This window comes from Peromyscus maniculatus, chromosome 11 (assembly GCF_049852395.1).
Source record: "Peromyscus maniculatus bairdii isolate BWxNUB_F1_BW_parent chromosome 11, HU_Pman_BW_mat_3.1, whole genome shotgun sequence".
In the NCBI taxonomy this organism is placed as follows: Eukaryota; Metazoa; Chordata; class Mammalia; order Rodentia; family Cricetidae; genus Peromyscus; species Peromyscus maniculatus.
In genome coordinates this window covers 82,314,480-82,441,226 of record NC_134862.1, presented here as the reverse complement: position 1 = coordinate 82,441,226, position 126,747 = coordinate 82,314,480, and the positions used below count along the sequence as shown (strand labels likewise).

Here is a 126,747-nt window from a genome sequence, read left to right as displayed (position 1 = left end):
AATCAATTAAAAATAAATAAAACAAAAGATATTTTTGAAACAAAAAATATATGATACTTTACTTTTATTAACTACACAATGACTACCACATACTTTAATTTATGTATTATCTACAGCTATTTTTGGGTTACCTTTGCAAAATTTAGTGCAACAGATATTATCGTCCAAAACCTTAAATTATTTATCATTTGGCCCTTATCAGGAAAAAAATTTGACTTCTGATAGAGTGTTCAGAATGCAATAGAACTGTACAGATGGATCAGCAGAAAGAAACAAAGAGCTAAAAGTCAAGTGGAAGGGAAAGCATACAGTAGGGGCAGACCAATAAAAATTACTCTGTGGACTCAATAAGATTCAACTTTAGGATGACTCCATTTGTTGCAAATCTTCCCAAAGATTATGCACAATGAGTCTGATCTGTGTATAAAGCCCTTCCTTATACTGTGGACAGACTAAACTTGCCAATTCCTAATGTAATATAGCAAAGATGATAAGATGTCACTCCCATGCTAGATTGCACTACATAGAGACCTGTCTCATACACTGTATACAATGGTATGTGTAGTTAAAGCCACAATTTTTTTTTTTGGAGAAAGACATATTTCTTTCATACTTCAGTGGATTTGCAGTAGTAAGTTGCTGTGTTTTAAGAGTACCAGTGAGAGGACTATGTGCAAAACACCTGAGTAATTTTTATAAACATAACATTCACAATTGGCAACCAGAAAGAAAAGCAACTTCAGTCCTCTAATCAGAAGGAACTAAATTATCTCAACAGAGTTTGGAAGTGCATACCACTCTGCAGCAATGGGCATACCCCTGTAAATACTCTGCAGGTTTATTAGACCTTGAGCAGAAGACCCAAAAAGACGGTTCCCAGATACATGAGTAAGGATACTGGTCAAAACTGTACGTTGTTTTAAGGTATTGAGTTTGCTATGCAGCAATAAAACCCACTATAGTAAGTATTGGATATATATATATATATTGCTCATGTCTTGAATGTTTTAAACTGTGGGTGGGAAATACAAATGTGTAGAAGGACATCTTCAAAGTGATGAAAGAAAACAGCTGGCTGAATGAGTTCTAAACTCAGGGAAATACCCATTAAAAAGGAACTAAAATTTAGTTATTGAATTTGTAATCATGTCTCTCTATACAACTTGAAAAAGTTCAGCAAATCATATTAATGAGAACTCTCATATCTGGAAATAGACAGTTTAGAATAATTTTCCAACTAACATTATTTAATGACAATGACAGATCTTTATCACTAAGTGAATGGAATTAAACTTCTGCCTTTTGATCAACCATCATTTAGAAAGAGTAACCCACACAGGAGGAGACATGGATGATGCAATTCAGATCCACTTTCTAGGTTTGCCTTCCTGGAGTACTACAGATCTCAGGATTTCATTTCTAAAAGGAGTGACAATTGTAATCCCATCCTGCTTTTAGGCTCGTCTCAAAATTAATAAAGAGGCTGTATCTATAATTGCCTTTTGCATTGCATATTTATAAATATTTCAGAACATCTGACACTGTGGAGATCTACAATCACCCTCCTCCTGCCCTTGTCCATAGAGATAGGTGACCTGATAGTACAAGGAAAGAGCTAAGAAAGAGAGGCATGAATAGGCAGTCAGTAAGGAGATGGTTTTTAAGATTATCAATACTCTAAAATGGCCAATGCCATGAGGAAGGATATTTGGAACAGGAACTTACTGATATTCATAAGACCTACAACTATATTTTCCCTAAGGAATGTTTTGGCTCCAAATACAGAGAAAGTCCTTGAGTATGTTTTCTTTTTGTCTCTTTCATTTTGTCTCTTGTTTTCTCCCTCCCTTCTTTTCTTTCCCTCATTCCATGCTTTATCACTCTTTAAGTTCAGCTTTATATAGGAGATTTATCCTTAATATCCTTCACTTTTTCTTTTTTCCCCCACAATTACATTTCAGAGACATAAGATACAGATCCTTTCCCCCTCACTTCTTTTAGTCCCTTCTTCCATCCTTTATCCCCCTTTAAATTCAGATTTACACAGGAGGTCCCTTATTAATATCCTTTTCTTTTTCTTTCTTTTTTTTTTGAGACATAAGACAAGCTCCTAAGGGAACAGCCTTCCACATGGGTTCACATAAAAATTATGTTGAGTGGCAAAGAGATTCTCAGGTAGTTCCCTATATTGTTGCAGGACATACTTCAAGACTCAGCTTTTAGACCACTTTCATTAAGGACATGTGCCTCCACAGTGTCCACTACAATGTATCTGTGTATCAATCACTGGGCTACAGCATAAGTTCTCAGACATGTGTCTGAGGCCAAATACTTCTCAATACAAACTCCAAGGTTCTTCCTGTGAGTAGAAACTTAAGACTTGATCATCTTGACACATACTTCCTGAGTTTGTAGAATATTGAGTATCACAATTCACATTTGCTTCATCTACATTCATGGACTCATCCATGTACAGAGCCTATGTATAGAAGAAGTTCAAGCTGATCTTATCTGTGGGGTTAGAACATGTGATTTACCAGTCTCTAATATTCTACATATTTCCGGATAAAAGAAACTAGGGCAAGATCATATCTAATGTCTCTTTCATCCCTAAATTTGTGTTGTTCATTATCTCATCACCATGCTCCATGTTGTTATTATCTGAGCACAGAGGCTCAGGAGGCATTCCCCATGCAGGGTCAGATGGGTTTCTTTTCATTCTATATCACTGGGCACTCAAGTTTCTTATGATCTCATTTGTGTATCTAAACTCCATGTTTGTTTCATACCTGTGTCCAATTTTTTATTTATGTTTTTTCCTTCATGGCCATACATTTCTATTCCAGAAAGAATATTGGAAATAGGGCTAGTACTTCAATATTTTGTGTTCCCTAAATTATACCGCTTATACTTATTGTTTTGATTTGATATTTCATGAAATATTTTTGTCTATTTATGTCAAAGAACAAGCACATTCTACAGACAAATAAAAATTAAACCCCATGAATTCTGCCCCTGGCAATACTTCCCCAAGCCCACGTGATCCCTGATAGTCACCAGCTCCGCAGCTGGGCTCTCCCACCAATCCCAGAAGACTTCCATTAAGCAGGACCAGGCCACACAAGCCAAAATGGGTGAGTGACCAGTCTGACTGTGGGGCTGTACCCACCCACCCAGAATTCTGTCACCATGACCCTTCTCTAGTTCAATGCCATCCCAGCTCATCCCTGGCCCTGCTGCTACTGCAACTCCCCTAATCCCAGTGTGCTTCTGCCACTGTGGGACAGAACACTAGCCAGAATGGGTGAGTGGCACACCTACCAGAGGAACTGCATACCCCTCTGGATTCTGCTCCTGGAAGACCTTCCCCAAGCCTCATAGCTGGACCTCTCCCCAACTCCAGAAAACAACTATTCTCACCAGTTGACAAGTAGCCCTTACCCAGAATTCCATCAGACTCCATAGGCCCAGACACAGTATGCATCAGTTGGAAGAACAGCTCCAGCAGCTCTGATCGAGGCCAAGCTGGCCCTAGGTACCCCAGAAGAAGACTCAGACTTTACTGGATGCCAGGCTGTATCTAGAGACCCAAGAAGACTTCAGCTTTACCAGAGGCCAGACCAGATCAAGGGACCCAAGGCCCCCAAAACTCCATTGGAAAACCCTACTGAATCTAAAGGTTCATCAGTCTCCAGAACTGTTGGCCATTTAGGCCAGAAGACCAGGGAGGAAACAGAAAACAAGAGACAAAACACCCATCCAACAAAGAAAAACACAGGAATCAACACCTAGACTTGTAAACACCCCAAATCCAGATGCCTAAATGCCAGTGTAAGAACATAATCAATAACAGAAAGGGCAATATGTCACCGCCGGAACCAGCTATGCTATGACATAAAAACAGACATATTGATCAATCTTAGACCCAGATATAAATCTACACACCTATGGACACTTGCTTTTTGACAAAAAACCAAAACAAAACAACCCCCCTCCCCCAAAAAAATCCCGAAACTATACAATGGAGAAAAGAAAGCGTCTTCAACAAATGGTTCTGGCATAACTGGATGACAGCACATAGAAGACTACAAATAGATTCGTATCTATCACCCTGCACAAAAGTCAAGTCCAAGTGGATCAAAGACATCAACATAAATCTAGTTATATTGAACCTAATAAAAGAGAAAGTGGAGAATAGCCTTGAATGCATTGGCACAGGAAACAACTTTCCGAATAAAACACCAGTAGCACAGATGTTATATTGTCAATTAATAAATGGGACCTCATGAAACTGAAAAGCTTCTATAAGGCAAAGGACACCACCAATAGGACAAAACAACAGCCTACAGAATGGGAAAAGATCTTCACTAATCCCACATCTAACAGAGGGCTGATCTTCAAAATATATAAAGAACTCAAGAAATCAGACATCCAAAGACTAAATAATTCAATTTAAAAATGGGATATAGATCTAAACAGAGAATTCTCAGCAGAAGAATCTCAAATGTCAGAGAAACACTTAGAGAAATGTTCATCATCCTTAGCCATTAGGGAAATGCAAATCAAAATGACTCTGAGATTCCATCTTACACCTGTCAGAATAGCTAAAATCAAAACCACAAATGACATCCTGGAGAGGATGTGGACAGGGGGAACATTCCTTCATTGCTGGTGGGAGTGCAAACTTGTATAGCCACTTTGGAAATCAATATGACACTTTCTCAGAAAATTGGGAATTGATATACCTCAAGACCCAGCATTACCACTCTTGGGCATGTATCCAAAGGATGATGTAGGTGGAAGTTCCTCTCCCACCTGCCTGTTCCCAAATAAATGACTTGGAGACTTAATATTACTTTTAAATGATTGGCCAGTAGCTTGGGCTTATTACTAACTACCTCTTACACTTAAATTAACCCATAATTCTTATCTATGTTTAGCCATGTGGCATTCTCATCTTGCTTCCTCTGAGTCTGGCTGGAGACTTCTGACTCTGCCCTTCCTCTTCCCAGAATTCCCCTAGTCTAGTTGCCCTGCTTATACTTCCTGCCTGACTATTGGCCAATCAGCATTTTATTAAACTAATTTGAGTGACAAAGCTTTACAGTGTAAAAGAGCATTATTCCACATCATGAAGGCTTATACTGGAGAAGATGTGGAGCAAAGGGAACACTCCTCCATTGTGGGTAGGAGTACAAAAGTGTACAGCCACTTTGGAAATCAACATGGCAGTTTCCCAGAAAATTGGGAATTGTTCTACCTCAAGACCTAGCTTTACCACTCTTGGGCATGGTCAAGGATGCTCAACCATACCACAAAGACATTTGCTCAACTATGATCATAGGAGCTTTATTTATAATAGACAGAACCTGGAAACAACCTAGATTGCTGTCAATGGAAGAATGGATAAAGAAATGTGCTACATTTACACAAGGGAGTATTACTCTGCTGTTAAAAACAATGACATCATGAAATTTGCAGGCAAATGGATGGAACTAGAAAAAAATCCTCCCTACTGAGGTAACTCAAACCCAGAAAAACAAACATGGTATGAACTTACTCATAATTGGATATTAGCTGTAAAGTAAAGGATAACCATTCTACAATCTATAGACTCAGAGTGCCTAGGTAACAAGGAGAGTCCAAAGGGATATATGAATCTTCCTGGGAAGGAAATTAAGAGAATCTTCTGGTTGGACTGGGGCCTAGTGGGCATGAGAACTTCAGGGATTGGGTTGAGGGGTGGTCATATTGGGTTGGGGGATGGGTGGGGGAGACAGTGTTGAGAGAGATGACTGGAAAGAAGGGCTTTCCAGGTTGGGTAGAAGCCTGATACAAGAGAAACTCCCGCAAGTTTCAAGGATGACTCCAGCTAAGACTCCTGGCAGCAGTGGATGCATAGCCTGAACTGTCCATCCCTTGTGATCAAATTGGTGACTACCCCAGTTGTCATCAGAGAGCCTTCATCCAGTGACTGATGGAGGTAGATTTAGAGACCTAAATCCAAAACATTGGGCTGAGCCTGGAGAGTCCTGATGAGGAGAATGATGAAGTATTGTAGGAGCTAGGTGGTCAGCGACATCACAGGAAAACCCACAGAAATGGTTAGCCTGGCTTATGGGAACTCAGAGTCCAAACCAACAACCAGGGAGCCTGCATGGGACCAACCTTGGCCCTTGGCATATATGTGACTATTGTGAAGATTGGTCTAGTTGTGGGACTCCTGCCAATGGGAGCAGGGCTGTCCCTGGTGGTTTGGCTGGCTCTTGGGAACATATTCCTCATACTGGATTGCCTTGTCCAGCTTGAATGCAGGAAGAGGTGCTTGGTCTTATGGCAGCTTGATATGCCATGCTTTAGGCCTACCCCTTTCTGAGCAGATATGGAGGAGGCATGGGTAGGAGGGAGAAAAGGAGAGGAGGTGGAGAGAAAGTGGGAGAAGAGGTGGGAGGGGAGGCTGTGGTCAGGATGTAAAATAAATTAATTAAATAACAATTACAACCTATTACACTTACATGTTTGTCCTCCTCTGCCACCTCTCATCTATATCAAATATGGCCAAGACCATAGAGCAACATTGGCTTTCCCCAAACAGACCATCACAAACAGTCATGAGATTCCAATAGCTAATCCAGAATTTTCTGTAAATCAGGTCATCAGTTCTCCCCTTATGGCCAATGGAAGAAAAAGTCCATAGTCAGCCTCCAGGATGGAGATAGAAAAATCATTCACCTGGTGAGCATGTTTGGAAAATGATCCCCGACTAGTTGTTATCAAGTGGGAAATGAAGAGAAGAGGAACACCTTTTTTGAACCCACAGGTGAAGCTTCCTGATGAGCCTAGGTCAATGGGTGACCAAGAGAGCTGAGCTGTCTTCCAGTCTTAGACTTGCACAGCTCTAGGCAGTTACTCACCAAGTCCATGTTTCCATCTGGTGCTTCATCAGCTGCCACAGCATTCCCGCTCTAAAGCTAGACTCTGTTGATTTATTCGTTGTCCATGGGAACTATATACGCCACTGTCTTCGTTAGAGTTTCTATTGCTGTGATGAAACACCATGACCAGAAGCAAGTTGGGAAGAAAAGGGTTTATTCAGCTTATGTTTCCATATCACATTTCATTCTCAAAGGAATTCAGGTCGGAAACTCAAGCAGGGCAGAATCCTAGAGTCAGGAACTGATGCAGAGGCCATGGAGGAGTGTTGCTTACTGGCTTGCTCCTCATGGATTTCTCAGTCTGCTTTCTTATAGAACTGAAGATCTTATGGAGGTATTTTCTTAACTGATGTTGCCTCCTCTCAGATGACTTTAACTTATGCCAAGTTGACATAAGACTGTCCAGCACAATTGACTCCTTGTTAACTTGATATACAAACACATCACTATTAAGCCATAACCTTTGCTTTTTTATTCATCCCAAAGATTTCACATTAAAATATGAGTAACATTAAAATTGCCACAGTCATTATAAATTCAAACACATTAAAAGTTGAATCTCTTTAAAATAGCCAATCTCTTTTAAAATCCAAAGTCTTTCAAAATTCAAAGTCTCTCAATTGTGGGCTCTTATAAAATCAAAAATAAATTACTTTATTACTTCAAGAGGGAAGAACCAGGGCACAGTAATGAACAATTAAAGCAAGACCAAACTCCAAAATTTTAAACAACTCAAAAACCAGTGTCTGGAGTTCACTCATGGTATCTTGGGCTCCTCCAAGGGGCTTGGGCCACTTTGCCATCTCTTCCCACTCCAACACACAGCTTACTTTCTAGGCTCCAGCTGGCTCCACTCCACTGCTACTGTGTCCTTGGTAGTCATCCATGGTACTAACCGGCATCTCCAAAATACTTGGGTCCTCTGCTGCAACTGGGTTGCACTTTACTAATAGCCTCTCTCCTGGGCTCCCCTCATGGAGACAAACCTCAACTTCTATGCATGACCACTTTAGTCCTGGGCCTTTAACTACCACTGAGGTTATACCTTCACCAATGACTTCTCCTCACCTCCCACAACAGTGCCAAGCCTCAGCTTCTCCCCATGACCCTTTCATGTCTTCAAAACCAGTAGCACTTGTATGTATCTTACACTACCAAGTTCAGCTGCCAGCCAAAGTTACAACCTTGGCCATCTCTGGAACACAGTTCCGTATGCTGACTCTCAGGAAACACTTTCCAGAAGATTTCACCTCAACGATGGGGGGTCTTTTCTTAATCACTGCTAATGTCTCGATTCTAGCAGACCAGCATCAAGTATCCCATCAAAGCAAAGGTTTCACTTTAGTAGTGCTGGTATCTTGTTAATCACAGCTGATTCTTCAGACCCAGCTAACCAGAACCACAGAATCTTAATTGAAAATAACAAATGCCTGCAAGAGAGTTTTTAAACTTCCCTCCTGAAACTTTATATGTCAGGCCTCCATCATCTGCACTGTCCTCAACATTCTTATCTTTCTAGCTCCTACAGAACATCTCACCAAGCATTGGTTTTTCTCACATAAAGTTCCAAAGTCCTCCCAAAATCTTCTTCCAAACAACATGGTCAGGTCTGTCACAGCCATACCATACTTCTGGATGAACTTGTCTTAGTTGATTATTAGAGTTATTAGTTGATATTAGAGTTTCTATTGCTGTGATGAACAGCATGACCTAAAGCAAGTCGGGAAAGAAAGTGTCAAGTTGACATAAAACTATTCAGCACACCACTCACATCATTTGCAGTTATGTGCTCTCTCTTTCTCAAACACTGGAAAGGCACAGGCATACTTTGAACACATTTTGTTATTGGTGACTTTCAGCACACCACTATGCTTGAAGCTGACTTACTGGAGGGTAGAGACATCAGACTGTAGTGGAAATAAATTGCTCATGAAGAATCGTTAGAAGACAAAAAAGGATTTCTTGATCCCAAAGGAAAAAAATCAGATTTTTTCTTTTAACCAGTTTTTTTTTCTAAGAAGATAATACTGTGTTGCTGACAACTAAATTGAGTCACAGTGAATTTAGCTCAATAAACATGATGGAATCATTTTTTTTAAACTTTTCACTACAATAGATCACAGCTAAAAATTTGAGCAATTGTCTTATGCCAGTCATTGTTCTGGAAATGGAATCCTAAAATGGTATAGTTTAGAGGTGCTGGCAATGGACTGAGCAATAGACTTAAATGCATCAAGTTCATTGTTGGGTGCTCCTGCTACTATACCTCTGTCAGAGAGAAGGAAGAAGGGGTGAGAAACAAAAGAAATTGAAATGGTAGACAGACACAGCAAAAAACCTCAGACTATCTCATATATAAGCATTCATGCTGGGACTAGGTTAGCTCTTCATATTCGTCAAAGAGGGGAAATACCTTGAAATAGAAATCCACTGGAGGCAACATGCACCCAAAGCAAAGTAGAAACTTAGAGGCTGGGGTTCCTTAGCAAGAATTATTCCTGAAGGGGATTCAGTGAGACCCTCAACCCAGTGTTCTCTCATCACTTGGAGAAATTCATATGTGAGCCTTGATTGGTACAAGCTGGGGATGTACATCAATATCCAACAGATGACTTCAGACTTACACTCACTATCAGACTTACACTCAACAGCCTTGAACTGAGTTCACCAGAACCGTGAAGCAAATATTTTGAATTGTTTTTTGACCAACATCACAGAAGTGAAACCAACACCAGTTCTACAAATCCAGACATAAAAGCAAAGTTATCTTCATTCCAGACCAAACTCCATGGGTCAATTTATTTTTTCAAAGTGACATATGTTTACTTGAATTTAAAGACTTGTTTATTTCCATAGACTTACTCAATCCCCAGCACCTCACAAGGGATGCATTATCTCTAGAGAATCATATCACAGGATCAGATGCATTCTGGATACCATACAAACTGTTTGAATTTCTGGGTATGTTTGTTCTCCAGTATAGATGACCAGTACGGAGTACAACAGTGGAAGAGGAGCTTCTTCCTCTAGTCAGAACATCCATTCTCACATTCCGTGATAAACAAAATAGACATTAAATGCTGTATTGAACTATGCTTTAAGTAGAAATCTTAAAATCTTCCAAATATTAACCAAGAAAAATGTTGGGGAACAACCTATACTTTTTAGTGTAGCCTTGGACTTCTGTTCATTAATAAATATTATCAAAGTTGTAGTGAAAGTGCGTGCATTTGTAACACCTATGTTTTTTCTAGAGTTGAGGCTCACCCTTAAAGAGAACTCTACTTTTTTCTGGGCTTCTTTTAACCTCTATCCCCCTTTACTCTTGTGTTGGAAGTAAGAGAAAAAATGTTAAACTTTTTTTAAATTATTATTTAATTCCATTATTTCTTTCTTTCCTTTCCTCTCTGGAAACCTTCCAATATTCTGCTCCATGTTCCCTTTCAAATTTGTGGCCTAGGTTTTTAGTTAACTGTTGTCACATGAGTGTGTGTGTGTGTGTGTGTGTGTGTGTGTGTGTGTTCCTTAATATAACCTGTTCAGTCTATATAATGTTACTTGTATAAATGTTTTTAGGGCTGAACATTTGGTATTGGATATCCAATTGATGTGCTCTTCCCTGAGTAAGACTATTTCTCCAGCTCTCAACATTCCTTAATTGTCTGTATTTCTTTGTGTAGAAGTGAGGTTTCGTGGGGTTCAACTTTGGAATGCCTATATTTGTTGTCTTTTTTCAGCTCATGTTTAGGTTCACTTTGGTGAGACTTTAGATGTGTCGCTTCTGATATTACTAGGAGACATAGTCTCACAGCCAACTCTCTGAATCTTTGGCCCTTACAATCTTTCTGTCCCCTCTCTTGCAATATTGCCTGAGCCTTAGGCGTGGAAGATGTTTTGTAAATATATCCCCTGGGATTGGGCTCCACATTGCTGTTATATTTACACTAGCTAGGACATGGAAACAACAAATATGCCCTTCAACTGATAAATGGACAGTGAAAGTATGGTGCATATTATGGAATACTATTCATATGCACAGAAAAATGAAACCATGAACTTTGCAGGTCAATGGATAGAACTAGAAAAGACCATATTCAGTGAGTTAACCTTGGTCTAGAAATACACAGGTTGTATGTTCTCTCTTATTGGAATCTCCTAGCTCCAAATCTTCATATACAAGTATAGACTTAACCACTCATCAAGGAAATAGTCCTTTGCAACACACAAAAAAACCTCTACATAAAACAACTGATCAAATCATGTTCAACTTTTGATGCGGCCTCCATTTCAGTCTGTGTTCTTGCATGCAGTCAGGTATGAATCTCAGGAATGTGGACAGCACACCTCTCATTGTACCTGAGACCTTTTTAAACTATGTGTACACTTGCGATTTCTAGGTCAACTGGAGCATTCCATGTTCTTAGAAGATGTGCCTCCAGAGTTTGGAAGTCACCCTGATTATAAAGCAGTACTAACAACCTGCAAAAGCAGAATGCAAAAGCATTTTTGACAGGAAGCTGTATATGTTCCTGTCTCCTCACTTATTTATGACAAAGGCTACAACCTGACTCCTTTAACTTCACCAAAGCAGTTTTGTCAAGATGTGTTCAAAATCATTTATTCATGTATTTTAGGACCCTGATAGACTTTGATTCTTCCTTCATTTGTGTAAATAACCAAAAAACATTGTTAAGATGTGTGCAATCACACACAAATGCATACAAAGGCACAGAGGAGTGAGTAGCACAGGTGAACAAATTTTTATACCACATACTTCCATGTATGTTTAGAGTAGGACCCAGATATGCATTACTACCTCAGAAGGAAGCTTCCGTTTTACCAGTCACTTAAAACTAATTTGCTTTTCTTGACCTTATATATAAAAACATTATTGAAACAACAGAAAAATAAATCCACACCTATATCATCAAAGAAAACGTCTTCAAAAGCTGTTCCATTAAGAGGAAAGAGGCCTAAGACCCATAGCCTTTCGCAGTGCCTCTTTGACCTCCTTATTTCTCAAACTGTACACCACTGGGTTGAGCAGAGGAGTGATGACAGTGTAGGTCACTGAGATGAGTCTGTCCTGTCCAAGGGAACTCTGGGACTTGGGTTTTAGGTAGATGATGGAGGCACAGCCATAGTGGATGATGACCACAGTGAGGTGGGAGGCACAGGTGGCAAAGGCCTTCTTCCGACCTTCAGCTGAGGCGATCTTAAGGATGGTGGAGATGATGACAACATAAGAGATGAAGACAAGGCCCATGGGTAAGACTAGGACACAGACACTGACAACGAAGTTGATGATCTCATTAATAGTGGTATCTGCGCAGGCCAGCTTCAGCAGGGGTCTCACATCACAGAAGAAGTGAGCAATAACAAAGCCATCACAGAAGGGCAGGCCAAACACTGATGTAACTTGGACAATAGCCATGCCTAGGCCAATTCCCAGTGACCCACATGCCAAGTGGATACAGACCTTCTTGCCCATGATGACTGAATACCTTAGAGGATTGCAGATAGCCACATAGCGGTCATAACCCATTGCTGTGAGAAGAAAACAGTTGTTGATGCCAAAAGTTAGATAAAAGAAGAGCTGGCCTGCACAGCCTTGGATGTCTATGGCCTGGTAAGGATAAAGGAGGCCAGAGAGCATTCGAGGAATGATAGCAAGAGTATAGAAAGTCTCAGAGATGGAGAGCATGCTCAGAAAAAAGTACATGGGTGTATGGAGATGACGGTCCAGGCGAATAATAGTCACAATGATCACATTGCCAGACAGAGTCAGAAGGTACAATGTCAGGAAAACAATAAAGAAGGCAACCCTGTGCTGCCAATCAAAGCTGGAGAAGCCTTCAAAGAGGAACTCAGTCACAAAGGTGGAATTCTTCTTTGACATTGAGGCAGGTGTAGGCTTCACAGAGCCAGGCAAAGGGAAGAAAGTTATGAGTCATCAAATACAAAATGGAACAGGTAAGACTAAGAACCTAGCAAGGAGCATGTCCTGCCCGGGCTGGGCTCTAGACACCAGTGTCATCAGGACTCAGCTATTGTTGCCTTGTTCAGACTTCCTCTGTGTCTACCCTCTTCTTTTGAACTGCAGAGCAGGTAGAGGGGGACCCTTGGATTCAGGGCAGAGATACAAATAATATGTAGAGTAAAATCTAGTTAAAGGAGACTTGTAGAGACAGTGACCTGATTTCAATTTTTGACCCTCTAGCCAGAAAATTGGATTGCTGAAGCATTTGATACTTCTGTCTTTAAGTTTTAAGTATCTAGTTTTCCATACTGACTTCACTATTTTCTATTCCCCCCAACAATATGCAAGATTTCCAGTTTTTTTCCCAACTCTGGCTATTATCTTTATGGTAGGTTTGTAATATATCACCTCACTGTTAGCAAGTATTTCCTTGTGCTGTGGATTTGCATTTCCCCCATGATTAGTGATAATGAGCAAGTTTCTGCACACCTGAATTGAAAACAAAACTTTTAAGCAGCTGACTCTTGTATATTTGTATTTACTGTGGCTCAATGCATAAACGACAACTTATGGGAACAATGTAGATGTCCCTAGACATAAGCTGGAGAAATGAAAGCCTGACATACACATAGAATAGAATGCTATCCAGCATTACAGGAACGAAATACTGCATTGGCAATATAATGGATAAATAAGTATCATCATTACATTGCAAGTTAAATGAGTAATGGATAAGTATATATTATCATTATATGGCAAATTAAATGGGTGACTCACAGAAGAACAAATACTGAGTGGTTTCATTTATATGAGGTTTTTAAAAGTGTCAAATGGTAAAAGCAAAGAATGGTATTTACCAGAGTATAAGACCAGGGAATTATGGAGTGGTAATTCAACCGCTATAACATTTCAGTTCTACAACATGAATTAGGTTTTCATATCATCCCTACAGAATAGTGTATATAGTTGGTAATATTTCATTGCCAACTTAAAAAATTGTTTTAAGGTTTTTATCTCATGTTAATTGTCTTACTATCAAAGTGGGGGGAAAGAACATCAAGGACACAAGGAAATCCTTGAAGGTGATGAATACGCCTTTACTTGGTGGTAGTGAAGTTTTCCTGAATGAATGCCTATGGTCAAACTTGTCACATGTATATACCAAATACACCTAGTTTAGTAGGTATTCATTATCTTTTGGTTAAACTGTTTTGTTTTTATTTGGTGGTAAAACTCTTTAAAGAAATCAAGACACAACTTGTTAATATTGACAGTAGATCTAGATCATGGGAAAGGTAATTGAAATATTAAATATGACCAGCATATTTAAATATTTCCCAACATAACTTGAATTATAACACCTTAGATCAAATGAACACTTACCTAGGGAAGGATAAAAATCATCAGAGATTAATTTTTTTTTTGTTTGTCTGCTTTTCGAGACAGGGTTTCTTTGTGTAGCTTTGCTCCTTTCCTGGAACTCACTCTGTAGCCCAGGCGGGCCTGGAACTCACAGAGATCCACCTGCTTCTGCCTCCTGAGAGCTGGGATTAAAGGTGTGTGCCACCACCGCCCGGCGAGATTAATATTTTTTTCAATCCTGTCAGTTGCATTCAATGTCAAGTTCCTTGTAAAGATCCTAGGATGAGTTCTCTACAGAATCCCATCCCAGTCTTCATTGTCTCAATAAGCCCAGCGTCTACCACCCATTGTCATCCTGAAAAATAGAAAAAGCTGCATGTCTACTCCCTGTCTTCTCAGAGATCCTGCCATAACTATCCTCTCCCACCACAATACATGGTTTCTATAAGGCAGTATAGGAACTCTTGAATTCTAGCCCCAAGAAGGAAAGAGCATAAATGAGCCTGGTGTTATACTTTCAAGGAGGAAATAAGCACACAGAAAGGGAAAATTCATTTAATCACAGAAAGAATCATTGTCTTATGCTCATTTCATTTCTTCATTTCATGATTTATTTGGTAGAGAAAGGAGCTAGCCCGTCTATACTTTCTGTCTTTTCACAATGCTCTCAGCCTGGGAGACTATTGGAGGAAATCCAAGTTTGTACCCTTGGCCAAGCTTAACAATTAACTTCATCTAGAAAGTCAAGAGTCCATTGAATTGTTTCTCTTCCACTTTTCATTCGCTCCAAGGCAATTCCTCCTGAAGATATCTTTCCTGTCTCTACCCTCTTCTTATTTCTACTTCCCACCCACGCTCAAACTCTGATGTCTGTTATCATTTCCTGTGTTGTTGCTGTTGTCTCTAAACCCATTTATCTCATTTGGTTGATCAAAGCTCATATCTTCTTCCTGAATGCTTCAATCATGTCCCCCCGCCTCCCGCCCCCTGCAAAAAGATCTGGTCATTAAATACTCCTGCATAAATCCCAAAATTGTTTTTTGAACCTTTAAGCATAATATTCAAATTCACTTGAAAATTGATTATAGTAATATAGCAGAGAGCTGCCATGGCCATTAACCAGGTTAATGTAGGTGAAGAATCTGGTCCAGTACTTTACACACAGGAAGCCCTTTAAAATGGGATTGTTATTAGTGGATATTCCTTTTGCAAAGGAACCAGAATACACTATGGTAGAGATGGAGGTAGGAAATTTAATTAAAAATTCAGGGATTTGTAAACAATCATTTGAATATCTTAAACTTGACATGAATTTTATCATTTCTCTCCTGTAAACACATAGAATTTTTTTCATAGTTAAAAAAATTAAACCTTAATGGGGCTAGGAGACAGCTCACTGATAAATGTACTAACCATGCCAGTGGGGCCATCTGCGTATGAGCTCTGCCCCCACATAATGGTAAAAGGAGAGAATCAACTCCACAAAAATATCATCTGACCTGAACATACATGCCATGGCACATGTACCTACACACACACACACACACACACACACACACACACACACACACACACACACACATCATGTATACACCAACACAAAACAGTGAATAAAATTTATTTACTATAATCTTCTCTGTACCCCCAGGCCTCAAGAGGGAGCTCATGTCTGATTGCATGAATGGACAGAAACCAGGGGCTGGAAATCCCAGAGACCCAGGGTAGAATCAAACACAACTAGGAAAAAAAATCAATGAAATGATTACTCATGATATTGCGCTGTGCTCATTTATCAGTGCCTAGCCCAATTGTCATCAGAGAAACATCATTCAGCAACTGATGGGAGTAGATGCAGAGAGCCACAGCCAAACACTAGGCAGAGTCAGGGAAACCCCACAGAAGAAGCGGGTTAGAGATTGTAGGAGCCAGAGGGATTGAGGACACCCTGAGAACACAGCCCACAGAATCAACTAAGCAGGGCTCATAAGGGATCACAGAGACTGAAGCAGCAATCACGGACCCCGTAGGGCTCTGAGCTAGGACCTCTGCATGTATGTTATCGTTGTATAGCTGGGTGTTTTTGTGGGACTCCTAACAGCAGGAGTGGGGGTGTCTCTGACTCTTCCCTGCTCTTAGGACCTTTATCCTCCTAATGGGCTGCCCCATTCAGCTTTGATATGAGGGTTTGTGCCTAGTTTTACTGTAACATTTTATTCCTTGTTGGGTTAATATCCCTGGGAGACCTGAAACAGAAACTGAGGAGGAGTGAATCTGGGGGAGAGAGAAAGTGGGGAGGAAGACTGGGAAGAGTGGAGGGAGGGCAAACTAAAATCAGAATGTAATATATCAGAGAAGAATAAAAGAAAAATAAACCCTCTCTGAAGGTTCAACAACTAGACGTATGCACATGTGCTATCCTTACTAAGGTATAGAGTAGATAAAAAAATTTTTAGCTTTGCTTTAATCCTTTCCATGCTGATGCCCTTCATTTTACTTCTCTCTTGGATCAGAATAGCCTATCTAATCAAAACACCTAGGAACATGTTTCAGTGACTCCCAGATCCCATGTTTGGTTAAGTGTGGAAACCATCAGCAATAAATCAGTCTCATTGTGTGTGTACACACTAAAATTACAATTAATCCCATTTTGTTTACTGGAAGATCTCATCCATGACCATGGCTTTGACTATCCCTGTTTCTATTTTCCACCATTCCATTAATCAGCTGTGAATTATTAACATCTTTAAAGATTCTATTCCAGGAAAAATAAATGGTAGATTCCAGGAGACGTAATCATCGGTAGGGAGCATAGAATGCTAGGACAAATATGTGATAGACTCCAGGAGACATAATAATCAGTAGGAAGCAGAGAATGGGGTGGTACATTAAAAAGCATTGGCAAGAGTAATATTATGTCATTAGTGTCTTGGACATTTAGATGAGAAGGGAAAGAAATGAGAAAAAACTGAAGTAATGTAAAGATAGAAAGAAACATCAAACTCAGAAAGTGTCTGTGACTCTGGATTTTGTGTTACCTTTCCTTTTTTTTTTCAAATAAACAACAAGGGTAAAGCAAGGCTTGTCCATGGTCCAATACTAGGTAAACAAAGTATCTCTAGATCTTCCTAAAGAAAAATCTTACCCTGTTGCTTCATGAACATTTTAATTTTTTGTGTATTTTTGAGGCTATAATTTAACTGTAATGTTTCTCCCTTCCCTTCCCTCCCTTCACACCCCCTCACATACCCCTCTTCACTCTACTTCAAATTCATGGCCTCTTTTTTTCACTACTGAAATTTTAATGTTTCCTATGCATTCTGGTTGCTATGTCCAAGACTTATTTTTATTTCATCCATCAAAATAATTTCTTCAGCAATTCACTATGTTCAACAGTCATAAATAAAAGACTGTATTAGTGGGAGGGAGAGAAAAATGACCATGGTGGTCTTCGTATGCTACGAGACTGCATTCTTGAAGAGTCTTTGGAATACGGACCCAATTAAAGGCCCTTGATGGGTTTTATTTCACTCCTCTCTGCATTATTTAGTGATTCATCTATATCCCCAGATTCACAGAAATCATATTCTCCCTTATAAACGACTGTGTTCCCCATCTTCTGTAGACTTCAGCTGTCTGTGTGGCAGCTGAACACAGGCTCCAGCGTTGTTCCCCACACTCAATACCAAAGAAAATCAGACTCACCAGGTATCTTCTTCCTTCCAACTTTTAGAGGCTCTGTTCATAGATGAGTTATATCCACCACCCTGAAAATGTAACCACCTGAAATAATAGGTTTCAGATTTTACTGAATTGTAAAATGATTCATAGGGTTTAGTCAATGCCTTTCATTTAAAATCCACCCATTCCTTGACTATAGGATACAGAATAGTCTATGAGTTTCCTTATAACAGAGTCACTAGTGTCTTACATGCAACTTATGGCTTAATCCTACTTCTTGTTTGCTAATAACTCTCTGGCCATCCCCAAGAATGTCATGCCTAAAAACAACCATGAAGCAAAGAAACACTGCTAGACTCAAGTCTTCCTGTGTCTGAGATCAAAATGAAGGCCGGCACGCTTTACAAGACATTCAGTTCAACCTAGCGGAGTAAATCATTAGTGGGTTAGTTAGAAGTAACTATGGCATCAGGTTCTCAACAAGGTATTAAACTGCTGTCCCAATTGCTAAGTATCTCTCTCCAAAATAGCAGTTTTTCTCCCTAGTGGGCAGTGACAGAAGTCAAAATACAAGCAACAAAGTACCTTGAGACCTTGTTACCGAGGCAGCTGATTATCTAAGCAGTAGGACACATGGGAAACCAGGTCTGACTGAGCTCTTAGGAATAATCTCTGGGGTGAAAAGGCTAATTTTCCTTCTGGAATAGGCCATGGTCCTTATTGGGGTCTATGCCATGGTTTCTGCCCAATTTTCCAGTAATAATAGAAGGGAGTATAAGGCCTTATAAGTTCTAAGAAGAATGTGAAAGCAGTTACTTAGCAGGGTTTGAGTAAGGATTCCTACTGCCAGGCACACACAGGGTGACCTCTGATGCTTGACACTTGAATCAAGTTTAAAAAAATCTCTGGGTGGACTCATCAATTCTGTCCCTGAATCAAACTTCTGTATTTTTAAACTGGTATTATTTACGTCTGCTCTGATTATCTCACAACCAACACTTATTCTGAAGCTTTCAGCTCAATTTGACCTTGGACCTCAGCCTAACCAGGTCATTCTTCATATGCTACTTTCAACTACATTCAACTTTCCATAGCCTAAATAAAATTCAGTATGTCATTAAGCCCTCAGAATTTGAAACAGTTTTCTTTTGCATATGTTTAACTCTTTACTCATTTCTTTGCAAGGATGTTATACTTCTAACTTAATTGTGATCACCCTTATATGGAAACTTTTCCACTCACTCACATTTTGTTATCTTATTGCACCTAGAACTAGCTATTTTAACAATCATTGCTAACACTTACCATACATTAGGCATAAAAATGTGGCTTTTTCTTTTCTTGATATACTTAGCGAGAAACTGTACATGTTGGAGCTACTCTGAATTTTGTTTTATATTTTAAATTTTCAGTGTTGTTTGCCTTGTTCTACCCTTTGGTCAATGGAGGGAAATTTCGGTATGTGAACGCTTAGGTCTTCTTAGTTGTTACCATCATCACCACTGTTTTTGATTGCCGTCATTGTTGCCCTTTTAAGCTTCCTTCACAAGACTTTCCCTGTGAACACTTACTTGAGTAGTGAGTTAATGGTTTGGGTAGATTGCACACCAACACCCAGAATCCCTCAGCAATCATCTTCTGCTGATCAACCTGTGCACAGATTATGACAACCGTGCAAATTTCTAACCCCTTCACAAGTTTCTACATTTTGGTTTTGAATTTTAAATATTTTTATATTTTGAAAGTTCCATACATTTATTTATACATGTATACTGAGCATATGGTTTCCCTTTGCTTTCACATTTACTCAGGTTTTTAAAAATTTATTTATTTAAATTTTTTTTTTCATTTTACCTAACAATCCCACTTTCTCCTCCCTCTCCTTCTCCCACCCCCTTACCTCCCCCAAGCCCACACCACATCTACTCCTCAGAGAGGGTAAGGCCTCCCTTCGGGAGTCAACAAAGTCTGGCATACTAAATTGAGGCCGGACCAAGCCCCTCCCCACTGTGTCAAGGCTGAGCAGAGTATCCCACCCTAGGGAATGTGTTCCAAAAAGCCATTTCATGTACTGGGACAAGTCCTGGTCCCACTGTCAGGGGCTCCCCCAGTAGATCTAGCCACAAAACTGTCACCCACATTCAGAGGGCCTAGTTCGGTCCCATGCATCATGTTCCCCAGCTGACAGGCCAGAGTCCACGGAGTCCATGAGCTGCGTTAGCTTGAGTCAGCCGTCTCTGTGATTTCCGGCTCCGCCCCCCCCCCCCCATCCCAACCTCCATTCCCACCTCCTCCAAGGCAAGGCCTCCCATGGGGAGTCAGTAGAGCCTGAAACATTCAGTTGAGGCAGGTCCAAGCCCCTCCCCCTGCACCAAGGCTGTGTAAGTTGTCCCACAATAAGCAGTGGGCTCCAAAAAACCTTTCACGTCCTAGGGATGGATCCTGCTCCCACTGCCAGGGTCCCCCAAGCAGATCAAGCTACCTAACTGTCTTGCCTATGCAGAGGGCCTAGTCCAGTCCCATGGAGGCTCCACAGCTATTGGTTCACAGTTCATGAGTTCCCTTTAGTTTGGTTTGGTTGTCTCTGTATGTTTCCCCATCATGATCTTGATGCCCCTTGATCATAGAATCCCTCTCCTCTCTCTTCAAGTGGACTCCTGGAGCTTGGCCTGGTGCTTGGCTGTGGATCTCTGCATCTGCTTCCATCATTTACTGGATGAAGGCTCTATGATGACAGTTAGGGTATTCACTAATCTGATTCACTTACCTGGGTAGGCTAGTTCATGCACCCTCTCTGCTATAGCTAGTAGTCTAAGCTGGGGTCATCCTTATGGATTTCTGCAAACCTCCCCAGGACCCAGCTTCTCCCTATCCCCATGGTGTCTCCCTCTATCATGTTATCTCTTTCATTGCTCTTCCATTCCATCCCTGTTCCAGCTCTTATACCTGTCATAATCGCTATGATCAGAAACACTGATAACAGCTTTTATTGGAGAGGATGTGGAGCAAGGGGAACACTCCTCCACTGTTGATGGGAGTGCAAACCTTTACAGACACTTTGGAAATCAGTATGGCATTTTTCAGAAAATTGAGAGTCAGTCTACCTCACAAGCCAGCCATACCACTCTTGGTCATATGCCCAAGGAATGCTCAATCATACCACAAGAACACACATTCAACTGTGTTCATAGCAGCATTGCTTGTAATAGCCAGAACCTGGAAACAACCTAGATGCCCTTCATCCAAAGAATGGATAAAGAAAATGTGACACATATACACAATGGAATACTACTCAGCAGTAAATAAGAATGACATTATGAAATTTGCAGGCAAATGGATAGAACTATAAAATATCATCCTGAATGAGGTAACCCAGATTCAGAAGGACAAATATGGTATGTAATCACTCATAAATGGATACTAGATGAAAAGCAAAGTATAATCAGAATACAACCCACAGTTCCAGAGAGGCTAGCTAAGAAGAAGAACCTCAAGGAGCACCTTGGGAAGGGGAAATGAATGAGATCCCTGTCATGATCTTGACCTCGCTTGCTCCTGTTTTTTGCAGCTTTACATTGTACATTTATTGTTTCTATACAGCTAGAGATGCATGCAGTACTCAACTGTCCCCATCTTATTTCAAGATCTCCCAGCTAAACTGATGGCTTATTAGCTGCTTTTTCAGAATAAAGATACACATCTGAATACTGACAGTTGTTTCCACTCACTCCCAAATGAGTTTACCACACTGAACCAGTATATCTGCAGCATTTAACTCAGCTTCCACTGCAAATAAAGACTGATTCCTCTGACACCAAGCCACTGTTTTGTAGAGAAAATTCTCAGTAACAAGAATAAAAGGTCCTAATCACTGAACTGTGGTAATAAAAAGATTTGTGGTTGACCATTTGGCTCAGGATAAGCAATTGGAGAGCTCTTCCCTGGAGAACACAATTTTCTGTCACCATAAGTATTCATTAGTTGTATATAATTTTTGCCTAGGATTGAGGGCCTCATGAGATTTACCCCTTCTGGATTAGCATGTCAATTGTTGTCATCCTTATCATGTCCTTTTTTAGGCACCCATATTGTTAAGAATTTTCAGGTGTAGCTTCCCTAACATTTCTAGAAGAAATAATTCCACGGCAAACTTCCTGTTACACTCTTTCCTCCCCCACTTCCATGATGTTCCCTGCTGTGGGATGGTCTGTATGTCAAATTGCTCTGATTGGTCAATAAATAAAACACTGATTGGCTAGTGGCCAGGCAGGAAGTAGGTGGGACAAGGAGAGAGGAGAATTCTGGGAAGCGGTAGGCTGAGGCAGAGAGACACTGCCAGCCACCACCATGACAAGCAGCATGGGAAGATGCCGGTAAGCCACCAGCCACGTGGCAAGGTATAGATTTATGGAAATGGATTAATTTAAGCTATAAGAACAGTTAGCAAGAAGCCTGCCACGGCCATACAGTTTGTATGCAATATAAGTCTCTGTGTTTACTTGGTTGGGTCTAAGCGGCTGTGGGACTGGCAGGTGACAAAGATTTGTCCTGACTGTGGGCAAGGCAGGAAAACTCTAGCTACAGTTCCCTGAGCCTTAGATGTCTTAGTTGTGTGGATCAGACGGAGTAGATTAAATGGATCATATAAAACTGGACACCCAATAATCCCTCGTTTTCTTCATTGGATCAGTTGTGCTTTTCTGTAATGGTCTCCACATGTTGCAAAGACAAGTTTCTTTGTTGAGGGATGAAAGATACACTTATCTGTGAGTATAAGAAAAAATATTCTGAAACCATATGCATATAAGTAACATATGTATTCATTAGATTGTATCTATATATTTAGGAATGTATGATACACACACATGTATATATGTATGTATAAAAAACAATTAAAATGTTAGAGGGCATTAGTTTGAGAAGCTGTAATGGGAGAAGGAAGGTAAAATTGGATTGGGGCACAATTGGATGGAGGAAAGTAAAAGAATTACATACTTATATTTTAATTTACAAAATTTTAAAAATGGATGGTAGAAACTCCCCCAGATAAAAATGTTTATAGACTCTTGATATTCCAACCTGAAACTCAAGATAATTTTGGTTATTTTCCTTTAGTCAATTTCCATTTCTTAAAATGGTTGTTTATTATAATGTAATTAAACTTTATACATTTATTTGTTCTCTCCTTGTTATCTTTAATAGAGGTTTTATCTGTTCTATCTTTTGTCACTGTCTAGTCCATAACTGGTTCTAAGCCATAGTATCATCAACATGGCAAATGTATGCAGAAACTGATTCTAAATTTGTGAGACAGAAATTAACATAATCCACATGTATTATGTGTACACTTAGATAGTGATTCTGAGCTCTATGTGGCTACTAAAGGAATAGCTATTGCAACTTTAGAGCTGGTTAACTGGAATATGGAATCACCTCTGGGAATCCTTGTAAAATTTTTTACCTGAAGACTATGGTTGAATATGTGTGAGTTAGCCATAACAAAACTGCCTGAACTCTATAGTTTGAATAAGACTTCAATGAGACAAGAGTGACATCATGCACCTAGAAGATGTATAGAGTATATGTAGTTAATGAAAATGATAGCAATAGTTATTAGAATTATTTGCTTGTAGAACCCTTTGATACTATATAATTGATCATGATGAGCTGAAAGCAAAAACAGAATGTAAAATGGATCTTTGCAATGATAATAATTTTTAACCTCTAGTATTGGTGAACTAAGTCCTGACTTGAATTACCATACTGGAGAAGCATGCCCTCTCACCTAAATCTTCTCCAAGAGTCAGTTCATATTCCCAAAACTCTGTGAATGGCCACATCCTCTTGAATATTTCTCTTGTGACATTAATGCAAACCTATGTTATAAATGATTCTGTAGCCTTACCTAAAGAGAACTATATCTATCCATTCATCAAAGTAGAAGATTGGAAGACACACTTAGTTCAGGATATGACTGATCAGTGTTTCTGAATTGACACTTATCCCTAGATAAAAGCAGAGTTATACCTGAAGGCTCTTGAGTTTCACATTAAGAAATGGGCAGTGGTAGCCCACACCCTTACCCAGCACTCAGGAGGCAGGGACAGGTGGATCTCTGAATTAAAGGCCAGCCTGGTCCATGGAGAGAATTCCAGGACAGCAAGGTCCACACAGAGAAACCCCATTTGAAAAAAAACAAAGAAAAAGAAGAAAAACATGGAAGCTTGTCATTAGTGTTTTTACAATACCACTAGACAGAGAGTTCAGTGATTCCCACCCATATTTTGGTTTATTTGTTAATATATCAAATGAGACAGATGTGTTGGCAAGGTATTGCATATCTACCACTTTAACCCATTTCCTGAGTAAGTCATGACACTATCAGTTATGTACAAGAGGAAGAACAAGAAAAGGATCTAAAATGAGTCCTGTATAAACAGCTCTACCAATAACATCACATAACCCAATAGGAGCATTGTATTCCATACTTACCAGTGTCTCATGTGTATATTCCAAGGAGAGAGAGAGAGAGAGAGAGAGAGAGAGAGAGAGAGAGAGAGAGAGAGACCCCTTTATTCAAGTTCCCTACTCTGAGAACTGAAAGAGACTATTATGATTCTCCACATGATGAATTAAACACTATTCTATCAAACTGCCACAAGAGGCTCACACTGCAACCCATTCAGATTTCTATGAAAAACCACACTTTCCGGAGATAATCACTTTCTCAGAATGGGCTCCTGAGTCAGGTGGGTAAAGGCAGGACTCTGGACCATGCATTAAGGTTCCTAGGATGGGCCGGGCGTTGGTGGTGCACGCCTTTAATCCCAGCACTCAGGAGGCAGAGGCAGGCAGATATCTGTAAGTTTAAGGCCAGCCTGGTCTACAAAGCAAGTTCCAGGAGCCCCCCCCTCCCCCCTAAAAAAAAGATTCCTAAGATGGGTTAGGTTTTGGGGTCTCAACAATCCAGTGCCATCACTTGGTCTTCCACGAGGGCTCTAGTTCCAAAGCATTCACACTGGACAACCACAGTAGTCCCCTAATTGTCTTTCTGAGTCCCAACCTGTCGTTCATGGTTTCATTTCTCAGATCTCAATTAGAAGTTTGCTTATGATTGAGTCATCACTTCCTTAGAAGCTTTACTAGCTCAAAATAAGCCTGCAGTTGTGCAAAGGCTTGTGCATCCTCAGTCCCATTAACTCCAACGTGATCTCTTCCTCAGGTTCTCCTTGCACATTTCGGGTTGTTTCACATCTTGGAAGGGGTTTCTGTTAATTCATCAATTTTTTCTCATGTCATTTCTTCCTCTGCCTTAAATTCCCTTCCATAACTTCATCTAGTTGTTGATTGACATTTGTCTTCAATTCCACATTAAACTTCATGACTCAAAAAAACTAAAAAAAAAAAAAAACTTAGTTTCCATATTTTCCCTTCTATTTTTTTGATTTTTTTCCATTTCCATTTTTTTCCAAATTTATTTTTTTTCTAGTAATACCCTTGTGGTAGGTATTCTTAGTTTTAAATCTGCCTGCCTGGGAATACTTTAAACAACACCATCTCCACTTCACAAAGCCATGAATCTTAGAGAGCACTCTCTCTGGATAAAGGAGGGGAATCTCCTTTACTCATGGCACAAATGCATTGTCTGGTGACCAAACAGTTTGTACAGGGAATGCATGTGTCTAGATGATGCCCTGTTTCAAACTTTTGCAAACATAACCATGGCTTAACTACAGCTTGCTATGCTTCCCTGCTTCATAACTCTATAGGAGCCAGCACCATTAATGGTTTTATTGCACTAGTATCCCCAGCCAATATACTTTCTGGCACATAAGTGGATGCTCAATTATTTGTTTATTCAATAAATGAGGAAAGCATCCTCAGACATAGAATAACAGACAATTACTTTCCTTGGCATGTTTATTCTGGGTTCACTGGTTTGTTAACAAAACATGTTCCAATTTCTAAGAAACAGGCTGTTCCTGTGAGTCACTAACCAAAGACAAAGAGTTTTACTCTACTAATTGCCCAAATTCCTAATGAGGCACCTGGGATGGGGACTCATGCTAGTTCTCAAGTGCCCCCTGTGCCTAGAAATGACTTCTCAAGGGAAGTCTTCAGAATACTGGGTTTGATAGGCCTGTTTCTCTTTCTGGGTAAACCCGAGGCAGCATTCTTAGATTTAGTTTCCGGAGGTTTCTGCTCTGCTGAGAGACCTTCTGAGGCCAAGAGAATCAAAGCTTTAGCCTGGAATTTGTCACTGCACTATGAAAGTCCTTCTGACACTCCGGAAATGCTTACCTGCTTGCCTTGGCATTTTTAACTTTTTCCACTCTGGCTTCATGGAGCATCCCATCCCACATCTTTCTCTTTTCAATTACAGGCACACAAGATCATAAGAAAATATCTATGATTTCCTTTTCCAAGTTTTTGAGAAGTAAGTGCTTGTTGGAACTAAATAAAATGAAAAAGCATTAAAGAATTGATTTTTAAATTTTGTTTCTTTTTCCATCTCATGCTCTCTCTCTCTGACAATTTAAATGGTATTGAAGTTCCAGACTTTATTGATAACTTTTATGATGACTGGTGGAGACCTAAAGTGAAATATACTATTCTTGGGGGTTTCCTTTTAAATAATGGAAGAATCTGCTGAAAGTCAAGGCAAAGACAGTAAATAAGACCGCCTTTGTAGTCCCGGACTTGTCATGTGCTACTAAGAGCCTTTGTGTCTTTCGAGGCAGCTATGCTCAGAGTCAGGAGTTGTTCTTACAGCCAGCGACTCCTTCTCTTCTTGCCCAAGCATCTTCCTTGAATATTCATCCTGCAGGATTTTTCTTCAGTGGAAAAACTTGACATGTGCAGTTATACATTCCAGAGCCTCACACCTGCCTTGCCAGTGAGTAGATATGTGTGTCTGGCAAGTGGTTTTTCCCACTAGGACTCAATTTTTCCATTAAAAAATTCATAATGATTTGTGTATTTGCAGAGAAATTTTGATGATTTACATCACATCGCCTGTCTACACTGGCAAACACATTTTAACTGAATGTTCGTTTCTGTCGCTTGTTTCTAACTCTTTCAGCCTTATCTAGTTCATGGGCCAAAATTGTAGTTCTAACGATTTTTGCCATCTATAAGCTACTTTGATTCCATTTTTTATGATCAGTCCTCGGTCAGGAGACTTGTTCAGTGTCTTTTTAAAATATAATCTGGTCATCTAGTCACTATTTTGGGAAAATAAATATACTTGGCTCACCCCATATGTTCATGTGTTTAGTGAATATATAATATATTTTGTCAGGGATTATACATACACTTGGAGCAGAAGACAAAAGGGAACACCATTCTCCCCTGAGCTTTCCCTTCACACCAGGTATTAATAGCTAGGTTACAAGTATGTAACACCAAGTCTATGACTGTGACTCTTCACAGAGAACATCCAAACCAACCCCTAAGAAAATAAACAAATCTAATATCACTCTCCTAAAGAGAATGCATTCACTTCCTGCCATCAGTATTTTGTCCCTCAGCTGAGACAGAATTTTTTCTTCCAGTCTTGAGATTTTTCAGTAGTAGAGGGTTTGGAGCTATAGGTCAGGATATCCAGGCTTCAGAGTTACCATGCCATATCTGTGATACTGGCAACTCATTTGTCCTTTTTGGAATTATTTCTTCACGTATCTACCATGCAGCTACTTACGAATATGAAAAGATCATGTAGGCAATACATACACTTTTCTCCTATCATTTTTAGAAATGGAGCTGTTTATCTAAATGTGGACCAGGAAGTGAAAACCAACTCTAGATCCATTTGTGTGTCTCTTCTGAATAATAGTTATACACCAAAATATCTGTCTTTCTCTATACTATCCCTTTGTGGCTGTTCTCTCAGGCAGCCTTCCAATTTCTCCACTTAATGAGTGCTGTAGACATTACTGTTCCTGTCTGTTATATATCAGCTTTTCTTTTACTTGGCTGCTTCATACGTTCCATATGCCTCCATGCCCCTAAAGGTAGGAATCATGTGCTCTACCTCTCACAGACTTGAAGTTCTGAAGTCTAGATTTTTACTTAATTACTGTTTCCTGGCTCTAGGTCTCTAAGACAGAGTTTCTGTGCCCATCTAACAGAAGAATGAGTCACTTCCTGCAGCCTGGAAGTGCTCAAAAACGTGTTATCAAGAAATGGTCCATTTAACACGTATTTGTCAATAGCCTAAAAGAAGTCAAAAATTGGGATTGGTTCTAGAAATCTGGAACTAAACCAGCATGAGCTCTGTAATCAAAGAGCTCATTTGATAGTCAAACAAGTAATTGCAATCACATGTGACAAGAGGGATCAAAAAATAAATAAGTGTCAAGACTAAATGATGAGAGGAATATATAAATGGAAAGCACTGAGAGACTAGCGTGAAGGAGTTTTTTTAATCCTCACCTATGATGTAATATGTATTTATTATCGTTCAGCATTCATCTTACTTCCCTCTCTGTGATTGCCTTGCCCTGTGTCAGTACCACTTCTTACTCTAACGTTACTGTAAGCACTGGTGTTGGAAGGTAAATCTTCTCCTTTCTTTGGATGCTCCTGGGACTTTGACCTCGTGTACACATATTAGCATTAGTTGTTAATTCAACAAATTAAAAATAACCAACTTAAGTTTTGAGTGGCGTGCATTGACTGCATAGATGAATTTGGGACTAGGTGAAACAGTAAGAGTATTGTCTTAGAATTCATAGACATAGCCATTTATTTCAAACTTTTAAAAAATGCTTCATTAAGGTTTTGAGATTTTTCTCCATAAAGGTCTTTATTCATGAGTACTTGATATTTTTTGAAATCATGATAAATTACACATTTCTAGATTTAATTTTGTATCAGTTTGTTAAATATAGAAATGCAGGAAAGTTTAACATAATAAGTTTTGTGCCAAAATGCTTGCTAAGGTCTGTTGATAATTCTGATAACTTGTCAGTACCATCTTTTGAATGAATTTTTTATGACTGTAATCTCAAAAAAAAAAAAAAGCTGGTTTTCTTTCTTTCTTCCTTTCCAATATTTGAATCTTCATTTTCTTTTTCTTACCTTACAGGACTGGTTAGGATACTCAATGTAATATTGAAGAGAAGTAGATAAAGCCATTCCATTTGTCTTGTTCATAATTGGTAAGCAAACCCTTCAATACCTTGGCATCGGAATGATGTAGAGGGTAGGACTCTGCCTGTGTCTATCAGCTGAGAGAAAATATTTTATTCTCAGCTTTCTACTGGTTCTTCTCAAGTGCAAATATTGAAAAAATTACAGTTGCAATCCAAATAATCTTATGAATTTACCTCTTTAAACACTGTTTTTGATGAAACGTAATTGGAGCCTTCTAGTTTCAAAAAAACTTACCATTCTAAAACAAATTGTTGTCATTTAGCCATTTTATATACTGATAGATGTAATTTGTTAGTATCTCATGTGAGAATTTATCTATATTTAATGGGGAGATTGACTTAAAGGTGTTTTCTGTGACATTGTAATATTGCAACATTATTACTATTGATGTTTTGAATTGAATTTCTTATATATTTCCTCTAATTGGAGTTCTTTCTTTTATTTTTGAGATTATAATGTAATTACATAATTTCTCTCTTCTCCTTCCTGCCTCCAAACCTTTCCATATTCCTTCTTTTATTCTACTTCAAATCAATTGCTTTTTATCTCATTAATTGCTATTACATGCATTCATATTCTTAAATATAACCTTCTCAGTCTATATAATGTTAGTTTATGGTGTTTTCAGGGCTGACCATTTGACACCAATTCACATGCTCTTCTCTGCAGACAACTATCACTGTCAGTATTCCTCCCTTGTCTGTGGTTCTTGGTGTATGGTTGAAGCCTTGTGCTCTACTCCTACCCATTTTGACATGTCCATTGGTGTCATCCTTATTTATATGATGTTTGGACAGTCAAGTTGGTCAGTTTTTACTGACTCAGGTGTATAGAGTCTTTGCTCTGCAATATACTCAGGGTCATCTCTGGCACTAAGACATTGTGTTAACCTTCTCTTTATCTTTCAGATCTGAGCTCCTCAATGAAGAGAGCCAACTGCACAGGGGTAAGAGAGTTTGTTTTCCAAGGTTTCTCTAATTTCCAAGAATATCAACTCACACTATTTGTTGTCTTCCTTGCCCTATACATCCTGACTCTGGCTGGCAATGTCATCATTGTGACCATTATCCGTATTGACCACCACCTTCACACCCCCATGTATTTCTTCTTAAGTGTTCTCTCCATTTCAGAGACCTTCTATTCCCTGGTCATCATCCCACGAATGCTTGCTAGTCTTGTGGGTCTGAGCCAAACCATCTCCCTGGAGGGATGTGGGACACAGCTCTTTTTTTTCCTTGGATTTGCAATCACCAACTGTCTCCTGCTAGCAGTCATGGGCTATGATCGCTATGTGGCCATCTGCAACCCACTTCGTTATAGCATCGTCATGAATTGGAGGGTGTGTGTCATTCTGGCATCTTCAGTCTGTGCCACAGGGTTCTTTCTCTCTCTAGTTCAGGCAGTGTCCATTTTCAGGCTGCCCTTTTGCCACTCACTGATTGAACATTTCTTTTGTGATGTCCGACCTGTTTTGAATCTGGCCTGTGCAGTGCCAGTCATCAATGACATCTTGACATTAGTTATCAGCCTCCTGGCCATCACAGCACCTGCCACTTTCCTATTCATCTCCTATGTCCTCATTATTTCCACCATTCTCAAGATTGCCTCAGCTGAAGGCCGGAAGAAAACTTTCGCTACCTGTGCCTCCGACCTCACTGTGGTTGTGATCCACTATGGTTGTGCCTCCATTGCCTACTTCAAACCCAAGTCAGAGAACACGAGGGACCAGGACCAGCTGATCTCGGTGACTTACACTGTTATAACACCTTTACTAAACCCTGTTGTGTATAGTCTGAGAAACAAAGAAGTCCAGGATGCTCTGCGGAAAGTATTGGGTAGGAAATCCCTATCATAGTTGCTAATTTATGAGCAAATAATTTCATCTTTTTCATATAGAACCTGATAGGTAAAGTTATAAAGCCAGGGTTCCATGTGATTAGAAGTCTCATATGTCATAGCTAGGGCCAGGGAGAGGGCAAAAGTGGAGCTGGGAGCCAGCCTCTAATAATTGCGTTTCATTTCCTCAACCTCTTTGTTAACATAATAAAAACACAGGTCACTTGCAAGACCTGTGCACAGACAGCCATTGGCCCTACTCCAGAAGATAATTACAAGGTCAAAGTATGATCTTATGTTCATTTCCGAGCTTAAATTTAAAGGACCAATCTATTTCTTGCTGAATTATAAACCACACATTAAACATTACTCAATGGAATATTCTCTTAATATAAATTAGATGCTTGAGCAAGTGGTGAGTAGGAAGGATATGTACAGACGTCTAACTGCCTTGTGTTTTAATAAGATAAGCAATGCAAAACTAAAGAGATCTCTTAAGAAATGAATTTGGAACGCGATAAAACTTTCCAGACAAACTATCTTCAAGCAGCCACACATGGACCTCCAAAGGAACTCCAAATTTCCTATCTGCCACAGGTAGAACTCCTAGTGAAGGGGAACTAAGGAAAGACCATGAAAAAGGAAGGAAACATTAATTGGAAAACTTTCTAATCAACATAGGATAGCCATGGGAGTCTGGCCATTTCATCTGAATGCAAGTGACTTGGTCAATTCTTTGCTTCTTATTGATGAGAAATCAGATGGTGGAGAGGGGTTTGGGGGGCTAATAATAAAGCATCCTTCATAGAAAAGAAATTGTTTTAAGTCTCAGAAAGGAAGAGGGGGCTCTTGCGGGAGAAGAGCGCTGAGAATTCTCTGAAATTGGCAAAGAAGGAAAGGTTAGGAAGAAATCTTCTGAGAACTTCTTGAGAGTTGAGTCAAAGTGTGAGATGCCATGGTGAGGAGAGTTAGAGGGGCAGAAGGAATTTAGAAAAAGTTTCCCAAAGGCACCCAGGTAGGGGAATCAGGATCTGCCCCGGGTGCATGGGCAGGCTTTGGGGAGCCAGGTGCCTGCGGTGTGATGCTTTGAGCAGCCTTGGCACAGTGGGGAGGGCCTTGGACCTGCCTAGGCTCAGTGTGCCTGGTTCTGCTGATTATTTATGGGAGACCTTGATTTGGGGGATATGAGGATGTGGGGTGGCTTGGGAGGCAGGGCTGGGGGATGGGAGGAGGGAGGAGGGAGGATCTATGGGTGGTATGTAGAGTGAGTAGAAATTTTCTTAATAAAGAAAAATGAAAAGAAAAAAGAAAGAAAGAAGGAAGGAAGGAAGGAAGGAAGGAAGGAAGGAAGGAAGGAAGGAAGGAAGGAAAGAAAGAAAGAAAGAAAGAAAGAAAGAAAGAAAGAAAGAAAGAAAGAAAGAAAGAAAGAAAGAAAGAAAGAGAAAGAGAGAGAAAGAAAGAGTGCCCCAAGGAAAGTTAATTAGGTGGAAATTTGAGCCAGGGCAACTTTTTTTTTGTGAAATATATTCTAGGATTCCATTACTGCTAAAAAACTGAATAATATAAATAGTAAGTAAAAACATGTAAGGAATTCTGACATGAAGACTCCCATAAAATTTAATTAAACTGAGTTAGAAATGAAATAATAACAGACTATTTACTCTTCCTTACCTCAAAAAATGAAAAAAGAATACAATGGGGGTAAATTTTAGATTCAATTTGTGGGAAGATATAGTGATGAATAAAACTTAGTAATCAGAGGGCATAATTATTGAGCAAATAAAAGTGTTTTATTATATTGAGAAATTAACTTCAATAACTACAAAGAATACATGAGTATACATAATTCTCTTTGTAAAATGTTGTCAAAATACAGAAATATCAAATAAAATATGTGCATGTGATACACCATGTATGCAGGGAAATAAATCTAAGAAAGTTCCCCTTTCTGTCTGCCTTTTCATTCAGAATCCCTAATACTCCTGATGGAGGAAAAATTATCTAGATTTTTCATGTAAACCCAGTCAGTCAATGATGAATAATCCAGGCTGAGTAACAAATAATTTGAAGCTCTGCTCTTTGCTTTCCTTCTAATTTTCCTCACAATGCCCTGTAGTGAATCCAGTTCTGGGCAACATTTCCTAGCCTGGAGTAAAAGAAACCTCATTCATGCTCATGTTTACCTCTGCTTGTTAGATTCCAGGAAGATACATGACCCACAGTCAACCTTAGTGTCAAGCATTGAGAGGACTTTGGTATTTCCATGTTCTTTCATTAGTGTGACTCTTGCACTTCATGTCTTGCTTGTGGAGAGCCTGGGGCCATTCTGTGTCCACCATCTCTCCATCACCCTTTTATAGGATTAGACTGTTCAGCTGTATTTGTGGTTCTATGATGTGAATGGAGTCAACTTGGCATATCCTCAAACCATTCACCTAACGCCTCACTTACCTACCCCTCCCTTCCAGGACTCAAGCCTTTCTGAGAGGCTTCTCTGGAATGAGAGGAACATTCACACTCCCCTGATGCACTGATTCCTTTCTGTCCTTGATGAGGGCATCAGGGTTTAGCTGGTGGCAGGAGCAAGAGTCTGCCTCCCTCAGTATCCCACTGACTGCAATGCTGTCTTTGCCAAAGGTTGTATGTCTTTGTTATTCAAACAGAAAACCCCAAATTCTTCTCAGCTACATACTTGCATATGTTTTTCACAGAGTATTTTTATGCTTAGATTTTGATATTCAAAACCATTCTTTCCAAACTACAAGAAGATTTCCCCTCTAGAAAAGTCTGCTAAACTTAAAACCTCTTTCAGTTTTTAATAAAAATAGTTCAGTTATAAGTTTTTAAAAGTCCTTTTGAAGTGCAGTTGACTTCCCCTCTGGATTCTTCTGATTCTTCCCCAGGACAAATAACACCCCCTAGAACAATGTGGAATTACAATAACTACTGGAAAAAGAGGAGAAGCATTAGATTACTGCCCTAAGATTCTACTCAGAGTTTGTTTCTTTGGAAATTCAGAAATCATTTACTTCTCATTTGGAACCTACAAGAAAAAAGCTCCTGTCATAAGCTCACTGCCCTTGAAAATCCCATTTTAAAAGTATAGCTCTCCAATAGTACACAAGTCTCCATCAGAATGGAGTTCGAATCTCCCTTACTGGAGGTTAATCCTGTCTGCCAGCTACATCTCCATCTGATATGTAGGGTGAGCTTTTCCATCTTCATAAAGGGAGAGAGGGCCTTTTCCTGGTTCTGCACAGGTCTGGCTCCTCAGAATGCCCAGTACATCCATTGGACTGGCAGAGATTTATTCTTTTGCCAAAAGCAGCAAGCAAAATACTGTTAAAATACAGGGCCTCAAATCAGTGGGCACCAGAAACAAAACAACAAAAGATACAAGTGGAAGGTAGGGAACTGTAAGGACCAAGTGAGAAATGGGAATGGGAGGGGGAATAGAGAAGGTGGGGATTATGGTGAAGACAATGTATTTTCACATATTTGAGACTGTCAAACAGCATATTTAAACAAAGCGAGGAAAGGAAAGTCTAACTATCCATAATCACATTCGAGAAACTGTCTTTATCTGGTTTCCAAGCATTATCCAAGTACATGTAGGGGCTGATGAGCTTTTGTGACATTTGAAAAGATGGCTCTCTTTTCAGAATTGTTGGGTAGATCTACACAGTAGGAAAGGCCTTTTTTCTTTTTTTCTTATTTCACTAGCTTTTGTTGATTTGTGTGTGTGTGTGTGTGTGTGTGTGTGTGTGTGTGTGTGTGTTGTTTTCACATCATGCATCCTGATCCAGCCCACCTCCCTTTAGCTTCTCCTCCGCATCTGCCCTTGCAACTTCCCCCGCACCCAAACTAAACAAAATTAAACAAAACAAAAACAAAAACAAAAAAACCAAGTAGAATAAGAACAAAGAAAGATTTAAAAAAACAAGGATCTCATTGTGGAAGCTGTGGTGTGGCCTGGTGAGTCACACACACATTTCACCCTTTAGTCCCTTCGTCTTCATTTACAAGTGTTCATTGCCATGAGTCTTGGGTCTAGTTCAAGGCCTCCATCCTCTGTCACACCACCCACAATGGGCTTTCATGGCGGCTCCCCCTGGACTTCCGCCCTTGTCCTGTGTCTTAGAGATCCTGCAGTTTTGGGTCTGTAGGTTCATCCCCTTCTCATGCTATATCAGTTCATAGATGAGGTAGGTGGATGTTGATGTGGGCCAACTCACAGCCCTGGTGCTGGGCCTGGGTGTCAGCTGAACTGACCAGCATGCCAGTTTTCCTCCAATGTCACCCCTCGCCTCCACTGCATGCTCTCCAAGACCGCTTCAGCCAGCCCATTCAATGCAGCCTCTTCTGCTCTCAAGCCCTTGGTTCTGGCTCACTCACACTCACACCACCAGGGCCAGCTCCACTGTTTTGCCCAGGAGAGGTGCAAGACCCTCTCTCCCAATGGCTACTGAAGGCATACTAAGGGTGAGGGTGGGGTGGAGGTAGGTTGGGGGTGAGGGTGGGGAATGTGGGGGGGGGCGGTGTCAGCTCTCCTGTTTTCACACCCTCAGGGCTGGCTCACTGGTCAGTTGGTCAGCGGCAGAGATGGCTCTGACTTCAGAGCCAAACTGTGTTTCTTTCACTGGCCTTTCTTAGCTTTTTGGCTCTAATTCTAAGGCCAGGGCATATTTCTTTTACTGGCTCCGATTCCAGGGATAAAGTGTGTTTCTTCAGCACTGGTTTCAGAGTCAGGGCTTGTTTCTTTGGTTCTGGATTCAGGGATAAAGTGTTTCTTTCTCTGGCTCAGGTCCCAGATCTAGGCTGTGTTTCTTTCACTGGTTCTGGGCTCCAGGATCAGGGTGAGTTTCTTTAGCTAGCCCCTTTTCCCTACACTAATAACTTACATTAACCCATTTCTATTCATATGTGCTGCTCTGAGGCTCATTTACCTATCCTGCTTGCTCCGTGTCTCATGGCTGTCTCCTTGAGACTCCTCAGCCTCCTCCCTTCTTCCCAGCATCCTCCTGATCTGTCTCTCCTGCCCAATCTCATCCTTCTCAGCTATAGCCCAGCCAGCTCTTTTATTAACCAATGGAAGTAATACATATTTGCAGTGTACAAAGATTGTTCCACAGCAGGTTGTGGCCTGGATCTCTGGCATCTGTGTGGCCTTCGGTGGCAACATGGGCCACAGACATCAATACAGACCACAGCTGTGGTAGGACCACAGACCCAGATATGGTCCTAGAAAGCAGCATGGGCTTGGATGTCACCATGGCCCCAGGTGGCAGTGCAGGCTACCAGGTTTGGCATGGCCCCCAGGGCAGTGTGTCCTTTGGACACCAACATGTCTCCAGGTGGCCACCCTGACCCCCAGCCTTGGCATGGCCCTCAATGATATTAGGAGCCATGGACATTAACACAAATTCTGGCTGCAGTGGGGCCACGGATCCAGAAATGGCCCTCATCAGCAGCCCTGGCCAGAATGACACCATGGCCCCAGATGACACTTCTGGCCATTCAAGTCTACATGGTCTGGTGGCAGCACAGCCCTTGGACACCAACGTGTTCACAGGCTGCATCCTAGGCTCCGGCATCTGTATGGACTTTGTTGGCAACAAGGGCCACTAGACATCAACATAGACCCTGGCTATGGTAGGAGCAGGACTTCATTTTCTTGAAGAAGAGACTTAGTCTAGAAATACCTAATATAAGAGAGACATGATAGTCACCTGCCTCTTGCTTCCTTGTTCTCTAAAGTGGCAAGTTAAGCTCACAGTGGGCAATTTAATTCTTCTCCTCCCACTGTCTCAAGAAAATGTGAATAATTGTCTAGTATTTCTTATTGTTATATTCAGCCTTATGTCAGGTGATTTCCCCATCAGTGACCATTCCTATTGGCCTTCACATATTGGCATTACTTGGAATTCGACTGGTTTTTTAAGGATAGCATTTTTTCCCCACTGATAAAACATCTGTTTCTTCAAACTGGAACAACTTATATTCTGGGAATCTTAGTATAGTCATAAAATTTCAGTGCTATCACATCTCTATAGTCATTCAGTTGGTCAGCAGCATTAACCATTAGAGCTTTTACAATTTCAGTCACATATACACTGAAGGAAGTTACCTGTCATTCTTCTTTGGAATTTTTCCCCTTTTAGTGAAATTAGCCTCTTGTCTCATACAATACATCCTGATTATAGTTTTTCCTCCATCTGCTTCTCCCTGTTCTTCACCACCTCCCCTCTCATCCTGATGCACTAACTTCTGCCTCTTATTTAAAAAGAACAGGCTTCTAAGAGATAGCAATTAAATGTAACAAAATAAAATATAATAAGATAAAATAAAAACCCTCACATCAAAGTTGGACAAGGCAAATCAGCAAAAGGAAAAGAGCCCAAGAGAAGGTATAAGAATCAGAGACCCACTCATTGACACACTCAGGAGTCCCATAAAATACTAAACTATGACTGGCTTTAGGTGTGAGACATGAGTGAACACGACAGTGAAGGAGATGCAGGTGGGTGGCCATGGGTCCCAAACCAGCTGCTTGGACCCATGTGAAGATGAGCTTTGTCATGGGCTGAGCTGTGGGCATGGCAGGGGTGCTGTTCAGCACCTTCTGTCTCAGGATTGGAATGTGGGGTCAAGAGCTGATGGGTGGCATTGGGAAAACCGTGATGCAGAGTGACAATATTGTTGGTCCATTCACAGCCGCCGGAATGGACATATGATGTTAAACAAGGCAGTGATTGCTTGCTACATCTCTTCTTTCCCATCCATTTTGACCCTTGTACAATAATCAAGTTTTTTCTTCTCAAAAAATATACTGAACTAAAAGCTATAATATATGCAGAGGATTTGCTGTAGAGCCATGCAGGCCCTGTCCTTGCTGCTTCAGTTTCTGTGAGTTTGTGTGAGCTTTGCTCAGTTGATTTAGAAGACCTTGCTCTCCTGGTGTCCACCATTCCATAGGGCTCTTGCACTTTTTATGTCTCCTCTTCTCCAGAGTCCCCTGAGCTCTGAGGGGAGGGATTTTATGGAGACATCCTATTTAGGGCTGAGTGCTCCAAGGTCTCACTCTCTCCTTGTAATTTGTTCCTATCTGCTGCAGAAGGAAGCCTCTCTGATGATGGCTGAGTAAGGCACTGATATATAAGTGTATCAGAATATCATCAGGAATCATTTTATTATATATTTTTTGGATCAATATTACTTGGTTTTACCCTAGATCTCTGGATTATCTGGTCTCTGGTTCTTTGTCATTCAAGCAATTTTGGGTATGGATTCTGTATCATGGCATGGGCCTTTGAGTCAAATAAGACATTTGTTGGTTGTTCCCACAAGTTTTGTGCCACTATTGCCCTAGCATATTTTTTTTGCAGGGGGGACAGCATTGTAGATCATAGGTTTTGTGGTTAGGTTGGTGTATACATTCTCTTTTTGTAGACTACAGAGTACCTTCTCTTACCAAAGACACTAGAACATGTGGATGAAGGTTGTACATAGGAAGCAGCTCAATCTCTCCATGTTCAATAAGTTGTATGGGTGCTGTCTTCATCAAATAGGTATTGCTGTCATTGTGGAGATTAATGTATTTTCGTAGCAATAGCCTGGCTTATTTTGGAATTTTCATGGGACCCTTTTGGCTAACAAGTCAATTGGATATAACTCTGTCCCAGTACCAGAAACTTCATTGGTGACAAGAGATGGCCAGTTGGGATTCTGTCTCCCCCATTATTTTGAGACATTGTTAGGATTGCTTCACACATTTTAGAAAGTTTCCTCTGTACTAAGTTTCCATACCACCCCTAAATGCCCCTTAATTCTAGCTGTCCCTCTCTAAATTCCCTCCCTCAACAGATTTCATCTCCTTCTTCTCACCTGATCCTCCTGTTCCAGTTCCCCTTGCCCCTAGTCTACCATTAAATCTATTCTTTTTCTTCTTCCTGGGGAGATCCATGTGCCCCTCCTAGTCCCCTCCTCTATATCTAACTTCTCTGGGTCTACAGATTGTAGCTTGGTTATAATTGACTTAACAGCTAATATCCACATATAAGGAAATACATACTATGTTGTTGTTTGCTTTTGCTCTTTTGGGGGACCCATCACCCAGCTCCCAAATAAATCACACATGGAGGCTTATTCTTACTTATGAGTGCCTGGTCTTAGCTTGGCTTATTTCTTGCTGGCTTTTCTGAAGTTTAAACTAACTCATCTACCTTTTGCCTCTGGGCTTTTACCTTTTCTTACTTCTGTAAATCTTACTCTTACTCCATGACTGGCTGGGTGGCTGGCCCCTGATTCCTCCCTCCCCCCCAGATTTCTCCTTCTATTTATACTCTCTGCCTGCCAGCCACGCCTATCCTTTCTTCTGCCTTGCTATTGGCCATTCAGTTCTTTATTAGACCATGAGGTGTTTTAGACAGGTAAAGTATCACAGCTTCACAGAGTTAAACAAATGCAACATAAATAAACGTAACCTTAAAATAATATTTCCCAACAATACTATATCTGTCTTTCTGAATCTGGGTTACCTCACTCAGGAGAATTTTTTCTAGTTCTATCCACTTACCTGCAAATTTTATGATTTCATTTTCTTAATGGCTGAGTAATACCTCATTGTGGAAATGTACCACATTTTCTTAACCACTTAGTCATCTCTCCATCCCCAAGTACCACATTTTCATCATTCTTCTGTTGAGGAACATCTAGGTTGTTTCCAGTTTCTAGCTATTTGAACAGAGCAGAAATGAGTATGGTTGAGCAAGTGTCCTTGTGGTAGGATGAAGTATCCTATGGGTGTATGTCTAATAGTGGTATAGCTAGATCTTGAGGTAGATCAGTTCTCATCTTTCTGAGGAACAGCTGAACTGATTACCAGAGTAGCTGTGCAAGTTTTCATTCTCACGAGCAATGGAGGAGTGTTCACCTTTTTCTACATCCTCATCAGCATGAGCTGTAACTTGTGTTATTGATCCTAGCCATTCTGACAGGTGTAAGATGGAATCTCAAAGTAGTGTTGATTTACATTTCCCTAATGGCTAAGAATGTTGAACATTTCACTAAATATTTTTGGATATTAAACTTCTATTTAATGTGGAGTTCATAAAATGCTTTTCCAATTCTGCCACTAGGTCCAAATGACCACTGTCCTTTGTCTTACAGAAGCTTTTCAGTAAGGTCCAATTTGTTGATTGTTGATCTTAGTGACTGAGGTAACAGTGTTCTGTTTAGAAAGTTATCTTCTGTGCCAGTGTGTTCAAGGCTATTCCCCACTTTTTTTACTATCAGGTTCAGTTTATCTTGTTTTATGTGGAGTTCTTTGATCCACTTGAACTTGAATTTTATTGATAGGTATGGACCTATTTGAATTCTTCTACAGCAGTCATCCAGTTTGACCAGAACCGTTTGTTGAAGGTATTGTCTTTTCTTTAGTGTATATTTCTGGCTTTTTTGTTAAAAAGTAGGTATCTATAGGTATATAGGTTTATGTCTAGATCTTCAATTTGATTCCATTGGTCAACATGTCTGTTTTTATGCCAATACTATGCTGTTTTTATTACTATAGCTCTGTAGTACCACTTGAGATCAGGAATTCTTTTTCAGGATTGTTTTCAATATGCTAAGTTTTTTCTTTTCATATGTAGTGGAGAATTGTTTCTTCAAGATCTGTTAAGAGTAGTGTTGTAATTTTGATGGTGATTGTATTGAATCTATAGATTGCTTTTGGTAAGAAGGCCATTTTCACTTTGTTAATCCTTCTAATCCATGAACATGGAAGATCTCTCCATCTTCTGATATCTTAATAAATGTGATTTTACTGTCATACAAGATACTTTAAATTATTTGAGGCTATTGTAAAAGTTGTTGTTTCCCTAATTTTATTCTCAGTTTGTTTGTCATTTGTATACAGAAGGGTTACTGATTTTTGTGTGTTAATTTTATATCCTGCTATTTTGTGAAAGTGTTTATCAGCTGTAGGAGTTCCCAGGTGGAATTTTTAGGGTCATTTATGTATACAATCATATCATCTTCAAATAAAAATTCTTTACTTCTTCCTTTACAAGTTGTGTCCCTTGATCTCCTTCAGTTATCTATTGCTCTGGCTAAGTCTTCAAATACAATACTGAATCGCTATGGAGAGAGTGGAACCTTACTTTACTTTACTGACTTTAGTTGAAATGCTTTAAGTTTCTCTCCCTTAAAGTTGATCTTGGCTATGGTCTTACTGTAAACTGCCTTTATTATTTTTAGGTATATCCCTTATATCACTAATCTCTCTAGGACTTTTACCATGAAGGTGTATCGGTTTTTCTTAAAGGCCTTTTCTATATCTAGTGAGACGATCACATGGTATTTTTAAATTTCAGTTTGTTTATATAGTGGATTATATTTATTGATTTTCATATATTGAACAATCTCTGAATCTCTGGGATAAAGATACTTGCTCATGGTGAGTGGTCTTTTTGATGTGTCCTTGGATTCTGTTTGCAAGTATTTTATTGAGTATTTTTGTATCTATGTTCATAAGGGAAATTGATTTGTAATTTTCTTTCTTTCTTGGGTCTTTGTGTGGTTTGGCTATCAGGATAACTGTGGCCTCATAGCATGAATTGGGCAATGTTTCTTCTGTTTCTACTTTGTGGAATAATTAGAGGAGTATTGGCTTTAACACTTCTTTGAATGTCTGGTAGAAATTTTGTACTCAAACCATTTGGTACTGGCCTTTTTGTTGTTGTTGGGAGAAAGTTCCATGAGGTACAGAGAAGAATATATATTCTTTTGTGTATGAGTGAAATGTTCTACAAATATCTGTTAGATCCATTTGGTTATAACATCAATTGGCTCTAGAATTTCTCTTTTTAGGTTTTTGTCTAGATAACCTGTCTACTGGTAAGAGTAGGGTATTGAAGTATCCCATTATCAGTGTGTGAGAGTCATTATGTAATATAAGCTTTAGTAGTGTTTCTTTTACAAACACGGATGCCCCTGTGTTTTTGGCATGGATGTTAAGGATTAAAATGTCTTCCTGGTAGATTTTTCCTTTGATGAGCATGTAGTGTCCTTTCCAATCTCTTCTGAATTGTTTTAGTTTGAAATATGTTTGGTCGGACATTGAAATGGCTACACCAGCTTGTTTCTTAGGTCCTTCTGCTTGGAATACTTTTTTCCAACCCTTTATCCTGAATTAATGTCCATCCTTGATGTTAATGTGTTTTCTTGGATATAGAAAAGGATGGTCCTGTTTTCATATCCATTCTGTTAGTCTGTTATTGAAAAATTGAGGCCATTGATATTGAGAGACATGTGGTAGCGTTGATAGGCTCCAGTAGAGATATCATGAACTAGCTGTTATGGATTACATTTTTACACCAACATCTAGGCATTTGGCATTGGGGTCATTATAGGTCTGGGTGATGATATTTGATTTTGTGTCTATTGCGTGAATGTTTTATTCCTTGGTTTCTGCTTTCTCCCTGGACTTTGAGTGTTACAGCTGTGTGCTGCCTGTTAGGAATTTTTCTATGGACCCGTTTCCCTGGTATGCTGAGCTGGTGTGTTCATAGGTTACTGGGTATTGGTATCTGGGATAATGGTATAAGTTGGGAGAAGGAAGGTTAGAGAAGAAGATATTTGTGATCCCCCAGGATGGGGTCAGAGAGGAAAGAAAGACTGCAGTAGATTTTCTGCTACAGATCTGGGGATGAGACTGGGTGACTGAATCTGGAAAAGCAGGCGAAGGCATGTGGGGCCTCTGTCAGCCTACCTGCTTCCTTGGCAAGAGTGGCCTTTGGATTAGCAGGGGATGCCGGCTGGGGTTGGGAGCCAGGACAAAGCAATAAGTAGGGAGAGGGAGATTAGGAAAGGAAGATCTGTGAATTCCCATCGAACAGGGGGGCAGGGAAATCTGTCAAGATTGTTCTGCTGCAGAGAACAATCTCTGGGATAAGACTAGAGGATTGGATCTAGGGGAACAGAGGGAGAAGAGAGCAGCATCTAAGACACTACTATATTGACTAAGTGATATAGATATTATTATATTCTTTATGAGTGAAGAATTTAGGAAAAATGATGTAAATAAATGTGTTAGTTTGACATTCAACTCTTTGTGGTCTCTGAGGAACTATCATTTGTTATTTGTAGTCTTTGGTCAAAAGAACCTAAAAACTGAACAGAACATCTGCAGTCTCCATATGTGCTTATACATGAAGGAGTGAGTGGAAATAAATTAACCCTCACAAAGATTGAAACTAGATCCAAATTAACTTAGTCCCTAGTTAGATAAATAGGATCTTGTCCCTACTACCACCTGCCAGGGAGTACAATAAAATCATGCTACAGGAAGATAATGTAATCTAGAGCTTCAATTTGTTTTTATAATTTATTCATTTAAACAGGGGTAAGCAACTATGGCCTGCCAGCTGATGTGACCACCATCTGTTTTTGTACAGACTACAAGATGTAAAAGAGTTCAGAATTTTAGTCAATTAAAAATAAATAAAATGAAAGATTTTTTGAAACAAAAAGTATGTGATACTTTAATTTTATTAACCACATAATTAAGTTGGTTCTAAATGACTACCATGTATTTTAATTTATATATTATCTATAGCCATTTTGGGTTATCTTTGCTAAATTTAATGCAACTGAGATTATGGGCCAAAAGCTTATTTATCATTTGGTCCTCATCAGGAAAAAATTTTGACTTCTGATAGTGTTCAGAATGCAATAGAACTGTACAGATGGATCAGAAGAGAGGAGCAAAGAGCTAAAAGTCAAGTAGAAGGCAAAGCACATAATAAGGACAGACCAATAAAAATTACTCTGTGGACTCGATAAGATACAACTTTAAATGACTCCATATTTTGCAAATCCTCCCAAAGATGACCCATAATGAGTTTCACTTGTATATAAGGTCCTTTCCTATACTTGGGATAGACTGGACTTGCCAATTCCTAATACTTATAGCAAAAATGATAGGATGTCACTCTCATGCTAAAATGCATTACATAGAGACCTGTCTTATACACTGTATACAACAGTATGTACAATTAAAGACACAAACATTCTTTTAAGTTAAATGTCCAAATAACCAGATCAGGGAAAGACATATTTCTTCAGTGGCTTTGCAGTAGTAAGGTTATGTGTTTTAAGGGTACCAGTGAGAGGACTATGTGCAAAACACCTGAGTGATTTCTACAACTAGAACACTCACAACTGGCAACTTCAGTCCTCTAATCAGAAGGAACTAAAGTCTCTCAGCAGAGTTTGGAAGTGCATAGCACTCTCCAGCAATGGCCACACCTGTGTAAATACTCTGCGGGTTCATGAGACCTTGAGCAGAAGACCCAAAGAGGTGGTACACAACAGAGACACCTCCAGCACCAGCTGGACTTAGAGGTGAGGAACTGTTCTCCCAGGTGAACAGCCCAGTCTCTAGGACCTAGGCCCCAAGGCACACCCGCTGTTCCCCCCCAACCCCCACCCGTTGCAGCCCCACTAGCCAGCCAGTAGGCAAGGCTCCTACATACAAGCAGGCCTTTCCACCACCACTCTCGCATCAGACTCTGTAATCTACAAGTCCCATTCTGGCCCCCAAACCCATCTATCCTCCACGATTTCAGTGGCTCCCTGAGACACAGACACTGCCAGCACTGATTGGACCAAGAGGTGAGTGACTTTTCTCCCAGCTGAACAGCTCAGTCTCTAGGCCCTAGACCCCAGGCCATACTCTGTGCCCCCCAACCCCACCTATCACAGCCCCATTAGCTGGCCAGCAGGCAAGGCTGCTGCAGACTTTCCCACCACCACCCCCATCAGACCCTGTAATCTACAAGTCCCACTCCATTGCCCAAATCCACCCATCCTCTACGAGCTCAGCAGCTCCCTGGGACACAGACACCATTAGCACAGATTGGACCAAGAGATGAGTGACAATTTCCCCAGCTGGACAGCTCAGTCTCTAGGCCCTAGGCCTCAAGCCATAACCTGTGTCCCTCCACCCCTACCCATCACAGCCCCATTAGCCAGCCAGTAGGCAAGGCTCTGTGGTGATATTGTGTTCCCTAATATATTGTGCACCCTAATAAACTTATCTGGGGTCAGAGAACAGAACAGCCACTAGATAGACATAGAGGCCAGAAAATGGTGGCACTCACACACCTTTAATCCTAGCATTTCAAGGCAGAAATACATCGGGATCTCTGTGAGTTCAAAGCCACACTGGAAACAGCCAGGCATGGTGACACACACCTTTAATCCCAGGAAGTGATGGCAGGAAGCAGAAAGGTATATAAGGCATGAGGACCAGAAACTAGAGCCAGGTTAAGTTTTTAGGCTTTTTAGCAGCAGTTCAGCTGAGATCCATTGGGATGAGGACTCAGAGGCTTCCAGTCTGAGGAAACAAGATCAGCTGGGAAGTTAGCTGTGGCCTGTTCTGTCTCTCTGATCTTTCAGCATTCACCCCAATACCTGGATCCCGAGGTTTTTTTTTTAATTATTAATAAGACCCTTTAAGATTCATGCTACAAGGCTCCTGCAGGCAGGCCTTTTCAGCACCCCCTATTTGTCTCTGGAATTTACAAGCACCACTCAGCCCTCCCAACCCCAACTGTGCACAGCGACCTCAGAGGCGCTCTGGGTCACAGATGGGACCCTGCAGGAAGAGTGACACCTGGAGGCACAGGCACCCCCTGAATGGATTAGAGGAAGAGATGGGCAGACATCAGCGCAAGAATACATTCAACAACATAAAGAGCAATACGCACCACCAGAACCTGGGGCTTCTACAACGGCAAGAACTGAAGATCTCAATGTAGGAGAAGCAGAAGAAAACGACCTTAAAAATAACTTTATGGCACAACTATCAGGGTGTCTGGCCATCCCATCACCAGAGTAGGTCAGCTCCTGCCGTCTCTCGACCATTGCCAGCAGACTTTTGCGGGGGTATCTTTGTGGATCTCCGTGGGCCTCCCTAGCTCTCTGCTTCCTCCCCTTCTCATGTGGTCTTCATTTACCATGGTCTCCTATTCCTTGTTCTCCCTCTCTTTTTTTGATCCAGCTAGGATCTCCCACTCTCTTTCCCTGGATGCAGACATCCACAGCTGGGCCCCTGGTGGAGCACTGGGAGTCTAATTAGTGAGAAAGAAGAGGGTTTATATGAGCGAGAATTGCTGAAGCCAAGGTTGGATAAAGCACAGGGACAAATAACCAAATGAATGGAAGCACAGGATCTATGAACCAAAGGCTGAGGGGCCCCCAACTGGATCAGGCCCCCTGAATGGGTGAGACAGTCTTTTAGCTTGATCTGTTTGGGAGGCAGCCGTGCGTTGGTGCCGGGTCCTGAGCTCGTTGCAGGAGTTGGCTGTTTGAATCCTGGGACCTATGCAGGGACGCTTGGCTCGGTCTGGGAGGGGGGGACTGGACCTGCCTGGACTGAGTCTACCAGGTCGACCCCGGTCCTCGGGAGAGACCTTGATCTGGAAAAGGTGGGAATGGGGGGTGGGCTGGGGGGAGGGGGGCGAGAGGGGGAGAACAGGGGAATCTGTGGCTATTATGTTGAACTGAATGGTGTTGTAAAATAAATTAAAAAAAAAACTTTATGAAGATGATAGAGGCCTTTAAAAAAATGAAAAAATCCCCTTAAAGAAATCAAGGACAAACAAAAAAAATTGGAAGAACTCAATAAATCCCTTAAAGAAAGCCAAGAAAAAGCAATCAAACAGGTGAAGGAAACAGTTCAAGTCTTGAAAACTAAAATAGAGGCAATAAAGAAAATACAAACTGAGGGAATTCTGGAAATGAAAAATCTGGGTAAATGAAGAGGAACTACAGATGGAAGCATAGCCAACAGAATGCAAAAGATGGAAGAGATGATCCCCAGTGTTGAAGATACGATGGAGGAAATAGATTCATGGGTCAAAGAAAACATTAAAACCAACAAAGTCATAGCACATAACATCCAGAAAATCTGGGACACCAAGAAAAGGCCAAGCCTAAGAATAATAGGGATAGAAGAAAAATGCAAGCTCAAAGGCCAGAAAACACATTCAACAAAATCATAGAAGTAAACTTTCCCAACCTAAAGAAGGAAATGCCTATGAAGATACAAGAAGCTTACAGAATACCAAATAGACTGGACCTGAAAAAGTCCCCTCACCACTTAATAATCAAACTACTAAACATACAGAATAAAAGAAGAATATTAAGAACTGCAAAGGAAAAAAGGTCAAGTCACATAAAAAGGCAGACCCATCAGAATAACACCCAACTTCTCAATGGAGACTGAAAGCCAGAAGGTCCTGGACAGACATTATGCAGAAACTAAGAGACCACAGATGCCATCCCAAACTACTATGCTCAGCAAAAATTTTAATCACCATAGACAAAGTAAACAAGATATTCCATGACAAAACCAAATTTAAACAATACCTAATTACAAATCCAGCCCTACAGAAAGCACTAGAAACAAAACTCCAACCCAAGGAATTACATGCACCCACAAAAACACAGGCAATAGATAATCCCACACCAGCAAATCCCAAAGAAGAGAAAAACACACACACACACTACCACCAAAAACTAACAGCAATTAACAGTCACTGGTCATTAATATCCCTTAATAGCAATGGACTCAATTCACCTATAAAAAGACACAGGCTAACACAATGAATGTGTTAGCCTTCTGCTGCATACAGGAAACACACCTCAACTTCAAAGACAGATACTACTTCAGAGTAAAAGGCTGGGAAAAGACTTTCCAATCAAATGCACTCAAGAAGCAAGCTGGTGTAGCTATCCTAATATCTAATAAAATAGACTTCAAACTACAATTAATGAAAAGAGATGGAGAAGGACATTTCATATTTATCATCAGGAAAATGAATAATTATGAAGTCTCAATTCTAAACATTTATGCCCCAAATACAAGGGCACCAACATTTGTAAAAGAAATACTACTAAAGCTTAAATCGCATATGAAACCCCACACACTAATAATGGGAGACTTCAACATTACACTCTCACCAATGGACAGGTCTGCCAGATAGAAACTTAAGAGAGAAATAAGGGAACTAACAGATGATATTACTTAAATGGGTTTAACAGACATCTATAGAACATTCTACACAAACACAAAAGAATACACTTTCTTTTCACCACCTCATGTAACCTTCTGTAAAACTGACCACATATTTGGTCACAAAGCAAATCTCAACATATATAAAAAAATTAGAAAATCCCCTGTATCTTATCTAATCACCGTGGCTTAAAGTTAGAATTCAACAACACAAACTACAGAAAGCCTGCAAATTCATGGAAACTGAGTAATGCCCAACTGAATCACCACTGGGTCAAGGAAGAAATAAAGAAAGAAATTAAAGATCTCCTAGAATTCAATGAAAATGAAGGTACAACATACCCAAACTTATGGGACACTATGAAAGCAGTGCTAAGAGGAAAATTCATACCAGTAAATGCCTAAATAAAAAAGTTGGAGAAATCTCACACTAGTGATTTAATAGCACATCTGAAAGTTCTAGAACAAACAGGAGCAAACTCACCTAGGAGGAACAGACACCAGGAAATAATCACACTCAGGGCTGAAATCAATAAAATAGAAACAAAGAGAACAATACAAAGAATCAATGAAACAAAGAGTTGATTCTTTGAGAAAATCAACAAGACAGACAAATTCCTATAAACTAACCATTAGGCAGAGAGAGAATATCTAAATTAACAAAATCAGAAATGAAAAGGGAAACATAACATCAGACACTGAGGAAATCCAGAGAATCATCAGGTCATACTTTAAAAAACTGTACTCCACAAAATTGGAAAATCTAAAAAAATGGACAATTTTCTGGATAAGTACCACATACCAAAATTAAAATTAAATGAAGACCAGATAAAAAATTTAAATATACCTATAATCCCTAAGAAAATAGAAGTAGTCATTAAAAGGAAAAATCTATATTTTTAGGGACATTTTAGACTTCTGTTCATTGACAAATATTATCTAAGTTGTGGTTAAAGTGCTTACGTTTATAACACCTATGTTTGTTTCTAGAGTTGAGGCTCACCCTTAAAAGGGAACTCTATTTTTACTGGGCTTCTTTCAATTTCTATCTTCCTTTACTCCTGTGTTGAAGATAAGAGAAAAACATGTTATTTTTTTCTTTTTAAAAAATTATTATTTAATTCCGTTATTTCTTCCTTTCCTTTCCTCTCTGCAAACCTTCCAATATTCTGCTCCGTGTTCTCTTTCAAATTTGTGGCCTAGGTTTTGGTTAATTATTGTCCCATGAATGTGTGTGTGTGTGTGTGTGTGTGTGTGTGTGTGTGTGTGTGTGTGTGTGTTCCTAAATATAACATGTTCAGTCTCTATAATGTTACTTGTATATATTGTATATATGTTTTAGGACTGACCATTTGGTATTGGATAACCAACTGGTGTGCTCTTCCCTGGGTAATACTATTTCTCCAGCTCTCAGGATTCCTTAATTGTCTGTAGTTATTTATGTAGAAGTGAGGCCTCACATGCTTTCCCCCACCTACTTTGGCATGTCTTTATTTGTCATCCTTTTACTGCTCATGTTTAGTTTCATTTTGTTGAGATTTTAGGTGTGTAGCTTCTGATATTACTAGGAGACACAATCTCACAGCAAACTTCCGGAACCTTTGGCTCTTACAATCTTTCTTTCCGTCCCTTCTCCTGCAATGTTGTGAGAGCCTTAGGTGTGGAAGATGTTTTGTAGATGTATCCCCTGGGATTGGGCTCCACATTACTGTTCTGTTTGTGCTAGCTAGGACATGGGAACAACAATACATGTCTTTCAAATAATGAATAGATAAGGAAAGTATGGTGCATATATATTATAAAATAGTTCTCATCTATAAAAAAAATGAAATCACAAACTGCAGTAAATTGATGAAACTAGAAAAGATAATATTCAATGAGCTAACCTAGGTCTAAAAAGACAGATGTTGCATGTTCTCCCTCATTGGAGGCTCTTGGCTCCGAATCTTCACATAAAAGTGTGGACTTCACCATTCATCAAGGAAACATTTTTTTGCAATACACAAAAACCACCACAGAAAACAACTCATCAAACCATGTTCAGCTTTTGACATGGCCTCCGTTTCAGTCTGTGTTCTCAGTTATGAATCTCAGGACTGTGGACAACACACCCCTCATTGTAGCTGAAACCGTTTCTGACCGTGTGTGTGCTCAATATACCTAGGTTAACTGGAGCATTCCATCTTCTTAGAAGATGTACCTCCAAGGGTTTTAAAGTTACCCTGATTATAGTGCATTATTAGCAAACATTAATAAATCATATGCATATAAGTAAAATATGTACTGGTCAGATTGTATCTATATATTTAGGAATATATGATCCACATATATACACACATATATTTATATATAATTCCTGTGTGTATAAAATAACCATTAAAGAAAAAAATTGGTGGAGGCAATGAATTTGAGAAAGTGTTATAGGAGTAATCCAGGGGCAATTGGATGAGGAAAGTGAAAAAATTACATAATTGTATTTTAATTTATAAAAATTTAAAAACTGGATGGTGGGAACCCCCCCAGATAAATGTTTGCAGACTCTTGGTATTCCAACCTAAAACTCAAGATAATTTCAGTTAGTTATTTGCCTTTAGTCAATTTCTATTTGTTAAAAGGGTTGTTTATCACAACGTAATTAAATTTTATACATTTGTTTCTTCTCTTCTTGTCACCTTTTATAGATGTTTTGTCTATTCTGCCTTTTGTCACTGTCTCTTAATCCATAACTGGTTCTAAGCCATAGTATCATCAACATGGTAAATGTATGCAGAAATTGATTCTAAATTTGTAAGACACAAATTAACATAAGCAACATGTATTATGTGTGCACTTAGATAGTGATTCTGAGCTCTATGTGGCTACTCAAGGAGATTGGAAGAGCTATTGCAACTTTAGAGCTGGTTAACTGGAATATGGAATCACCTCTGGGAATCCTTGTAAAATCTTTTACCTAAAGACTATGGTTGAATAAGTGTGAAGTAGCTATAATGAAAAAGCCTGAACTCTATCGGTCACGTAAGATCTTAGTGAGTCAAAAATCAAGTGGCATCATGGACCAAGCAGATGTACAGAGTATATGTAGTTAATGAACATGGTAGTAACAGTAGTTACAGTTATTTGTTTGAAGAACCCTTTGGTGTTATTTAATTGATCATGATATGCTGAGAGCAAAAAGAGAATGGAAAAAATGGATCTTTGCAATGATATCAATAATTTCTAACCTCTGGTATTAGGGAACTAAATACTGATTTAAATTACCATAATAGAGAAGAATGATCTCTCACCTAAGTCTCCTCCAAGTGTCAGTTCATATTCACAGAACTCCATGAATGGCCATATCTTCATGAGTATTTCTCTTATGAAACTGATGCAAACTCATGTTATAAATGATTTTTGTAGCTTTATCTAAAGAGAACTGCATTTATCCATTCATCAAAGTGGCAGTACTACAAGATACACTTACTTTCAGGATATGACTGGTCAGTGTTTCTGAACTGACACTTATCCATAGATAACAGAGTTCTGCCTGAAGGCTCTTGAGTGTCACATTAAGAAATGGAACCTTGTCATTAGTGTTTTTACAAAAATCACTTTATAGAGAATTCAGTGACTCCCAAGCATATTGTGGTTTATTAATCACTAATACATGTATCAAATGAGATAGACCTGTAGCAATATATTGCATATCTACCACTTTAACCCCTTTCCTGAGTAAGCCATGACACTATCAGTTATGAGCAAGAGTAAGAACAAGAAAAGGATCTGAGATGAGTCCTGTGTAAACAGCTCTACCACTAATGTCTCATGACCCAACAGGAGCATTGTATTCCATACTTACCGGTGTCTCAAGTGTATATTCCAAGGAGAGAGGGTCACCTCTTTATTCAAGTTCCCTACTCTGAGAATTGAAAGACACTGTTATGATTCTCCATATCATGAATTAGACACTATTCTGTCAAGCTGCCCCAAGAGGCTCACACTGCAATCCATTCAGATTTCTATGAAAAACCACACTTTCCGGAGATAATCACTTTCTCAGAATGAGCTCCTGAGTCAGGTGGGTAAAGGCAAGACTCTGGACCATGCATTAAGATTCCTAGGTTGGGTTAGTTTTCGGGGTCTCAACAATCCAGTGCCATCACTTGGTCTTCCACCAGGGCTCTAGTTCCAAAGCATTCACACTGGACAACCACAGTAGTCCCCTAATTGTCTTTCTGAGTCCCAACCTGTCATTCATGGTTTCATTTCTCAGATCTCAATTAGAAGTTTGCTTATGATTGAGTCATCACTTCCTTAGAAGCTTTACTAGCTCAAAATAAGCCTGCAGTTGTGCAAAGCCTTATGCATCCTCAGTCCCATTAACTCCAACGTGATCTCTTCCTCGGGTTCTCCTTGCACATTTCGGGTTGTTTCACATCTTGGAAGGGGTTTCTATTAACTCATCAATTCTTTCTCACATCATTTCTTCCTCTGCCTTAAATTTCCTTCCATTCATCTAGTTGTTAATTGACATTTTTCTTCAATTCCAGATTAAACTTTATGACTCAGAAAAACACTGAAAGATATAAGCACATTAGCACAACTTGGTTTCTATATTTTCCCTTCCATTATTTATTTTTTCCTTCGAGTAATACCCTTGTGGTAGGTATTCTTAGTTTTAAATCTGCCTCCCTGGGTATACTTTAAACAACACCATCACCTAAATCCAGCCCACAGTCCACTTCACAAGCCATGAATCTTAGAGAGCACTCTCTCTGGATAAAGGAGGGGAACCTCCTTTACTCATGGCACAAATGCATTGTCTGGTGACCAAACAGTTTGTATAGGGAATGCATGTGTCTAGATGATGCCCTGTTTCAAACTTTTGCAAACATAACCATGGCTTAACTACAGCTTGCTATGCTTCCCTGCTTCATAACTCTATGGGAGCCAGCACCATTAATGGTTTTATTGCACTAGTATCCCCAGCCAATATACTTTCTGGCACATAAGTGGATACTCAATTATATTTGTTTATTCAATAAATGAGGAAAGCATCCTCAGACATAGAATAACAGACAATTACTTTCCTTGGCATGTTTATTCTGGGTTCACTGGTTTGTTAACAAAACATGTTCCAATTTCTAAGATACAGGCTGTTCCTGTGAGTCACTAACCAAAGACAAAGAGGTTTACTCTACTAATTGCCCAAATTCCTAATGAGGCACCTGGGATGGGGACTCATGCTAGTTCTCAAGTGCCCCCTGTGCCTAGAAATGATTTCTCAAGGGAAGTCTTCAGAATACTGGGTTTGATAGGCCTGTTTCTCTTTCTGGGTAAACCCGAGGCAGCATTCTTAGATTTAGTTTCCAGAGGTTTCTGCTCTGCTGAGAGACCTTCTGAGGCCAAGAGAATCAAAGCTTTAGCCTGGAGTTCGTCACTGCACTATGAAAGTCCTTCTGACACTCCGGAAATGCTTACCTGCTTGCCTTGGCATTTTTAACTTTTTCTATTCTGGCCTCGTGGAACATCCCATCTCAGGTCTTTCTGTTTTCAATTTCAGGCACTCCAGCTCCTAAGAAAATATCTATGATTTCCTTTTCCAAGTTTTCTAGAAGTAAGTGCTTGTTGGAATGCAAAATAAAATTTAAAAAAATAAGAGAATTGATTTTTAATTTTTCTGATTTTCTTCATCTCATGCTCTCTCTTTCTGACAATTTTAATGATATTGAAGTTCCAGACTTTATTGATAACTTTTATGATGACTGGTGGAGACCTAAAGTGAAATATACTATTCTTGGGGGTTTCCTTTTAAATAATGGAAGAATCTGCTGAAAGTCAAGGCAAAGACAGTAAATAAGACTGCCTTTGTAGTCCCGGACTTGTCATGTGCTACTAAAGGTCTGCGTGTCTTTCGAGACAGCTATGATGAGAGTCAGGAGTTGTTCTTACAGCCAGCGACTCCTTCTCTTCTTGCCCAGACATCTTCCTTGGATATTCATCCTGTAGGATTTTCCTTCAGTGGAAAAACTTGACATGTGCGTTTATACATTCCAGAGCCTCACATCTGCCTTACCAATGAGGAGATATGTGTGTCTGGCAAGTGGTTTATCCCACTGAGCCTCAATTTTTCTATCAAAAAATTAATAATGATTTGTGCACTTGCAGAATAATTTTCAAGATTAACATCATGTAGCCTTGTCTACACCAGATAACACATTTAACCATATGTTAGTTACTATAGTTTGTTTTTAACTACTTCAGCCATATCTAGTTGACAGGTCAGATTTGTAGTTCTAACATTTTTTCAACCTAAAAGCTACTTTGATTCCATTTTTTTTTAATGTTCAGTCTTGGGTCAGGGGACTTGTTCAGTATCTTTTCAGAAACATAATCTGGGCATCTAGATACTATTTCCATATATATATATATATATTTGGCTTGCCATATGTGTGTGTGCGTGTGTGTGTGTGTGTGTGTGTGTGTGTGTGTGTGTGTGTAAGTGAATATATAGTATATTGCCTCAGGGATTCTACATGCATTTGGAGCAGAGGACAAAAGGGAACACCATTTTTCCCTGAACTTCTCCTTCGCACCAGGTATTAATAGCTGTGTTATAAGTCCATGACTGTGACTCTTCAGAGAGAACCTACAAACAAACCCCTAAGAAAATAAACAAATCCTCACGTCTAAAGCCATTCTCCTAAAGAGAATGAATTCACTTCCTGGCATCAGCATTCCATCTGTCAGTCCCTCAGCTGAGACAGAATTTTTTCTTCCAGTACCTAGATTTTTCAGCAGCAAAGGGTTTGGAGCTACAGGTCAGGATATCCAGGCTTCAGAGTTACTCTGCCATATCTGTGATACTGGGCAACTCTTTTGTCCTTTCTGGAATTATTTCTTCATATGTCTGCCATGTAGAATAAAGGAAGCTCTTTGAAGAAAAAGTCCTGAAACATTTCTTCTATCATTTTTTAAATGGAGCTGCTTACCTAAACATAGATTGAAGACTGATAACCAAGTCTATATCCATTTGTGTGTCCCTTCTGAATTTTAAGTGGTAAGACAACATTTACATCCTCTGTCTGTCTTTCTCTATACTATCCCTTTGTGGCTGTTCTCTCAGGCAGCCTTCCAATTTCTCCACTTAATGAGTGCTGTAGACATTACTGCTTCCTGTCTGTTATATATCAGCTTTTCTTTTGCTTGGCTGCTTCAGACACTCCTTATGCCTGCAATGCCCCTAAAGGTAGGAATCATGTGCTCTAAATCTCATTGCCTCAAAGCTCTGAAGTCTAGATTTTTTACCTAATTACTGTGTCCTGGCTCTGAGTACCCAAGGTAGAGCTTCTATGGATATCCAACAGAAGGATGAGTCTCTTCCTGCATGCAGAAAGTGCTTAAAAGCATTCTCTCATGCACTGGTTCATTTAACAAGTATTTATCAATGACTTAAAAGAAGTCAAATATTGGATTGGTTCTATAGTTCTGGAACTAAACATGTATGAATAATCAAAGGGCTCATTTGAAAACCTAACTCCTAACAATGGGAGTGGGTTTATCTCTGAATCTTTTGCATGGTCTTGGGACTTTTTCCTCTTATTGGGCTGCCATGTACAAACTTGATATAATGGCTTTTGCCTTGTTGTATCTTGTTTTGTCCTGTTTGGTTGTTTTCTCTAAGAGGACTGTTCTTTTCTGAGGAGGAAAGAGAAGGGAGTGGATCTGGGGAAGAGGGGAGGTGGGAGAAAGAATCTGGGAATGGAAGGATTGTAAACTGTTGTCGGGATGTATTGTTTGAGAAAAGAATCTATTTTCAATTTAAAATAAGAAAATTTAAAAGAAAGTCAACAAATAATTGCAATCACATGTGGCAAAAGTAATCAAAGAATAAATAAAATGTTAAGAACAAATAATGAAAGGGATATATAAATAGAAAATATTAGATGGACCAACCATAAGGATATTTTTAAAATCCCCACCTATGATGTAATATGTATTTATTATCGTTCAGCACTCATCTTACTTCCCTCTCTGTGATGATTGCCTTGCCCTGTGTCAGTGCCACTTCTTACTCTAACGTTACTGTAAGGACTGGTGTTGGAAGGTAAATTCTCTCCTTTCTTTGGATGCTCCTGGGGCTTTGATTTCATGTACACATATTAGTATTAATTGTTAATTCAACAAATTAAAAATAACCAACTTAAGTTTTGAGTGACCTGCATTGACTCCATAGATCAGTTTGGGACTAGGTGAAATTGTGAGAGCATTGTCTTAGAATTCATAGACATAACCATTTATTTCAAACTCCTTTACAATGGTTCATTAAGGTTTTGAAATTTTCTCCATAAAGGTCTTTATCGTGAATACTTGATATTTTTTTGAAATGATGATAAATGATATGTTTCCTAGATTTAATTTTGTATCACTTTGTTGAATACAGAAACGCAGGGAAGTTTAACATAATAAGTTTTGTGCCAAAAAGCTTGCTAAGGTTTCTTAATAATTCTGATAACTTGTCAGTACCATCTATTGAATTTTCTATGAATGCAATCTGGAAAAAAAGGCCAGTTTTATTTCTTCTTCTTCAATCTTTGAATCTTTAATTTCTTTTTCTTACCTTACTGGGATGGCTAGAATATCCAATGTAATGTTGAAGAGAAGTAGATAAAGCCATCACGTTTATCTTGTTCTTAATCATGAAGCAAACCCTTCAATTCCTTGGCACCAAGTATGATGTTGACTGTAGGATTGCTGCCTGTCTTTATCAGCTGAGAGAAAATATTTTATTCTCAGCTTTCCACAGGTTCTTCTCAAGTGCAAATATCGAAAAAAATTAAAACCTGTGTTAGTAGCAATTCAAGGAAATCATATGACTTTACCTCTTTAAACTCTTTTCTGATGAAGCATATATTTGGAATCTTCTAATTCTAAACAAATTCCCATCCTAAAACAAAACTTTGCCCTTTAATCATTTTTATATACTGATAGATTTAATTTGTTAATATCTCATGGAAGAATGTGCCTATATTTCAGATGCAGATTGGCTTTAAAGTGTTATCTATGGTGCTATAACATTGCAACTTTGTTAATATTGATGTTTTGAAGTAAGTTTCTTATATTTTTCACTGATTGGATTTTTCATTTATTTTTAAATTTTCAGTATAATCATGCTATTTCTCTCTTTTCTTTCCTGCTTCCAAATATTGCCATATGGCTCCCCCCTTCTGCTTAAAATCCATGGCCTTTTAATCTCATTAATTGCTATTACATGCATATATATTCCTAAATATAACCCAGTCAGTCTGTATCATGTTAGTTTTGTGGTGTTTTCAGGGCTATTTGACACCAATTCACATGCTCTCCTCTGGAGATGACTATCTGTCTCTTCCAGCCTTCCTCCCTTGCCTGTGGTTCTTAGTGTATGGTTGAAGCCTTGTGCTCCACTGCCATCCTTTCTGGCATGTCCATTGGTGTCATCCTTACTCATGTCATGTTTAGACAGTCAAGTTGTTGATACTTTGTGGGTATAGCTTCTGACATTATGAAGGACACAAATTTCATAGCAAAGTCCCTAATCTTAATCTGCACCCTCTTTGGGTAAGCCTCGGTTCTTGAGTGTTATGTAGATGTATCCACAGGGACTGGGCTCCACAGCCCTGAATTTTGATTGCATTTTTTTTTTTTACCAGAGAATTTGTGTTGCCCTCCGTGGGCTGGGCTTTCCTACATTAATTTAGACAGCCTCTCAAAGACATGACCACAGACAAACTTGATCTAGTCAATTCTTCAATTGAGGTTTCTCCTTTAGATGACTCTAGGCTGTGTCAAGTTGAGAATTAAGTTTGACCAAGAAATGGGGCTTCTTGGAGGTTTGGTTTATTTGTCTCTAATTGATTCTTGAGAAGTTCACACAATGTTTTGATCATTGTCACCCCTCCCCATCTGCTTCCAGATATACCTCTTCCATGTCCACACAAATTTGTATCCTTTTTTTAACCTATCAAGTCCAATTTGTTTTTCTCTTATATTCTTAGATGTGTGACTTTCCACTGATTTATGGTCAACTTACCAGAGACAGCATTAAGTCTTAAAGAAAACTGACTCTTCTTCTTCAAGAAGCTATCAATTTCCAATAGCTCCTCTGCTTGGGTGGGATTTCATATATACCTCCTTTTTCTGTGTTGATATTTGGTCTGAGCTTGTACAAGGATTGTGTATGTAACAATTGCTCTGACTTCTTATGTGCAGCTGTCCCATTGTGTCTGAAGGACACTGTTTCCCTGTGTTCACTGACCACCTCTGGCTCTTACAGACTTTCTGCCTTTTCTGCTGCAATGATTCCTGGGCCTTGGGAGGTGATATAGATGAGCATTCTATGAGCTTATTCTAAACCTCAGACAGATGTACATATCTGTGTGAATTACCATCTACTATGAATAGACAGTTGTCTGATGAGGGTTGAGATATGCATTCATCTATGACTATAAGAATAAGTCATTAGGATTCAGTTGTGTGTGTGTGTGTGTGTGTGTGTGTGTGTGTGTGTGTGTATGTGTGTGTGTGTGTGTGTGTGTGAATAATTGTTGTAAGTCCTCTCCTGGGGCTTAGAACCTCTCTATCCACAGGTTTTTGGCTCAATAATGGTGCCAGGTATAAGTTTTCTCAATTAAATATTGTATATTGGTAACTAACTTATTCCTGGGAGTATAACCATTTCATTTTACTAAAAATACATTGAAATAAAATTGTGAAGCTACTTTTATTCTTTTTACTCTGAATCTTCCCTACTTATGTTCTTTTATTTATTATTATGAAAGTTTATTCATGTCTTCTCTTATTTTCTTGATCAATTTCACTAGCATCCTACATTCAAACTTATAAACATTTACCTTTATATGCCTTATAATTTTATTCTTTTTTATGTTAGTACCATCCAATTCCTATTATTTTTCTTTCTACTTTTTGTCTTTATTATTTTATAATTTAATGAGATGGGACATTCTACTGGTTAGTATTAGCCTCTTTTAAAAATGAACATCTTAAAGTACAAATTTAACTCTAATAATCTGCTATGAACATCTTCTATGTTTTGGTATAATATTATTTTATTACTATTTGGTTCTAAATAGTTCCCAGTTATCATAATGAGCTCTTGTAACCATGGGTTAGAATTCCAAACATAGACTTTTTTAAGCTATTTTTTTAATTTTCTAATTTGATTACTCTCTACTAAGAATGTAGTTATCTTTTTAAAGATAACTTAATTTTAAGAAAATTTTCGATACCAATTTCATGGAATATAAGCAATTATTTCTATAATTTCTAAAAAGGATCAACATGTACTTGATCAGCATGCTTTAAATCAGGTTCTTGAATAAAACTAATTAAATTCTATCTTTAGTTGTAGTCCAATGACTCAGTCTATCATTTATGAAGGAATGAGTTGGTCATTATTTGTTTATTTTGTTTTTGTTTTCAAGACAGGGTTTCTCTGTGTAGTCCTGGCTGTCCTGGAACATCCTCTGGAGACCAGGCTGGCTTCCAACTCAGAGATCTGCCTGCCTCTGTCTCTCAAGTGCTGGAATTAAAGGTGTGCACCAACACTGCCCAGCCTTGTTTTGTTTTTAATTTCATTTGGGTGTGTGTGCTCTTGTATGTGAAAGTACACATTATGTGCAGGCATGTGTGCATGTGTGTGCCTGCATGGAGGCCAGGTGCCAATCTCAGCTGCTCCCTAGATATCATCCTCTTTGTTTTGTTTATTTTTTTTTAATTTTCTAACAGAGTCTTTCATTGGCTTGGAACTAATTGAGGCTAATCTGACTGGCTGTGATCCCCAAGGATCTTCCTGTCTCTACCTTCCCAATTCTGGGATTACAAGCACATGGCCCCATCAGAGAGGCAGAAGATGGGAGTGAGTTTGAGATCCACAGCCAAACCTGATGAAGAGAGAGAGTCTAAATTGGAAGTCCTAACCCCATGAAAGAGGGTGTGGAAAGATTACAGGGATCATAGTGTGTAGAGGCTGCAAGGAGAACTGGCCAAAGAATCCACTAAGCAGGACTTGTATGGGCTCACAGAGACTGAAGAGGCAAGCGTGAGGGCTATGTGGGTCTGCACGAAAGTCCTCTGTGTATATGTTATAGCTGGTAGGTTGGTGTTGCCCTGGGACTCTTAACAGTCAAGTAGATGTATCTCTGATTCTTTTGCCAGCCCTTAGGACATTTCTTCTCCTATTGGGTTGCCTTGTCCGGCCTCAATATGACTTTTGCCTTGATTTCCTGTATCTTGTTTTGTCCTGTTTGGCTGTCATCTCTTAGAGGCTTGCTCTTTTCTGAAGAGGAAACAGAGATGGGTGGTTCTGAGAGACAAGGGGGTTGGAGGGAGCTGGTAGGAGTAGAAGGAAGGGAAACTGTGGTCAGGATGTATTATATGAGAGAAGAATCTATTTTCAATAAAATCCAAGTAACTTTTTAAAAGCGCATGCCACCATACCTGGCTTTTATTTGTATATATTTTAAAATGTAAGTTATAGTGATTGGATGTAGGGAGCCACGTTTTGGAGATGAAGACTTTATGGATTGAACTTCCATACAGCTCCATCCATGGAGTTTTGAACTGACTCTGCTATACAGGATCTTCACTCTGCAGTATACTCAGAGTCATCTCTGACACTAAGACATAGTGTTGACCTTCTCTTTATCTTTCAGATCTGAAATGAAGAGAGCCAACTTCACGGGGGTAAGAGAGTTTGTTTTCCAAGGTTTCTCCAATTTCCAAGAATACCAATTCATACTATTTGTTGTCTTCCTTGCCCTATACATCCTGACTCTGGCTGGCAATGTCATCATTGTGACCATTATCCGTATTGACCACCACCTTCACACCCCCATGTATTTCTTCTTAAGTGTTCTCTCCACTTCAGAGACCTTCTATTCCCTGGTCATCATCCCACGAATGCTTGGGAGCCTTGTGGGTTTGAGCCAAACCATCTCCCTGGAGTGCTGTGGGACACAGCTCTTTTTTTTCCTTGGATTTGGAATCAACAACTGTCTCCTGCTAGCAGTCATGGGCTATGATCGCTATGTGGCCATCTGCAACCCACTTCGTTATAGCATCGTCATGAACTGGAGAGTGTGTGTCATTCTGGCATCTTCGATTTGTGCCACAGGGTTCTTTCTCTCTCTAGTTCAGGTGATGTCCATTTTCAGGCTGCCCTTTTGCCACTCACTGATTGAACATTTCTTCTGTGATGTCCGACCTGTTTTGAATCTGGCCTGTGCAGTGCCAGTCATCAATGACATCTTGACATTAGCTCTTACCCTCCTAGTAATCACAGCACCTGCCACTTTCCTGTTTATCTCCTACGTCCTCATTATTTCCACTATTCTCAAGATTGCCTCAGCTGATGGCTGGAAGAAAACTTTCGCCACCTGCAGCTCCCACCTCACTGTGGTAGTGATCCATTATGGTTGTGCCTCCATTGTCTACTTCAAGCCCAAGTCAGAGAACACCAGAGACCAGGACCAGCTGATTTCAGTGACTTACACTGTTATAACACCTCTACTAAACCCTGTTGTGTATAGTCTGAGAAACAAAGAGGTCCAGGATGCTCTGAGGAAAGTATTGGGTAGGAAATCCCTATCATAGTTGCTAATTTATGAGCAAATAATTTCATCTTTTTCATATGGAACATGATACATAAAGTTATAAAGCCAGGATCTCGTGTGATTAGAAGTCTCATATGTCATAGCAAGGGTCAAGGCCAGGACTAAAGAAGAGCTGTGAGCCAGCCTCTAATAATTGTGTTACATTTCTTTACCCTCATTGTTAACATAATAAAAACACAGGTCATTTGCAAGACCTGTGCACAGACAGCCATTGGCCCTACTCCAGAAGATAATTACAAGGTCAAAGTATGATCTTATGTTCATTTTGAGCTTAAATTTAAAGGGACCAATCTATTTCTTGCTAAATTATAAAAAACACATTAAACATTACTCAATGGAATATTCTCTTAATATAAATTAGATAGATGTTTGAGCAAGTGGTGAATAGAAAGGATAAGTACAGACATCTAACTGCCTTGTGTTTTAATAAGATAAGCAATGCAAAACTAAAGAGACCTTTTAAGAAATGAATTTGTAATGAGCTAAAACTTTCCAGACAAACTATCTTCAAGCAGCCACACATGGAACTCCAAAGTAACTCCACAATTACTATCTGCAACAGGTAGAACTACTAATGTAGGGGAATAAGGAGAGGCAGTATAGAGGAAAGGGAACATCAAATGGAAAACCTTTCTAATCAACATAGGATAGCCATGGGAGTTTGGCCATTTCATCTGAATGCAAGTGACTTGGTCTATTCTTTGCTTCTTATTGATGAGAAGTCAGATGGTGGAGAGCAGTATGGGGGGGGGACTAATAATAAAGCAGCCTTCATAGAAAAGAAACTAAGTCTCAGAAAGGAAGAGGAGACTCGAGGGAGACGATCACTGAGAATTCTCTAAAACTGGCAAAGAAGGAAAGGTTAGGAAGAAATCTTCTGAGAACTTCCTGAGAGTTGAGTCAAATTGTGAGATGCCATGGTGAGGAGGGTTAGAGGGGCAGAAGGAATTTAGCAGAAGTCTTTCTAATGGAGCCTCCCTCTTCCACTTGTAAGCCAAGTTATCAGGGCAAGGAAAAGGAATTTGGTGGAAATTCCCACCAGGACAGCTCCTTTGTGAAATAAATTAGATGATTCCATTACTGCTGAAAAACTGAGCAATGTAAATAGTCAGGAATTCTGACATGAAGACTCCCATAAAATTCAATTAAACTGAGTTAGAAATGAAACAATAACAGACTATTTACTCTTCCTTACCTCAAAAAATGAAAAAAGAGAACAATAGAGGTAAATTTTAGATTCAATTTGTGGGAAGACATAAGTGACGAATAAAACTTAGTAATTGGAGGGCATAATTATTGAGCAAATAAAAGTGTTTTATTATATCAAGAAATTAACTTCAATAACTACAAAGAATACATGAGTATACATAATTCTCTTTGTAAAATGTTGTCAAAATACAGAAATATCAAATAAAATATGTGCATGTGATACACCATGTATGCAGGGAAATAAATCTAAGAAAGTTCCCCTTTCTGTCTGCCTTTTCATTCAGAATCCCTAATAGTCCTGATGGAGGAAAAATTACCTAGATTTTTCATGGAAACCCAGTCAGTCAATGATGAGTAATCCAGGCTGAGTAAAAAATGAATTTGGGGTTCTGCTCTTTGCTTTCCTTCTAATTTTCCTCACAATGCCCTGTAGTGAATCCAGTTCTGGGCAACATTTCCTAGCCTGGAGGAAAAGAAACCTCATCCATGCTCATGTCTACCTCTGCTTGTCAGATTCCAGGAAGATACATGACCCACAGTCAACCTTAGTGTCAAACATTGAGAGGACTTTGGTATTTCTGTGGTCTTTCATCAGTGTGATTCTTGCACTTCATGTCTTGCTTGTGGAGAGCCTGGGGCCATTCTGTGTCCACCATCTCTCCATCACCCTTTTATAGTCTTAGACTGTTCAGCTGTACTTGTGGTTCTATGATGTAGTGAATGGAGTCAACTTGGCATATCCTCAAACCATTCACCTAACACCTCACTTACCTACCCCTCCCTGCCAGGACTCAAGCCTTTCTGAGAGGCTTCTCTGGAATGTGAGGAACATTCATACTCCTCTGATGCACTGATTCCTTTCAGTCCTTGATAAGGGCATCAAGGTTTAGCTGGTGGCAGGAGCAAGAGTCTGCCTTCCTCAGTATCCCACTGACTGCAATGTTGTCTTTGCCAAAGGTTGTATGTCTTTATGTTATTCAAACAGAAAACCCCAAATTCTTCTCAGCTACATACTTGATGGGTGATGTCACTCTGTATGCTGAGAATGTGTTGCTCTAGTCTGTTGATAAATACAGTGCTGATTGGCCAGTAGCCAGGCAGGTAGTATAGGGGGGATAAGCGGACAAGGAGAACTGGGAAGAGGAAGGCTGAGTGAGGAGATACCAGCCTGCTCTCCAGGGAGTAGCAGGTAATGGCACACAGGTAAAGCCACGGAACACATGGCAACATATAGATTAACAGAAATGAGCTGAGTTTAAGTGTAAGAGCTAGTGAGTAGTAAGCCTGAGCTAATGGAGGAGCAGTTATAAATAATATTAAGCCTCTGTGTGATTACTTTATAAAGGGCAGCGGGACTGTGGGTGAGATATTTGTCCTGACCTCAGGCCAGGCAGGACACAGGAAATCTTCCAGCTATACAAACTCACATTGTGTTTTCCACATATAGAATATTTTAGCGCTCAGATTTTGATATTCAAAATCATTCTCTCCAAACTACAAAAGGATTTCCCCTCTAGAAAAGTCTGCTAAACTTAAAACCTGTTTCAGTTTTTAATAAAAATGTTTCAGTTATAAGTTTTTAAAAGTCTGTTTTAAATGCAGTTGGCTTCCCTTATGGCTTATTCTGGTTCTTCCCCAGGACAAATAACACCTCCTAGAACAATGTGGAATAACAATAACAATTGGAAAAAGAGGAGAAGCATTAGATTACTGCCCACAAGATTTCTACCCAGAGTTTGTTTCTTTGGAAATTCAGAAATCATTTACTTCTCATTTGGAACCTTCAGGAAAAAAAGCTCCTGCCATAATCTTATTGCCCTTGAATAGAAAATCCCATTTTAAAAGTATAGCTCTCCCATAGTACACAAGTCTCCATCAGAATGGAGTTCAAATCTCCCTTACTGGAGGTCAATCCTGTCTGCCAGCTATACCTCCATCTGATATGTAGGGTGAGATTTTCCATCTTCCTAGTTAGAAAGAGGGCCTTTTCCTGTTTCTGCGCAGGTCTAGCTCCAATGACCAATACATCTATTGGGTTGACAGAGATTTATTTTCTTGCTAAGAAAGAAAAAGTACTAAGAAAAGACTGTTAAAATACAGGGCCCCAAATCAGTGAGTACCAATAACAAAACAACAAAAGATACAAGTGTAAAGAGGGGAACTGTAAGGACCAAGGGAAATGGGAATTGGAGGGAGAATGGAGAATGTGGGGATTATGGTGATGACAACGTATATTTTTACATATTTGAGTTTGTCAATCAAAGCTAGAAGAGGAGCATTCTGTCTATCCATGGTCACATTCCAGAAACTGTGCTTTTTTCAGTTTTTCCAAGCATTATCCAAGTACATATATGGCCTGATGCGTTTTTATGACATTTGAAAAGATGATTGTCTTTTCGAAATTGTTGATTAGACCTGCACTTTAGGAGAGGCCTTATTTCTTGAAGAAGGAAGTCAGCCTAGAAATACCTAATATACAGTAGACATGCTGGCCATCTGCCCCTTGCTTCCTTGCTTTTCTCTGAAGGGGCAAGTTAAGCTCACAGTGGGCAATTTAATTCCTCTCCTCCTGCTATCTCAAGTAGATTCTCTTTTTATCCAGAAAATATATATAATTGTCTAAGTACTTCCCCCCCGCCTTTTTTTAAAAATATATCTTGGTTACAATTTCCCCTCCCTTCACTCCTCCCAGGTCCTCCCTGCTTCCTCCTCCCATCTGGATCTTTCCCCTTTCTGTCTCTCATAGGATAGAACAGGCTTCTAAGAGATAACCAAATGCAACAAAATAAAATATAATAAGATAAAATATAGAACCCCCATATCAAAGTTGGACAAGGGAAACCAACAGAAGGAAAAGAGCCCAAAGTGGTCACAAGCATCAGAGACAACCTATTCATTAATACTTTCAGGGGTCACACAAAATACTAAACTGAAAGCTATAATATATATATACAGAAGACCTGGGACAGACCCATCCTTGCCCTGTGCTTGTTGCTTCAGTCTCTGTGAGTTCATATGAGGTTTCCTCGGTTGATTTAGAGGGCCTTGTTCTCCTCATGTCCTTCATTCCCCTCTGGCTCTTACACTCTTTCTGCCTCCTCTTCTATGGGATTCCCTGAGCCCTGAAAGGAGGAATTTGATAGAGACTTCCCATTTAGAGCTATGTATTCCAAGTTCTCACTCTGCATAATGGCCATGTTAAACTCAGCCTTACCACAGTTGATTTCCTTATTGATGGTAATTCCTATTTGACTTTAAATACTGGCATTTCCTGGGATTCAAGCTTTTTCTTTTCATGATAACATTTCCAGTGACAAAACATTCTTTTTTTTCCCATTTCAAACTGGAACAACTTACATTGTGGGAATCTTAGTATAGTCACAAAATTTCAATTCAATCACATTTCTGTATTCATTCAATTGGTCAATAGCATTTACACTCATAACTTTTAAATTTCAGTTATACACAGCCATTCTTCTTCTTGGTTTTTTTGGTTGTTATTCATATCATTTCGTACAAATTTTAAAAGCAACATGTGCAACTTACTCACAACATTAATCATACAAACTAAATTCTGATGGCAATTTATTGAGAGTCCATTACGTTGACAAATAAATTACAGGAGATTGACCTAATCCTTTTGATTCTTTGTTACTATTAAAAATTGTTTTCCGGTAGACAGGCACCACAGCGGCGACAAGCAGAGGCAGGTAGGCCCGCAGAGGTAGACAGGCCCAGCAGCCTCAGCCGACAGGGACATACAGGCTCAGCGGCGGCCTGCAGAGGTAGCCCGGCAGCAGCGACAAGCAGAGGCAGGGACGCCTCTAATCCCAACACCCAGGGAAGAAGCTATCTCCGTGGGACGGAACCAGAATGAATCTGAATACTCCGTCTGAGGACAACCCAGGGCCCAGCTGCTGATCCTGCAAAACCCAAAAACTTGGAGGTGTTGGTGAGACTACCCTGCTCAGCTGAAATCCATCCGGGAGAGGATTCAGATCCCTACAGTTTGAAGTCTGAAGAAACAAAATCAGCTGAGGAGTTGACGAATGAACAAAACATGACCTGGGAACACAGAAGAAGGCGCTGCCCAGCCACCAAACCAGATCTCCAGAATCATATACTTCACCAACTGAAATCAGCTGCCCATGAAGAAACAGCCCAATAGCACCAATTTAACCAAGAACTCCTACTGAACCAAGACTAAAAATTAGAACAAGGGAGGCACTCTCAGACACAGACACCACCTGCACCGAGCAGAGGAAGAGATGAGTAGAAGACGCCAGTGCAAAAATACAGGCAACAACATAAAGAAATATATGGCAACATCAGAACCTAGTAATTCTACACCTGCAAGACCTGACCATACCAAGACAGAAGAAACAGAAGAAATCAACCCTAAAAACGACTTTAAGAAGATGATAGAGGCCCTTAAAGAAGAAATAAAACATTCCCTTAAAGAGGAAATAAAAAATTCCCTTAAAAAGGTCATGAAAAACTCCATTAAAGAGGAAATAAAAAACTCCCTTAAAGAAATGGAAGAGAAAATGAACAAAAAATGGGAAGAAATCAAAGAAAGCCAAGAAAAAGCAATTAAACAGATGAAAGAAACATTCCAAGATCTGAAAAATGAATTCAAGACAATAAAGAAAACACATGCTGAGGGAATGCTGGAAATAGAAATCCTGACTAAACAACAGGAACTACAGAAACAAGCATACCCAACTGATTGCAAGAGATGGAACAGAGAATCTCTGACACTGAAGACACAATAGAGAAAATAGATTCGTCAGTCAAAGAAAATACTAAAGACAAAAAAGTCGTAACACAAAACATCCAGGAAATTTGGGACACCATGAAAAGACCAAACCTAAGAATAATAGGGATAGAAGAAGGAGAATACCAACTCAAAGGCACAGAAAATATATTCAACAAAATCATAGAAGAAAACTTTCCTAACCTAAAGAAAGAAATACCTATGAAGATACAAGAAGCTTACAGAACACCAAATAGGCTGGATCCAAAAAAAAAAAAAAAAATCCCCTCGCCACATAATAATCAAAACACTAAACACACAGAACAAAGAAAAAATATTAAGAGCCGCAAAGGAAAAAGACCAAGTAACATATAAAGGCAAACCCATCAGAATAACACCAGACTTCTCAATAGAGATATGAAAGCTAGAAGATCATGGACAAATCTTATGCAGACACTAAGAGACCACGGATGCCAACCCAGACTACTATACCCAGCAAAACTCTCAATCACCATAGGCAGAGTAAACAAAATATTCCAGGATAAAACCAGATTTAATCAATACCTGTCCACAAACCCAACCCTACAGAAAGCACTAGAAGGGAAAATACAACCGAAAGAAGCTAAAACATCCATGAAAAATCAAGCAATAGATAATCCCACACCAACCTACACCAAAGAAGGACAACACAACACAGCCACAAAAAATAACAGGAATTAACAATCACTGGGCATTAATATCCATCAATATCAATGGTCTCAACTCACCTATAAAAAGACACAGGCTAACAGAATTGATAAGAAAACAGGACCCATCCATCTGCTGCATACAAGAAACACACCTTAACTTCAAAGAGAGACACTACCTCCGAGTAAAGGGCTGGGAAAAGGTTTTCCAAGCAAATGGACCCAAGAAACAAGCTGGTGTAGCTATCCTAATATCTAATAAAATATACTTCAAACTAAAATCAATCAAAAGAGATCAGGATGGACATTACATATTTATCACGGGAAAATCCACCAAGATGAAGTCTCAATTCTAAACATTTATGCTCCAAATACAAAAGCACCCACATTCATAAAAGAAACACTACTAAAGTATAAAACAAACATCAAACCCCACACATTAGTAGTGGGAGATTTTAACATACCACTCTCACCAAAAGATAGATCTACTAGACTGAAACTTAACAAAGAAATAAAGGAACAGATGTTATGACTCAAATGGACTTAATAGATATCTACAGAACATTCCATCCTAACACAAAAGAATATACCTTCTTCTCAGCACCCCATGGAACCTTCTCAAAAATTGACCACATGCTTTGACACAAAACAAATCTCCACAGATACAAAAAAAATTGGAATAACCTCCTGTATCTTATCAGACCACCATGCCTTAAAGTTAGACCTCAACAACAACAAAAATTATAGAAAACCCACAAACTCATGGAAACTGAATAATGTCCACCTGAAACATCAATGGGTCAAGGAAGAAATAAAGAAAGAAATTAAAGATTTCCTAGAATTCAATGAAAATGAAAGTACAACATACCCAAACTTATGGGACACTATGAAAGCAGTACTAAGAGGAAAACGCATAGCTCTAAATGCACACATAAAGAAGATGGAGCAATCCCATACCAATGAATTAACAGCACAACTGAAAGCCCTAGAACAAAAAGAAACAAACTCACCCAGGAGAAATAGACGCCAGGAAATAATCAAATTGAGGGCTGAAATCAACGAAATAGAAAACAAGAGAACAATACAAAAAAATCAATGAAACAAAGAATTGGTTCTTTGAAAAAATGAACAAGATAGTCAAACCCCTAGCCAAATTAACCAAAAGGCAAAGAGAGAGCACCCAAATTAACAAAATCAGAAATGAAAAGGGAAACATAACAACAGACAACGAGGAAATCCAGAGAATCATCAGATCATACTTCAAAAACCTGTACTCCACAAAAATGGAAAACCAGGAAGAAATGGACAATTTTCTGGATAAATACCAAATACCAAAATTAAATCAAGACCAGATAAACCATTTAAATAGACCAATAACCCCTAAAGAAATAGAAACAGTCATCAAAAGTCTCCCAACCAAAAAAAGCCCAGGACTAGATGGTTTCAGTGCAGAATTCTACCAGACTTTCAAAGAAGAACTAATACCAATACTCTTCAAAGTGTTCCACAATAGAAACAGAAGGAATACTACCAAACTCTTTTTATGAGGCTACAATTACCCTAATACCCAAACCACACAAAGATGCAACAAAGAAAGAGAACTACAGACCAATCTCCCTCATGAACATTGATGCAAAAATACTCAACAAAACATTGGCAAACAGAATCCAAGAATACATCAAAACAATTATCCATCACGACCAAGTAGGATTCATCCCAGGGATGCAAGGATGGTTCAACATACGAAAATCAGTCAATGTAATACACCATATAAACAAACTGAAAGAAAAAAAACCACATGATCATCTCCTTAGATGCTGAAAAAGCCTTTGACAAAATCCAACACCCCTTCATGATAAAGGTCTTAGAAAGATCAGAAATACAAGGAACATTTCTAAACATAATAAAAGCAATTTATAGCAAGCCAACAGCAAATATCAAATTAAACTAAACAGAGAGAAGCTCAAAGCGATACCACTAAATTCAGGAACAAGACAAGGCTGTCCACTCTCCCCATATTTATTCAATATAGTACTAGAAGTTCTAGCTAGAGCAATAAGACAACAAAAGGAGATCAAAGGGATACAAATTGGCAAGGAAGAAGTCAAACTTTCACTATTTGCAGATGATATGATAGTATACATAAGTGACCCCAAAAACTCTACCAGGGAACTCCTACAGCTGATAAACTCCTTCAGTAAAGTGGCAGGATACAAGATCAACTCAAAAAAGTCAGTAACCCTCCTATACACAAATGATAAAAGGGCCGAGAAAGAAGTCATAGAAACATCACCCTTTACAATAGCCACAAATAATATAAAATACCTTGGGATAACACTAACTAAACAAGTGAAGGACCTTTTTGACAAGAACTTTAAATCTCTAAAGAAAGAAATTGAAGAAGATATCAGAAAATGGAAGGATCTCCCATGCTCATGGATAGGTAGGATTAACATAGTAAAAATGGCAATCTAACCAAAAGCAATCTACAGATTCAATACAATCCCCATCAAAGTCCCAACACAATTCTTCACAGACTTGGAAAGAAAAATATTCAACTTCATATGGAAAAACAAAAGACCCAGGATAGCTAAAAGAATCCTATACGATAAAGCGCAACCTGTGGAGGCATCACCATCCCTGACCTCAAACTCTACTATAGAGCTATAGTAGTAAAAACAGCTGGTACTGGTATAAAAACCGACATACGGACCAATGCAATCAAATTGAAGACCCTGACATTAGTCCATGCACATATGAACACCTCGTTTTTGACAAAGGAGCCAAAACTATACAATGGAAAAAAGAAAGTATCTTCAACAAATGGTGCTGGCATAACTGGATGTCAATATGTAAAAGATTACAAATAGATCCATATCTGTCACTATGCACAAAACTCAAGTCCAAGTGGATCAAAGACCTAAACATAAATCCAGTTACACTAAACTTAATAGAAAAGAAAGTAGGAAGCACTCTTGAACGCATTGGCACCAGAGACCATTTCCTAAATAAAACACCAACAGCACAGACCCTGAGCACAACAATTAATAAATGGGACCTCTCGAAACTGAGAAGGTTTTGCAGGGCAAAAGACACAGTCAATAAGACAAAAAGACAGCCAACAGAATGGGAAAAGATCTTCACCAACTCCACATCTGACAGAGGATTGATCTCCACAGTATATAAAGAACTCAAGAAACTAGACATCAAAATACTGAACAGTCCAATTAAAAAATGGGCTAAAGAGCTAAACAGAGAATTCACAAAACAAGAATCTCAAATGGCTGAAAGACATTTAAAGAAATGCTCAATCTCCTTAATCATCAGAGAAATGCAAATCAAAACGACTCTGAGATACCACCTTACACCTGTCAGAATGGCTAGGATCAAAAACACCAATGACAGTCAATGTTGGAGAGGATGTGGAGCAAAGGGAACACTCCTCCACTGTTGGTGGGAATGTAAACTTGTACAACCACTGTGGAAATCAGTATGGCAGTTTCTCAGAAAATTAGGAATCGAACTACCTCAAGACCCAGCCATCCCACTCTTGGGCATATACCCAAGGAATGCTGATTCATACCATAAAGATACATGCTCAGCTATGTTCATAGCAGCACTATTTGTAATAGCCAGAACCTGGAAACAACCTAGATGCCCGTCAATGGAAGAATGGATGAAAAAAATGCGGTACATATACACAATGGAATACTACTCAGCAGAGAAAAACAATGAAAGCATGAAATTTGCAGGCAAATGGATGGAACTAGAAAAAAATGATCCTGAGTGAGGTAACCCAAACCGAGAAAGTCAGTCATGGTATGTACTCACTCATAAGTGGATTCTAGATATAAAATAAAGAACAATCAGACCACAACCCATAGAACCATGGAGGCTATATATATAGCATGGAGGTCCCTAGGACAGCTATGGCTTATAATAAATTTTGGTTTTACTCAATTATTGAAAAAAAATAGCCAAACGAATGGAAACACATGAACTATGAACCAAAGGCTGAGGGGCCCCCAGCTGGATCAGGCCCTCTGAATAGGTGTGACAGTTGATTGGCTTGATCAGTTTGGGAGGCAACTAGGCAGTGGGACCAAGTCCTGTGCTCATTGCATGAGTTGGCTGTTTGAAACCTGGAGCTTATGCAGGGATACTTGGCTCAGTCTGGGAGGAAGGGACTGGACCTCCCTGGACTGAGTTTACCAGGTTGATCTCAGTCCTCGAGGGAGGATTTGCCCTAGAGGAGGTGAAGATGGGGGGTGGGCTAGGGGTAAGGGGAGGGGATGGGAGGGCGGAGAATTGGGGAACCCGTGACTGATATGTAGAACTGAATGATATTGTTAAATAAAATAAATATTTTTTTTAAAAAAAGGACACCTAGTATTTTGAAATTCAATAAATAATTTCTTAGTATGAGTTTTTCCTATGCAAACTCAAATGCAAAAAAAAATTATTTTCCACTGGTTTAAGGTTCCTGTTGAATCAAAAATTTTCACATTTCTTTAAATTATGTTCGTTGTGATAGTTTTACATTGTAATCTGTGCTGCATCCTGTGTTAATTTTACATAAGGCATGCAGTGTAGATGAAGAATAATTTTTCTTCACAGATGCTCAATTGCTTTGAGCCAATTGTTTGTTAAAAGATTTTTCATGGTACCTTTGTGATATGTCAATCAAGTAGCTGTCCGAGGATCAGCTTCTGGGCTGTCTGTATTGCTACAGTGGCCTGGAGTCTGGTTTCGACCAGTTCCTCTCTCTGTGAACTAAACAAGAACTGTTAAATGACATGATTCCTCTCACTTTTCTATTCCTTCTCCAAACACTCTAGCTTGCCCAAGGCCTGTGGTTTTTAAATCCACATTTTGTAATAAGCTCTTCCATGTCTACAAAAGTCTCACTGAGATGGGAATTCCATCAAATCTACAAATCAATCTGAAAAAGCAATCTCAAGTAATGTTTTGAGTCTTCTGATCATGAAGACAATATTTACCTTCAATTATGTAGTTTTATCTAATTTTTCAGCACATAATATTTATACACGTTTTGTTAACTGTATTCTTAGGCAATTCATTTTCCTTGGAGAAAGTATAAATGATTTTCTTTTGTATGTCTGTTGTGACTGTTGTTGCATTAGAACCCCTCTGTGTAGATCTGGATGGTCTTGAATTCACTATGTATCTCAGGCTAGTCTTATACTCATGTAGTATAAGTCTTATACTTATACTCATTCTGCCTCAGTATCCCAAATGCAGATATTACAGGCATATGCCTCTGCATCTGGCTGATACTACACTTAAAATTTTTATTTCATCATGCTTATTACTGCTCTGCCAAAACTGAATTGATTTTTGTGTTTTGATAATATATGCTATAGTTTTTCTTAATTTAGTCACACCAGGAGTTTGTTGTATCTTATTTCCATAGATATGCTGAGATCTTTTTAAAAATACATATAAACATATATGAAAATAGAGATGATGTTTTTCTCCCTTTCTCATCTATATTTTTTTTGTTTCATTTCATTGCCTTATTCAAAGGGCTAGAATTCCTGCAATTATGTTAAATATGTACAATGGTAGCTATAGTTTTTTTTAAATATGATCCTTATCATCTGAGGTAATTACCATATATTCTTAGCTTTTGTAAAGTTTTTCTTGTAAATGAGTGGTGGGTTTTGTTAAATTATTTTTCTATATTCACTTACATAATCATAAAGTTTCTTATTTAAAATGCTAATGTTACAAATACCAATGCTTGATGTTTGAAAATTGATCTAACTTTGTATTACTGGAATAAATCCAAGATGGTTTATAATTCTTTTTATGCACTGTTGGATCCATAATAATTTTTCTATTATTTTGCTCATATTCTGATGAAGATACTTTTTCTCTAAGCCACAGGACAGAATTTTCTGATGAATTAGTTTGTCTTTCAAGCTGCTGAAATTATGAATATAACATTACTCAAACTATTTTTGTATTATCTTTTTGTAGCTGATGGAGATACTTCTTTCTTGTTTATGGTACTTATGATTTGTGTCTTTTCTAATTCATTTTTATCAGTTTTATACTTATCAATTATATTGTATACTTATCAACTTAATTGATTATTTTTCAATATCTTTCTTAAATGCTTTTTCTATTAATTTATTTCCTTTTTTCCAGGTTTGGTTTTTTTTTTTTTTTTGCTTCTGTTCCTATCTTTGTCACTTCCTCCTTTTTCTTGTTGGAACTTGCCTTCCTTCTTTATTTCTACCTTCTTGGTGTAGCAACTCATTTCCTTGATTTGTTTCCTGCTAAAATACTCATTTCAGTATTGTAGATTCCTTTCTGTATCACTGTTTCAGGTATGTTCACATATTTTTTTTATTCCTTTTTTTTGTATTTCAGTTTTTTCCATGGGACTTTTTAAAGAAGTGTGTTGTTTGACTTCCATGCTGTTTCGATGTTTTCCCTGCAGAGTTTCTGATATTGATATACAGTTTGTGTTCTGGATACTTTTTCTGTCATGTTAGGAAACGCTGACTACTGTATAAGTGCTTTATTTTAGCAGATAGTCACCTGGTTTTCTGGTCCTTCTGTGAGCTATGGTTCCAGTGATACTTTAACTTCTGAGGAATTTTCTGTTAGTTTGCTCTGCTTGTCCCCTCTGGCATTGTGAGGACTCCCCATGTACTCTCCTTGTTTACTCTTTTTCTTTTCCAACCAACATCTTGCATAACAGCCAGTTATCTCTTAAAAACGAAAATCATATCATACCTCTCCCCCAGTTAAACTTACCTAATGTAGTCCCACTTTACATAAGATAAAGTCTACTTCCCTCATGATGGCCCATGTGAAGGTTAGGCTTTTCAACTGATATTTCTCATTCATTATTTGGCAATTCCATAATGCATACACTATATCTTGATCCTAGCAATCCCGTTACCCTATGTTTTCCCCACCCCACCATGGTTGAGCCCCTTCGTCCCAACAAATATCCTTCCTTTTTTCATGTCTTTCTTTTCAAGTGACATGCTGTGCTGAGTCAGAGTTGCTTGCGTAAGCGTGTGCAGACTGGAACGTGGGCCACCTTTCAGTAGCTATGCCACTGTAGACAATGATTGCCCCAGTCTACCCCAAGACCCAGCCATCCCACTCTTGGGCATATACCCAAGGAATGCTCAATCATACCACAAGGACACATGCTCAACTATGTTCATTGCAGCATTATTTGTAATAGCCAGAACCTGGAAACAACCTACATGACCCTCAACCAAAAAAATGGATAAAGAAAATGTGGCACATATACACAACGGAGTACTACTCAGCAGTGAAAAACAATGACATCATGAAATTTTCAGGCAAATGAATGGAACTAGAAAATATCATCCTGAGTGAGGGAACCCAGACTCAGAAGGACAAATATGGTATGTACTCACTCATAAGTGGATACTAGATGTAAAGCAAAGGATAACCAGACTACAACCCACAACCCCAGAGAAGCTAGCTAACAAGGAAATTCCTAAGAGGGATGCATGGATTTCCCTGAGAAGGGGAATTGATGAGATCTCCATGAACAAACTGGGGGTGGGGGTGTGATAATGGAGGGTGGTGGGATGAGGGATGAGAACATAATGAAACAGAATGGTCGAGTTAGAACAGGGACAGAGTGGGAGGGCAAGGAAAAAGATACCATGATAGAGGGAGACATAGAAGCAGGGAGAAATAGGGTGCTAGGGAAGTTCCCAGGAATCCACAAGGCTGACTCCACCTTAGACTACCAGCAATAGTAGAAAGGGTGCCTTAACTGGCCTACTCCAGTAATAAGATTGGTGAATATCCTAACTGTCATTATAGAGCTTCCATCCACTAATTGATGGAAGCAGATGCAAAGATCCACAGCCAAGCACCAAGCCGAGCTCCAGGAGTCCAGTCAAAGAGACAGAGAGGAGGGATTCTATGAGCAAGGGGCATCAAGATCATGATGGGGAAATGTACAGAGACAACCAAACCAAACTAGAGGGAACTCATGAACTGTGGACCAAGAGCTGTGGAGTCTCCATGAGACTGGACTAAACCCTCCACATAAGTGAGACAAGTGAGACAGTTGTTTAGCTTGACTTGCTTAAGGGACCCCCTGGCAATGGGATCAAGATCCATCCCTGGTGCATGAGCAGGCTTTTTGGAGCCCAGTGCCTATGGTGGGACACCTTGCAGTCTTGGTGCAGGGGGAGGAGCTTGGACCTGCCTCAACTGAATGTACCAGGCTCTGCTGACTCCCCATGGGTGGTCTTGCCTTAGAGGAGATTGGAATGGAAGGTGGGTTGTGGGGGAATGCTTAGGGCAGTGGGGGGAGGCTTGGGATGGCGGGAGGAGGGAGGAGAGGAGCATCTGTGTTTGGTATGTAAAATGAACAGAAACTTCTTAATATAAAAGAAGAAAAATAAAAAGTAAACAAAAAAAAAAAGAAAAAGAAAAAGAAAAAAATGATTTCCCTTCTCCCAGCGACCATTAACTGCCAATAGCTCTTCCGGGAGGGGTAGGGCCTCATAGGCTCCTCCTCTATCCCTGCTGGAGCGTTAACTGGCTCATCCTTGTGTAAGTATGGTATATGGTAACTATAGCTGCTAGGATTCACCAGTGCAACAACCTTGCCATGTTTAAAGCATAGCTTTTCACAGCACTCCTCTCCATCCTTCAGCTTTTACATTATTTCTACCCTCTTCTTCTACAATGTTTCCTAAGTCTTGCAGGAGTGATACACAGGGATCCAGTTTGGGAATAAGCATCATTTATTCCCAGCATTTTGACAAGTTATGAGTTTCTGCCCCACTGCAAAAAGAAGTTTTTCTCAGCAAGGCTGAGGGAGGTAATTATTTATTTCCCTTGGGAACTTTTGGGCCTGGGTTTGGTTCCCAACACTGTATCACTGAGAGTAGTGATACATGACTGAACTCTCAGCATGTTCAGGAGATGGAGGCAAGAGGACCAGAAGTTTAAGATAATCTTAAACAATATAGTGGGTTCAAAGGCAGCCTGGGATGCTGAAGGTCATTTCAGAAGAAAAAAAGAGGTAGTTTGTGACTGAATGTTGGAGAACTTCAGTAACGAGATTGGGGAAGAGGGAGAAAGAACACTGGGAGGAGGCAAGAGAAACAAGAAAGCATCCTTCCTGACATTGCGTGAGCAGAGCTTTCCAGAGGGAAAACTTGATCAACTTCGTCCAATGGCAAGGATGGTGAATTAGAACTGACCATTAAATTTAGAACTACAGGGCTAAGTTTAGTCACTTGGGGAAAATATTGACACAGTTAAAGCTATTCAGGAGTGAATAGGGCATTGAGAAATTTACTCAAGATAGCTCCTTGAATAAGAGCTCTCCTGTGTAAGCTCGGGACACGAGTTGGATCTCAGCACCTACTCAAAAGGCCAGTCACAGGTGCAGGCTCCCGAAACCTTGGAGTTTGTAGGGAGGACCAGAGACAGGAGGATCAGTGGGGCTTGATGGCTGCCAGTCCAAATCAAAGTTCAGTAAGAGACCCTGGTTCAAAAAGTAGTAAAGTGGAGAGTGATAGAGCAGCAGAACCCCCCAAATACATGTGTTCGTCCATACCCAACACACACACACACACACACACACACACACACACACACACACACACACATCACACTTCACACATACATTACACACCACATACACATTACACATCACACACATATCACACGCACACACATTACACATACATTACACATCACATACACACATCACATATCACACACACACACACCAAATCACACACACACACACACACACACACACACCATACATCATACACACATCATATCACGTATCTCACACAGACACACACACACAATCACACACACAATACTTCTAAAAAATGAATAGGGGGGATAAACTGAAGACACCAAACTCCTTCATATAGTTTTTCTGTAACAAGGAACAAATCAATTATCCTATAACTGAAGAGGAATGTGGGTCAAGGATAATTGATTTTGCTAAGTTTTACTAGAGAAATTATAGCAAATATATGCATGTCTTTCTAAATTGATCTAGTTTGTCTCCTCTTTGCTGTGAAAGAACACAGGCCCAACGTAAATGGGTGGGATGCATTTCAGCTTACAGGCTACAGTCCACACCATTAAGCAAAGCCAAGGCAGGAACTTAAAGCAGAAACTGTAAAGGAATGTTGTTACAGGCTCGCTGCCCTTGGCTTGTTCAGCTACCTTTCCTGTGCTGCCCAGGCTCACATAGCAGGGATGGTACCAGCAACAGTGGGGGAATTTTCTTGATTGCTAGTTAAGGTCACTGTAACTGAGGATGCCCCTTTCTCAGTCTTCTGGCCTTTTCAGAGTCCCCAATTCTGCCATGTGGGGCCCAAACCTTTGCTTCTCTTCTGGACTCCTACAACCCTGGAATTCCCGCTACAACAGAGGCTGTACCTGCACTAATGGTGTCTTCTGGACTTTCTTCAGAGAGGCTCTCACCCTACCACATAGAGGAAGCAAGCCAGTAAAAAGCATTCTTCCATGGTTTCTGTTTCAAGTTCCTGCCTTGGTTTTGCTTAATATCAGATTACAGCCTGTGAGACAAAATGAATCCTTTCCTTCCCCAAGTTGCTTTCGGTCACTGTTTTGTCCTAGTGACAGAGAAGCAAACTAGAACAGAAATTTGTACCCTCGTGCCCACATGCCGGTCTGATGGAGGCAATTCCTCAATTGAGATTCTGTCTTCTCAAGTGTGTCAAGTTGACAACAAGAACTAACCATGACATAAATGAACATGATCTAGCATAAATTGAAGATTCAAAAGACACAAGGATGACTGAGGGCTTGTGATGGGTAGCCATGTAGTAGATGGCTCCACTAGAAAATACAGAGGGCTCATTCATAGGGTTAAGTACAGAAGGCTTAATATTGGAGCAGAAATTCATACATACATGAGGCAGGTATGATTATGAGCATACACAGATCTCTTTTAATTGCTTTGAATTCTTAACAAAATTTTTAAAAAGTTGTCTACTGAAGAAGGCAAGAGGACGAAAGGCAAGAAATACAGCTAGGTTGCCCAGCAACATCAATAACCTACTTAATGTTAAATGTCATGAATTTTAATTAAGACCAGTTATTATCTAAGGTTTTTTTTTCTTGCCAGTTAAATTCAGCTACATGAGTGCTCTATGCAAGAATAAAATTTGATTTAACAAAGGTTGGTATTGTGGTTGGTAAACAGGGGCACAGAAATCAAAGGTAAATGCAAGGCAACCTTGAGAATGATAGCCTACTGGATTTAAACAAGGAAGGAGAAAACATGAGGGCAGAAGAGATTCTGAAAGTGACAAAAAGCAGACACAGATACAGAAGGAAGGACATTGCAAGGCGAGCTATCACTTAGGTGAGGGCGCCACAGGGAATGAGCAGGAAAGAGAAGACATGATATAACAGGTCAATACATGGGACTAGCCAGACATGGTGACTCAGATCTATAGTCTCAGTATTCAAAAGGCAGAAGCTGAAGGATTGCTGCAAGTTCAAGGCCAGCCTTGGAATACAGAGTGAATGAGGACTCATCTAATAGAATCTGAACCAACTAAAATCCGTAAGATTAAGAAATATGCACTTTCTTCGTAAAAAAAACTTCAAACTCTACAGCGACTTACAATAGTAGATAAGTACTTTTAAATCTTGCTTTGAAGAAAGCTTCATTTTTTTTTCCATTTGAGATGATGAGTCTCCTTAAATTCCTGGGAGTACAATGGGAAACTAATGAAAAGAAATTCTAAAGAAGAATAATGTGAGGAACATCTAATATACAGAAACATAAGGTAATAAAAGTATAAGTAATATTTACTTTTCCATATATGACGTTGAGAACCAAAAAATGTTATATCAATTTGGTTTTAAGGTGTTCACTTAACTTTGTTGCTCGCAACCAATTAAATTTTAGATAAATCAAATATTAGAGAATAAAAAGTGGAGAAGGCAGCATGTGTGGCTTTAAAAACTAATCTTGGAGTTAGGAGGGCCCTGTTAAGCACTAATCAAAATGCAAAAGAAATAAAGTCTGATGTCAAGAGATAAATACATAAATACAATACTGACAAATTTTCAAATGCATAAACCCAGTAAAGATGACAAATGGAAGAAAAATATTTGCAACATGTATAATAAAGGACATATTTTCTTATCATAGAACTCTTCTAAGAAAAAAAACAAATAACACACAGTATGAAACATGAGCAAGATATGCAAATGGACATTTATAATAAACGAAATACAGAAGTGAATAAGCACATAAAAAGATACTGAGTACATTCACCAAGACATCAAAATTCAAAAAAGAAATATATCATCTTTGCTTATCAGTATGGCAAAATTTTAAAGACACAGAGATGTACAAGATTAATGGAAAAATGCATGAGAAACTTCCTCAGCGTTGCTGAATGTGTAAGCAGATACATCCTATTCTGGTTTCTGTTTGGTGGTATGTATTGTATTTAGTATACAAATCATTGGCCATGGAAATTTGATTTCAGCAGTGTATCTTATAGGTACATACTCCAAGAAGTGGACAGTTACAAACAAGCAGTGATTCTTTCTTATGATCTTCATAGTTAGGGTAAGTCGGGTCAAGTGTAATATTATTAGAAGCTGTGATAGGAAAATTTTCAAATGAGTACAACAAACCTTATGGTAGTGATTTGTAAAGACATCAAGAGTACATTGCTTTAGGAAAAATGCGAGTAACACGACAGTGGATAAAATGCAGTGTATTTGAATTACAAAGAAAGGTCACATAGAGACACATGTTCACACATACAGAATAAACACAGAACGTTTCCAAATGATGTTCAGTAAAATATGCTTTTCATGTGACAGGGACTAGCAACATAGAAATAAGTTGACAACATGGAAAGGGAGAGCATTATGACACACTCTGAGGCATTATTTTCAAGTTGGTACTCCCAGTATATGAACTCAGGATGTTTAAAATATTTTGGTGATTTCATGTATATATGATGTCTTTAACAAACCCACCATCTATTCCCTCCCCTGTAACTCCTCCTATACCCACCAACTTCAATTAATCTTTTTTTTAAAACAACAACAACAACAACACTGTAAACATTATGTGCATGGATGTAGAGATGTTCATTCCAGCATGGGCAGCTTTTTCCTAAAGGAAACTGACTTTCTTTCTTCCACATACCTATAAACTGCCCATAGCCCCTTTGCTGAGGGTGAGACTTCACGATCCCCTCCCCCATCCATGCTGCAATTATGGATGGCTTGATTCTGTATAGGCCTTATGCATGCAGCCAACATCTGCTATGGGTTCATGTATACCTTTGCCCTATAATGTTCAGAACACACCATTTCACAGCAGTCCCCTATTAACTCCAGATCCTGTTACCTTTCTGCCCCCTCCCCCTTCTGCAATGACCCCAGAGCCTATAAGGAAAGAGTACAATATACATACATACATACATACATACATATGTGTGTGTGTACACGTGTGTGTACACGTGTGTGTGTGTGTGTGTGTGTGTGTGTGTGTGTGTGTATGTCCACACATACCCATTTAGGGTAGATCACTTTAATCTCTTATTCTCTGCAAATTGACCAGTTGTGGGTCTCAATATTAATCACCAGCTACTAATAAGAAGCTTTTCTGGTGAGGGTAGAGAACTGCACTAATCTCTCTGTATGAAGAGAACTTATTTAAGGGACTGGAGAAATATCTCAGAGATTAAAAGCCCTTGCTACTCTTACCATGGACTTATGTTCAATTCCCAACACCCACATAGCATCTCATAATGTTCTGTTGTTCCAGTTCCAGAGGACCAAAGTCACCGCCTTCTTTTGTTGTTGTTGTTATTTGTTTTTTTGTTTTGTTTTGTTTTGTTTTTCGAGACAAGGTTTCTCTGTGTAGTTTTGGTGCCTTTCCTGGATCTTGCTCTGTACACCAGGCTTGTCTTGAATTCACAGAGATCTGCTTGGCTCTGCCTCCCGAGTGCTGGATTAAAGGTGTGCATCACTACCGCCCAGCAGGGACTGAGTTTTTTTTTTTTTTTTTTTTTTTTTTTTTTTTTTTTTTTGACCAAAGCCTTCTCATGGCCTCCTTGGGCATGCCTTCTGGTCTCTTTGGCTTCTGTATGCTCATGGTGCAGATAAAAGCATACAGGAAAACACATATACATGTAAAATAAATAATTCTTTTAAAAGATAAATATTTAAGATGCAGTTTAATGGTATGTACATTTTGCAGAATAATAGTAGCAGTTCTCTCTCATGATCTATGACCTACCCAGCTACCAGTTCTTGGCTCAGGAAGCAGTGTCAGGAATGAGGTCAAAGTTGTAGAATTTAGAAATCAAAAAGCAATTAGTTATTCTCATAATATTCACATAACTATTACAGCAATCACATCTGCCAAATTGGTTCTTACTGTACCTTGCAGGGTTATATCTAGGTAAGACCATTCATTACTTTTTCTTCCCAGCAGTGTTCTGTATAGCACATTCAGGCACTATGAAAGCTGGCCAGCAGGAATGAAGTTTCCAGGTCACTATCAGCTTAATTTCTACACCTGTGACTCAAGTTTACGTTATCTTTAGTAAAGAGGACTTATTACCGAGTATTGAAAAGTAACCAAGAACAGCCGGGCAGTGGTGGCACACGTCTTTAATCCCAGCACTCGGGAGGCAGAGGCAGGCAGATCTCTGTGAGTTCGAGGCCAGCCTGGTCTACAGATTGAGTTCTAGGAAAGGCGCAAAGCTACACAGGGAAACCCTGTCTTGAAAAACCAAAAAAGGAAAAAAAAAAAAGAAAAGTAACCAAGAACAAGAACAATTTCAATGTCCTATATAAATGTGGTCTATGAGACCCTACTGGTCAACAAATTGAGAAGAGATAAGCTACATTTGGTAATGGGCTCTTTGTTTGATAGCCTATGGGATCTGGGAGAGGCATAATTCCCACACACATGGTAAAGGTAACTCCATTTAAACTTCATGCAAGTCTTTTAGGAGACTTCTGTAATACTGGGTTGTCATACGATTTTCCAAGTCTTTAGTATGTTATCAATCATTGTACCCCCTTGTTTACCACTCTAATTGGTGGAATGAACCTGGGAGAGCAGGGCCTGAAAATGACCTGGACTAAAGTCTCATGCAGTAGTCAACTTTATTCAGGGCATCAAACAATTCATACTCAGAGGGTTAAGAACAATCACACAAGTCAGGTGCTCAATCAGGAGAACAAGCCACCTGTGATTAAAAACATAGAAGCATATGAATAACAATAGCTAGAGTAAATTCACTCCTATCCACTACACCTGGGAAGGGAACGAAAGCACATTCCAAGAAGAACCCATGTTATGGAGGAACAGAGGTTACAAGACTTGTTTACTTGGAGTTCTCTCACAAGGTCTCAGAAATCTCCTCACATTCATGTACCCCTTTCCCACACACCCTACTTCACCCTGCCCTCCTATCCTCTTCCCTATTTAGTGCTTCCTGGCCCATTATTTTAGTTCCTCACTTGAGAACACCTATGTTCCACTACCCCACCTCCCTTGGAATCTCACCACCATATAGCGATTTTCCAGTTTCTTGACTTCTACAAGTACCCTAATTTAAACATACATCTTTTTGTGCATGGGAACTCTTTATTTTTTTACATCCTGAACACAGTTTCCCCTCTCTCCTCTCCTCCCAGTGCTTCCCACCCACCTCTTCCATACTCCCCCATCTACTCCTCCTCATTACTATTCAGTAAACAGCAGGCCTCCCATGGATATCAACCAAACATGACATATCAAGTTGCAGTAAGACGGGGCACCTTCCCTTGTATTAAGGTTGGACAAGGCAACCCAGTATGAGGAATAGGGTCCCAAAAGCCAGTGAAAGAGTCAGAGACAGCCCCTGCTTCTACTTACTGTCAGGAGTCCCACCAGAAGACCAAGCTACACAACTGCAACATATATTACAGAGGGCCTAGATCAGTTCTACGCAGGCTCCCTGGTTCAGTCTCTGTGAGCCCCTATGAGCCCAGGTTTGTTGACTTTGGGTTTTCTTGTGGTGTCCTTGACTCTTCTGTCTCCTATAATCCTTCCTCCCCCTCTTCCATAGGATTCCCTGAGCTCTGCCTAATGTTTGTCTGTAGGTCTGCATCTGTTTCCATCAGTTGCTGGATGAAGCCTCTCTGATGACAGTTGGGCTAGGCTCCAATCTATGAGTATAGAGAATATCACTAGGCATTATTACATTGACTTTTTTTGCCAGTCATATTTGGTTCTATCCTAGGTCTCTGGGATATACAGTCTCTGAGTCCTGGAGCTCCAAGCTGTTTAAATAGGCATATCTTAAGATATATATATATATATATATATATATATATATATATATATATATATATATATATATATTAACACACAGTCCAAAGCAAAGGTTGTTTGTTGTTGTTTTGTTTCATTTTATTTTTTTATGGAAAGAGCCTTAATGTTATTATATAATAGTGGCAATGAGGGCACCTGGCGTCCAGATATTGGTTGCTGAATATGATGCAAAAGATGTTAGATTTCCTTGTAGGAATGGCTAAATGAAGGGCCAGAGCAGGGAATGTACATAAAGAGGCTAGACCTTATCATGGTGTAGAACATAAACAAGCATACACAGAAAATGAGGACAGGTTGGAAGAAAGTCTAAGATAAGTTGTAGCCATTCTCACTGGACAATTCTCTGGTGATTTGAACATCAATGTGAATAAGTGTTAGTAATATCCAATGTTGTTTAAAACAGCTAGTGTCACAGCATCTCACGTGCAAACCCAGGAAAGAATTAGTGGATTAGAAGTTACCAAGGAAACAAAACACTAGGGTGAAAAATTAATAGGCAATAGAATATAATCCCAACATACCACACTACAAATTACACATAGAAAAATTACACACTGATTTTTAAAAATACATACATAATGCAAACATATATCATGGTTATATAAAATAATGCTTGTCTTATTAAGAAATACCCACTAAGGAATTTAGGAGTGACACAGTGACTTCAACATACTCTTAAGTGAATTGAAAAAAAATACATATATATATATATACATATACACACATATATATACATACATATACACACATATATAATACATATACATATTATATATATATATATATGTATTAGATGATTATGATGATGGTGACGGAGATAGAATAAGAGTTGGGAAGGGAGGAAAGCAATACTGCAAATACAAAACACTTCATATAACTGAGATATCTGGGGGGATGATTATTTAAGTGGTTTTGTTCTACTCTATCTAGACTCCCTTCCAAAGTTTCAAATTGTAACTTTAAGATATTTTCTCCACCCAAAACTTAAAAAAAAATATAAAAAATATTTGCACAAGAAAGGGCTAAATCAGAAAGGCTGGGTTGCCTCATCCCTGAACATTCCCAGTAGAGGTTTATCCTCATACTTTGGATAGTTCTTGAGAAATCAGCTGTGAGCCATTGGAATTTTTTATTTGTTTTGTTTTATGTGTGTTCATTGATGCTAGAACCCTGGAAGCAATTGATATCTGTCTAATCAGCTAATTCATGCTAATGCCATTGCTTTATGACAAAGAATATCTGGTTTTCCTCTGGTGTGGCATCTAGATGTTGCCAGCCAGTAATAGGATTCCTGAGACCAAAGTCCAGGGCTCCCATGTGAGCAGCATTTTGTAGGTGTTATCATGCATGGTTGGGAAGATTGAGCATGCCATGTGAAGCCACTGGGGAAGGTCACCTGAAAGCTCATGTCAAGTTTATCCTAGACTGCCTGTGAACCACTTTTAATTGATTTAATTCTGTGTCCTTGTTTTACTACCAGCCATAAGCAGGAGGGTGATGTTATCTAGCTTGAGAATGTTCCTAAAACCCCAGTCAATGGATTGGCTAGATGGTTTAGTGGATAAAGACAAAGTCTGCTGCTAAGCCTGATGAACACACATGCCATGGCACATGCCCCACCATTCCAAATAAATAAATAAATAAATAAATGAATAATGTAAGACAAATTAAGTAGAACCAGAGAAAACATGTAAGCAAATGGAGAACCTGTACCAACATATTCAAAAATGTTTCTTAATTTAGTGCAATTCCAAAAGCCTAATTCTAAAATCTGTGTTAAAAGCCACAGTTCAGCCAGGAAGAATAAAATAAGATAATTACCTTGATAAAATTTATGATGAAATTATAGCTGTTAAGACTATGGAATTTTGGTAAAGGGGTGAAATTAACTAATATAACAACATAAAGTGCTTGAAATGACCCGTGCTTATGTAGATTTTTTTGAAATCTGTTAGAGAAGTGGAGATGTAGAGCAGTGGGAAAGGGATCAAGATCCAGGGAAAGGGACCAGGTTAATTAATCACCTGTTTAAAACAAATTTGATATCCATCTTGCACCATATACAATAATTAACTCTGGATATACTTAATTATAAAAATATATAATATTGACACGCATCATAATAAATTAAAAGAGAATATTCTGATATTGAAGAATGCTATTTTTCTCATAGATGATAAAGAAAGTGCAAAATGTAACACACAAGAATATGTTTGGCTATTTTAAAGTAGTGTTTGTCCAATGCACCAAAGAAAACATGAAAAGGTATGGGAGATAATGGGAAGAGGGGATAGGGAAGCTGCAATTGGGACGCAAAATTAATGATAAATTAATTTTAAAAGTTTTTAAGAAAAGAAAATGAAAAGGTACAAAGTGGGAGCAAATACTTGGGATAAATAATGAGGACAGGAATTAAAATACTTGAAACATTGTAATTTCTGGAAACAATCCTAGTGTTGGCCTTTTAAAAAGGCATTTAAACTTACAAACTACAGTTTCATCCCAGAAATTAAAATATGACTGAATTTTTAAGACTCAAGTCTTAATGAACCATATACAACATATTTTGACTGTTTTATCGAAACTATATGTGGTGAACAATAACCTATTATTTAAGCATTCATACATGTGTAACAATGGCATAAAATGCGTACAATCAAAATGAACATATTACAGACAGTAGGGACCCCTGGGACATTGAGGGGTTCTGGAAGAAGAAGGGAGACAAGAAAAAAACATTGAAGTGTACTCTCTAGTTGAGCTGAGGGTCGGGTTCCCAAATGTTTATTCTTTTGCCGTGTTCTCCATCTTACGTATTTTAAATGCAGTACTCTGTAAGTACCATTATTACATTAAAATTATAAATTATACATAAAACAAACAAAAAGAAATAGCAAGGACAGAAGCCAAGCCTACTAGTAGACATGTATACCTACAGACAAATCACTGCTGGTACCTTCTTGTCCACTGAACCCAAGTTTCATTCATTTTGAAAACCATTTATGAACCTTTATTTGCCTTTTAATGCAGGCCATTAACTGTATACTAGCTTCATTTTGTTCTCTGTGTCTCTGTCTCTGTGTGTCTCTGTGTTTCTGTCTCTGTCCCCAATATTTCATTTTCATTTATCTCTGAGTGTATTGCAATAAGAGCAAATGCCAGTAACATTTTTTTGTATTTGCTATGCCCTTTTAATTTTATAATCTCCTACTTTTAAAAGGTTACTGCAAATTCAGTGGCTAAAGAAGACTATGAAAGACAAAAGGGAAAATACTGCAGATAGGGAAAAATTTCAGGTTTACTATGAATTAAGACAATTATTGATTGATTGATTTTGTAAACTGTGGAAAGGTTAACTCAGAGGAGAAGCAGTATGGTCCAATAAGGAGACATATGCTAGAGAAAATTCAGAGTAAAATTCCCTCTAGGGAAAAACACGACTTGTACCTGGGGCAAGGAAGCCAGGTTGATGGGGCCCCAAACTGTGCTCATGAGGCCCAATGTGTTTATTCAGGTTTCTGCTGGCCCAGGGGGGTAATGTCCTGCCCAAGTTGTTTTGATATTCTGTTTATATGGCCTTCCACTGAAGATCATGTTCTCATTTTTATCTCTAAAATTTTGATTCCCACAAGATAAGGAAGGAAGGGAGGAAAGAAGGAAGAAAGGGTCGTCAAGATGGACTATTTTCATTTAAACAAGGAAAAAGACAAAGAAAACATCTTCCAGCATGGAGCAGGGTTCTTGTCTTTGTGAGAATTGCAGTCTCCTGGAATCTAAGACTCTCATCTAGAGCTCACTGGGGTTTTGTAACCATGGTTTTCCAAGGCTCAACTGTGTAAAAATAGAATATTTATTTAAACAACATAAAACCTGACAAGCCACATTTGTATCTACTTGCAGTGAAAACTACCTCAAAGTTCAAAAAGCAAAATGTTATGGAGTCTAGCAAACACGGCCTCCACATAACGAGGTCCCCTGGTATCTGACGCTCCCCTGTCCCAAGGTGACTTTCAGGGTGCTCAGGGAAGAGCACCCAAATCCCTGGGAGTTGCTCCTTGGAGAACCTTTCCTGGGAATCAAAATCTTATCCTCCAGATGGAAGGAGCATCTCATACCCAAAGAGCCCCACCTCCATGCATTTCATTCGGCCTTCATCCTGGGACTGACTCTATGGCCTGTGGACCAGCCACACTCAAGATGACTTCTTTCATGACTTGGATTTATGAATGTTTGTGATCCATGGCCACATCTCTGCTTCTACATCTATTATTCTAATGAGACACAGACTCACAGGGAGAGAGTAAGTGAAATTTGAGGAATGACATGGATGGTTAAGATGATATCATATGAGACATAAATTATACACTTAAGTTTTCTTGTAAAAGGGTCATCATGTACTTAGTGGAGAAGGATAGTGGTATTTATGAATATTTGTTTTTCCTTCTTTACTTTTTCATGTATTACATTAAAAGATCTCCCATTCTGTTCATTGCAATAGACCAGAACTTCTCAGGACTAAGAATTAATTTTAGTTTAAAAACCATGAGACTCTGTGTTCCTTCTTGTATTTCAACAATTCATATTCCAGAAATACATGGTTTATAAAGCTGCATAGAGCATGTTTACAGTGACTTGCCATGCTATACCCATCAGGGTCAAAGAACTTTCCCTATGAAGAAATGGCCTGTGGCATCTATTATAAAATGTATTTTGTTTGTAGTCTTTTCTGGTTTCTTTCTGTATCATGCTTACAGGAGCTGCCCCAACAATGCATTGATTTGTTACTTTTTAAAAAAAATCTTTTTGCAGTTTTCCTTTATGAAAAGTGGCTTATTTGTGAAAAATGAATAAAACTTTTTAAAAGCATCAAAGAATATTACCTTTGAAATTTGCCCAATGGTAAATCATTTTGTAGTGTGGCCCATTTGCTTTAATTCCAGCAAAGTGTACTTTGGGGAAAAAGGTATCCTTCTATTACTGAACTAATTATTTTATAACTAACCTCTCATAATTATATGTTGGTTAGTAATAGAGATGGTAAAGGCTACTGGAGAAGGTGTACTGCCAGTATATTTTCTAATTATATGTTGATAATGAGGTGCTTCTGGCCAGTGTTCTAATGGCAGAACTTCAATGCTAAAATGTAACCCAATTATTTATTTACTTGTTGCTGCCATGGCATAGACACAAGGGAAAAAATGAGACAGAGGTTAAAACACTATGCATTCTGTTCCTTGAAGAAAATGTCACTGTAGCACTCTGCTTCTTAGTGGGCAATTTCTGTGGTGGAACAATGATTTGTTATGATTCTTCAAGGAGACATTCATGTCTTGCATTGCACTGGCCACACAGTGGTTTCAAAGAGTGGGAATGCATGGTCCCTGTCTAGCTGTCATGGGAACAGTTACATTATGCAGTTTTGTGTGGTGGAAGAAACAATCAAAAGGAGTCAGAAGACACGAGTTTTTGAGTCTTAGATTAATCCTTTGATGTCTATGTGCACTTGGGCAATTACCTAAACAAAACAGAGGTGATGATCTCAAGATCCTCATCTCAAAAGAACCAGCAATCTTGTCCTCACACTTCATGAGATGGCAATGAAATGAAATAATATATGTGAGTATCTTTTATGATTTCAAAGGCACAATAAGATGCTGGTAATACATAAATAAAAATAGTAAAACATTCTTTGCTACCCACATATGCAAGGATGTATAGATGGGCTGGGGAGGAGAACAATTTTACAGAGAATATGGCTTGCTTAGTTTTGAAAATGAGTGGCATCTAGGGAAGAGAAATGTAGAGCAGCTTCAACAGGAACATCAGAGTCAAAGGAGTAAAAGGAAAAAGAAGTCTGTAAGTGCAGTTGCCAGAGCTTCATGCAACCTTAGATGCCCTGGAATGAGTAGGTAGCTACAGCATCCAGGACTCTACATGACAGCATGTTCAATGTTTTAAAAGTTCTAACTTATGTTATAGTTAGCACTATAATTGTTTGTATGCCAACAGTGCTATGATGTTATTATCATTACATTCCTATAAGGGATGTGGAAACTTGTCTTAAGGATGTTAAGCCCTTATCCAAGATATGACAACACATAGCAGAAGAAGTAAATGATTCACAGCATTCAACTGCAAAAGCCATGCAGTTTCTTCATACTGAGAACACTGGACCACTCCCCCACGCTCTACTCCTCAAAGAAATAGATAGGGATGGAAATATAAATGAAAAGAAATGTGTGGTAGATCAAACACAAAAAAAATTTCCTGGCCTACCAACATCACCCTTTTGGTATTGTTAATCTTTTTTCCTTCTTAGATATCATATATGATATAATGAAGAAACAGAATTACACTCTGGTGAGTGAGTTCATTTTCCAGGGTTTCTCTAACTTCCATGAGCATCAGCTCACACTCTTCGTTGTGTTCCTGGCACTGTACATATTAACCCTGGCAGGTAATGTCATCATTGTGACCATCATCAGTCTTGATCGTCACCTTCACACTCCCATGTACTTCTTCCTCAGCATGCTGTCTGCTTCAGAGACTGTGTACACACTTGTCATTATACCAAGAATGCTGTTCAACCTCATTGGCCTGAGTCAGCCCATTTCCTTGGCAGGTTGTGCCACTCAGATGTTCTTCTTCATCACTTTGGCTATCAACAACTGCTTCTTGCTCACAGCCATGGGATATGACCGCTTTGTGGCTATTTGCAACCCTTTGAGGTACTCAGTCATCATGAACAAGAGGGTGTGCCTCCAGCTGGTGTGGGGAGCCTGTAGCATCGGTCTCATTGTAGCAGTGATACAAGTGTCAGCTGTGTTCAGGCTGCCCTTCTGTACCACCAAGGTGGCTCACTTCTTCTGTGACATCCGGCCTGTGATGAAACTCTCCTGCATTGACACCACTGCCAATGAGATCCTGACTTTGATCATAAGTGTGTTGGTGATCTTGATCCCCATGAGCTTGGTTTTTATCTCCTACATCCTCATCATCTCCACCATCCTCAAGATTGCCTCTGCTGAGGGCAGGAAGAAGGCCTTTGCCACCTGTGCCTCTCATATCACTGTGGTTGTCATCCACTACGGTTGTGCTTCCATTGCCTACCTCAAGCCCAAGTCAGAGAACACCAGGGATGAAGACCAGCTGATCTCTGTGACCTACACTGTCATCACACCTCTCCTTAATCCTGTGGTATACACCTTAAGGAACAAAGAAGTTAAGGATGCTTTGTACAGGGCCATGGGAAAGAAACTTCCCTGATCGTTTGAATCCATTCAAACAGGATCACTGGAAATTCTCTAGGTATTCTCAAGGAAGACATGGAAGCATTTCCACAGAGTTAGCATTCACGATCCCATTAAGCAAATGTAACAGGAGGTAAGAACAAAGGATCCACAAATTCAACCACTTGAGGAAGGGAGACACAAGCCAGCACATGTCTCACAGGAGAACAGCAATAAAACGTTAATATTGGGAAGTACATCAGCCATCTGGAAAGTCTGAAACAGAATGAGATCAGGAGAGCAGCCAGAATTAATGAGGGGAGGCTGCTATAAGGCAGCGATAAAGAGTTTTTAGTATGTTCTGTAATACTCTTGGGGGAGACATAGGTTTCTTTTTACCCATGTAGAACATATAAGTGTAGAGCATAAACTGTCCTTTATGGACAATTTACAGCCTTTTGCTTCTTAGACACTGCAAATAAAATGGATACCAGAGTTGAGCATATTTAAAAGTTAGCAGCCCGTAAACGTATGGATCCTTTTCCTGGAAGCTCCAGGTTATAGAATATGAAAGCTGACGCTTTCAGGGTCACAGGGGAGAAATATCTTCGGAAAGTCATTAAAAACCATTAGTGATGTAGTTAAAGAAGTAGCAACAATACTCGTAGAAGCCCTTAACTAGTGAAAATATACATATTTTCATAAATGTTGGTGACATTATAGAGGAGCATATAAACCTGGAAAAAACACATTCAGATGGCTTTTGGAACACCTCACAGAATGGATGAAAACTGCTAACATAAATAAAGGAAGGAATCTTGGGCAGAAATTAGTGAAGTGCAACAACAAGGAAGATTTGGATGGGTAAAGAGAATGTAGCTGTCTGGTAACATAGTAACTCAGCAGAAGAAAAATACTTCCTAAACCATCGATCCTTATATAGTAAGGCCCCCTGAGATCTTAAATGATGCAACATATTTCACTGCCACCTCCACAACAGCATACCAACAACCAATGCCTAGTGCCTTGGTTTTCAGGCTACATCTTTATGGCCGTCTATGACTTTTTAATCAATTAATGAAATCCTGCATGTTATTATCAGCATCTACTCAGCAAAGGCGTTCTTCTACTCACTTTGAAACACCAAACTGAAGCAGCTCTCCTTTTAAGAACTATTTAATAATGCCCCTAAAGATATCACTCCCTTGAACCCTCCCTACTAAATCCAGATATTCCTACGTGATCATATGACCAGCATGAACATTTCTTATGCAGCCTATACGGACTGTAATGTAAAATGCCCAGAAAATGACTTTTTACTTGCACACAGTCATAGCTGAAGGGCTGTTCAACACAGTGGTTAATGTCTCATTTATACCAGGTGATGTGTTTCTCAAAGACCATGTACATTCTTTAATTTAAAAAGCTAGAGCTTTATTCAAATATTTTAATTCCTCAAATTACTCACTGATGTTCAATATTAAAGCTGTACTTTTGGGAGGTTCATAGTGAAATCCAAGAGAATCCAAATGACTTTATTCTGTATCTACTAATTGAAGACTTTTTCACTAATTAATAAATAAAAATTTAAATTAATGTTGTCCCTTCACTATTATCAGTCATAGATAATCCATATCTGTAAACTATTAATCACTTAAAATGAAAGGCAGCAATTTTTAGAAATCATCAGAATTACGGCATGAGAACATGAACATATATGTATATGATTATGTATGCATACACGTGTATATATATGTATATTTAATCATATATAATACATACAAATGAATTTTTCAATTTCTATGATCCTCATCTGTAAGAATTATAGCCAAAAGTTCTTGTCAAACACATGAAAGGATAATGATAAAAATCATTAGGAAGTGACAAAACAGGGGCAGATATTCTCTTTTACTGTTAGAGTGAGGAAAAATAACTGTATTCCCCATAAACTGCATCGTTCTTTATTTGCAGAATAGGTTACAAATCTGTGCTCTGTTTTACCATGGAGTGTAGTATGAATCACCTGCACTACAATAAACACAGTAGGAATTGCTGCGAAAACCACAGGAAGTAGTAGGAAATACCATGTACCATTAACATTATTGTAACTGTTATTAGTGAACATCATCCACATGTTCTTAACTCTTCAAATGTTCCTTCTTAATTGTTTATTCCCAGTTTCCTTCCATACTCTCTTAAGTCCTAATTATTAATATCATTAAAACTTCCATCAAGACTGTAGATCACACATCTTGGTCCTTTATGAAAGAATATTTCCCAAACCTTTCATTTCTACCTTTTGATAGCAATTTCAGTAGTTTGTGTCTGTCTTCTTGCTACATAACAGTTTTCCCTGATATCGTTTAATGAATTCCAAACCATTTCTAATGACCCTAGTATGCACTATATGTTATATCCTGACTATCTCATATGTGCACAACTCTGTCTATGTGTACATAGACACATTTACAAATAGAGACACAATCACAGAACCGTTCTTGGCTTTCTGTCTTACAGGTCAGGCCCTATGTTTTCCCTTTAAGTCTATTCTCTTCTCTTCTGTTGTGTCTTATTTCAGGAACATTAATGAATAGAACCATATCTGTCACATGCTTTGACTAAATACTCAGAATGGATAATTGGTCTATTTTCAACTGATGTCAGTGCCAACGCCCAATGTCAGAAGATTATATTTCCAGAATACTGAAATAAAATTAAAATCTTATTTTTTAAAAATCTGAATTTTATTTTTAAACATTTAGTAGTCATACTTAAACATGTTTTATTTTGCATAAGAGACACTTAGTCACCACTGCTAGCTTCTAAGTTGTCCTAAAAGTCTTTAAAGTACGTGTTCATGACATGAGAGGGATGCAAATGTTTTTACTGATGAACTGAAATTGGAGAAACAGCAAAACCTCTTTGGGGAAATTCCCCATTCTTAGCATTCCATTTATATATTACTTAATAGTTGTTTATTGGAATAATACACAATGGATACTCTCCTATATGATTTAGAAGTTTAATTAAAAGCATGCTGTAAATCCTTCCATAAAAATTGTGAAGACTCATCACTTAATTGGAATTAAGAAACTAAAAATTAATTAAGCCAGAATTTTTTCCATTTTTCTTTACTAAGAAATTTTCTACTCACTCTACATACCACTCACAGACCCCACCTCCTTCCTCCTCCCATCTCACAGCCCTCCCTCCCCACCACATCCCCACATCCCCCAAATCAAGGTCTTCCATGGGGAGTCAGCAGAGCCCAGCACACTGAGCCTAGGCAGGTCCAAAGCCCTTCTCACTGTACCAAGGCTGCCCAAGGCGCCACACCACAGGCACCGGATTCCCAAAAGCCTGCCCATGCATCAGGAACGGATCCCGATCCCCCTGCCCGGGTGTTCCCCAAACAGTTCGAGCCAAACAACCGTCTTCCATATCCAAAGGGCCTAGTCCAGTCCCATGGGGGCTCCACAGCCACCAGTCCACAGTTCATGGGCCTCCAATAGTATGGCCGGTCATCACTGCACTTCTTCTCCTCATGATCTCGATGTTCCCCACCTGCAGAATCCCTCCTCTCTCTCATCAATTGGATTCCCAGAGCTCAGCCTGGCGCCTGACTGTGGATCTCTGCATCTGCCTCCATCAGTCTCTGGGACAAAGGCTCTATGATGATAGTTAGGGTATTTGCTAGACCAATCACCTGAGTTGACCAGTCCAGGCACCCTCTGGACCACTGCCAGCAGTCCAAGGTGGTATCATCCTTGTGGGTTCCTGAAAGCCTCCCCAGCACCCTGCCTCTTCCTTTTCCCATGATGTCCTCATCTATCATGGTATCTCCCTCCCTGCCCTCCCACTCTGTCCCTGTTCCAGCTCGACCCTCCCATTTCTCTATGTTCTCATTCCCCACTCCTTGCCCTCTGCCCACCCCACCCCCCCACACACACATCCAGTATGCTAACGTAAATCTTATCCACTTCTTCTCTGCATCATCCATGTGTCCTTGCTAGGGTCTTTCCCTGTTAGCTAGCCTCTCTGGAGTTGTGGGTTGCAGTCTGGCCATATCTTTTCTCACATCCCAGTATTTTAAAACTTGTTTAAACTTACCAAAATAATTGTATGGAATGTGTGTGTTCATGTATGTGGAGGTATATGTGTATGCACACAAGCCAGGCGACAACTTGGGTGTTGATATTTAGATACCATCTATGTTTTAAAATCTTAGTGGCTCCATTAGAGGCCTTGTATCAAAAAATAAAGTGGAGAACAATTGAGGAAGGCATCCAACATCAACCTATGATCTCCATATGTACACACACACAATCACACTCACAAACTACATACATACATACATACATACATACATATAGTAAATTTTTTAAAAGTAAGTGCGGTCAGATCAATAGACTAAGGTATTTCAGAGTGATGTATGAATTAAATGGAAAGTCCAATTTCAGAGTAAGGATCGATAAAAAGGTGACTTCATATGCTGAGGTAGAGAGAAGCATGAACAATTAGACTCCAGAAGGAGTCAAATCAATAGAAGATACTAGCCCCACCTCCACCCCCAAAAGGGAAGCTTTCTTCTTCACAATTATTTTTTAAGAGGTCAGAACCATGTTGGTGTTTTTATGTCAAGAGCAACACCTAGACAGAGAGTCATGGCAGGGGTTTGGGACTGCCAAAAGCAAAGGTCCAGGGGGAAGCAGGGGCATGAATGAAGGAGAAATCAACTGCAGGAAACAAGTATTGAGCTACAAAGTGTTAATACGTAAGTTTCAATAAAAGCACTTATGATAAAATAATTAAACTCAAGTCTCGTTCAGTGAAAGCTATACATCTCTGCTAATAGAAGTCATTATTTTAAAACAAGTATAAGCTTCAGGATTTGTGTTGAAGATGGAATTCAGATTAAACACAAATGATACATTCTTATTATTTGCTTTTTCTCCAAAAACCCTACTAAATTTGAGATAAAAAGGAAAAAAAAAGTCATTTCAATAAAATGTGCATAGAAGATAACATCAGATGAAAACAAAAAATTAGTAATTTAAAAAATATTTCAGTCAGTCATTATTGAATCCAATGTAACTTCCCACCAAAGAGAATGTTGATCTAAGCTTGGGACGAAGAACACAACAATATGCCAATTTAACACCCCGAGTCCAGGAGAAATGGTATCTCTGAACAACAGAGTTTGTCATTAGTCTGACAAACCAGACTTGTTTAGAAATCTTTACCATGTTATACAATCACAACCCTAGCCTTACCTATGAGATTGCTGGCAGGTGGTTGTCTGCAGAGATCTGCAAAGATGAAGCGGGGCAGAAGGTATGTGAGGATGAAGATGAAGAAGAAGAGGCAGAAGGACATCAGTCATCCTTTCCACAGCTCACATCTCTGAGTCAGGACACTGAAGAATTTCCCTCTGTGCACTTCAGCATTTCAAGAGAAAGACACACATCTAGGCAGTTGGATGTTCTATTTTGGGAAAAAAAAATGAAGCTTACATTCATAAACTAGCCCTATTACATTAGTAGGTAGAACAAGAAAATCATTATATACCCATAGATCAATGCCTCTTTCAACTCTCATCAGATAAGCTTCTATTTGTAGTACATGTTGATTAATACAGAAACTGACAATTGGCCAAAGTATAGAGCACAAGAGACTTCAGAATGCTCAGCTCTAAAGAGAACATATATACCATGTAAACTTCCTAATGTCAGGGATCATTGCAGATGAGGGAGCAGAAAGAATGTAAGATGTTCTAGAGGACCAGGGAAACTCTTCTGGACACAGCACACAGAATAGCTACACATCTGAACTGGCAGTGGTTGTGACAACATGCACAAAACCTTGGCCAGCACAAGCCAGACCAAATGCTGGCATGGAGAAGGGAGCTGAGAACACAATCCTAGCCCTATCTGTGAAGATATTGGCAACTGGTAGCTACTGGGAAAATCAGTTTTCTCTAAGGGTGTAGTTCCTAGTAAGTTGACTACTTACTAGAATACTTCGGATAGCACAAATTGGCCTCAAAAGTTAAAATAAAAGATGTAAAGTTGTATGGGAAGGGAAAGGGGGTGAATCTGGGAAGAGTTGGGAGGGTGGATATGAAAAAGACGGCAGATACAAAGAAGTAAGCCAGACACACGTCAGCTGTGCAGTTCCCTGTCGGGGAGCAAGGAGAATAGATGCTGTTTCCCGAAGCAGTGTGTTCTACTCAGGGATTGCATCTTCCAGAGTAGGTTGCCCCATAAGACCTCTCTCATTCATGTGCATAAACACACACACACACACACACACACACACACACACACACACACACACAGATATTCAACTAACATATGTGAAAATAAACCCACAAATGCCAGAAACGTGACTCCTAAATTACTGACCTAGAAGATACTAAAGATAAGCAGCAATGCAGATAAAGATCTCAAAAGTTTCCTGATAAAAATGGTCAGTCTGAAAGAAAACAGAAGCAAACAGTTGAATTCAATACAGACATGGAGAAGAATGTCAGAAACATAGAGGAAAAAGTCAGCAAGTGAAAAAAATCACAGAAATTGAGATTTTTTTGAATAAACAACAGTAAAGTTGGAAATGAAAAGCCCAATGAATGAAATGTGAATGCTGTGGAAAGCACATCCTATAGACTTGAGCAAGGAGGAGAAAGGGGGCAGTATTGAAGAATTACTACATTCAAATGTAAATAAGGAAAATTTTTAAAAAATGAGCATGGCCAGTGTCCAAAAACTCAGGGATACAATACAAGAAATGACCCTAAGAAACTATGAGACAGAAGGAGCTGCGATAAACACTAAAGGTATAGCGACCCCATTCAGCAAAGAATGTATCAAATCTGGAGAAATGAAAAGATTCAAGTAAAAGAGGCTTTCAGAATCCTAAATAGACATAACCAGAGAAGAATTTCCCCATGACAGATTATATTCAAGATGTCCAAAGCACAAAGCAAAGAAATAGTAAAAAGTGTAAGAAAAACGCCAACTCACCTACAGAAGCAGAAATATCAGAGTAACACCAGATTTTCCATCAGCCATTCTCAATACCAGGAAAGTATGGAATGCTATTTCAAGCCCTGAAAGTAAATAACTGTCAAACAAGACTGACTTATAAAGCAAAGCTATCTTGTAAAACTGACAGAGAAATAAGAGCACTTTGAGGCAAGAATGAACTAGGACAGTTCATCACCAGCAAGCCAGCACTGCAGAAGGTACTGAACGGAATATTATACATAGAGGAAAAGGAAGTTTCAGCATCAGAATACAGGAAAAATGCAGAGAATAGCTAAACTAAAGAGAGCTAGGAAGGACTCCATCATGTCCATCCCAGCAAACCCGTAAATCCCTGATACTAATAGAGGAGAAAGTAATGAACAAACAATAATCTCACCAACCAGAAAGCAAACAAAAATATTAGAGTAATTAATAGTATTTATCAATAATAACCAGAAATGTTGTGACTTGAACTCATGAATAAAGACACACAGAAAGTATGAGTGGATTAAAAAAAACTGAATCTAACTGGTGTACTCTTCTCTGGGGAATATTATTTCTCATGCTCTTAGCATTCCTAGCTGCCTATAGCCCTTTGTATAGGGTTGAGGCTTCCTGGCCTTTCCCCTATTCATGTTAGCATGTCCATTGTTGCTGTCCTTGTTCAGCTCATGTTTAGGCAATATAATATTTCCAAAATATATACCCCACTGTTAAAGATACCTGATACTGATAGTCAAAAGATGGAAGACTCTGAGGAGAACAGAAATTTGACTATGGACATGATTCCATAGTTAAAGAGCTTGCTGCACCAAGATAAGGACCTAAGTTCAGATCCTGTCCTCGTTCCATCTTGTTGCTGTGATAAAATATGCTGACAAGAAGCAACATGGGGGAAAAGGGTTACTTGAGTTTACAATTCTAGGCTGCAGTCTATGCCTAAAGTGATGTCATAGTGAAGAGGCTTGAGACAGCTATTTATGTTATATCCATAGTCAGGAGCACAGACAAATCAATGGATGCTGCTTGTTTGCTTATTTGCTTGTGCCCAGCTCATTTCCTCTCTTACACAGTCCAAGATCATTCCTGCCTACAGAATAGTGCCACCTGTAGTGAACTGGGACTTCCCACATCAATTAACTGAATTAAGACAATACTCCATAGACATCCCCACAGGCCAACTCAATATAGACAATCTCTTAGTGAGAATCTCTTCCCAGGTTTTTGTACATTGTGTTGATTGATTTGGTAATTAAAGTTAACACACTCTACCCCTTGTCAACGTCACACACACACATATCACTTTTAAATCATAACCTTCCATTCCTTGTCCCCCAAATTTTATGTGTATCTTATAATTTAATATATCATTACATTTTTAAAAAGCCCAGTCTCTTAACTGTAGGTGACAAAAACAATCCATATTTCCAACATATGATGGCACAGAGTAATATTAAGATTTTATTTATAAAGCATTTTCTTATTGTTTTGCAGACAGTATAAATATAGTTACAATTTTAGTGAAATTGGTAACTATGAAGGTTGACTCACCAGTCACAGCTACCCAGGCTACAGCAAGAGCAACATTTGTAGTTTTGTTTTGGGGAAGTCCTAGGCATTATAGTGAATTACCAAAAAAAGACTACATGAAGGAAGGTGGAATGTCACAGGAACTATTCTTTAGCTCTTTGGGAGGGTGGATATCCTGCAGTTTGTAGCACAACAACATTTAAAAATAAAAGATGAAACCTAACTTAAAAATAGCTACCAAATCTATGATCAGCACTTCTTTTCTTATTCCAAAACAGAAGAATCAGGGCATCACATGGAACAATCCAATCAAAACTAGCCCAAAATATAGCAGGGCAGATATTAAATCTTGTAGTCCAATGTGCAGCATCTGAGGTCCATAATGTAATCTTCAGAACTCCAAAAGGGCTTGCATAGCTCCACCTCTCTAGCTCTGTTAATATGTAGTACACACAGCTTCTCTCTTGGGCTTATGTTAGCTCCACTGTATATTTGTACTTCTCCTTGGAAGACTCTATGGCGCTGAAATCTCTGATACCATGGAGTCTCCACTGCCATTGAGGCTTTATCCTTGCAGTTCCACTCAATGATTTTCAGACCCCCTTCACAGGACATACTCTGCAACACTGCACCAGGCCCTAGCATTTTTACTTTGGACAGTTATGTTTTATAATATGTTGCTTATATTCATATAAAATAGTTGCATTGTTATAATTTAAAATTTAAAAAAAAATTAACAAATTTTCTCAAATTGGATTTATATTGTGACAGAATAGCATAAACCAAGCCTAATAGTGTCCTAAAGAATTTTAAGATTTGGAAATATTCCTGTGATCAAAGACTTATGAAATACAAGTTACACTATAGGAACTGATCAGGTTGTATTTAGGAATATATATGTCTTTACATATACATATATGTATGTAACAACAAAAGAGTCCATGAATTTTTTTCCAAGACAGGGTTTCTCTGTGTAGCTATGTGCCTTTCCTGGAACTCACTTGGTAGCCCAGGCTGGCCTCGAACTCACAGAGATCCGCCTGCCTCTGCCTCCCGAGTGCTGGGATTAAAGGCGTGTACCACCACCACCCGGCTGGGCCATGAATTTCAAAAAGAGCAAGGAAGGTATATATGAGGGTTTAAAGGGAGGAAAGGGAAGGAGAAATTATGTAAATATACTATAATCTGAAAAATAAAAGAAATAATAAATTTAAAAAGACTTAGCAAAGATGTGCTTATAGCCAGGTTTAGCACATTAACACAAGCAGGTAACAAAGATAATTTTAGTTTAGGTGATATACATACAATTTCTAACACTGAAGTTGTTAGTGTAGAAAATACTCAGTAGTAATTTCCCTTCTTGTTTTTTTATAATAAGAACTAAAAGACTCAGAACTGAGAATTTAAAATCATGGCCCTAGTATGTGTGAGTTATGAATAGGAAGATATCATGGGGGCATGCAGAGCTAGTAACCATAACATCCACCCCAATGCATGCAAACAAATGTGTGCTTATAATTTTAAAGATTCTGGAATGAGTTAGGCTCACAAGAGACAGCAAGGCTGCTTTCACCTGGGATCCCCGATGTTGAATCCTACCTTGTAATCAACATCAGAATTCCTTGACTGTCTCAAATGAGATAGGTCTGAGATAGGGAAACTGGAAATATTCCAGCCAATAGGAACATTAAACTTTCAAGCAACTTAGAAAGGAATAGGCTCTGGGACAAGACTTAGGTACCTGTTTGTTTCCAGGACACATTCTTTGTTCACACAAATAGTCAAAATAGCAGTGTAGGAATTTTCACCCATGTCAGATAACATCCAAGAAAGCATCATTACTATATCAGGCACTGGGATGAATAATAATTTCCAGTAAAGGGTAGTAAAATTAACACAGAAAATTCTGGCAAAAGTGTCCAGTGAAGGGGATGCTTGCTTTCTAAAATATACAGAAGCGCCTCATGAACCTTTGATAGCTCAACCATCATTATTTAAGAAGGGCCATTGATTTGCTCAAGAAGATTCTGCTTCTTGCAAGCCCAACCCTAGGCTAGAGCCCTCTCAAATGCCTTTTATTATGACCTCTACTATAAATTATAGGCCCGCAAAACTTAAAAATTAATATCTGTACAAAAATATGCACTAACTAATGAAAAATCAGCATAAGTTGATGATGTTGAGAATGCTATGAGTTGTTTATATTATTTTGTGTAAGGGTACAGATGACAGTAAATAGTGTAGTTAAGCTTCCTACACATAATGTAAGAGTTAATAAAGTTGGGTTTGAGGAAGTCAAGAGGTCAAATTGAGTTAGAAGGAAAATTCCTGCTACAACTATTGTGCTTGAGTGAAGGAGAGCTGAGAGGGGGTAAAGGGTAGTTCAAGAAGTGCAAACCCTCCTGACATCTACTTTTATGTGCATGGGCAAAGGGCTTCTGCCTACTTGGCAGGAGCTACCTAAATAGTCCAGCCCTTTAACCTCGTTTCACAGGAATATGACCATCAGTCCAAGATAAAACATCTGCAATGACATTCATCGTACAGGCTTCATAGGATGCAGAAGAGAATTATGGGCAAGACTTTGGAAGATCTAACACATGAAAATAAACCATCATAACCCCAATGCCTAGGAGTTAAACACTGCTTTCCAGTGTTCTTTTCAAAGCACTTTGACCTCCTCGTTCTTTGAGCTATACATCACGGGATTCATCAAAGAAACAAGGACAGTGTAGGTCAGAGATGAGTCAGTTCTACTCCCGGGAACTCTAGGATTTAGGCTTGAGGTAGATGATGAAGATGAATTCCTGGTAGATAATGACAACCACAAGGTAGGAGGCACAAGTGGCCAAGGCCTTCTTCTAACCATCAGCTGAAGCAATCCTAAGGATAGCAGAGATGATGAACATATAGGAGAGGACTGCCATTTCTGTGAGTAGACCACGAACAGATAAAAACAACAGTCATTTTCACTGACAGTTGTGTCTGTGTAAGCCAGCTTGAGCAGAAGTAGACAGTAGTAAAGCCATCACAGGAGCTTGGACAAAATGTGGATGTCATCTATAATGGCCATGCTTAGAATAACTCCCAGTGACAGATGCCAGTTAAGACAGACCCTCTGCACTACAAAAATAAAATATTGAAGACAGGCCTAGACCTGATTCCTAGGTCTCTCTCTGCCTTGCTGTCTTTCCATGTGATCACTTGTTCCTGCCTACACAGCCTCCACCGCCCCCAGCCCCATTATCATCCTTGAGACACAATGCAGTGGTGGGGGTGGGGCTGTTGATAAAACAGCTAATTCAGACACTGTTGCTTCAAAACTCCATGATGTGAGTTGAATTACTTCCCAGCCACCTCATATATTTTGCTGTAATGATGGAAAGCTCACTAACATAATTCAATACCATTGGGCCTCAAAGAGGAAATAGAATTTATAGAGAAGCAGAGGGCGCAGTGGTCAAAAGAATGGACTTTGCAGCCATATAATCAGGATTAAACACTACTTCCTCCAGATCCTATCTCTGTAGCCATAGACATGTTACTTAGTTCTCTGTGTCTCAGTTTCTCTATCTTTAAAATGGGCTTAAGTATAGTCATCTTCACAGAGCACTGAAGATTCAATTAATAAAAGTATCTAAGTTCTTAGAAAATTATGTGGAAATTAGCAAATGTTACACAGTAAGTCCTAAGTGTATAAAATTTGAACAGAGACAGTTAAAAGCATCTCCAATGATCATTTAAAAAGATAACAATAAGGGTCAATAATTGCATAAAGTTTGCATAATTTATTCAAAGTAGTTGGACAGTTAATCACCACATTACTCTGTGAGATCAGCAATCAAACATATAAATGATCTAAAGGGGAGAGCAACCTCAAAGGAGAGTTTTAACTCATTTTTTTATCTATCAAATATTTCCTGTTCACTTACTATGTGTTAGGCCTATGAATTCAATCCCTAGTACACTAGTACACAAAAGATGCTCAATAAGTATTTGTTGAATGAATATTTAATTAGACAATTCTTGCTGTTAAATGCCTCACTGCATAACTAAGAGGGAGGAGTATGTAGAAATGGTAGTGCAGAGAAAGAAGTGTTCTGATGGGGTTTTTACAGAATGCTATGAAAGGATAAAGGAGGAGCATAGTATATAGCTGAAGCTGAGGGCTAGAAAACACTCTACAGGAGGCATCATTAAGACAGCAAGAGCAAAGGGAATGATGTGTGCACCTTGGGCACATAAAGGTAGAGGGAGTAGAACTTACAAGATACCAAAGCATTGAAAGAATCTTTACAACTCTTGGTTCAATATGGGAACTCTGAACCCAGAGGGTGCATGATTGATTTTTACTTCACTTCAGACAATCTGACCTCTCTAGAATAAACTTTAATCATCTATAAAATGGACATTAGTATTTATCTCATGAGGATATTTGAGTCTCCAAATAGTTGGCATAATAACATCTCAAAAACGTTGACTATGATCATTATTATCTTTATTAATGAGGATAATGTCCTGTTTGAGGAATAAAGGGAGGTTCCAAATGAGTCTAGAGCCATATGATCCATAATAGTCTTAGGAGACCAAGTCCATGGGCTCTGTTTTAAAGAAGAGAAATCCAGTTGCAGAAAGTGCCTTGTGTGGGGCTCTCCAAAATCAAACACAGAATTTGATTGAACTGAGTATGTTATGGTGTATTTCCCATCTTTGTGAACTGTGAATTGAATGAGCCTGTATTAGTTTTGTTCAAACCATGCATAATTATATTGAAATGAATCACATCCCTTCTCTTCTGCTAATACAGGACATCACATTCTTTACTTATCCGGCTCTTTGCACACAGAAGCCTTTGACACCATACCTGGGCATTTCCTCAGCTGCCTCTAAACATCCTCCAGTGAAGACTTCATCCACACTGCATGAATGTGACATGGGAATTCCATGAAGGTTTGTGCTTCTACTTTTGCTATTTCTTCATGAAACCTATCACCTTAAACATCTCTTGATCAATATATACTTAAAAATGGGGCATTGTGGCTTCAAATCTCACTTTCTTTTTCTTTAATAACTTGGAGAACTTAGTGCTTTAAGTAATGTCTGTACCCTCTTTTTCTGATGAATTGTTTTGCATCATAATGCATCAGGAAAGTTACCTGCTTCTTCCTGCCATTTGCAAAGAGACTCCTATCACTTATTTCCATTAACTCTGTATTTTACAAGCTTTGAGGAGTCTATACATTTCTATGAGGATAAACAACCATTTATCTTTACATTTAGCATGTATCTATAATCTGTCCAAGAACAAAAGTTCTTCTTGTTTAATGTCTCAAATGTGGGAGACAGCTTTCCATATTTTTGAAAACACAAATTCACTATATTTTCTTTTATACATCAAGAGGTTAGGCAGACTCTAACTAAATACATATCTTAAAAACAGTACACATCTTTTCTCACATAAGTGATGCTGAATACTTTTATATATTGTGTTATAGAGTCCAATATTTACCCCCACCATATGCCACATGAACCCTCTTCCCCATTTTGGTTTTGTTACACATATTAGAATTTACTGTGATAATTCTACTTGGGTTTCCTTAATTTCTGCACATCTTTCAAACAAAGCATTTGTTCCAAATGTTTATTTCAAAAATGTTTGTATCGTAAAAAGCCTTGAAAGATAGAGTCGAATCTCCCTCTGGAGTACATGGCCAGCAGGCTCACAGCATGTTATAGCTGACTTCAATTCCAAAAGCCCAAACTTCCACTTTTCTAATATAATTTACCACAACACAGATACACTGCCTACATTTAAATAAAATAGTGAAGCTTTACATTTTCCACAGAGACTCACAAGCAAGAGAAATGCTATGTAGAAAATAAGGGGATTAAGAAAATTCCTTTTCTCCTTCCTAGTAGATGGTTATAAACAGGGGGAAATAGACTAAAATGAAAAGAATCAAATGGGGAGGGGGAGGGGGAGGGAGAAAGGAGAGTAAGGGAGAGAATATAGGGAGGGACAGCTAAAATCTAAGGGTTATACAGTAGGATGATACAGTAGAAGCTTTTAAAAATACATACATATATGAAAGAAATCTTAATGGATCCACCAAATAACGGGAAAGGCAAAGGTCCAACTAGACATTTCCAGCCACTAACGAAACCTCCAGTGGTGGAAATGGTTGCATCTAATCAAGTTGTTGACCAATGGAGCCACATGGAAAGCCCTAAACAACCCAGGCTGTTTCCAAGGCTGTTGGATGTTCTCCATGAACTGTCTTCAGCCCTATTGCTGAAAGCAACACCTATATAACTCATTAAACACAGAGAAGCTGAGCTGGTCATACCTAGGGCCTTCATCTTTACTAAGAACCAAAAGGTACTCTGCATGCTTCCAGAGGAGAAAGGTAAACACCAACCCAGTTACATACCCTCTGATCTACCATGATGACCTACCTGCAAGATGTGCTGGTGCAATAGTGGCAGAAGACTAGATAGGCCATGGACCTAGGTGAAACTCAAATGCCACTGTTCTGCTCAAGGAATGTAGCTTTAAAATGACTCCGAATGACACACTCTGCTACAGTCAAATCAGTGTACTGCTCAGCCATCAACAGAAATGCTTCCTCCTGCAGTAGATGGAAACAAACAGAGAGAACCACAGCTGGACAGAGTGCAGAGAGGGAGAGACCTTGGAACACAGAGTCCTAAATGGGATGTCTCCATCAAATCCCTTCCCTCAGGTCTCAGAGAACTCTGTGGAAGAAAAAAGAAGGAAAGACTGGAAGAGCCCGTGGGAATGGAAGACATCAAAGAAACAAGGCCTAGACACAAGACTGAGGCACATAAGAACTTACAGAGACAGTGGCAGTATGCACAAGGCCTGTGCAGGTCTAAGCTAGACAGGGGTCCCAGTGCTGAGAGGGGAAGTGGACACAAGCCCCCATCCCTAATCCAGAAGCTATCTTCAGTTGATGATAACCACTTGCAAAGGAAAAACTAGTTGTTTCTAACGGAGTCTCACTGGCGATGCAAACCATACTTCAGGGCAGACCTCATGCCCAGCAGCAGATGGCCAACTCAAAACAAATTCGATGGTGGTTTTAGTCTCATAATGCTTTGTCTGAGCATTGTCTTTACCTTACAGGTCTTTTGTTTATATATTATTGCTGTGGGATGGTCTGTATGTCAAATTGCTCTGATTGGTCAATAAATAAAACACTGATTGGCCCGTGGCTAGGCAGGAAGTATAGGTGGGACTAACAAAGAGGAGAAAAGAAAGAACAGGAAGGTGGAAGGAGTCACTGCCAGCCGCTGCCATGACAAGCAGCATGTGAAGATGCCGGTAAGCCACGAGCCACATGGCAAGGTATAGATTTATGGAAATGGATTAATTTAAGCTATAAGAACAGTTAGCAAGAAGTCTGCCACGGCCATACAGTTTGTAAGCAATATAAGTCTCTGTGTTTACTTGGTTGGGTCTGAGTGGCTGTGGGACTGGTGGGTGACAAAGATTTGTCCTGACTGTGGACAAGGCAGGAAAACTCTAGTTACATATTATAGTTTCCAAATTTGTTTCTATGGGTTTTCTGCATGTGCAAATGTGTATCTCTGCATCTATATGTATTTCTTGTGTTTTTTCTTTGGATCTTTTTTTTCTGTTTGTTTTGTTTTCTTCCCATTCTGGTTGATTTGTATTAATTTTATCTTTATTTTAGATGCCTGTTTATTTTTTAATGAGAGAGGAATGGTGTAGATGTGGGTGTGTGGGGAAGTGGGGAGGATCTGGGGGGACTTGCGGGAGGGGAAATTGCAAGCATAATATAACGTGTTAAAAAAATCTGTTTTCAATAAAAAAAGAAAGGTTCCAAATACAAAGCCAAAAGACTCCCTCAGCCCACCCTCAGCCACCAGGCCTCTTTTCTATCAGTTCCCAGAATCCAAACAGCAAAGTTTGCAGCCACCAGAAAGTCCTCAGAGAGATCCTATCTGGGGAAATGGACAATCCCTCAGTGAAAATCCACTTTTCACCTTGCTGTCCTATATATAACAGGCACACTCCCACAACTTTTAGCAGGCTTCTTCCTTAGAAATTAGTGGACAGTCAAGGTCATTTTTGTGAAGGTACACTATACTGAGACAAAAACACTGAAACCCATAAGAAAACTAAAAAGGGGAAGATAATGCATTAACTCTCTCTCTCTCTCTCTCTCTCTCTCTCTCTCTCTCTCTCTCTCTCTCTCTCTCACACACACACACACACACAGAGAGAGAGAGAGAGAGAGAGAGAGAGAGAGAGAGAGAGAGAGATGCACACACAGTTTTAATACCACAACGAGACAAGAAAGAAGAATGTGCCCAGGAAATAAAATTAGGCTTTTATGAAATGAAAGATTTGAAAAGTAAGACCATATGTCCCATTAATAAAGTCACAAGTTGGAAGACAGAAAGTTTTCCAGAAAGTGTAGTAAAAAGAAAAATGACACAAAATTGAAAACAAAGTAGGTGAAGTGAGAACTGACGGAAGAAGAGTTGTGTCCCACAACCGCATGTCCCAGAGCAAGCAACTAGAGGAAACAAAGGAAGCCCATGCATTTCCAGGCTGGGTAATTAGCATACTTGGGGAAAATAAGAAAAGAACACACATTCAAAGGTGTTAACATGTGACACACATACACACAAACTCTAGAGATGAGGATGAAATGAGAAATCTGTCATAATTAAAAGACTGAGATTTCAAATGAAATTGTATTTTTTTTTTTTTTTTTTTTTTTTGGTTTTTTCGAGACAGGGTTTCTCTGTGTAGCTTTGCGCCTTTCCTGGAACTCACTTGGTAGCCCAGGCTGGCCTCGAACTCACAGAGATCCGCCTGCCTCTGCCTCCCGAGTGCTGGGATTAAAGGCGTGCGCCACCACCGCCCGGCTGAAATTGTATTTTTAAGCAATTACGCTAGGTAGAAAACACAGAGTCCTTTCATGAGAAGAAATCATGTCTAAGCTAAATATATACATCCATAACCTAGGTGTCTAGAGCACACACATTTGCAGCAAGGTAACACCCCACGCTATATTAAAGGGCTGCCTCATCAAAACAAGGGACCCAGGAAATAGAGAAACAAATAGAGAGAGAATGGAATTCCAGAATATTAGTGATAAAAAAACAACCCTCTAGGATTATAGTGCTGCAGCAATAACAGACAGGAACCCAATTCAGTTAGAGAAGGGGGATGGAAGGGCTCCAGAATGGTAACCTTAAGACAAAAGGAAATTGGGGGCTGGAGAGATGGCTCAGAGGTTAAGAGCACTGGCTGCTCTTCCAGAGGTCCTGAGTTCAATTCCCAGCAACCACATGGGGTGGCTCACAACCATCTGTAATGAAATCTGATGCCCTCTTCTGGTGTGTAGGCATATATGTGGGCAGAACAGTGTATACATAATAAATAAATAAATCTTTAAAAAAAAGACAAAAGGAAATTGAATAAATAGAAGTCTAAATAAATAAATTACACAGGACCATTACCTGCAATGTTTGACTATATATATCTATATGAAAAGTTTCACAGCTCTGGGAGGAAATCTGAGTGCTAATTAATTATAGATAAATGTAAGTTAAACAAATAAACTTAAGGTTTTGTGAGGAAAAATTGTGCAAGATGTGCACTTATAGTAAGCTGCACAGCTTAGTTGTGAATAATATTTGCATATCATAATAATGCATGATCTGAAAATAGACTTAATTTTTACAGAGAGGATGGCAGGAGGAGAAGCATGTGGGTGTGTTTAGGTTCATGTGCAGGCAGATGAGATTACAAATGAGCTAGGAAATCAAGAGACAAAGCCTAACATTTAGAAATCAAGAGACATCAATATGTGCATCTTCTCCATACTTTGGCAGTATTGTGGGCGCATAAATTGAAAATCAGGTAAGAGAGTCAAAAGTAGTTGCCTGTAGGAAACAAGAATCAAAAATGGATAGAAGACTATTTTTTAAATAATGTAGCACCATTTCACATCCTCAGTTTTAACTTGGATTATTTATCAAAATGTAATTAAATTGTAACAACTAAGTGTTTCTGAAGGAAAAATAGAAACAGTGGGTACATGATTTTCTAGACAGAGAGTGGACACTAATCAGAAATTAGTCAATCAGAACAGGCTTTCTTAGAAAACAAATAGAAATTGGAAAACCTTAGTAAATGGAAATAGAAAATGTGATGGCAGGATATTTCAACAATTTATCTAATTCTAATAAGCTTTGGTGGATTAAGCTAGCCCACCGAAGCAAAGAAGCTCACACAGTGAATTCTGATAATCTGACACTCTATTATTTTAAATATATGTTAAAATAATGTGCCACAGAAAGTTTCAAAATAAAAAAAATTGAAATAGTATTCAGGCAAATGCAGAAAAAAAAGAAAGATAATGCTATATTTTCAGTAGCAAACAAGATATTATTCAAAGGGAAAATCACTAGGGGACTTATAATATTGATAAACAAAATAATTCACTGGAACATATTCCATTCATGACTTTATAATGTCCTAATAGTGTAGCTTTAAAATTTATTATGCAAGAAAATGAGAAAACTACCAGGAGAAACTGGCAACCAGCCAATCCCAGCAGAAGGCAGCAACACATTTCTTCAGAAATTGAATGACCAAATTGTCAGTGGGTTCACAGGACTTTAAAGGGTTGCAATGACAATTAACAAGCCTTATTTAAAATTCTTGAAGACCCCAAAGTGGCCCCAACACTGATACTCTATATTCCCAGACCACAACATAAGAAAATGGGAAGTTAGACAAAGGAAAATCATAGCCAAGCCCACCCCAATACCCTCTCCACTTGGATAGACTTTGTCTAACAGACACTTCTGTAACACCCACTGGGTGGTATAGGTCACTCTCAGAGCTCTCAAGTACACACTCTTTGTCTTTATTGTAAATGCTTCCACTATGCCCTGTTTTCCCTCACATTTCACAAGTTAGGAAATTAAGGCACAGAAAAAGTGGATAGTTTCTTCGAAGTTATGCGGTTAGGGACAGAGCAGAACACAAACTCTAGATCCTAAATCCAGGCTCTGAGCTTTTGCTTCTTCTTCCTTCCACCTCTTTAGGGGTGGAGGGTAAGAATGGAAGTCAGAAGACAACCTGTGAGAACCAGTTGTCTCCTTCCACCATGTGGGTCTGAGAGATGTGACTCAGGTCATCGGGCTTGGTAGCTAACACTTTTCCAGCTACATCGCGTCTCTGACCCTGAGCTCATGATTTCCTGGTAGGCCTCTTCTCTCAAGATAATAAACTGTTAGTACAAAAAGAACTGAAAACTAAAAACTTATAAGAATAGATCTTAAAATACTCTATCAAAACTAATGAGGCAAATCAAATGTTTGCAAAAATAGATGGATTTATTGAAGAAGAAAAAGAAATATGTAAAAGAGTAATAAACCAAGAGAAAGTGGAAGCCAAATGGTGAAATGAAAATTTGCTTTAAAACTAAAATAAATCTAAACTAACAAAGTTTTGTTTTGTTTTTTTGGTTTTGGGTTTTGAAGTTTGGATCTTTAAAAAAAATGAGTTTTAATATGAAAATTTAAACACTTGACTAAGAAAAATCAGAATGACAAAATAATAAAAGTCGAGAAATGTGTACAGAGACTGATACAGATAAACAATGTACTTATAAAATTATCTCTTGAACAACTTGATATTGATCATACTGACAAAGTATATAGAATGATATATTCAAAATGTATATATTATACAAACATTATTTATAGAGTATGTACACATAATTACATACCAGGTAATATATTTATATACTTTTTTAATGTGTCTATCTATACCCATATACTAATACATTCACATATATATGTGAGCACATATCTATGTATAGAACCATAATTAGACCAACAATACACAGAAAATGTACAGTAACTATTCCTCCAATGGGAACGGGAATAGGAATAGTGGAAAAAAGATATCAAGCTCAAAATATAGAAGTTGCGAAATTTCCCCAATACTTGAAAAAGCTGCTAATTGCAAACCTTGGCTACCAAAAATAGACAAAACAGGAAGATATAATTATCAGCCAGTAATGAATAGAGAGAAAAGTAGCAAATTGAGTTCAACCATGTATAAAAGAACAACTATGGTCTATCTTAAAAAAATATAAGAATGTACCCACATTAGAAAAAATAGTGTAATTCACCACTAACCAGTTAAAGAAACAAAGGCATGTAGTTACATCAATGGATGATAAAAAGGAAGAGCTGAAAATTTTAAAATTCATTCATGACAAACTTGTAAACAAACCAGGTATTGGGGGAACCCTTGTTGTATGATATTTTGTTTGTGTTCTGACAAATAAAGCTTGACTGAAGATCAGAGGGCAAGGCTAGCCATAGAGGCCAGGCAGTTGGTGGCACACACCTTTAATCCCAGCACAATCTGGAGGTAGAGGCAGGATCTCGGGACCCTCATTTGGTCAGAGGATTCATAGAGATAAGGTATTGTTCAAAATGTAAATGGTCTTTAAATAAAAACCCAGAGCTAGATATTGGGGTAAATGCTGAAAGATCAGAGTGACAAAGGAACAAACCACTGCTATGTCTCACCTTGCCAACTCCACAAATCCTCTGACTGAATGTCTGTCTCCGAGTCCTCACCCAAAAGGCTGCAGCAGAAAAAGCCTCTAGCTGAAAGGGACCCTTCTGCAGAAAAGCTTTTAGTTTCTGTCTCCTCATGCCTTATATACCTTTCTCCACCTAGCCATCACTTCCTGGGAATTAAAGGCGTGTGTGTTTCCCAATACTGAGATTAAAGGTGTGTGCCACCACTGCCTGGCTCTGTTTTCTTTCCTAAACTGAGTCAATCTCATGTAGTCCAGGGTGGCTTTGCAGTCATAGAGATCCAGACAGATCTCTGCCTCCCGAGTGCTAGGATTAAAGATGTGTGCTACCACTGCCTGGCCCCTATGTCTAATCTAGTGGCTTGTCCTGTTCTCTGATCCTCAGGCAAGTGAAGCACATCCTGTATTAGGATGTACAATATATCACCATAGTAAGATGTCTGTAGTGGCTGCTGCTCTGCTTCTCTGATCTCCAGGCAAGCTTTATCAGAACACAAACGAAATATCACACAACAAACCCCCTTTCTCTCCCATAGGACATCTGCCTGGGATCTGTAATAAGCATCATGGTTAATAGTGACTAGATCATGAAACACACTGAAATAAAAATCTAGGAAAAGACCAAAATGTCTCTGTGGCTCCTAGAAGTTAGTTTTATATTAAACCCAAAGCAATGTATCAAAATAAGCACAAGATATAAAAGTCAGAGTGTAGTACCAAAGTGCCAAGATGTGAAGATCATTTAATTATGAATGCATCTTCTTCCTTCTCAGAAAAGTTTCCTTTATTCCAGATTTTTTCATCTTATTTCAAATGAATGTATAGTTCGGATCACAACTTGAAATATTCAGCCATTTTCCAGTTCATTATTTTAACCAAGGTTTCCTTCCCTTTCTCTTGGGTTCCCACTCAATTCTCTCTCAAATATCAAAAAAGACACACACCAAAAATGAGTGGCCAGGATAACTTTGAAAAGGGGTGTTGACAAGCAAGACCCCAAATTAGCTGATTGCTTCAAGGTAGCTAAGAGCCACTGTCCACTTCAGACTTGTCTACAGTTGCTCCCTGCAGGATTTCAAATGGTCTTACTGAGGCTACTTGTGGGCTGTTCTCTGTCACTGATAAATACACTATGTATTTATCTCTCAGCTGTGGTGTGCTGGCTCATAATGTCACGTGAGACTGTATATTTCCAATTTCTCTTGGGTAAATGTTTGAGTACCTTGAAAGAGATTATGCAGAATGAACTGAATGCCTGGCTACAGCTCCACGCTTGTCGTTCTCTCTCAGTTTAATTGGCTTCTCAAAGACACCACAATAAACTATCTTGCATTCAAATATTCATTTCTTGGTATAATGGAATATAGAACAGAAAGACTTCCTTGCTCTTTGAACATCTAAGAGAAAGTAGCAATTCTAGAGAAGCCAAATTTAGGAATGACTCAGATGAAATCCTCCTTTTTTAATCTTCCTCAAGAAGGTCCTCAGCTTGTCCCAGGTGGGACACAGTGATGCTGATATATTGCAAAGCCAGAAGAATAGGCATTTGCAAAGGTGCAAGATCCCCAGTGGGTGCAATGTTCCATGTCCCTGGCATATGAGAGATGATCAACAAGTAGTTTTGGAAAGGATCAATAAATGACTGAGTTACAGTTATTACAACACTCAAATTGACAGGCTATCAAAGACAGATGTTTCAGCGTTTAGGACTGACAGACCCCAGGATATAAGTGACTTGTCTAACAAAATTACAGCCTTAAAAATCTTTGGGATCTGAGACTGTTTATAATAGTGATTCAGAGACAAGTGAAAGCCCTGATTGTGTATGTATGTGACTGGGTTGAGAGCCTTTTTGTAATGGGATCCCCAGTCATCATGGTGTTGGATCTTGCTATTGTTGACTTTGGGATGGTCACTATGCATTTGGATAGAAGGATCCCAGAATCTCAGGACATAGAGGAATGGCTCTTTTTGATAGTTTACAACCCACAATTTAAGAAACAGTGCTGTAGCCAGGTACTGTGGTGCATGCCTTTAATTCCAGTACTCAGGAGGCAGAGGCAGGCTGGTCTCTGTAAGTTCAAGGCCAACATGGTCTACAAAGTGAGTTCCAGGACAGCCAGAGCTGCTACATAGAGAAACTCTATCTTGAAAAACAAAAGAGAGAGAGAGAGAGAGAGAGAGAGAGAGAGAGAGAGAGAGAGAGAGAGAAAGGAGGGAAGAAAGAAAGAAAGAGAGAGAGAGAGAGAGAGAGAGAGAGAGAGAGAGAGAAGAAAGAAAGAAAGAAAGAAAGAAAGAAAGAAAGAAAGAAAGAAAGAGAAGAAGAAAGAAGAGAAGAGAAGAAAGGAAGGAAGGAAGGAAGGAAGGAAGGAAGGAAGGAAGGAAGGAAGGAAGGAAGGAAGAGTGCTGTGTATGGCTCAAGAGAACTTACTTCTCAAAGATTATCAGGAAAGGGCAACCCACAACCATCTATAACTCCAGCTCCAGGGGACCTAGTGGTCTCTTCTGGCCTCTGCAAATACTGAACATGAATACAGAACACATAACATATGTGTGGGCGAAACACTCATACACATAAAATTTAAATATATCTTAGAGAATAGAGAGTGGTGCTGTAGGAAGGCATATGTGTGCCTAGTGATGCTTCCTGTGTGTTTGTTATTTCTAGATCTGACTAACCAGGAGTAGCCCTTTCCTGTGATATATACTTCGTACAGTATGCCTGCTGCAGCTTAATGGGAGCACTAGAAAGAATGGTTCCAGCCTTTGTCTTCTCAATCAGGAAAGAGCCCAGCTCTGGCCAGTAAAGTACAAGTCTTGTTCTATAACATGATTAAGCAAGTTTTCTGTGCTTAATGTGGCCTTATGGCTCTTGTCTCATGGGATACTGGTTTTTCCTGGGAATATTGAGAAGTAGAAAAGAAAATGAGTGCTCAGTTCTACCACAAAACTTAGAAATCAGAAAGTATAAATGAGGAGAAAAATCACCCAGAAAAGTCACTAGTCTTAGAGAATATTAGACAAAGATTTCAAAAGGTTTAATAGGTCAATTTAGCCCAAACTATTATCTTCATGGTATCAAGCTGAGCTAGACCAGGGAACTAGGGACAGCCTGTTCTGTTTCCTCTGTTTTCTATCACACTGCTAGTACTTGGCACCTGTAGGCAAGTAGTGGAAATCTGACTTTGGTCATATGAACCCAATTTCCCTCCTTATCTTGGAAAGGGTATTTCCAGGTATGCATTATTTCTTCCTTTCCTGCCACAGATCTCAACTATGGGCCAGAAGAGCACAAGTTTGTGATTAGCTAGCTCATGTATTAATGCTACAGGAGTACAGGTCATAAGTGGGGAGGGGGTTTCACAGTGAGAGGAGCATGTAGGGAAGAATAGAGGGAGAGAGTGTGGGGAGATACAGGTAGAATTGGGGGACATTGGGGGGGTTGGAAACCTAAGGCAGTGGAAACTTCCTAGAATCTATGAGGGTGACCCAAGGATATGGAATCAGAACTGGCCATCCTTTGTGGCCAGGCAAGGCTTCCAGCAGTGGGACTGTGTTGCATTCAGTTGAGTTGTTGTTTGAGGGGGTCCCACAGTGGAGATCCCTAAACAACCTAGGCTGATGCTAAGACAGAAGATCACTCTCCAAAACCTGACACTGGGGCCCTATTGCCGAAGACAACATCCACACCCCTCATTGAACATAGAGAGGTAGAGCTGGTGCCTGCATGGAGCTTTCACCCCTACATTCTATTCACTTTGGCAGGATAAGGTACTTTCTAGGCTACTGAAGGAGAAACCTGGACACAACCCAGTCACAAAACCCCCAATCTATAATCAGACCTGCCTTCAAGATGTGCTGGGACAACAGTGGCACAGTGGGAATGACCAACCAATGTTTGGGTTAACTTAAGGCCCATCCCATGAGAGGAAGTCTATGTTATACACTGCCTGGATGGTCAGGAACAGGAGACTAGTTAGCCCAGAGACCTCAGGTAGAACCAAACATGAGTGGCAAAAAAAATCAATGAAATGATTGCTAATGATATTCTGCTATCTTCATGGACTGGTGCTTTGTCCAGTCATTATCAGAGATGCATTCTTCAGCAGCAGATAGGAGGTTACAGAGACCCCTCCAGCCAGAATTATGTGGAAAGTGAGTCTAAATTAGAGGCATCCACTGGGTCCCTCCCCTCAGAGATTGGGGTTTCCACCCTGTAAAAGAGGGGGATGAAAGATTATAGGAGTCAGAGGGGATGGAGGACACCAGGAGAACATGGCCCACCAAATCAACTAAGCAGATCTCACATGGGCTCAGAGAGACTAAAGGAGCAAGCACAGGTCCTGCATGGGTCTGCACAAGGTTCTCTCTGTATATGAAATGACTGTTAGCTTGGTGTTTTGTGGGACCCATAACAGTGGGAGCAGGTGTATCTCTGACTCTTTTACTTGATCTTGGAACCCTTTTCCTCCTATTGGGTTTCCTTGTCCAGCCTCAATATGAGGGCTTTTGCCTTATCTTCCTGTATCTTGTTGTGTCCTGTTTGGCTGTCATCTCTTAGAGGCTTGCTCTTTTCTGAAGAGGAAACAGAGATGAGTGGATCTGAGAGACAAGGGGGTTGGAAGGAGCTGGTAGGAGTAGAAGAAAGGAAACTGTGGTCAGGATGTATTATATGAGAGAAGAATCTATTTTATATTTAAAAAAGAAAATTAGGAAAAAAGCAAGTCAGGAAACTGAGGCCTAAAGAGGTGAGGAACATTCCAGTGTCAAATGGGAAATAGGGTAACTAGGGTTGATTTGATCCAGGACCACCATACTCCTGTCAGCACACACTTCAGAATCTAGTATGGATGTGGAAGGTGAGACATTCCAACTGATAAATTGGAGAAAGTGGTAACAATTATCCATGACCTCATAAGAGAAAGAAAGTATGGGGTGTGGGGTATAGGTGATCTGAACACATAGAAGTGGATCCCAGAGTTGTAGGGAGTGGGAATGGGGAGGATGAGAAGGGTGGAAGCAGAAATTTAATGTATTGTTTTCCTGTTATGTACTGAGATGTAAGGTTGGCAATTCATGTACAGTAATTCATATAATCTCCATAGCAACACTAGAAATATATATTACTCTTCTGTTTTATAGGTAAGCAAATGGAGACAAATGAAATGAGCAAAGAAAATTGGGTGCCTCTCCATTTATGCTGGGGTTAAGTGCAGGGATTTCTATAAACTTAAATATTTTGTTGATTTTTGTCACTGTTGTCTTATAGTTACTAATATTTCAAAATGCCACAGCCTTTATCATGCTTAATTTGGGATGAGAAAGTAGAAGTTGAAATACAGTCCTCAGAGGCAGGAGACTGAGATATTAAAACATGTGATTTCTGGAAGCCAAGAAAGGAAGTGAAAGTGAACAAGTTGGCTCTGAACCATGGAATGTTCTGGGTTCACAATGCATTCACCTCCACATGAAAATGCAACATCTGTCTTCATTGACATATTCCAGACCTTAGATATTTTGATTTGACCAGTAAGAGGCAGTGTTTTGTGCCTAAATTTACCAAATGGAAATTCCTTTGGAACAGAGATAGAGCTGGCTTCTTCACTCCCAGAAGGGTACCTCATATATCTTCTGTTCCTATCTTGAACCAATTCTCTGTAGGTATGCTTCTTCATGGTGTGACCCTGTTACATGACTGTAGTGGTATTTGCACCCATGACCTTGGGCTATATGGCCCAAAGAAGGCAGTGCTTCCTACCATTTTATGTGACCTCTTATAAGGAGTTGGAGAAGGGTCACATGAGAAGTGGATTAGCTCCCAGTCAGATCAGAGGATGGTGTCTACTCCATTCTGTATTTCCTCAATTTATATCTTAATGAATTCTGTTACCCATTTAATAGACTCCCGTGGATTGATCATAATACATGACCAGTCATTGCCAATTCAACTGATAAGTTTGGTTAGAGGTCTATGGCCATATGCCCTCTGTGCCTTTTCTGATCTATGTATATTCTTAGCCAAGCTCCATGTGGCTTCCAATACCCCTTTTTTATCTTACTCTTTCTTCATGTCTCTATCATGTTTGTCTCCAATTCCAATAATCTGTGAACCTCAAGAGCCCTTAGAGTTCTTGGCCAGGGTCTGCCAACCAATGCTGTGTCATTCCCAAGTCCCTGCTGATAATCTTGGACCAGCCTGTTCCCTCCAAAAGGTCTACTTCATTTTTTCTCATTGCCAAGTCCCAATTTCAGAGCTATGACAGGGTTTACCTTTGAAGGTTATTGGTGGAATCACAGATTCATCTTTTTTATGGTCTTTCTGGTCTTATACCCACTGACTCTTCCCAGCAATGCTATTGTCTGACAGTTAACAGTTTTCAAAGTCCACCATCAACTTCACACACACACACACACACACACACACACACACACACACACACACACACACACATTCTGATTTGTGATTGTACTTTCCACTTTGGAGAATTGTTACACTGTGTCCATTATCCCCTGAATACTTTGCAGTCTTCACTACCAACAAGTAGCAATCTCTATCCCAAGTTGTGCCATTCAGCTCTTCCATCTCACTTCTGGTGTCAATAGCTGCTTCCTGCTCATAGCCATGGGGTATGACTACCATGTGGCCATCTGAAACCCATTTTCATATTCACTCATCATGGGCAAAAAGGCATAATGTGGTTGGTAATGGAGCCTGGAGTACTGAGTGGAAATGACATAACTACATTGATGAGTTAGAACCTGGCTCGGTATAAAAATCAAATGGCAGTCTTCATTGTTTATGTATAACACTTCAAAAGCTGTATTGCTATGGAAGACATCACATACTTTGGACATGGGATTTGGATGGAACCTGATCTGAAAGCCTCCTCCACACAAACTAGCTTTTATAGTACCAGAAGATGCTATACACGTTGCCAAAAGATGGAGTCATCCAATATGACACCTAGGAACCATAATAATAATCAGCATGGCAAGGTATTCCTAAAGGCATGATAGTGACACTCATGTTGTGGTGGTAACCAACAACTCTCTAAAGGACTTAATGCTTACTCAACATGGGGGAAATCAAGTCTGGTACTAGAAACCTAAACAACTACCCAGGGCTGGTGAGGTCATAGGTCTCAGAGGGGATCCTACAAATGCCACTTTACTAGACCAGCAATTCCTAACTACATATTAAATATTTATCCTTTTACCCACAGGTAAGTGTAGCTCTCAACCCTCATCAAAGAAGCTCCTCTTTCTTTGCCTCAATAAAGTATCAACTGTAGGATATAATTCTAGGCTGTAATCCTCTATTGGACTAGGGTCCAGTTAAACCCCAGCTGAGACCACATTCTCGCAGAGCCCTTCCTGTCGCATACTACTCTCCCACTCCTTTCCCTGATTCTATTCTCTGAAACAAGCACTTGCATTTGGGTTCTTGTTTCTGGATCTACTTAGAGAGAAAATGATCTAAGAAAAAAGGTGTGGCAATTTGAATGTAATTGGGCCTCATAAGCTTGTAAGGAGTGGGTGGCATTATTAGGAGATGTGGCTTTGTTGAAATGGTGTGGTCTCATTGGAGGAAGTGTGTCACTGTGGGGACGGGCTTTGAGGTCTCCTATTCTCAAGCTACTCCCAGTGTCAGAGACCATTTCCTGTTGCCTACAAGATGTAGGACTCTCAGCTTCTTCTTCAGCACCATGTCTACCTGCATGCTACCATGTCCCACCATGATGATAATGGACTGAACCTCTGAACTGTAAGCGAGCCACTCAATTAAAGGTTTTCTTTGCAAGAGTTGCAGTGGTCATTGTATTTCTTCACTGCGATAGAAAACCTAACTAAGACAGGAAGTATCTATATATACTGGGAAATAACTAGGCTTCATTGTGAGTGTTCTCTTTGTATCTGTTGCACATACAACAGTACCTGGAACATAGTAAAACTTCATGATTATTTATAGAAAACAAAAAATGATAGACAGCTGTAGGCATCAAAATACAACTGGTATCAGCAAAAATTCCCCTTCTCTCTCTTTCATTTTTATTGTTTTAATATTTGTTATTATTCATGAAACACCATTATTTTTGATTCACTATTGAAGATATTCTAGACATTAAGCATATTTAAGTACTTTATTCATTCATTCCTTACTATAAACCTTAAAAAGCAGATATTTTATAATTCTTACTTTGGAGGTGAAAAAATATTGAGACCTGAAGTGATTAAGTAAATCTCCCAAGACAATAGACTAGTTTGTGGCACAGTCTGCATTTAAACACAAACAATTCAGTCCTGCAGCCTGTAGTTTCATTATAAGCACCTGGTGATTATTTTAACCAACTTTCTCCTTTATAATAATTCAACTGTACCACTCCATTTGTCTAGAAAAGAAAACTCTCCCAAGTATGGATTTCTGCATATCTTGAATGATATCAAGGATGCCTAGAAACAGGTCTAGATGTTTAGACACTATATTGCAGTTCACTTTAATTTCTCAAATATTTTAGTGCATCTTTTCTCAACTCAATCAAATCACAAAGGAAGTTTGAGGAAGGTAGATGAAGACTTGCCATAGGCTGAAAGGAAACTAAGCTGATACATATTAAAACACAGAGCAATGGCAGGCTTCAGTTTCTGCTAGGCTGCCAAACCTAAGCACATACCCTCTTTCCCACAGTTCCTGTCCACCATGACTTCTTCCTATAAACCAATGATGTTTAATAAGAGCTACCTGAGCAAGGCAATATTGTATGCAGAGTACAGACTCTAAGTCCAGAGTAATATGTACCTCCAACCTAAATTCACCATGAATCATAGGAAAAGTCACTTAATCTCCCTGATCTCTGGTTTCTGTCCTTATAGTGGAGTTGCTAATACATCCACCTCTACCTTTCAGAGTTACTGACTGGGTTCATTAACTCAATGGAATAGCATTTCCTGGCACATAGGAAACAGTGGTAGCTATTAGCACCTCCTTACAATGATGTCCTGACCACATTGTTCTGAGTCACTTTGATGTCAACATTAATCACCTTGTATTTTCTTAATGAAGAGCAGTATCCACAACAAAGTGATTGAGTTCTCTCTCCCAAAAGATCTTGACATTACAAATAGGAATCTCCTTTAACCCCTAATCTGTGCTCCAGTAAAAGGTAACTATTTTCCTAAGGTCTTCTAAGAATTACTGAACACAACTAACCCATGTTAAGAAATCACTCTGCCACCTTTCTGGATTTCTCCTCCAGATTACCCTTTTTTTTTTTTTTTTTTTTTTTTTTTTTTTTTTTTTTTTTTGGTTTTTCAAGACAGGGTTTCTCTGTGTAGCTTTGCGCCTTTCCTGGGACTCACTTGGTAGTCCAGGCTGGCCTCGAACTCACATAGATCCGCCTGCCTCTGCCTCCCGAGTGCTGTGATTAAAGGCATGTGCCACCACCACCCGGCTTCAGATTACCCTTTATTATACCATACTAATTTACTGGCTTATCAAATACATTATATAGCATTCATTTCCTTGCCTCATAGAGTCAGTATGAGGAATTCCAGAATTCCTGTGTGCATCAGTTCTCACATGCAGCCTGAAGAAACCCATATAAAATCTTCTGTACCTATTTTTAATGTAATGCTCCTTTGAATGTACACCATTTATTAAATTCATAGTTCTTTTTCAGACTTAAGTTTTATATGATTAGATATAAATAGTGCAATTATTAGTATCCAACTGTAATTAAGTCAAAGGTTCAAGAAATATTTTGAAATTGATCCAAAGATTTATGAAATACATTTTAAATTGGGCCAGCAAGATAGCTCAGTGAGTAAAGGCACTTGCTACCAAGCCTGACTTCCTTAGTTTAATCCCTGGAACTGCCATGATGGAAGGAAAGAACAAATTCTCCCAAGTTTTTCTCTGACTTCCACATTCAAACTGTAGTACATATGCACACCTATCACACACACACACACACACACACACACACACACACATACATACATGTAATTTTTAAGAATTTAAAAAAAAAATGAAATAGGCAACTTCTAATAGAGTTATTGGCCAAGGAGCTCCATAGAAACCTGCAAACAATTTAGACTGTTTCCCAGTCTATTGGTTGCTCTTTACAAACTGATGATAAGTCCCTATTGCTGAAGACAACACCTTCATAACTCACTGACCATAGAGAAGTCAAACTGATGCCTACCTAGAGCATTCACTCCCACTGACTAGTGTCCATGTTACTACAAGGTACTCTGCATTCTACCAGGGGAGAAAGGTAAACACCAACCCATCTACAAATCCTTCCATTTATGATGGTAACCTGTCTGCACAACATTCTGGTACAACAGGGGCAGAAAAGTTGTAGGAGTAACCCAACCACTATCTGACTGGAATTAAGGCCCACTCCATGAGATGGAACCCATATCTAGCACTGCTTGGGTGGCAAAGAATCTGAGACTAGATAGGCCATGAACCTAGGGGGAAAGCAGATGTTACTGTTCTGCTAAAGAAATGTAGTTTTTAAATTACTCCTGATGACATTCTGCTATACTCAGAGATCAGTGTCTTGCTCAGCCATCAACAGAGAAGCTTCCTCCTGCAGTAGATGGGAACAAGTACAGAGATCCACAGTTAGTGTTCAGAGAGTAAGAAACTTTGGAACACTCAATCCTATATAGGATGCTTCCATCAAATCCCTCCCCTCAGTGCTCATGGAACTCTGAAGGAGAAAAGGCAGAAAGATTATAAGAGCCAGTGGGGATGGAAGACACCAAGGAAACAAGGACTTCTTGACACAGCAGGACTGACATACACAGGAACTCACAGAGGCTGTGGCAGCATGCACACGGCCTGCACAGCTCTAAGGTAGATGGGGTCCCAGGGCTGAAAGAGAAAGTTGACACCAAACCCCTATCCCTAACTCAGAAGCTGTCTCCAATAGATAGCCCCTTGAAAAACTTCTATTTTCCAACAGATCCTCACTAGGAATACAAACAATACTTAAGAGCTGCCTCGATTCCCAGCAATCGATGGACAATACAAACTCAATGATATTTTTGAAAGCTTTTTTGTTTCACAATGTTTTGTCTGCATTTTTCTTTACAGAATTTTTGCTTAATTTTTATGGTTTTGGATATTGTTTTGTGGGTTTTCTGCATGTGCAAATGTGTGTATCTCTGCATCTATATGTGTTTCTTGTGCTTTTTCTTTGACTCTTTTTTAAAAATCTGTTTGTTTGTTTGGTCCTGTTCTCATTTGTTTGCTTTTTTCTATCTTATTTTATTTTTAAAGGCCTGTTTGTTTTCAAAAGAGACAGATAAAGAAAGGGTGTGGATTTGGGTGGGTAGGGAAGTAGGGAGGATCTTGAAGGAGTTGGGGGAAAATAAATTTTTTTCAGACTATATTGTATGAAAAAAAAGTTAATTTTAATTTAAAACATAAAAACAGAAAACTTGAGAGCTAGGCTCAGTAGACAACACACTCACCACCTAAAAACCAGGTGCTGTAATCTTAGTCCTGGGAGGCACAGACAGCTGGATTCCTGGAGCTCATTGGCTTGGCAGTCTAGTACAATCAATGAGCTTAGGATTCAGTGACAAACCCTACCCTAAACAACAAGAGTTACTAAGAAAGACAACCAATGTGTCAACTCCTGGCTTCCACAATCACAAGCATACATGTGCACAGGTACCCACATGCACACAGATGCACATACCTATACGAACATGAGGGGAGTCTTGGATACTCCCACTCAAAGTGACAGGAATAGGGTAGGAGAAGATGCAGGAGTAGACATCCTGCAAGAACCTCAAGTGAATCTGTTTTGTGTCCTACTTTGAGCCCTGAAAGCCTCCTACTCACCCAGTGACCAGTGCAAGGCATAATGAGGTCTAGTCCTGAAATCCTAAAATAAATGGAATGTCATGAATGACCTCCAAGAACTATCAGAACCTAGTTCCAGAATAAAGTGACATACAGAACTAGAGTTGTTCACAGCAGGTTCATTCCCTTTCTTGGCAAGCTTTGTTTGTAGAGCCATCCGGTATATATTTGTTCCTTTCTCACCCCAAATCCCAACATGTTTACTCTTGGTAACAGCCTGGGTTCCTCATAAAGCTTTCACCTGCAATTTGAATTAACACTACTGACTCCACCAGATTCTCTGGAGGATTAAATGGGACAGAAATCTGTAAACACGTCCATCAAATATTAGCTGCTCCTGAAACAAAATATCTCTCCTTTTCACCAGGCACCACATTTTTATAACGTCGCCCTTGGTCTTCATTTTCAAAATCCTCCTAATTATCCCAGGACAACCTCCATCCTGGTCCCCTGCCTGTTGAGATTCCAGAACTACTGATCATATCTAATGATAGGCAATTACTATGGAAATCATTTCAATGTGAATGGATGAGCTTGACGAAACACTTTATTAAATGATTGGCTTTCCTCTCCCGCGACCTACTACACATTGATTCAGGCACAAGCCCTATTGATTTTCCTCACTCACATCAATTCCTTCACTGCGACTATCCCCAACCTGTAGATAAATCCCAATTATCTCTGTTATATCGGAAGCTAAGCTGCTTTCTCTCCCTCTTCTCTCCTGCCTCAAACCTATCAAATCACACTGCTGCCAGGTCCGTCGGTGTCAGGGATGTCTTTTTCCAGCAAGGAAAGCAACGTAGATGTGGGAGAGGGTAAAGGTGGATAGTAGTTTTTAAAACAAGTCATTTCCTTAAGAGACCAATTGCTAAGTCTGTGAACTGGGAGGATAAGTGAAAGCCACTCCAGAGGTCCTTATAAGTAATAAAAGTCTAAATGCTGTCAAACTTTCCTCATCCAGCCTCAGTTCACGCACACAAGGCAGATTTTCCATATTCAACTTCCCTCTAATCAAGCCCCATCTCCTTCTTGTCTCACTCAAGACGATATTCACTTTAGTTTATTGTCGTCTCTCACCTACAACTAAACTATAAACCCCTTGAAAGTCTGAGTAACTCCATCATGAATGCAGTTCCAGAGACTTGTCAAGGCCTGGCATACAATAAGTACCTGAAAAACTAATGAAAACAGATCAACTCTGAGTATTATAATAAATGATTGTTAAGGAACCCATATGCGGTGATATTTTATTAGTGATAAAATGTGATTTTATTTGTATGTTAATAAATAAAGTTTGCCTGGAGATCAGAGGTCATAGTGAGTCAGGGACAGCAGTCAGGCAGTGGTAACCCATGCCCTTAATTCAATCATATGTCAGGCAGAGTCTCTGTGTGTTCAAGAACACAGTCAAGCTTGGTGACATGAACTTTTAATCTCATTACCAACCACAGAGACCAGGAGGTCTGTATAGACAGGCAGTGATAAGGGAGTCATGTGGCTGGGCTTACAGCCAATGAGAAGGCAGAACAGGAAAGCAATAAAAAGACAAGTCACACAGGGAGAAGCTCTCTCTCAGGGGAAGCAATGGCAGCAAGTGGTAAGCTAAAGGTAGTCTTGGCTCTTTGCTAGTGCTCTGATATCTTGGGCTTTTAACTCTGTATTTGGCTCTGTGTTTCTTATTTAATAAAACCACTTAGAATTTTGTCTACAC

The 126,747-nt window shown here is 39.2% G+C and overlaps 4 protein-coding genes and 1 long non-coding RNA gene across 5 annotated transcripts; 3 read left to right on the top strand and 2 right to left on the bottom strand.

Moving 5' to 3' along the window:
• Positions 1-11,892: 11,892 nt before the first annotated feature.
• On the bottom strand, positions 11,893-12,849 carry LOC102925108 (olfactory receptor 10J3-like). The gene has a single exon (XM_006990559.2). The coding sequence runs from the start codon at positions 12,832-12,834 to the stop codon at positions 11,893-11,895; it is 942 nt and encodes a 313-aa protein (XP_006990621.1). The 5' UTR covers positions 12,835-12,849.
• Positions 12,850-30,034: 17,185 nt separating this feature from the next.
• LOC102925412 (olfactory receptor 10J1-like) lies at positions 30,035-31,032 on the top strand. The gene has a single exon (XM_006990560.3). It carries the CDS (start codon positions 30,035-30,037, stop codon positions 30,965-30,967), a length of 933 nt encoding a protein of 310 aa, XP_006990622.3. The 3' UTR covers positions 30,968-31,032.
• Positions 31,033-50,457: 19,425 nt separating this feature from the next.
• Positions 50,458-97,897, bottom strand: LOC143267833 (uncharacterized). The gene is made up of 3 exons (XR_013043410.1): positions 97,242-97,897; positions 56,628-56,816; positions 50,458-52,583 (listed from the first exon to the last, which is right to left on the bottom strand). It is a non-coding gene; the product is annotated as an uncharacterized LOC143267833 (long non-coding RNA).
• On the top strand, positions 60,728-61,660 carry LOC102925721 (olfactory receptor 10J1-like). The gene has a single exon (XM_042270447.2). It carries the CDS (start codon positions 60,728-60,730, stop codon positions 61,658-61,660), a length of 933 nt encoding a protein of 310 aa, XP_042126381.2.
• On the top strand, positions 91,076-92,005 carry LOC102924683 (olfactory receptor 10J1-like). The gene has a single exon (XM_006990646.3). The coding sequence runs from the start codon at positions 91,076-91,078 to the stop codon at positions 92,003-92,005; it is 930 nt and encodes a 309-aa protein (XP_006990708.1).
• Positions 97,898-126,747: the final 28,850 nt, after the last annotated feature.

Bases quoted from the DNA above. Each gene is read 5' to 3' on its own strand.
- LOC102925108 (XM_006990559.2), bottom strand. From the start codon at position 12,834: ATGTCAAAGAAGAATTCCACCTTTGTGACTGAGTTCCTCTTTGAAGGC.
- LOC102925412 (XM_006990560.3), top strand. From the start codon at position 30,035: ATGAAGAGAGCCAACTGCACAGGGGTAAGAGAGTTTGTTTTCCAAGGT.
- LOC102925721 (XM_042270447.2), top strand. From the start codon at position 60,728: ATGAAGAGAGCCAACTTCACGGGGGTAAGAGAGTTTGTTTTCCAAGGT.
- LOC102924683 (XM_006990646.3), top strand. From the start codon at position 91,076: ATGAAGAAACAGAATTACACTCTGGTGAGTGAGTTCATTTTCCAGGGT.